Source organism: Pezoporus occidentalis, unplaced genomic scaffold, assembly GCF_034315485.1.
Source record: "Pezoporus occidentalis ecotype Australia unplaced genomic scaffold, CSIRO_AGI_Poc_V1 ctg26, whole genome shotgun sequence".
Classification (NCBI taxonomy): Eukaryota; Metazoa; Chordata; class Aves; order Psittaciformes; family Psittacidae; genus Pezoporus; species Pezoporus occidentalis.
In genome coordinates, this window is record NW_026914502.1 from 658543 (window position 1) to 802721 (window position 144179).

Consider the following 144179-nt stretch of genomic DNA (forward strand, 5'->3'; position numbering starts at 1 on the left):
GGCCCATTTGTGACCAGATCCATCCCACAGGGAAGTCTGCTGCCTACCTGGGGCTCGGATTGGAGATGTTAAAAGGAAACTCTCTGACCTGGTGCAGCCCTCTGACGGGTTTTTCAGGTTGGCAGTGACGAAATCATTACAAGGAGGGCAAGGGCAATGAAGAGAGACTTCAGGGCCCTGGGACGGCTGGTTAGAGGGTCTGGAGCGCAAGTGGTGTTTGCCTCCATACCTGTTACAAGCAAGGGTGAAGAGATAAATAGGAAGAGTCTGCAGATTAATGTATGGCTATGGGACTGGTGCCAAAGGCAGGGTTTTGGGTTTTTCAATCATAGGCTGCTATATGAGACACCTGGTTTGCTGGTGGCAGGTGGGATACACCAGTCCCAGAGGGAGAAAAGGTTTTTGGGGCAGGAGTTAGCAGGGCTCATTGACAGGGCTTTAAACTAGGGAAGGGGAGATAACTGGGCCTGTTGGGGACAAGCCCAAGAGAAACATGCTGGGGCTTGAAGGATGGCAGACTAGGGAGGACTCTCAATCTATTGTTTCATTTGAGGGAAAGGGTAGTTGTTTAAACCCTGTCCTGCAGGGGAAAAAGGGTACCTGGGCAAGAGTTAGCAAAGCTCACTCACAGAGCTCTAGGTTAGATTCAAAGTGCGAGGGGGTTGTAGCTGGGTTTGAACTAATGGGGCAATGTTCTAGTATGAATGAAGACCAGAAGGCCTCCCGCCTCCCAGGGGTGCCACTAGCGTGCTCTGCTCGCTCCCTGAAATGCCTGCACCCCAATGCACGCAGCATGGGGAATAGACAGGAGGAGTTAGAAGTCTGTGTGCAGTCTAAAGGTTATGACCTGGTGGCAATTACAGAGACATGGTGGGACAGCTCACGTGACTGGAATGTGGTCATGGATGGCTATGTCCTTGTTAGGAAAGATTGGTCAGCAAAGCGAGGTGGTGGAGCTGCTCTTTATGTGGGGGAGCGACTAGAATGTATTGAGTTCTGTCCAGGGGCAGATGAGGACCAAGTGGAAAGTCTGTGGGTACGAATTAAGGGACAGGCTGGTACAGGCGATACAGTTGTGGGGGTCTGTTATAGACCTCCTGATCAGGATGAAGGAGTTGATGAGGCTTTCTACAGGCAACTGAAGGCAGCCTCACGAGTACATGCTTTGGTCCTCATGCGGGATTTTAACTACCCCGATATTTGCTGGAAGACTTACACAGCCAGTCATTCACAGTCTAGGAGGTTCCTTCAGTGCATTGATGATAACTTCTTAATGCAGATGGTGGACAAACCAACTAGGAGGGGAGTGCTGCTGGATCTAGTACTCACCAACAAGGAGGGTCTGGTTGAAGCGGTGATGGTCAATGGCAGCCTTGGCTGCAGTGACCATGAGATGGTGGAGTTTAGGATCCTGTGTGGGAGGAATAGAATACCTAGCAAGGCCACAATTCTGGATTTCCGAAGGGCCAACTTCGGCCTCTTCAATCAATTGCTAAGGGAAGTCTCATGGGAAAGGGTACTAGGTGGTAAAGGGGCTCAAGATAGTTGGTCAGCATTCAAGGACCACCTCTGCCCAGTGGTAGCTCAGGATCAGAGTATCCCAGTGGGTAGGTGTCGTGGTTTAAAACCAGGCAGAGGGCTCATTCACTCACTTCCCCCCTTCTTTCCCTCCCCCTACTCCCAGAGGGATGGAGAGGAGAATCGAAAAGAATGCAACTCCCACAGGTTGAGATAAGAACACTTTAGTAACTAAGGTATAACACAAATCACTACTGCTACCACCAATAATAACAATGATAAAGGAAATAGCAAGGGAAGAGAATACAACACCTCACCACCAGCCGACCGATAACTCGCCCCCCCAGCCCGACCAAGCTCTGACTGATACCTCCTCCAACCCCGCAGTCTCCCAGCCCTTCCGGCTCACTCCCAGTTACCTCCTGGGCATGACGTGCTGTGGTATGGAATACCTCTTTGGTCAGTTTGGGTCAGGTGTCCTGTCTCTGCTTCCTCCCGGCTTCCCCTCCTCCCTGGCAGACCATGAGGCTCACAAAGTCCTTGACCAAACCAAAACATCGCTATCAGCTCTGTTCCCAAGCCAAAAGTCAAAACACTGCCCTGCACCAGCTACCAAGAAGGAGAAACATGACTGCTACTGCTGAACCCAGGACAGTAGGAAGTCAAGTAGGGGAGCCAGGAGACCAGCATGGTTAAACAAGGAACTGCTGGGCAAACTCATATGGAAAAAGAGAATCTATGGATTATGGAAGGAGGGGCTGGCCACTTGGGAGAAATATAGGACAGTTGTTAGAGGATATAGGGAGGCAATTAGGACAACTAAGGCCCCCTTGGAACTTAATCTTGCAAGTCAGGTTAAGGACAATAGAAAGGGCTTCTTCAAATACATAGTGGATAAAACTAACACAAGAGGCAATACAGGCCCACTGCTGAACGAGGTGGGTGCCCTGGAGACAGAGGATATAAAGAAGGCAGAGGTGCTGAATGCCTTCTTTGCCTCTGTCTTTACTCTTGCAGACTCTCCCCGGGGGACCCAGATTCCTCTAGCCCCAGCAGGAGTCAGGATAAAAGGAGTTTGCTCTGGTGGATGAGGATTGGGTTAGGGATCAGTTAAGTAATCTGGACATCTATAAATCGATGGGTCCGGATGGAATACACCCGCGGGTGCTGAGGGAGCTGGCAGAGGTCATTGCTGAGCCACTCTCCATCGTCTTTGGTAAGTCGTGGGAAACAGGAGAGGTGCCTGAGGATTGGAGGATGGCAAATGTCACGCCAGCCTATAAGAAGGGAAAGAAGGAGGACCCGGGTAGTTATAGACCGGTCAGCCTTACCTCCATCCCTGGAAAGGTGATGGAACAACTTATTCTTGACACCATCTCTAGACATATCAAGGATGAGGGGGTCATTAAGAGCAGCCAACATGGTTTTACCAAGGGGAAGTCATGTCTGACCAACCTTATAGCCTTCTATGAGCAAGTAACTAGGTGGCTGGATGATGGTAGAGCGGTAGATGTGTTTTTTCTTGATTTCAGTAAGGCATTTGATACTGTCTCCCACAGCATCCTCATAGATAAGCTAAGGAAGTGTGGGCTGGATGATCAGGTAGTGAGGTGGATCAAGAACTGGTTGGAAGGAAGAAGGCGGAGAGTTGTGGTCAATGGGGCAGAATCTAGCTGGAGGTCTGTGACTAGTGGAGTCCCTCAGGGGTCGGTGCTGGGTCCAGTGCTGTTTAATATTTTCATCAACGACCTGGATGAGGGAACTGAATGTACCCTCAGCAAGTTTGCTGATGATATTAAACTGGGAGAAGTGGCTGACACCAGAGGGCTGTGTTGCCATTCAGCGAGACCTGGACAGGCTGGAGAGTTGGGAGGGGAGAAACTTGATGAAATTCAACAAGGGCAAGTGTAGAGTCTTGCATCTGGGGAAGAATAAACCCATGTACCAGTACAGGTTGGGGGCTGACCTGCTGGACAGTAGTGAAGGGGAAAGGGACCTGGGGGGTCCTGGTGGACAGGAGGATGACCATGAGCCAGCAATGTGCCCTTGTGGCCAAGAAGGCCAATGGCATCCTAGGGTGCGTTAAAGGGGGTGGTTAGTAGGTCAAGAGAGGTTCTCCTCCCCCTCTACTCTGCCTTGGTGAGGCCGCATCTGGAATATTGTGTCCAATTCTGGGCCCCTCAGTTCAAGAAGGACAGGGAGCTGCTGGAGAGAGTCCAGCGCAGAGCCACAAAGATGATTAAGGGAATGGAACATCTCCCTTAGGAGGAGAGGCTGAGGGAGCTGGGACTCTTTAGCTTGGAGAAGAGGAGACTGAGGGGTGACCTCATCAATGTTTACAAATATGTAAAGGGTGAGTGTCAGGATGATGGAGCTAGGTTTTCTTCAGTGATGTCCAGTGACAGGACAAGGGGCAGTGGGTGTAAACTGGAGCATAGGAGGTTCCATGTGAACATCAGGGAAAATTTCTTTACTGTGAGAGTGACAGAGCACTGGAACAGGTTGCCAGGGGGGTTGTGGGGTCTCCTATGTTGGAGATATTCAAGGCCTGCCTGGACAAGTTCCTGTGTGATGTACTCTAGGTTACCCTGCTCTTGCAGGGGGGTTGGACTAGATGAGCTTTTGAGGTCACTTCCAACCCTTGGGATTCTGTGATTCTTGGTAAATCTGTGCCTTCATAACTACTGCTTACTTCTGTTTCTCTATTGCAGTTTCCACTAAATTGATTTTTTTCTGTTTCTGCACCCTGGAAACTGAATTCTCGGCCACGTAGCACCTTCTGAGTGCAATCCCTGTACAGAGACATCAGATTAGAGTGGAATTGTACAGATGCAAGACATAAAACATGTATTGAAAATTTTCCGTCCTAGCTAGTTTTTGAGAGAAAATGAAATACAAAAGAAGTACAGCACCAACTGGCAGTAAATGCATTATTATTACTAAAAATGCACCCCACAAAATTTTCTGATGTTGTCTTTTTTTTTCTTCTTCTTTTTTTTTTTTTTAACAAAAGGCAATATTTTCCATTGAAACACCTTCTTTCCTTCATCGCTGCTGCCCTGGTTTTAGACCAGAGTAGTTTGGGCTGTATCTCCTGTAACAGGCAGCAAACCCATCCCTATTCTCACTTCAAGTGTCACTGCTCACAGTCATTACTTGAAGCTGCACTCGAATTCGTCTTCTCTCATTTGTTCCCTGCTTATTGATAAGGAGTGGAACAAGAGATGGCTGCTTTCCCATGAGCAGGCAAATAATATGTCTACAAAATCAGGGTTACATGTTTTCAAATGCTTTTTCTGGTTCGGGATCTATGGTATGTAACAAGGGTTTCATTGCGTACTAACAATGTGGAGATTGCTCAGAGGGGTGAAATAAAAAGATGGATTAGTTGACTTTTTGGGGATCTGAGTGTTAATTGGCTCCCTAATAAAATCATCTAGTTAAACTGTCTGCTCAGTGGTATAGCGCGGCAGTGAGGGAATTTTTGAAGGCACCCTGCTAAGCTGATTGTGCTTCTAGATAATTAATTGAAATGAGGAAAAATAGCACATGCAAAACAAAAGTAAGAAAAGGAAATAACAGATTTTCAGCTGTTCTTCCTACATAAAGTTGCAGAGATTAACTCACCTGATAGGAAAGTAAGTATCCTACTGAACAAAGTGTTTCTTCTTCTCAAGCAACAGGTTTGGAGAGCCTCATATTTCTGAAGGCGCAAGGAGGAATTATAAAACCATTAAAATGCTTTGAACAAATATGTAAAGATTTTATGTACATTTTAGTGAGTTTATAATATTTTAAAATTTTGGGAAGGTAGTTTTAAAAATAAGTTTAAAAGTTCCTGTTCTTTCCGGTTCATTTCTTGTTGCTCATATTTGGTTTTTGCCTCCCTGTACAGTAGCCCTCTTGACATATATTATCCAAGGATGATTTATCTTTCTTTCTAATTGTTTTCTAAGTGTTTGTATTTATCCCATTGGTCATCCTGCGTTAGATTATCCATACTTGGCTATATTCTAATATTGATTTTGTTTCCTTTCATTCTGGTATTAGTTACAAATTATACCTTTATTTTTGCTTGGAATGTTTTCAGGTGATTGATTACTGAATGAATTGAGTGCACCCACAAGCTGTGGCTTGATTTAATCCACTTAGTGCCAAAGATTTTGGAGCATGCAAACTGAAGTTACCGCACCCTCTGCAAATAAAGGCAGTGGATGTTTTTTCTGGATGTCAGAGAGCTGTGCCTCTGGGTCCACCTCTTGGGCTTGAGTACCCATTCTCACCAAAGTAATAAGTTAAACCCCAGTTTCTGTTGTGGCAGTGGATTTCTGTGGCTCTCAGAGGAGAGTGAGCTGTTTGCAAACCCTTGAAGACATGAGATGTATAAATTGCAGGCTCTTTAGGGAACATGATTCTCTATGTGTGGGGGATTTGTTCTCTTTATAAAGAAGAAGGGAGTAAGGTTTGATAAGAGGCACTCACATGTATGTAAAACAGTGACTTGGGGTCAGTAGGAAAAATGGTGTATCCTATTATAGCTGAACTGTCCTCTGAAGTCACTTCCCCAAAGATAACACAGCTTGCTTTTATGCAAATGAACTTGCCGTGAGTTTGACATTGAAGACAGTGAGCTTGGAATTATTTTGACTGTTTCCAACCTTTGCTATGAGGTGGGTAACAAATAGATTCAGCGTGTGCTGCAGCAGACTTGATCAGAGACAATGGTGACAAGCAAAGTTCTCTGAACCTGAGCTTACAGGCAGGGTCAGCTGCAATGGCAGGAATTATCTGGGGTGTCCATTACCCTGGCTTCTACACTGTCAGGTGTGGTGTGGAAATGAGAAGACCTTTGCAAGCACAGCTTGCAAGGAGTTGTTGATAACCCTTTCATTCCTGAGGTTTGACAAGCCCTCACAATCGTCATGTCATATGCACTCCTCCTCCTAGCTTTTTGGTTGTTGTAACCACACAGTGCAGAACCTTCAGTGACAAGAGCCATAATTACCTCCATCTCCTCCTGCTGCTGCAAATGAGCAGAAAGGAGAGTTCAGTAATCGATTATCTGAATTTTGGAGAGAACCAGAGCAATGATGGTCTCCTGTTTCCTGGAGATTTCAAATGTGCCTCCTTCCTTCACAGGCAGATGCAGCCCCAGCTGAAACAGGGAACACGGAGAAAAAGGAGGGAACATGGAGGGGGTGCACGCTTGACCTGGCAGCCTACAAAATGCTGGTACAGAGAAAGTCCTGAAACTACCCCTACCTGAAATTATACTTGTCTCACAAAAAGTCTGGTGTGTGGATGTATGAATGAGAGAGAGCTTAAGAGATTAAACATCTCTGAAGAGCCGCCTTCTTGTTACACATGATGAGCAGGACTCACTTTATGCATTTTACCTGTCAAAACCTTTTGAAGTTTGTGACTCAGGAAGTTAAGCTTGTATTACTGGTTCTGTTAGCACTTTACACAACTGGTTCCCAGACTGTTTCCCTCCTCTTACCGACTCTCTCCATCATTTGGCCTCAGTGTCATGTTCCTGCCTTTCCCTTGGTGACCACCATTGTCTTCCACCCCTGTGAACACAACCACTGCCTTCTTGTAGGAATCTAGCAACTCTCGAGACCCTCATAGCATCCCAAAGATGCAGTTGCTCTAGAGGGTTGTGGGAAGAAGGTATGGTAAGCAGCTGTCAAATTTTTTCAGTTAAAAATGCAAATGACCAGTGTCACTGAATAAGCTGCCAAGAGCTAGGATATTTATTTAGCTCCATTTAGGAAGCACATACTAATGCACTTCAGTGGGATGTCTGCTTGTGGAGCAATTTTTAAGGCCGCAGTGCAGTACACAGTCTTACTAGAGGCAGTGACAAGTACATTTATCAATGATAGCAGCAACAAACCAAAGTAAAACACAGTCATTATTACTTAGTCCAAGTTTTAATGCAGCAAAACGTTAAACATGTATTTAAGCCCCACAGGGCTTCCCCCGGTGCTAAGATAAGCACAATTAAGAGATTTGTTGAATTGATGGCTATAACAGGTACCTGCAGATACAAAACTGGTACTTTGTCTCTTGCTACATTTCTGTACAGTCCATGTCTCTGTTACATTACATAAGAGATTAGGCTACAAAGAAAGTTAGAAAGAAACTGTAGAAAAAGTCTCTGTTTTCATCAGATCTCTTTTTTATTGTTATTAAAATAAGAAGAAATACAGGGCAGTATAACCTGACAAAATGTTGTATACCATAGCTCTTTATACAGACTAGGGAAGAAGCTTCCTCTCTAAGTCTTATTTTCATAGCCTTGAATCCCCCTTCTCTCATAAGTTTCTCATATTCCATAGAACAATATGAAAGTATGAAAGTTAACTAATTTAAATGATATAAATATGCATAGCCATTATCTGTAAGATTTTATGGGAATAAGGATAAAATATCAGCCTTAAATTTCAAAGTGTACAGTAGTCAGTTCAGATAGGGCTTGGGTTATATTTTTTATTTAAAATTCTTCAAATCTTTTATTCTCTCTGTATTAAATCCTCTGTATCAAATAGATCACTACATCTTCAATACTTAATTATCTGCACTATAAAAAGAAATCCCCTTTAACAGTTAGGAAAATATTTAAACAGCTCTTTTTTCTTTAAAGAACTGAAACATGATGTACAATGTATGAGCTAATCTTCTACTGATGTATACATGGAGGTCCAAATAAGAGTAAGAGACTTGCTTTCTCTGATCTTGGCAACTTTTGCATTCAGTTTTTAGGCCATCATTTTATGGATGGTTTGGGACTCCAGACAGATTTAGCTGCATGAATTTACTTGCAGAGTCACAGCCTTACCAAGTGGTAGCCGCATTTCTTTACTTTCACAGAAAAATCTAGGTTTGTTAGACCTAAACATGACCACCATCTTCTTTCTCATGCTTGAAGTCACAAGCAGAAGCTTTTGAAGTTGGTGAGGGTGGGATCCTTACCTAAAGGATCCTTACCTAAAGCCTGTGGTGAAACAAGAGAACTCTTTGAGTTCAGATATTCCTGAGGAAGAAGAGCTATTTGCATCCCCTGGGAAGCAGAGGAGTCTGAACTGGACAGGAGTGGGACAGAAAAATGGAACTGAATTTTTTCACTGATGTCAGTAATGTGTTGCCTTAAGGAGATGTGGCAGAAATGTGGTTTTGGAGGTTAGTCCTATTTTTGAAGGTATTCAACATCTCTGTCTTAGACCTGCTAAGGGTCTGAGATGAATGAAACATGGAACTTCTGGAAGTTTCCCAAGATATACTCAGATTGTGGAGCCAGCTTTACTTGTCTCCTTCAGAAGGGAATGACCTCTCCATGTTGTATGTATTCTCATCAGAGTGTTTTCCTGGTTTACCTGCTGTATAACCATTTCTAGCTTCTCTGACATCCCTTCTCCTTGGCATATACCCTTTCTACATAAAATGGTGTAGTCCTGGAGTGCGTCAGAGGGGACCACACACAGTAAGGTTGGCTCTTTACAGGTTCCAGTACTTTGATTTGATGGATGATCCCTCATCAGCTTGGTGTGACCATGATCAGGTATTTAAAAGAAATGCTTGCTGTGCAAGCCACAGGACCTCAGCAAGGCAGGCTTCCAGGGAAAAACATGAGTTTGGAAATAAATTGAAACATTATAGAATTTAATCTAGGAAGGTGGACAGTGAGAGGGAGTAGGAGTTTTGACATAAACTAGAGGTTTCTAAGGAGCCAAGAGCATTCTTAGAGTAAAACCTGCCTATGCTTTTGCATTTTGATTTCTCTTCTTTCATAGTTCTGAATAAATCAGGTGTAGGCTTACCTTGGGGAGAGAAGAAGGGTAAAGGGGTGAATTGTGAGAGCTTCAGTCACCTAATTTGCCCACCTTCTCCTTCAACATCACCTGTACATGTGCAGGGAGAGGATTCTCACTGCTGCTTGATCCTAGGTACAGGCAGCTATAGGCAGCTGCACAGCAGCCGAGCCAGGGGTCATTCTCCCTCTTCACAGCCCTGCATTCCACTCTGAGGTCGAGCCAGCAGAGCAGAGGCTGGTGGAGGAAAGGGATTTCCACATTCTCACTGAAGTTGCACCCTCTCCTGAAAGCAAACACAATCCAGATAGAATTAAAGTTCTGTACTATATTATGGAGCCATACAAGAGTGTCTGCTGAAGCATCCTCCTCTGAAGCATCACACAAACTATTGGTATATTTGACAAGCTTTGCTCTGATGTCTCCTGGCTCCCTGGTGTGGAATGCATGGGGCAGCCTTGCCCATGTACGTTAACCCAGTCCCCTTTTGCCCTATAGATTAATTCCCAGGACCAGGGATTTATTAACAGCTTTATTAACAATGGCAGTCCTTGCCCTGGGTTGTCATTGTGGGTATTGAAGTGCTCTATGTAGATTAAAGGCGCAGGAAGCCTGACACGTCTTTTGCTACCCAGAGGGTGAGGTACAGCCTGATGAGCCCTCTGGGATGATGTGCTTCCCTTCCCGGCCTCCATCAGCATGTGCTGAGTGGTGTCACCCCCTCCTAATGCCCTTCTGCAGGAGGTGGCAGCAGAGGCAGGGTGATACTGGGCAAAGCTGGTGCAGAGGGAAGCTACACCTGGGGAAGTGCTTTGGCAGGGCAGCAGCAGTGATTGACTTGCTGGCCTGGAGAGACACGAGAACGGAATATGCAGGGGATTGGTGGGGAGGGAACAGAGAGCTAGGTGTCATGCAGCAAGGAAGAGTCTTGACAGATCCGTGCTGGCATTTTGTATTTACAAGCCATATTGTGACTGAGCTCCACAATAAAATCCCTACTGACTGCAGAGGGTGCAGAAATGACCCTTTTTTTTTGTTAGGGGGAGAAAGTACAAACAAGAGAGGGAAGAGGAGAAATCATATTTCTCAACTCTTCATCTAAGCAGTGTCTTCACTGAAAGAAAAATCTCTCCATCGTTCAGCGCTGTGCTAGCTTCCTGTGATGCAAAGTGAAGGGGACCAGCGTGGGAAGAGCCACTCAGCACTTCAGAGGCTCGGGGAGTATCTCTGTGTGGCAGGTATAGCTGGTGAGGAGTGGGGAGGTGGGGGTAGAGGTGAGCTTACTTGTATTTCCAGCAAGCTACAAGGACCTCAGCTGGCCTCTACCACTTTTATTGTGATGGGCTTTAAATTAGGAAGTAGCTTTGGGATCCCACTTGTCACGCTCAGCAGTCACAGTTCCTTGCTCACAGGGGTGTTCGGGGGAGAAATTACATTTATGTGTGTGCAAGGAAGTGTCAGAGGGGGAGGTGTTACTACCATACCGGAGAAGTCATTCTAACCTGTCATCCTGCAATGCCATCCTAACCAGCTGTGACGGACACACAGACATGAGGGTGGGTTTTAGGATGAGGTAGCTGGGATCTGGGGAGGCATCCTGAAGCGCTGGTGCAAGAGCAGCAGTCCCAGTTCCTCAGAGCAGTTTATCTGTTTCCAAGTCACTACTCTGGAGGTGACAACCCCCTTCCCCTGACTCCAGGGCAGAGCTGTTACACTAATGCCTTTGGTCTGCCATCAGAAGGGAAAGAGCTGTGTCAACACAGAAGGTGCTATTTGCTGACAGGTTGTTAGAGACAAAGGAGACACAGGCAGGAGCAAGAATAAAAACAGAAGTTCTCAAGTAAAATATGGGCAAAAAAGAGAAGATTGATTGTTTAAGTCACAAAAGATAGAAAAATGAAGGGAAAAGTAAAAAGACTATTAAATTGAATATGCCTGCCCTTTAGAATAGCATTGATAAAGGCTGGGGATGTGAAGTGTAAAGGTTGAGACATATCTAACGGAGGGTCACATCTGATGAAACGATAATTTATGGTTAGAGAATAAAATAGATGCTGTGGATGACGTGGGTATCATTTCTAGACTACCAGGTATTAGGAGGCTGGAGGGAACACACATCAGTAGGTACATGAAGCAGGTGTCTGAAGACCATCCAACTATGAAAAGAAAAAAATAAAAAAGCTCTTGCTTATTGCTTTGCTTGCTTCCCCATCCAGTCCTGCTTGCTGTAGGGAGACCAAATGGAAAACTGAGTAATGCAATATATGGTCTGTGTTCCCCATTGCCATTGACAATATGAGAAACAATACCTTACTGTTTTTAATGAAGATGCTTGTTAGGCTTCACAGTCTAAATGCAAAAGAAGTGTTTGTTCTCCAAACACAGCCAGGTCAGGATGGGGCAGGGAAGGGTGAGCACAATTAAAAGAAACAAAAATGGTTAGAAAAACCTGGATAGTGACTGAACTTATCAAGACAAGGGTGATTACACTGAATGAGCAGACTTCTCCATATAGATATATTAATATTGCAAATCATGTCAGCCGGTGCGGTGGCCCAGCCTCTTGGTGGCTACATCTGTTTCTTTTCTATTAGCTGCAGCATCAAATACAGTCATCAGGAAACGGACACATGCACTCTCATCTCCGGAGTGTATCGTACTGTACTAACTGGAGCCCACAAAAAATAGCTAGATTATTCCCTCATTCTCCCCCATTTTTTTTGCCTGTCACTGTTCAACTCTGCACATGCCTGCGCTCTGAATCATATGGAACTTTTTCCCGCATTGTATTTTTTTTACTGAAATGTTTCCTCCAAGTCCCATTCAGTGCAATTGCCTCTTACCTCTCACCCCACCAAACTGAGAGTAAATGCAAACCCCAGAGTATAATTTACAAAGACATACTGTTGAATCCCGCATCGGACTCTTTTGCTTGAAGCCTATAATTGTATCCTGTAGAAAGCCAAACCTAATTTGCTCATTCTGGAGAGCACTGGGTTGTAAAAAATCGAACCAAACTGCTGCACTTAATAACAGGAATAGCTTTCTGTACCTGATGGAGAAGTGATTTGTGTTACGTAATATATGTAATTACTATGAAATTATGTTTTTGTATTATAGGATATCATAGCCTCCAATGAGGCAATTTCATTGCAGCTTTCCCAGGGTCTCTCAAGTGTTTGGTTTGGAGAAGGCGGTCAGCACAACAGTCTTTTGCCAGAGTCCCAGCATCACTGAAGAAAACAGACCGTAATTAAGTGCAAATGTGTACCCCGTTCTTGCAATCACTGAGAGCGTTGGGGTGGTGTTGAGTAGTCTGCAACTTGTTTTTACAGACTCACAAGGGAAAGCCTGATGTATACAAAAACCACATGACCTAGTGAATTAGACTTGCCTCTTACACCCCGATATATCAGTGATTGCCTGATCACTGCAATATTTGTGGGGATGTCTATCTCTGTAAAATGGTACTGATGGTTGCTCACCTACATACATCTCTGAGAAGGTCAGAGAAACAATGTCCTCTCTGATCTGTATTACTGAGAAACGCAGTGGCTCTGCACTGCTGTGTGATGGGCTCCTCCCTAAGGTTCTCTGCTGTAGATGTTATTCGTAAAGTCTCACTGTCTGACCAGTGCTTCGCTGAAGGGTGCAGTAGCTCAAGATTACATGTGGACATCTTTCTGCGCTGAGGAATTAAGGGTTTGCTACCATTCTGTACCTGTTTTGATCCTAGGAATCAGAAGTGCTTATGTATACAAACCTGTATTAGTGTGCATGTCTGTGCATGTGTGTGTGTGTGAGACAAAGAGGTGGTGATGATGAGCACACCCTTCTTCCTTGGATTCCTCTAGGGGTTTTCTGCATGATGTTCTGAAGTGACGGTGAAGTTTCACACTTCAGAGTCAGGGTTTACGTGGTTACCAGTGGGCTTTACTTGTAGTCATCTGGGCTTTCTTTTCTCTTTTCATCCGATGGTAGGCTCTTTGGGGTTTTTCTTCTGCAGACTTCCAAATAACAGGGCTTATAGCCAGAAATTACTGAAAGCTGACTTGGGTCTTCCTGAGCTAGCTCAAAATGCTGTTGTATTGGCTGAGTTCAGCACTAAGTTATACTTTCTTTTTTGCTGTCCTTTGGGGCCTAGAAGTGAGTTGGCTGCCCAACAAGGGATATTTCTCCTAGCATTGTAACTTTTTACTTGGTCTTAGGTCTGACTGATTTGGTGTGACGGAGATTTGTTGCAAGAAAAGCCATAGCTTCCTGGGTTTTATGAAGTTGGGCCAATTTCACTGAAATACCTCCCAAAGGAAATTACTCTCTTCTTCCTGAATTCTTTCTGTCTGCTATGAATCGTTCACCTCCAGGAACCCATTGTTCCCAAGTTTGGAAGTTTCTGCATCTTTCAAGTGACTTCACACTATTGGAAGCAGCAACTTCTCTTACCTCATTGTGCTTCTAAGACTTAACCTGTGAAGTTCCTGGCAGCTTCCTGCTCTTGTGTCGTCACCATCCTGTCACAGGGGAGTTTTCAACCACTGCCTCATCCTGCTTTGCATTTGTATGTGCTTCCCAGTGTGAATTGGTTTGGTGTCTTAGTGCAAGACCTTCAGAGAAAAGAGGAACCCACTCAAGTCATGCCACCCAAGTCAGCAGACTTTTCTTCCAAATAAAGAAAAAAAGGGGAAAAACCCCCAAACCAAAAGACACTGAAGAAACCACAAACCATTCAAAAGAGAATTATAATTTCAGAGGAAAATGGAGTAACACCCGTACTACTGTTTGCAGCTTCTTTCAGCATGGGAGGGAAGTGTTGCTTGTAGTTCAATCATAAGTGATAATTGGAAAATAGATGTTACAGTTTCAGCCCTTTTGTGACAGAAAGCGTGCGACTGAATTACGTCTCCTGATGACACAAGCCAGGCACAAAACACTTCATGCAAACGTGCTCTGAGGACAGCCTGTTTAGGTTATTTCATCCTTGAACTTTTTTATCACTCTTAGTACTGGCAGATACTTTTCCCTTCTCAAATCACTGTCCTTCAGCCTTTTCCCACCATATGCCTACCCTCTTTTCCACTCCTCCTCTTCTCCTGTGGCATTCCTTACCTCTTGCTTTCCACTGGTATCGCAACAGCCCTTCTCTCACATCCACTTCGTGTTATCCCTGCATCAGTGCATCTCAGATCTCTATGGCAATGCATTTCAAATTACTTTCTCACCTCTGCCTGCCTCCCTAGTGTCTGCCTTTCCAGATACCATTGCCAGTCACTTAAAATCATTGTGGCAAAAAACATGTTCCTTATTCATATTCCTCGTTCCATGTTCCCCAGATGCATTACCTTGATTTTCCCCTCTCTTTAACTCTGCACCTTCAGGACACTGCTAAATCCTAATCCTCAGTCCTTTAAAACTAAAATTTGTCTTCTTACTCCCCAGTTCCCAAACCTGCTGTATCAGTCTGGTGTTGCTTAGGGGGAAGGTTTTGTATAAGCAACATTTCTTGCTAGAAATATAGAACAGAAGTGTTCGGGTTTGACTTTTTGGGACCCAAGAATGAATCTTCAGACTACCAGTTAGGGGGAAATATTAATAAAACCCCTCATTTTCACTTGAACACAAAATAAATTTAATCCATCATTAGGTAGAGAACCCTACAATGTAATTTTAGAGTTATTTTTTATAACATGTTGTAATAGGTATGGCCCCATTCCTAACGCGCTGCAATTAGCTGTGCTGCACATAGATGCACTGTAAGAAAGAACGGGGAAGTTGCTTTTTCTCATTCAGCCTAGCTTGGTTTCAACTGTGCCCTAAGGCTTTGGTTCTTACTCCAGCAGATGCGTAGGTCACTGCCAAATAGCTCTGGGTTTGGTTGCTTGTTGCATTGTGCCATATGTCAGCTGCTGTGCCCGTGCAAAAGCTGATGCAAGCTTTTGCTCTCTCTTAATGCCTCTGAGGTAATTCTCCCCTTACGTGAACTATGTTTGGTTGCAATTTTGCTGCTGAGCTTTGCAAAATTGAGCTGTAATAAAACAAAAAAGAGAAAAGAGAAAAAGGGAGTGGTAGCTGTCAAATGGGAAGTAGTGAACAGCAAGCAAAACGGCACTGTCTTTTATTCCGTCCTGATGCAGATGGGCATCTTTGGGACAGCTGTAGAAACAGGAGTGAAATGAAAGTCTAGGGACTGTGTCAAGGGCCAGCAGTGCAGCATACCTGTGGCTGCTGCACTGCGCTCCCCAGGGGAGCACATCTCTGAGCAAACGCCACTGCTCTGTACTTTTTAGGCCTGTTGTCTGATTTGGGGATGGAGTTTGAAGCAGAATACGAGGCAGAGTTTGCTGGCGAAGTGAAGAGTGGGAACTGCGATGTACTTGGCTCTGAAAGGGATTTGGCCATTCCTGGAGCTGGGAGATGTGAGGAAGAGGGAAAAGCAGCAGTGCTCTGAGTAGTTGTTGGGAAACAGGCTTACTTAGGAGAAGGCAAGCCTCACTCTGCTTGCTAATGCACTAGCTGTGCATTGTTGCAGGCTTTGGGAAACTCAAAACGGAAAACTGTTCTAAAGCTGAGCCTTTGCTTTCCACACACAATCTGCATTTCCTTTCAGAGGACCTTTTGGGTCTATTTTCCTGCACTGCCAAAAGAGGGTTTTGTTTCCCTCATGATGTTTTTTGAATTCCTCAGATCCTGACAAGAAACCCAGTAGGAGCCAGGAATCGCACTGGTCCTGCAACCCACTGATGCGAAAGCAGTGAGCTGCATGGCTGTGTGCCCCACAACGCCCACAACCCAAAGGAGTCAGCTCCTGTTTCCACTTATGCAGCTCTGGCTCGATGTCCCACCTTCATAAGCTTTTTTTCTTTTCTTGCAGCCCGAAATATCCTCTGCCTCCTGCAGATGTCCTCTTGAGGGGAACTACAAGTCCTCATCCATTAACGCAGATTCCTCATCTACATTCATCTACAGGTTTCAAAAGCCTGAAGGTAAACTTACTTTTCCTCCCTCCTGCCCACACAGCTAGGTGCTCCTAGAGAGGGAAGAATTCAGATTGGCAACTGCTGACTGAGATGCTTCCTATTATTTTGCTTATCTTCCTGTAAGCGTGTTCAGAGCAAATGTTTAGTACACTGCAGATGATGTAGTTACTGATAATGGATCCTTGCTGCTAGGGGACGTGCAGTGATTTACCTTCATCAAATTAAATCAGAACAGGTGTTGCCAGCTCACTTCTGAATCAGAAGGTGAGCAGGTGCCGCTAAGTTCCATCTGGCAGTGGAAGCAAACAAACCTAGGCCAGAGAACTGTTGAGTCAGGTGATTTTTAATTTGGTGCACACCCTGAGCAATTAGAAGCAGCTTTTCAAGGGTTCTTCTGCACATCGCTCTCATACAGAAACCAGAATTTGCATTAGAGAGCATTGTGACTATTGCCTTCGACACATAAGGCACTTTCTTTGCTTTTTTAACAAGGAGCTGTGCATATGGAGATGCTCCAAAGTGAGATTCCTCCTTTTGTAAAGGCTGAGGATGGGAGACCACGGGGGAAATTTATGCTCCGCTGTAGCAACTCCAAGGATCGGTGGCTGTGGGTCTGCTTGCGTCGCAAACTGTCTCCACTGCAGAAGTGGAGGGTTTTCCTTAGCAACGCCCCGACTCTTCATCACTGCTTACAGGTGGAGGGGTCAGGGCTAGATGTGCAATGAGACCTGTGCTTCTTCCTTAGAAGAACACATCAGGCCACTACACTGGTAATGATCAGTGTCTGTATCTGACCCTCCGTATTTGGCTAAAATCAGCATCTTTGAAAGCATGGATTAATTCCTCTCCCTGCTGTATGTAAAAGCATTTTTGACTAAGTCATTTCCAACCAAACAGTGTTCAGCCAGGGCAGTAAATCACACAAACAATATTAATCACTTTTTGGTCATGTTTAATGGCCTTAAATTGCCTTAGAAATTGCTTCACCTAATTTTATTTCAGTGGGGCTCTACAAGGGGTCCAGCTGCAAATAACCTCTCAGAATCAAGGCTGAATTACTGCAGATACCTCTGTAAAGGTAAGAAGGCAGATCCTCAGATCATATAAATTGGTGCAGCCCTGCTGATGACTGTGATGTTATGGTGATTGATACCAGCAGGGCCATAATACAGCTAAAGTAAATGGTCTGCAGATTTAAATGCCTGCTGCTAATGGGTCCCATGGTAAATCAATGGCTCACTTGTTAGTTTCTCTTTAAAATGGACTCAGAAGGTGTATTAATAGAAAAAAAAACAACAGAACAATACCAGCTTAGCCAGTGGCCAACACGGGTAGCACTATAGCCAGTTTATTTCACATTTGCATTTAGACATATGGCCTGATTTATTACCATAGAAGATGCTTGTGCCAGTATGCAATAGGTCTAAGATAAAGTCTGAGACCCAGAACAGCCCAGCAAGTAACTTCATGTCTATTTTTCAGCCATCTTAAAGTGAGGCAAGAAACAGTGAGTGCCCTTCCAGTGGACCTGGATGGGAATGAACCTCCTCGCCCTATCGGGGTATTCAAGAATTCCAGTATTTTTCCTATGTCCCACCAGGGATGAAAGGTCCTTTTAAAACTTGGATGAAAATCTCCAAAATAAAATCAAGATGGGGCCAAACTAAATATTTGACTTTAATAATGTTCAAAGAGTATATTTTGCTTGTGACCTCTCTAAGCAGTTGCCTCTTTTTAGTACAAAAGGAACATGGGGTTTTTGCTTGTTTCCTTCAATTAGGAAACAAAACTTTTCACTTTAAAAAATGTCAAAACAGCAATTCTTGATCATTCAGAGGTTCTTCTGATTTGTTTTTAAAGCTGAGGGACTTGAAAACAAACCTCTGCCATCAATCAATTTCGGTTTTGACAGATGACTGCTTTCTTTCTGTTGTGGGGGAGGGAGAAGAAGAGTTTAGTCCCGATATTCCTGACCACTTCTAGTAATTTTTACTTCTGTTTTGAAAGCCTGCTGCCTTACATAGGCTTTAGCCCAGTTAAATGAAGCTGCACTGGGCAATGGGGATGCAGTTTTTTAGATGCCTTTTTAAGCTCATTTTCAAATGCGTACTTTAATCTTCCTTTTTTTTTTATCAGTGACCAACATGATTTATAAAGCCTCGGAGTGATTTATATTCTGTTCACATGATTTAGTGTCCTTAGTGAATGCAGTTTGGTTGAAAATGGCTTAATGAAAAATGGTTTCTTTACAGCATAGATGGAGCTTAATCCGTGTTTTCAAAAATCAGTCTGATTAAAGCCTTATAAGGATGAGATGAAGACACTGTCTGTTGCCAAGGTATCTGCTAGAAATGTGGTTCTCAGGGAAAGGCCTGAAGGCTTTACATCACGAAAGTTACTTTCCAAAAGACTGTGGTGACAAGGCAGCTTTGGATTCCCAGCTCAGACAGCAACGCAGCAAGGCTTTTAGGGGAAAGCAAGGAAATAAAACCAACTTGATTAAAAAATTAAGCCCCAGAGAAGACCAGCTCACCTGGTATCTCATACCAAGTAAGGTCACTGCCTTTCGCCTAGTTGTTCAAAGTCCGTGCATTTGGCCCTGAGGAGAGGATGTGAAGGTCCTGCCCAAAGATGGGTTTCCTGTCCACAGCTTCTGAGCGGCTGTCCTTCAATGGGAGCTACAGATTTGCAAGTAGTTTTTGGTGAGGTTTTAAAGAAATGAGCTGCACTTAGGCTGACGTTGTCAGTGGGTGGTGATTAGTGATGTGGTTTGTTTAAAAGTGCCTCATCTTCATTTTTGTAGTTGTTTACAACACATTGAATGGCTCCTGCAAGGCATTTGGGCTCCATGAAGTGAAATGGAGTCAGAGGATTTATAGGTTTCCTTCTATTGGAGGCTGTTCTGCAAGGCAGGCTTTTCAGGCCCACGATATACCCTGAAGCCAACAAAAGCCTTACACTTTTTTGGTGGTACAGGCCAAAGTCTAAGGAAGACTGAGCCATTTCTTCAGCTGTGTTCACTGACATCATCTTTGTTACAGGCACTTCAGCACAACGGAGCACTCGATCCTGGCATGTTTCTGTGGTCATCCCCCAGGAGCAGTTTTCCCTACCTGATGGTTTTATTTTTGCACACAAGCTTGATGATGCAGGTAGGTTTCTGGGTTTCCCCATTGTTTTCAGGTCAGGCACTCACAAATGGATGTTATAAGCTTGTGCCTGATTTTGACACAGCCAATATAAACTGTAACTCAGCTGATCTTAACTAAACCATAGATCTGCATACAGCATGATGTGAAAGTAGAAGAAATTGGCCCTTCTCACACCGCAATCCAAACTATTCTTTTTTTTCTGGATTTCCATGGAAAGAAATGCCTTTAATGAAGTTGCATGTTTGCTCACTTCTAAGCATATGCTTAAGTGCTCTCCACAGTAAGGATGAACTTACCTGCCTTAGTGCTGTCCTGAGGAGAAGCTTAGATGACACAAATGGTGAAATTATTTTCCCTGAGGCAGCAGAACTTTGATTCACTTTTCACCTTCTTCTCCAGCAGCCTGTTTGTTTTCATTGAGCTCTGGCTTGAAGTCCTGTGTTTTGGCAATAACAGGCTTGACCGCTCTCCCCCACCACTGCCACCTCTGAAGCAAAGTCTGTTTTTTGTACTTTCTGTGTTTGGAGATGGGGGAGTGGAGGAGTTGCTGATAGAGGTAGCCAGTGATGGTCACTAAATGTGTCTGCTCGGTTGAAAGTAAGGCAGCATACAACAAATGTTAAAGGGAACAAAATGGATTATTTGTTATCCCTGGGGGAATTCTACCCTTAAAGCGATGTCCCAGAAACCCAGATGGAATGTTAAATTAAAGCCAAAGGCCCCCCACAAGTGTGTTAGCAGAGAAAAAGCTCCTTATAGCAAAGACCTTTGAAAATTAGAACTGAAAAATAATATTGTAGAAAAATAAAAGTTCTCCTAAGAAAACAGAAAGCAAGGAAATTAAAAGCACAATAGGGACCAGCCACAGTACTTAGGATGCGAAGGCTCTGTCAAGCAAAATGCTGTTAACACAACCCCCTGACTTTTTCCACTGTACATGTACACATGCACACACTTTATTTGAAGTGGCCTTAAGTTTGCCTTGAGATCACCAACTGAGTTTTAAATTAACACAGGGGTGTCACACTGTCATGTACCATCCTGATGGCCTTCTGGAAGAAGTGTTCTCTGCATTCGGGAAAGGAAGGGTGAGTGCTTTCCATCTCTCTTTCTTTTTGCCTGAAAAGTGTAAAGAAATTCAATAAAACATTAGGGAGAAGCACAGGTATCAGTCAAGAGTCTGAAAAATGATTTATTTTTTCTCTCTGCTTTTGGGGTTACCCTGTCTGTCTCCTCCCTCCTCCCAACTGATCCACATTGTCCTACATGGCACAGCACTGTGTTTAGTAAAGAGGCTTCTTGCTGTGTTGATTTAAACACCAGCAAGGTTCTGCCCCATTAAATTCAGCGAGGATTCATCAGTAAGGTACAAAGGACATGGCTCTTTCCTTTACAGGCCAGAGGATCAGCATGACCTAAACACAAAGCCGTGGAATGATAGACCTGGAAAGTTATTATAAAAGTAGACATAGCATTAAGGGGAGTTGTGCTGACTTACTACCTTGCTGATATGCCCCAAACTCCCTCTGTGTGTGTGAAAATGAACTATCTTTGTATTTGCTCAGCCATAAGCCTCCTTGCTGAGTTTGCTGATAAGTTTACCAGATGTTGCCAAGTCAGGTGTTGCATCAGTGACATCTGGATTGGCCGTGACAATCTCCAAGTAATGTGGCTTGTCCCAGTGTCCTGAAGTCCTTTGAACTCAGCCTCGTACCAGTTTTTTCTGCTGGGCACAGGTCTTTTCTTATTTTTTATTCTCAAGCTGCCATGAAACCCATGTATGCATTTTCAGAGGGTTCCACAGAGGGCACATAAAACCCCTGTTCCTGTGTCAGTGTCAGATCCCACAACTGGGAGGTAAAGGGAAGAAGGGCATTCTTCCCATTATAGTGATGCCTACCATCCATCCGTTACTAAAGGAAAAAATAAATTAAGAATCTTGTTAGACTGTTAGGTTCTGATTCATTAATAGTGGCTATACTATGTGTTTGGCTGTTAACTGAGAGAAAATGAAGGTCCATGAGAGAGCTGTGTATCGGCTGCCAATGACTGAGTACAAAATGGGTGTCATGTCTGCAGACAGGCAGATTCTTTTCAGGCAGAAGTGAAATTCACTCACCAGATGCACCATAAGGATAATGAAAGTGGATCTAGACACATGTCTACCAGGCAGTGAACTGACACCATCGATCCATTTGGTGCGAGTCATGAACAAGCCTTCAAATTGCAGGGCTGTTTTGTTACCGACCAAATCAAATCACTGATAGAGCACTTACAATGCCTATTCTCTGTTTGCAGTCGTACAATGACTCATCTGGGTCACCAGGATTAGTAACGTAACAAGTCCTTGTGTAGTTATGAGCTCAGGGTCCTCAATCTAAAATAAACGATGTGGGTTTTAAAGGTATTTTTTAATATCTGTAAAATAATGCTTTAGTAACTCAGACTGATTCCTCAGTATTGCAAATTAATGCTGACATCCTGGACAGAAAGACTGATTATCTGCCTTCCTTATCATAGTTATTTCTAAGAGTCTAAACCATGATATTAGGATTGTGCCATGTGGAAGACATGATATCCCAGAGCCATAATGACTCTTTTTATATGAAATGAAGTATGTTTCAAACTTTCTTCGTGTATCAGCTCAAATCTGTCCTAGAACTTGACATGGAATGCATACTGAACAGTAAGATTTCTTCAGTAGTATATAGTTATGGTATCTATTCAACAACCTCCCAGTAGGTCTAAACACAAATTCTTAATCCATTCTTTAGAATTTGGAACAGAGTTTTTTTTTATGGACTGTATTTGTTGATGAATTAAAGTTGTCGTGTTCATCTGCTGAGCTCAGAAACTGATCAGTTTTTAAATAGGTATTTGGACAGTAGATGGCCTAGGAGATGTTGAAGTTGTTAGAGTGCTTAAAGAAAAGTTGTTGGTTATTCAGTGAAATGAATCAATACTCTGCCAAATCTGTAATGAATCAACACCTCAGCATGAGGTTAGGAGTATCCATATTCTACAAACCCCGTGGTGTGTTGTCTTTTGGAGTAGGCATAAAACCCGTGAATAAACTGACTATTAGTCATTGAAGAGCCCCAGGGAACTTTAAGCTTAGAGATCTTGTAACAGATGGTCTGGGCAGAATTCTAACTAACTCATGTCTGATATTCATCTGCTGGTGTAAATCAGCACTGCTGCCCTGGGTTTGGTAATGCAGTAGGGATTTGTATCAAAAAGCTCCCTGGCCCTGCTTGCCTAACCCATCCCCTGTTCTTTTAGCTGAATATGCTATTCCTTTTCCCCTCCTCTACTGCAAACAGAAAGCAACTTCCCATTTACGGCTAATGGGAATCAGTCAGTGTATCTTCTGAAGGTCTCCTTATTACCTGTGGTTGAGTTATCTCCCAGGTATTCTACATATTTCAAGAATTTTGGTTGTTGAGAAGCTCAACATGGCCCAGCCCATGTGCTCACAGCCCAGAAACCCAACCATATTCTGGGCTGCATCAAAAGGAGCAGGTCCAGCAGGTCAAGGGAGGTGATTTTCCCCTTCTATTCCACGCTTATGACACCCCAGAGTACTGCGTTCAGCTCTGGAGCTCCACATAGAAGAAGGATGTGAACGTACTTGAGCAAATCCAGAGGAGGGCCACAGAGATGATCAGAGGGCTTGAGCACCTCTCCTGTGAAGAAACAGGGAACTGGGGTTGTTCACCCCAGAGAAGAGAAGGCTCCAGGGAGACCTTAGAGCGGCTTCCAGTACCTAAAAGGGACCTACAAGAAATCTGGAAAGGGACTTTTTACAAGGGCATGTAGTGACAGGACAAGGCATAATGGCTTTAAACTGAAAGGGTGTAGGTGAGACATTAGGAAGAAACTCTGTATTGTGAGGGTGGTGAGGCCCTGGCACAGGTTGCCCAGAGAAGCTGCGGCTGCCCTGTCCCTGGCAGTGTTCAAAGTAAGGTTGGACAGGCTTGGAGCACCCTGGTCTAGTGGAAGGTGTCCCTGCTTATGGCAGGGGGTTTGGAATTAGATGATCTTTAAGGTCTTTTCCAACCCAAATCCTTCTATGATTCTATGAACTTCCATGGGTAAAAAAGTGATACAAAAGCATAATCACCTGACCTTAAAGCAAGCTGTTTTTCTTTATACGCCAGTAGGGAAATGGAGGGCTGAAGTAAATGTCAAGTTCTACTAAATCACACTGTTAGCATTTTAACCTGGTGTATATAATTCAGCAAATTGCAGAGCAGGGCATAGTCAGGCTTCAAATCTCACCCGCTGCTACTGAAAAATTGTCACTCATAAGAAACTACCTAACTGCTAGTTACTGTGCCAGAGTATCTAAAATGTACAATTAATTATGGGGTAATAATTATAGTATCTCAGATACCTTTGCTGATAACTGAGCTTGACTTTTCAATAGCTGGTACTTCTCCAGTGTCATGATATCCAACTAGACTACTGTGAACCCTCTGAAGATAAAGCAACCTGAATGCAATTTGGTTCTAAGCCATCACTTAGCATTAAATTGTAGCCTTCTGAGGCTTAGGCATAGTGTGGTGTCATCTGGCATCTCCTGCCATTGCAGAAGTCTCTCTAGAGTCTTCACAATACTTCCCAAGAGAATAAGTAGTTTAGAGGCATTACCTACAACCTAGCTTAGACCTGCTTCACTGCACTAAGGGATCTGCCCCTTTCACAAATACATAAGAATTATAGGTATTATGTAGGCTTATTCTACAGCCGCTTCTTCTTTTCTCTCTGGTTTATGGTGCATTTTGTCCTTTTTTTCTTCTTGCTTCAGATAAATAATACTGAGCTTCTGTCTTAACATTTTCCAAATGAATCCCGACTGAAATGCAAGCATTCAGTGCAATCAGTTGATTGTTTTAATACATTATCATTCCTTATTTTTGAGTACCTTTGATAAAACTTACAGAATCGGTAGCCTGGAGACAAGAGGAGTGAGGAGTCATGTCATCTCTAGATCAAGTTTGTTACATGGAATTGGCAAGGCAATGCCTTTTTCATGAGTGCTTCATGACCTGGACCTTTCAATAGACTGGATGTGCCTAAAGCAGATAATTGGCAACCTTTCATTTACCCTTAGTTTTACTTCTTTTTGTTGTAAAAGGAAGAGGAGGAGGTTGAAGGTGATGAAAATTAATTATCCTTTGGGTTTAAGGAGGCCACTGAAGATTGTGAGAGAGGCTTCCTAGAACCAGGTTACTCATGAAACTCAGATGCAACAGTAATGTTCAGGAGCCAGAAGTCCCACTTTTTTTTTGTGGGCCTTTCCTTATTTTTGGGTTTTTATTCCCACATGGGGTGCCAGAACCACCCTTTGGCAGCCGAGGGTGCTCAAATTTTCATCTGCCACACAGTTCACAGCAATGATTAGCCTCTCAAATGTGGAGCTCACACCTCCCACTTGGCCCCTACTAACTGCTTCCCATGACACCCCTAACCAGCACAGCCCGTTGTCTTTTTCTTTTTGGTCTGGCACCACAGCACATGCAGTATCTTGTTCCTCCAGTGGAACCATGTGGAGCCTGCTTTGAGGAAGCATATTGGCAGCAGAAGGAAGGGAGGGTACTACCTATTGTTGCTTTATCACACTAGTTTTTATACTAATTATTGTAAAATGCTGTGCATCAGAGGAGCTGTATCAGTAGCATAAAAGTTGTTCATACCATTCTTCATGAGTGGCACTGTTCTGTGAGGGACAGTGGATCTTCCAGAGGCGAGATGGAGTTCACCCGAGAAGACTCAATGTTAAATAACTTCCACAGTATTATTATTTTTGTTACTGCAGTGCGTGGAAGTTGTAGTAACAGAACAGCCCCCCGCTGTGTTAGGGACCTTGCAAACAGAGTACAAAAAGACACTGTTTTTCCCAGAGAGTTTAAAACTAATTAGCCTTCTCCATTCCGGACATGGGCTCTGTACCTACAGCAAAGAAAAATCTTGTTTGCTTATTTATTAAATTTAGAATAGACAGCTCAGTTTATTTTTCCATTCAAAAGATGATGCCAAACTGAGTGCTAACATACATGAACTACAACCCCTCTGGTTTAATAGGGGAGGAAGGAGGCAAATGCTTGTGATTAATTTGGCTCATCCTGGTTGAAAAACAATAGAGATTTATCTTAGCTGGTCTTAAGTAGAGTGGATACTTTAAACACAAGCAAGCTACCTCTCAGGCTGTGGGTGATATATTATGTAGAATATGGTATGAAAAATTAGCCAGCACATTTACCAGACCCTCTAGGAAGCCCTGTGATTAAATTTAACATAGCTGACCCTGTTGTCCTACATCTAATGAGCCAGAATTGATAGAAATGTCCTTGATCCAGCTGGTGGGTTTTAGTGTCAGATTCTAGTGTTACATAGTTTATCCACCTTAACCCCACCAGTGATGCAATTGCTTAATGCACTGACCTGTCACCTTTCAAATGGTATTTTTGGTCTGCTTGGTGTAAAGTGAAATTAGACTCAGCTGCTTGCATAGGCAACGATATGTGGCTTTAACCTAAAAAAGCAAAGTCTGGGTTTTGCTCTGAGACCTGTACTCATGCAAAGGTGAGGGCTGCCCACTACCCAGTACAATAAATTTTGCTTCATAAGTGGTGGGAAGCATCTTGAGGACAGCTTCTGCAGGAACTGCCTGTGGCAAGGTGGTCAGTTCAGTTGAGCCAGATTTTCTATCTTTTCCTTTAGGTGATGGTCTTCATAGGGTGGACACTGCAGGCATTCGCAGAACAGTATTTTAAAGATGTTTAGATGTCCAATTTGATTTTGAGATGTAGAAATGGCTCTGACCCTGCAGTTTTGAAGTCACTGCTACTTAATCATCGACAGTGTCTATACAATCAAACCTCTGCAGCAGAAGAAAGAGGAGACTTTGAGTGTTACTACCAGTGTGCTACCTACTCTCCATTGAGTCAAAATAGCAACTTCTGGAGCTGGTTTGCTGCTCCTACAATTTTTGTGTGCTAAAGGTATTGCAGGAATTGTTCTGTATAAAGGCACAGGTATTCATGGAGGAATTAAGTCTGTTTGGTTTTGGGAATGGCAAATAGTTTGACCGATATCGTGTTTTAAGAAAGTTTTAGTTTTCAGACAGTCTTGGGGTCTGCTAGCTTCATTTTTCTAGTATTTATTTTTCAATTGGGATGGTGATTGAAATCCAGGAGTGGCTTCTTGTTCTTGCTGTTGTTTCCTCGGCTTGTTCATTTGCTGTTTGGCAGTCACAGTAGTGCACATCTCCCCAGCAGCTTTCTTGAACTCTGGGTTTAGAAAAAGCTGAAAGGCCTTGGTCCAGATAACACCTGATTGATTGTGTTCTGTTAAGCAAGTGTGTTTTCTGTCTGAAGATAGAGAGGTTGTTCTTATACTCCAAGTTAGACTCTAGAACGTTTAAGTAGGAGCATAAGCCCCTCAAAACACTGCGGTAGGGTTTCTGTTCTCATCCATAAATGGTAAAGGACCTGAGAAAACCTCCCTAATTCGGCATAAAGACCCTCTTTGAGTTCATCCATGTCTGGAGCTGATACAAATGAAAGGGTTATTTTTCTTGCTAGGCAGCATTTCAGTGGTGATGCTGTAACTGTCAGACTGAAGGAGATGATGGAAGGAGGGGCACTGAAAGTAAATGTCAAAGGGATAAAATATGGATAGGAGTAATTTAATTTTCCTTCTTTGTTGGGTCTTTTCATTTCATCTCGAAAGTGAATGCAAGCTCAGCTCCCAGATCTTCGCAAAATCATCCAGACATAATATAATTTGGGAAAATAAGTGGTCCACATTTTCTTGATGTGACGACATATGGATATTAGCATTTTTTCATTTCTCTGATCGATATACATAAAACATGCAGCAGGAAAACAAGTCATGCAATAGGACTCAGATTATTTTTTAATATTGTCAAGATTTTATCAGTCATCAAATGAGATAAAGGAAGGAGAAGTCAGTTTGAAATTGCATTGGACAGCAGCAAAACAGACTCTCTTCTCTTCTCTATTTGTGTCATCTTTTGGATTTCTTTTGTGAAGAGCTAACATTTTAGTAAGCACGGGGAATGGAAAAAGAGCAAGACTCTGCCTTGCTTCTCTGCAGTCCCTTTGCAAGAGCTACTCCTTTAATTTCCCAAAGGTTACCAGCACACTAACATCTTTTTTATTTTAATTTGAATTATGAAGAGTAGGAGCCAAGGGATCTTGCCCAAAGATCCTTCTTTTTTTTTCTCCCCCTCCTTGAACAGGAAATTCTTCACAATTAAGAATGTCTAATTGAAAAGCCTTTATGGTTTTTGTGCTGGCTTTTTTAGTTGTTTTTTTTCCCTCTTCCTAACTCACTTCATACATTAGTTTCTCTGACATGGCCACAAAGGATAAAATTTACTGTGTAATTGGATCATGACAGATGAAAAAAGATAATGGTCTGTATTAAGTTATTACTTTGCAAAGTTCCCAAGCATTTGTTCACCTGAAATGGGTCAAGTGTGGCAAAAGAATTAAGGGAATATAATTTGACTTTTCTGTAAAGAAAACATCAGAACACTCTCCTGCCTTCCAGCAAACAGCACAAATAACAAACAGAGGCAAAAAACGCTGATACAATTAAGGAGATAGATACAATGCATGTATCTCAAACTTGTAGTTAGGGCTGACTTAAACAGAATTTAATATACCAGACACATTGCATTGCAAGTGGATTCTCATTTCACCAAAACACTAACAGATGTTTAATCAATAAGATGGACCATAACGGGCAACACAATTAGTAGGTCCAAGAAATGTTCTTGTGTGATGTTAGAAAGCTGTAATTATGGACCAGATCTCATAAGTGTTTTGCACAGATGACACATAATACCAATATTCTAGCTTGCAGGAAAGACTGCATGGCACTTTTAATATGATTACAGGCACAGAGAGGTAACAACCCTGATCTTACAGAATGCATTTAAACAAATATCAAAATTGTCACTGAATTAAAAAGAAAGAACAAAAAAAAAAAAAAGAAAAGGCAAAAACCAGCTCCTTGGACCCAGTTCTTTTGCCATGTTTTAGCTCAGACAGGCACACACAACTCCCCCATCTTCCCCATCATGCCTCCCCTTATACCTTAAAGCAGAAGACTCGGAACTGCACTATCCTTCTCACCATTATCATGGGTGGCCTTGTATAGCTGCTGTGAGCAGTGGCTCTGCCAGCATGAGATGGGACAGGAGGCCTCAGCGGGAAAGGGAGTATCCAAAGCAGATGAGAGCCTCCTGTGGGTGCTCTAAATTACCTTTGAGGAGACAAGACTTCTAGGTCACACTGTTTTTCCATCACATAATAATTAGGCTTCCAGCTGATCAACAGCACATCATAGTCCCTATTATCATATTATCTTTTACTTAGCTCTTGTGGTAGAAGGGGGAGGTTTCCTGCATTTGGAGTAGCTAAATAAAATGAAAGTCCTAGTTGTGAATCCTGCTCTTGAGTCTCTCCAGCAGAGAGAAGCCATTACTTAGACAAGTGTTCTCCCATCTGCACCACATTTGGAAACTTAACACTCCTAAATTACTGGGATTTCAAAAAATGTTGCCTTTGTGCATGATTTTGAACTTCCATATTTAACAGTTTAAAGGGATCAATACAGCAGTGTTCAGCAATCTGGAATTGCTATACTTAACCTGTAATTACAGCTCTTTACTGAAACTTATAGCTAGGCTGAAACCCTTCAAATCTTAGATTAATCAGACTCAACATAACACCCCTGCCTATAAATTCCAGAAAGGTAGGTTTATTTCAATATAGTGAATCACAGAGGCTTTGGCAACAATCTGAAGAGCCTATTTTGTCCATGGGAAAGGGAAGGAAGAAATAAGGTTGGATGGATTACGCAGAGGGAAGAAAAATCCCCTTCAAAGGCATGTTCTACAGCATAATTAATAAATAGTCAACTGATTGCCTGGTGCAGTGATAGGCTTCATTGTAGCTAATGAAGCTTCATCAATGTATGCCAGCTGCGAATATGACCGATAATTCTTCATGTAAGATTTATAAATAGCACAGAGGAAATACATTGTCAGAAAATATGAACAGTAGCCCTATTAATGCATACTTTTAATTTAGTTATTCCCCAAAAGCGTACATCTCATTGCCATGGGCCTGACATAGTGCAAGTCATTTTACCCCGTGATGGATCCTCTAGGTGCATCCCATAATGAGTGTCCTGTTAAGTGCAGTCACAGGCTAACCCATGCATACACATGAGCCATACCAATGGTCAGCAGGGCCGAAGCCCCGGTGATAACAGCATCTGAACCTAATGAGCCCCTGCTCAGCCCCACTGACTTCACTCTGGATTGCACCCATCTACCAGTCAGTAGAGACCCCCACTACTCCGTGGGGTGAGGACCTTCATCCTGACCACCTGCACCTAAAAGAAAGGAGATATTGGTCCTCAAGGGGGTGTCACAGCTTCTTACCATAAACCTACAGCTGGCACAGGAACGGGTGTGAGGAAGACTGTGAGGATAATGGGGGGGGGGGGGGGGGAATAGAGTGCCTGTCTTAGCAGAGGAGACTGGGGAAAAGTTGGCTTGTTTAGCCTGGCAAAATGAAAGCTGAGATGGGGTCTGATTGCTATCTATAAATACATCGGGATGATAAACACCAAGGAAGGAGGGTGATTTAAGCCAAAGGACGATGTTGGCTCAGGAACAAATGAGTCTAAACAGGCAATGAATAAATTAGGAGAGGAAGGATTCTGAACACCAGAAGAGGGAGGCTCTGGAGCGTCCAGAGGGGACTAGTGGGAGCTTAACTCCTTCTGACACAGCATGTTGACAAGGGCATGTGCCAGCTGTGAGCTGGACTTGGTAAGCCAAATACTCACTTCCCATTCTCTGTCTGTCCCTTCTTAGCTGTCAAACAGGTGGATGGATCTGTCCCTAGATTCAGCCACTCCCCCTACTCAGAGACCTGTTCTGTGCACTTCTCTAGGTAGCATATGTTTTCTTTCATCACAAATGTCAGTAGTCTTCAGGTGTGAGGCACTCTTGGCTTTGGTAGGAACTGTGCTGTCTTCCAGAAGTCAGAAATTTAACTTACTCTGTGTATGAATATACATATAATTTTAAATAGGATGCCATTTTAAACGGTATCAAGTTTCATTAAATAGAAGTAAAAAAGCAGTTAAAATGTCAGAAGTTTGAAAAAAAGATAAAGAAGAATTTAATGTAATTCTGATACTGATTTGTTTTCATAAAAGCCTTTTTGGAAGCACTCAGACTGAATTTAAAAATATATTTTTATTATTTTTGATTGTTTGTTTAATGACCTTTTTTTTTTTTTCCTGGTCAGTATATAAAAACATAATTTATTGTAACTAACTCATGCAAACAGCCTTAAATGCAATTTCTGTGAATGGGAGCTCCTTCTAGTATTTCAGATGGCGTGTGCTACTAAGCCAAAATAGCTGGGATATTTTTTTACCTCCATTTTCCTGTCACTACAGTCCCTAATGAAGAGTCCCTCTCCAGCATCCTTATAGATACTGGAAGCTGCTCTGAGGTCTCCCCGCAGCCTTCTCTTCTCCAGGCTGAACAGCCCCAACTTCCTCAGCCTGTCTTCATACGGGAGGTGCTCCAGCCCCTGATCATCCTCGTGGCCTCCTCTGGACTTGTTCCAACAGTTCCATGTCCTTTTTATGTTGAGGACACCAGAACTGCGCACAATGCTCCAGGTGAGGTCTCACGAGAGCAGAGCAGAGGGGCAGGATCACGTCCTTTGACCTGCTGGTCACGCTCCTTTTCATGCAGCCCAGGATACGGTTGACTTTCTGGGCTGCGAGCGCACACTGAAGCCGGCTCATACTTAGACAAGGATGTTGTGTCTAGTCAGTTGCCTAAGATCAGCAACTCCATACCATTTTGTACATTGTGAGTCTTAGGACATGAAGGCGCTGCACAGTGTTGTACAGTAGAAAGACATCTGAGCTAGCTTTAGTTATCTTGGGTACTGAAGCAGAATAGCCACATTAGCATGATACAAAAGTAGAGTAAATTAGCCCTGGAAATGTTGCACCCATTACTGTCACTACCACTTACAATAATTAATGTTATTCATCTCTAGGCAGCAGATTAAAACTGAACTAACCCATTAGTAACTGAATGTCATTGCAACTGGAGGGTTGTTGGATTGCCTGTGTGAAGGTGGTGATTTCATTTCAGTTCCTATTGGCAAGTGGCCATGTTCTTCAAATGAATAATGAATGAATATACAACAAGCAAAATCTTGGCTCCCTGGAGCTCTCTATTAACTAAAATGAGGTAGGACGCAAACTCATCCGTATCAATTATTGAAAACTTTATCATGATACCAGATATTTCTGAGTTTGAATACAGAAAGGACTTGAGGGTTGAATGGATCATGGAGACTGAGGTGCCCCTTTGGAAAACAAAGGTCTTCACATACCCATTTATAAGTGTCTTAGCAGCTGAATGAATGTGTGCTCTGTTGCTGCTTGTTTGTACCGGTTTCTGTTTGTTTATTAAATGATCGGTTTCAATGAAACATACCCCATGAAGAACTAGTCTTGACAGAAATCACCCCTCAGTCGCAGCACGTGTAGTACTATAGTTAGTTTTATGCATTTCAGTGTAAGCACACACTAATCCAGTCTTTAACACTGTCCCCAAAAATATACCAAAGCTTATGTTTTAGGGACTCACTAGTCGCAAATTGCTAAGCATGGCTAGCAAAGAAAGCCTCAGCCATATTCAATACTATAAATAGGTACTGCAATTAGACAATAGTTAAGTCTTTTTAGCTGATTTACTTCATCTGTCTCTAGGGCAGTTTTCCAGACCTGACCGTTTTTATCCTTATACTTAGTTCTTATTTAACATATCCATAGGCAAGCTGACATGCTTTGACCCCCCTGAACGTGGTTGCTTCTTGCTTGCACTTTAATGAATGAGAAACAAGCAAGAGCTGAACTCCTTCTTGAAGGAAGAAAATAAGACTCATGCAGTGTAATAAAGAGAACTATGCAGAAGTTCTGTATGAAGTGTAACTCACTGCATTGATTCCTAGGTTATTTGCCACTGTTGAGTTGGGGTTTTAGTTTCTCGAGGACTTTTGTTGTTTTGTTTTCCTTTTTTTTCTCTTTTTGTTTAATGTGACTATTTCTGCACAGTGTACAAGACTAAAAATGGGCCACAATTTTAACACTAATGTGAGCTAACAACACGTAGCTGTCTGCAGAAAGTAACTATTGGGGGGGGGGGTGTTGCTAGACAGAGTAGTTAAGATAATAAATCAACCTTGTGGGCCTGGCAGAGCGGTGCTGAAGATGAAAGAATGACCTCTCTGAGCTACCTACAGTATAATTATCATCATTTGTATGAATGTGGAGCAGGAATCAGTTCCTTTGCATCACACTTGCTGGGTGCCTGGCATGCCACTCCTCTGGGAGAAGATAAACACATGGAAGAAAGTCTACTTCTCATTTACTTTCCAGCCATGGCACCTGATTGCTCCATGGTCTCTTTTTTGACCTCCTCAGCATACAGTCATGTCCTATTAGACTCTTAGGCTGTCATGTAAGCCGAGCAAGATACACTCAGATGTGGAATTTGAGGGAAAATCAATAACACACTGATTAGTGCACATGCTTCTCAAATGCTCAAATTTCCAAGCTGAAGTCCGTGAGTTCTCAGAGACAGGATGAAAGTATAAATAATTATGAAACTCCTACTGCTTCTCAGAAGCTTCTCTCTGCATTTTGCCTACAGTATTAATAGAGACACAGCCTTCTAACTGCATTATATACATGATGCTACATTTGAGTCTTGGTAAAGCACATTAATCAGCCATGTCTACAAATCATGACTGTGGCTTTTTTAGCTAACTGTGGATCTCAGTCATTTAAAATGTAACCCCTATGTGGTTCGCAGTATTACCCATGCTCATATTCAAGCAAGATGTTCATGCTGCATGCTGCAATGTGTAGACTCAGTAATGCTTTCAATATGTGAGGTGCTAATCCTGATAATAATTTTTTTCTATGCTTTATTTGTTCTTACTGAATGACTGAAACCCCTGGACTGGGACGTTGGAATATTTGCTTCTGCCTTTCACAGTCCCCTTTAGCTCCAGGAGCTCACCCGTAGAATGAAGCTTTAGATCAGAGTTTTAGACCCTGAGAAAGAAAGATTTAGCTGTGTCGGTGAAGGCGAGCACCATAGGTTTGTCCAGAAGGCTGCTCAAGAGGCAAGAAGTCTTCAGGGACAAATGGCAGGGCACATTATGGTGACAAAGCTGCAGGTGTCTATTTCCCACCAGAGGAAGATGGCGTTAAACTCTTTTTGGGATCTCTTTCGTGGAGACTGCCTGAACATAACGGGCTTGTCTCCCATGTGTCCTGCATTCATCATCTCTGCACAGGTCCTAAGAGCCTTCAACACAGCTCCAGCTGGTAGCCAGTGGCTTTGACTATGCCAGTAAGAATATATTAGATTGCTACAGGGGAGATTAGAGTAGAAAGGTATTACTTTTTCTCCCTGTGTTGCAAGGAAAGGATATGTTTCACAGCCTGTGCCAATTGGAGGCAAACTCTCCTGAGACTGCATTCTGTAAAGGAGTTCATTTACAGCAAAATAGTTACCCAGCAGTCAGACCCCTGACTCAGTCGCCATGCTCTTAGCAGTGCCTATTCAGTGCAGCAAGTTCAGTAAGCTGTAGAAAAAACCCACTGGAGAGACATGGGTACTGTATGACTAACTGAAGCTCTGTCAAAGAGAGAAAAGAAGTTTTCTGTCCTTAATGCGGCAGTAAATCCCATATTATACAAAGTGCAGGAGCAATAGAAGTGGAATGGCACCTCACACCTCAACACAAGGTGGTGGCATGACCTAGTGGGTAGGGAAGCTCTTGGTAATCCTTTCTGCTGTTTTCTTCCCTACAGACACCAAAATGCCTCTGAATTCACAAAGTCCTTGTTGGGATTTTCTTTTTCAGTTGTTCCTTTTGACAAGACACAGCTGGCACTTCTATTCAGCATCCATCAGTAAACCGGTTGCAATGCCTTACTGCAGTGTTTTTGTCTCCATTGTTGCACTGCTTTCTGTTGTGCTGGCTGTAAATGAATCGATTTGTGCAATTATCACTGGAGCTGTGAAGTGCCTAACAACAGGCAAAACAGGAGCCTGTGCGCTGTGGCAACTAGATGCACAAAATGATGCAACCAGGTTGGGGGGCGTCATGTCATGCAGCATCTGACGTTTTCATGAGCAGAAGTAGAATACACTCATTGCAGGTATTTGGAGGTATTATAGCAGTAAAGCTCTCAGCCATCAAATTCAGTAAGTATACGAAAGGTACCACTCATAATAAGTTTAACAAAGATTTCTGTTGTGTGCCGTTTGGCTTCAGTGTGAAGTATGTGCATGAGAATCAGTAGAACTGGTGTTTGAAGTAGGCATTGGCTAACATAAAACCTTACATAAAAGTGAGACCAACCAAGCACTATTTTACCCAAATAAATGGAAGTTGTTTGGTCTGCCTTCAAAGGAAAAAATGGCAATCTGAGCACTTTGCTGGCACAAGGGAAACCATGTGAGAAGGCACACAGGGATAGTGCAATTTGACAGCAAGTAGGCTTGCATTTGAAGCCTGTGATAGCTGGAAATTAAAAGGGGCCACAAGCTAGACTCAGCTTGTACACAAATGCAACTAAGAGCATGTTGCAGAGATCCAAGCCTCCAAAACACATGCAGAAAATGCAGGGCCACAGTTCAAAGTCATTGACCTCAACTGTTTGGTGTTGTCCAGCTTAATGAGGCTTTTTTTCCTAGCCCAGGTGGTTTTATTTCATGAATAGTAGGCATTGTGCTGGGAAAGAGTTCTTCAGTCTTGGAGCACTGATAAGGAACCCTGTGCTAAGATGCTGTCCTGCCCTTAAAGAGGGTCTCAGACTGAGGTATTCATGCATGCCTGTCTGCATTTAGGATCCAGCACCAGTAGCCACTAAATAAGATTTCTCATGGTTTTCCACTGAATTCAGTGGAACTGCTCATGTGTGTAACTGTTACTCAGCTGTATGTATAGTGTCAGGACCTCAGACATGATGGACAAGTTAATTATAAATAGGTCAAACTGTGATGAAGCTCAAGTTGCAGTTGTAAAGTTTGCATTAGTTATTAAATATTCAAGTTGCTGTCATAGTTGAACTGATTGCTCTAAGGTTACAAAGCAAGTTTCTAATATTTATGACATCTCTTGTTCACTTCTTCTTGACACTGTCTTGAACTAATGGAGACGAGGTGATGGATTTTCTTGTTTTTTTCAAGCATCTATCACCCTCATGGCTTAATATTAGCTTAGTGCTGTGGAAGGCAAGAATGTGGGGATATACACTTTAGGGTTGAAAAGTTTAGGAGCAAACAGTTCTTATTTTGTGGTAGGTACACAGTCAGTACAGTGCAAATAAGTCATAACATATGCTACATTAGAGGACCTTCAAATTTTTGCTTGTTCTGCTTTTCCTCTTTGTCCTACTCCCATCACACCAAATTCTTTCAACTATAGATAATAAGGGGTGCATGCAAGGTAGATTCCTAAATTGAGCTATCATTTATATGACAAACGTCTGTTCTCTTTTGGCTTTTAAGAATAGAAACAACCTCAGGCCTTTAGATTTGTACTAACAAACAGCTGGCACTGACTGCCCCTCCCATCACCGCCAGGTTAAATGATGTTCTGATATGTATGAATGCACAAAGTCACAGGTCTCATTTATCTCCAGACCTGAGGTCCCATTATCATGTCAGCCCACGTGCTCAACCTGAAATCCTTAAGGAGAGAAATTAAAGAAAAAGGTGTAAGAGAACAAATACCCCTTAATCAATTGCCCTCTGACATCTCTCACTCAGAGTTTGTAGGTTGCATAAACGAATTAGTGTAATGAGCTCAACATGTACAGCAGATGGCAGGGACATTGTAATAAAAGTAGATGAAATAAAATCTCAAATAATTTGCTATGATTTATAACCATTGATCCCACTAAAGCATTTCTCTTTCTTCAGGGAGGGGAGTAAAAAAGGAAACATTAGCTAGGTGCTTTATTATATACTGTATAATTATTTTTTCCCTAGCGTACGAGGCTGACAAAAGCATTGCGCAGAGAAAATCCCCAAACATTCAGGTAAAAAGCCTTTTATATAAAAGTTTAAATAAATTTTCTACCTATTCCAAGGAATTTAAATAAGATTTCAAAGTGATATTTTAAACAAAACTTCTTTATGAAGTGATTTTTGGGGAAAAACTACATATCTAAATCTCTCAGCTTTATGGAGCATATCCATCTGCATCAGTCACATTGCATTATGTAGTTTCACAAAATGTTGTAACATCTGAAAGGACATATTTTGCCTGAAAACCATTTTTACTTAAGTGGTAGGGTATGTTGCTCACAAGGAAAGCGAGATTAGCTGACAAGGTATGACAATATAAAGCTGAAGGGAAAAGAGAAAAAACAAAGACAGAAACTTAATTCAACTGTCCCTCAGAAATAATATATTCTGAAGCAAGGGGCAAAAATTTCTAAAGAACAGTATGCTTGCACATGTATTAGCAAGCAATAGAAGCTATCAAAGCCCTGATTCAAGCAAGCTCAAATCTCGGATCCCAGCTCAGAAAACCCTTTTTTCTGATGAGGACTGCACGTATGTCATTGTGATCTCTACAGTGAAGAGTTTCATTTATAAAGCCCACTCCAAAGCCCAGAAGATGAAAGAAATAACATCTATAAAAGGTTTAAGCATACGTGAGTTATCTGCTGGTTACGTGCTTCCCAATTCAGGGAACTGTTTGCAGAGCTTAACTCTGTCTTTATGCTAGCATTTATTTAATACAGCTGACCTCGAAGCTGCTTCAGCACACAGTGAAAGCTACACACCAAATTAAAGCTGTCATGCAGTCTTAGGGCCATTTAAAATTCTTTAACCTATTAGTATAGCTGACAATTAATTTAAGTAAAGAGTACTTACACCTGTTAATTTTCAGAGCTGAACGATGTCTCGTATACAGCAAACAGGAGAGTTAGTCAAAGGTGGTTTAATTCCCCCAAACACAAACAGCCGATTCACACCAACAGCTGTACATCTTTCCCTTGCTGAGAGGAGAGGGGTTTGCAGACCCCCCTTGGACAGGCCCCACTGATATAAACATGGGGACAAAGGTTATAAGTCTACTTGATTGGGTGGTGACTGAATATTGCCAAATTAGTATTCCTGGGTTTATTAACAGTTACATCAGCCACATTAGTATTATGTACTTTCCACATACAGTTTTCCACTAAAGTTCCCAACTGGAGAGTGGTATCTCATTCTGCTAGGTGCTGTACCAACCCCTCAGAGGGTCATCTGTTGAAGGACAGCACTTGTCTGAAATGAATTTTACTCTCCCAGGAGCAACTACAACCTGTGCAAAGGAAGGGGACATCATTTCTTAGGGAATTTTGGTGCTGCTTCCCCTTTCCTTGATAAAATACTCCTGCATTTAAAAAAATAAACTGTTTTGTCACTGGTTTAGAAAGTTTTGTTTGAAGCTCTCACAGAATCATTCTGCTTCCTGTGAGTAAAGATTCAGTACTAAGAAATAATGGCATTTTTCTCACTCGAAACTTCAGTGAGAAACCTTTTCTGAAACCTCTCCCTACCAAAACCAAACAAAAACCACAAGTGACAGGCTGTCATTACAACAATGCAGGAGAGGAAAATGAAGAAGCAAGAGAGGCTGCAGCACAGGAAGGCTGAGGTTTTGCTGTGTTCACCTCCTGGCATGCTATTTTTACCTAGCCTTGAGGTGAGGTACCGTTGCGCCAGGGGAAGTGAAGGTCCCTCAGACGTGTGAGCGAGAAAGGCAGCAGATCCTGCTGCCGGCATTGCCCCAGAGGAGGGAATGGCCAAGCTGGGCAGAGATGAGGGAAGGACAGTTTGAGTGGGTAGGGTGCCCTGGACAAAGCTCCTTACCTTGTGAACACAAAGAGCAGTAACCAGCACTAACTGGCACCCTGATGGGTACTTGCAGCTGAGCTTCCAAGGCACATACAAGGAAGACGCAGCTACTCCTGTGTCTACAGAGTTGTTTGTAAGACACCCTCCAGTTCTTCATGGGGAAATCTGCAGAACTGCTCAAAGTACTTTGCTAGCCAGGCCTGTAGATTTCTTAGTGTCTTAGCATTTAATTTTAATGGAGCCATATGCACCACAGCTTCTAAGCCCAAGGACTAAATTCTTTCAATTCCTCCCTAAAGTTTCTTAATAAATTGGAAGTCTGCCCTTCCTTTTGCTGTCAGTGGAGTGATACCTCCTATGACCATCATGTTTTGTGCTCTGATATGAAAATCTTTCTTGCCCACCACCATTCCCAGCCAACAGGGAGGCACGAGCACCGGTTGTCAGGGAGAGCTCTGTCCTCTGCTCCTTAGCCAGAGTCGGCATCTGGCATGGAGCTAGCTTTATATGAGGTGTCTCAAAAAAAAGGAATTGGGTTCTGTCTGACCAAAGCTTCCTTCCAGTAACATTTCAAACTGAAATATTATTGAGAAATGACTGCCTGTCAATTCAGAAGGTTCATTTGGAAGCAGATGGGTGGGAAGAAACTTGCTCAAACTGTTATCAAACAGGTCTGTCAGACCAGTGAGCATCACTTCAGAATACGGAGGTTATCTATAGATGTGAAGGGGCTATCTGAGTGTGACCTGCTACTGTATTTTAGGCTACCTCTGTCTTCTAACCCATGCCTTGAATCTGGATTCTGCAAGTGGCTTTTTTGCAAGGTCTTTGTATTCTGTTTTCTTGATGCATCCTCAGGCAAGCAACTATATCCCTGCTGTCTTGTTCCTCACAGCTATACCTATGCCACAGCACACTATGGAAGGTTTGCAGCACGAATGGGGAATGCTGCTGAAAAGTCTTTGTTTTCCAACACCCTTTGTCTCATTTAGAAGTCATAATGAAAATGTAAGAGAGGAGCAGAACTCCATTCTTTCTTTCTTAATTAAAAAAAAAAAACAAAAATCAAGGCAACAGAGGCCTCTGCCCCCAAGCCAATAAAACAAAAAGGGCTGCAGATGAACCTTTAGGAATGAAGACTCGAGGGCAAATTCTGAACAAAACAGAGATGCTTTTAATTTTTCATGAACATTTTATCGCTTTATTCTTTTATCAAACATTTTTACTGCCTTTCCTTCCACATATTTAACCTTCTGTTAAAGTTTTTGTTACAGCAGCTTTTAAAAATTAATGCATTACAGAGAGGCAAAAATACCCCCAAAACCCCACCCTCGCGTAACCACATTTATTCACACTTCAGTGCAGCCTAAGGATGGTGGTTTTATGACAGTCCTTGAAGAATGTCTCCTGGGACATTGCTCCCAAGAGAAGTGGTGGCTTCAAGGCTGGTATGAAATCAAGCTATGATAAAAGCAAGGTAGCATTGGTTGAGTGCTGGGAGTGCTCCAGCTTATTGTCCTGCGCTGTCTGAACCCTCAGCACACCCGCTTTCATGCAAGTAAGTTTTTACAGTAGCTGAAAAGGTTGTCACTCTGAGATAAGTCCTACTTTTCCAGGACTGGACCAACAAAAACCTCCTGTAGCTTGAGTAAATGAGAGAATTGTTTCTCTGCTTTGGGATTCTTAACAGGTCAGAGCAGCAGAAATCACCAGCAGTTAGGAACAACTGAAAATAAGCCATTGAGAAAAAAAGAAATAAGGTAAAGGAAGGGAGCCATAGCTGGGTCTTTAGTATTGTTTAGCTTCCAACAAGCCCTCATGGCTCTTTCTGCAACCTTATTTTTCAGACCTCTCCCCTCCCACTGTGTTAATGAGGCAGAAAGTGACCTGCCTGCTTATTTTCTGGCTTCATACTTAGCAACGGGGCAACATGCTGAACAGCTGACTGTGTGCACTGTATTGTGGATCAGATCCACGCGCTATGTGACTGACGATTGTAACATCTCTGAAACGGTATGCACCAAGTTCCAGATTTCTCTTTGCTTTGGGTAGATAATGGCATTTTCTCTCGAGCAAGCTTTTCTTTCCTTTCTCCGACAGCGTGATCATCAGGCATCGCGCAGAAGTGGCACATATATTATTCTAACTAACTCCCTTAGATTTAAGGAGGAACGCCTCTGTAACTGCATGGAGCTCAATAGAAAACCCCAGTGAACTCCATCCATTTCACTTCCATCAATATCTGGAAGCTATGAGCAGCTTGCACACAGGCCAGCTCCATTTGCAGGGCAGCTCTGCACTGTTTCTTGGAGCGAGGCTTTTTACCCCCACCTTTCTTTCTCTTGCAGCCTGTGGCCTTTGTCTCCCATGCTTTTTCCCATTCATGAATGTTACTGGGGAGTCTTGAGTATAGACTGAGGACGGTATTGCCAGTGGTGGTGCCTCTAGGAGAAAGTGCCTGGGATGTCGGATCTGTGAGCACCAGTTACGTGGTTCTCTCTCTGCCCCTCTGCAGGAAGTTTTTCTTCTGTCCAGCATGTGTTCCTCACCTGCTTTACAGAAGCTGCCTGTGTTTGCCTTTGGCGTATCTGTGTGGCCGCAGTAAATGTGCAGGCTCCGGGCGGTGGGAGAAGCGTGTAACTGGGCAGTGGGAGTTGTGGGCAGCTGATGCAGACAGAGGATGAGGTGTGCTCATGATCTAAGTGAGCACACTGTGAGAAGGAAAAGCTAAGAAACAGAACAGAATATAACCCATGGTTTGGAGTAATACTGCTTTTGCCCCAGCTCTGAACACAACTGCATCTTCCTTTTTCCTCTTTAGCAAAATCCCACAGAGATTCCCTTGGAGAGCACAGTGGGCTAGGAAGAAGTAAATCTGCAGCTGGAAACCAATTGCTTTCCATTTTATGAGCTTTCCAGCTCCTTCCAAGATCAACACGGTAAAACAATACAGCTGCATACCTGCAGACAGCATAATGGCAGAGCAAGTTGCTCTCACAGAAGAAATGCTGTGCTGCTGTACCCAGAAGACACTTTCAAAACTCCACGAGAGAGCTGTGTGGATTGCTTTGACACAGATAGGAAAAGCATTTCTTTGTGCATAAGGTGAAGTGAAAGCTTTTAAACCATGAAATAAGCTACAAGTTATATGTTTAAGTCTTCTGAGACATAGCAGGCTTCCAAATCAAGTAACAAGCCTTAAACTAGGGGACCCAATCAGACATAGTTGAGAAAGGAGCTGAACCTAATGCACGATTCCTCTCCCTAGTGCATACTAAATTACATTTCACATCCATATAGCCTCAAGCTTCAGCATTTCTTAGGTCAAAATATATGAACAGGTTAAATTCTGAGATGACACTAACTTAATGCAATAATTATCTTTGAAAATATTAACTATTTCCTGACCAGCTTTTGTCAAAGCATGTGTACTCAGCAGTGTACTAATGTTCATAGCACTGTGGGCATTCACAGTGTATTCCTTTGGCTACATCAGAAAAGGTTCCCAAAAAGAATCAGTTTTTGTTCCCAGCTCTTTCCTGACATCGTATGTTGCCTTGCAGAGGGTACTGGACATTTTGCTTTCCTCAGAGAGATGTTTCTGCTGTGACTGAATTGGGGCACCCTGATCTCCCCTGTAGCATCTCAGTGATTCCATAACCTAAGCAGCAACAGGAACGTCTCTTAAAAGGCCGTGCTGAGCTGTATGCAACTACTACACATCTAACTGCTACCGTGTGTCACTGCGTGTGCTGTGTAAATACGCATGTGCTGCTTCAGCTTCTCAACCTCCAGGTTCTGAAGTACAGCAAAGGTCACAGCTACGTTGAATCTCTGATAAAGGCCAGCAGAAAAGATCCCTGAGGAATGCTAGCTTCACGTGAAACCCAAAGCATCCATTGTGTTAACTCGGTTTAACTGCACATTGATGAAGAATCATTTGGATTTTTTTTCCCCAATTAGAGGGTGCCATGTGCAGTGCACCCCACCAAGCAGGAATCAGGGAGAGCTACCCTGGGACTTCTCACTGACAGTAAAGGTGGCAAACTGTCCTCATTAGAATGCAGCCTGCTAAGAGAAGTCTAAGTAAGGCTTTGCATTAAGAAAGGAAAGAGTCTGTGCCCCAGAATACTGATTGCTGTGAACAGCAATGCTACAGTGGAAGGCATTAGGTGGGAGATTGCTTTTGAGAGCAGAGTATAAAGAGGTTTTGGCTGTTTCAGGTCAAACACTTGATTTTAAGGGTCTCCTAATTGATTTGTACTCTGAACCTGGAGTGAGCATCTTTCTACTTTTCACAATGATGGCCTCAGGAATTGCATTTTCTCTTCAGGACTACTGCTTTAAAAATCAGGCATAATCTTGAGCTACCAAGTTCATACCTCAAACTGAACTTGCCTTGCAAGACCACTTCAGAACTTTGGTTTGGCACTTACAGGAATTTAATGGTATGGGAGCAGACCCCAGAGAAACAACTGCCGACCGACAAGGTTCACAGCTCAGCCTGATCTCCAGAAGGTCATAGCTTTGAGGGCTTAGGCTTAGCTTTCTCTCTGGTCTCCAAGGAGGTATGACTATGTTAGTCAATCCACAGCTTTTTCATGAAAAGAAGTCCATCAAAAAAGCATCACTGCCTCTAGCCTGAGTACTGTAGTTGTTAAGTGCAACTGCATACAAATTGCTTCCCCCTCTGCAATATGTCCTTACATCTGTCAGCATTGATGCCTCTGCTCAGATAATGCCAGATCTGCCCAGTGCCACCTGCTCCCAAGGGAGCTGAAAGGAAGGGGAGAGCAGTGGAGGGAAACGTGCTACACATCTTCCCACCCTGCTAAGCTCTCAGACTGTCCAGAGCCTCCAGGAGCATCTGTTGCTTGTTTCAAGTCCTGATAGACATTTTGGATAACACAGTTCAGGTTTGAGGCTCAAAATATATGTGTTAATGAGGTAATCTTTTGGGGGGATTTGTGACAAAAAATTACTTTCTGTATTGTACTTAGTCTTGAGATTACTCATGCAGCCAAGATATCAATATGCATATAACCAAGTACTGAATCAGTTACTGTTTTCCACAAAGCATTTGCATTCTGTACCTTGTTATGAAAGTAAGTGATCTGCTGGCACCACCAATCAGTATTTGCCTCACATACATAGCCCTGTTGATAGAAATAAAGTCTTCTAATTATTACCTAAAAGCATTTGTACTGCTTTCCCATTGTGATGGTGGTTTCTAACTGGTTTTACTTCTTATGGATGCACTCCTGTAGCAGAGAGTTTTCAGGGTTTCCTTTGGATGTATTGTGCAGAGAAAGCTTTTATGTGATTTTTTTATTATTATTAAAGAAAGGAGACTCTGCAGGTCTTGCTCAGAATTTGTTCTCCATAATCTTTGTTGGCAATGAAGCTGAAATTGAAAGGCGAAGGCCTTGAAGAGGTTCTATCCTACTCATTTATAGGGAAAAAGTTACACATATTGTATGTGGTCCTTCATACACCTCCTACAATTGCCTTTCAAGCTTTTCTACATACTGGTTTCCCCCAGAGGCCACAAAAAAGGCCACAGATGTTGATGTTTGAAGATATCTAGCTGACTTTGTCTTCTGAGTGTCATGGTCTGGGATCCGGGTAAAACAGGCTTTATTTTTAAGTTTCATATGGGTTTGTCTTTCTTTGCAGTGAGGAAGTGCAATAAAACTGTAATAAAACTGTAATAAAAGAAAGTGCCTGTGTAATCTTAGATGCAGCATGCAGCTGCAGATGTAGCAGAATAGAAAGCGGTACCTTCAGCCGCGATTGGAGATGGGGTCTGTGTTTCATTCAGCCCTGCAAGAGGTGGCAGAACGAAACACCTGCCAGAAGTGGTGAGGACTGCCCACCCATGCTGGAGATCCTGGGCTTCTCCAATTTGTGCTGCAGGGGAAGCACAAGGCGTTGTAATGACACCTTGCAGTGCCTCGCAAATGCTCATCATTTCTTGCTGTTCTTTCCCGCAGAATCCAATGAGAAAAGACAGATTTATGGAAATTATCACTGAAGCCTGCTTCTTCTGCACATTTGCAAGTCTCTGCGGGTGTCTATTCTGAGCAAAACATGGTAAGGTAGAGAAACCTCGTCCCAGCTCATTTTCAGAACATGCCTTAATTTTATGCATATGAGCAGTCACACCAAGTTCAGTGAAACTGCAGAATTCTTTAAACGAGCCGGAGATGAAGCCTCAGAAACCTGTGAAAATCTGACCGGTGAAATCTTGACCTCTGATTATAGAACTTTTTTTTCCCCCTGTTAACCAAGTTATCTAAAATGTCCTGCTATTGAGATGTATTTTTAGAGATGAGTAATAACGTGCCATAGTCATAGATTGCTAACTGCATAGGTAGCTTCTCCACCCTCTACATCTCAGTGCACCAATGAGAAACAAAGTTGTAACCTAGTATAAACTGGCTTATTTGTCCAGTCTTTGCAACACAATGGCTTTTAATGAGCACATTCTGAAGACTGTTTGTAGGCCATAAAGTAGTGCAGATACCTGATAAAGGATTTTGGAGGTCACAGGTTTTGCAGTCTCTGAGGGGACTGATTTTCAGAAAGCTGAACACTTTCCAAAACTGGGCTCCATCAGTGGGGATTTTAGGGAGTCTCCAACAGGACACTGAAACACCAGGACCTTCCCCACATGTGGCTAGAGCCATAAATTGAAACAGATGGCAGACAACTATCAACAGATCATTCTGCAGCTATATTTATCTTCAGAGACTTCCTAGATATTGCTGTCTTAAAAGTCTCCTGGTACTAGCACTTTTAAGACATTTTTTTGTCTTGATTAAACCACTTAAATAAAGGAATTATCATTTATAAATGTACCAGGAAAAGATCAGAAAGAGTCTGTGCTTTCATGCAGCTCATTTTTTCTGTCTTAAGTTTAGTAGGGATTGGGTGCTCAAGCTTTGGTCACAGCTGTGAAGTGCACTGTCAAAATGAAAAGCAGTGAATAACAAAGAGCAATGAAAAAATAGTAAGGGGCTGGCGAAGCTGTTTAGCAGGTAGAATAGGGAGATCTTGACTGACAGGAGAGGTGAGCCAGCAGAATTCTTCAGCACATGGTCTCACCCCATACTTGTGGTTTCTGACACAAGAAACTGAATACCAACCGTAAGTGCTTTGCCGTTCATTCTTTGTGTTGAACACCCAAGATGGGTGTAACAGGAGTGCTCTGCTGGTCTTAGCTGTCAGCAAAGGGCTCTCAAGAGCACCCAATAGAGCTGATGTTTGAGACCTGTACAGCTGATTACAGTTGATCATTACTGATGTTGTTTGCTGTGTATCTTTTTCATTAACCTCTTGCTAGCAGTAACAGAGGCAATTATTGCCCGTTTAGTTTTGTACATTACCTCCGGCAGTCATTCATACTTGAGAAAGGGAAACAAAGCCATCAGGTATCTGCCTGACTGTTCAGTCTTGTGTATTTAAGACTTGGGAAGTACTTGCCTGTAGCGGAGTCTCCTGTTGTCTTTAAATGCTGAGAATGTGTAGTCCTGTGCATAAAGATTAGTATTTGTAGCTGATCAGTTTTCCTAGAGCCAGCCAAATTAGTAGTCTCAATTAGTTACCCAGGCAGGAAATTACCCGATTTCTGGTAATTTATATCTCATAATCCACTAGAATAATACGTATTTGAAAATAATTTATGCAAAGAAGTACCAGTCCGTGCAGTAGTGGTTTTGATTAGCCACCGCTTACTAATATTTTTGAGTCAGTACAGGCAGCTAAATCATATCCTGATATTTCTGCCTGCCTATTGGATAATTAAAAAATGCAAACAGAAGCCTAATGAAGAACATCTAAAAATACTCTAAACCTTGTGGGTTTGGTCTGAATTTTCAGACTAATCAGCACAACTAAGGGCATTTCAAATGCTTTATAAGCAGCCCCAGAAAACAAGAACAAGAAACCAACTCTAAATTACTGTTGTTAGAGCAGCTCAAAATTCTAAATTCCTGATGCTGTAGAAAGTTCTAAGATAGCAAAAGGTTTGTTCTTATTTTGAAATTCAAATTAAAATACTTACATATCTCAACTTGGAATTATTAAGTATGAAACTAAAGAATCAGCTGTTCTCTACTTGTGTTGTTACCTTGACCATCCTGAAAGATTAAAGAACAGTCTGGAAAGCCTCAGACACAAAGTAAAGAGAATAACTGACATGGAAACCCGAGATGTGACTGAAGTTTCAAGGCTTCCAGAATTCCTTCCACAAAGCCAAGAAGCACAGTTCCTAAAAGCTCTGGCTGAATCAGTATGATTGGGCACAGCCCTAAGATAGTTGGCTTTCAAACCACTCATCAGCTCAGTGAAACTGGGCTATTTCTGTAAGCGTTTTGCTTTCAAGGAACAACATTTTTCCCCTTAAAGAAAATTTGTTGTATTGCAAAATATCTGACAAGCACAACTGATGAATGATGTTGATCTACAAATAACTGTGGAGTTATCACTTCACGTTGACTTGCATAAATGTTGACTGTCTGTGTAATGAAAAGTTCTAGTTTTTAATATGTATTTCTAATGAAATTTGATTGATTTCTATGTGTTCTCTAGAATTTCGGCTGCGTATTTCAAACTGCATCCTTCAGAAGCATCGTATTTTCTCAAGTGAAAGAGGCTGCCCTTTGCAAAAGCTCTGTTTTGCTTCTTCGGATAAGGTGAATGAGTGTGCTGTTTAATTATTTAAAAAGTGAAAGCTAATGGACTTCCTATAATGTGGGTTCTTATAATTTCCTAGAGCATCCTTCTTGTATACCTGTGTTCCTCTCTGTGCTCATAAATTAAGTCTCATGACCAATTGCAGGAATACCTGGGGAGCAGAATCCAGTGTTGTAAAGAAATTTTGTCTGTATGAGGATATAAATCACTTCTCAAAAACATATAAATGAAAGAGAAGCACAGCCATATAAGAAGGTTCTTTTCCTATTAACAGTGAGCTTCACTAAGGACCTCACATCTTTGATCTCTATTCTTGGGATTGTTTTGCTTAAGTGGAATAGACCGTGTTTAACTTTGTAATACAAAACACAGCTGAAATCATTGACACCTCAATCAGTCTTTATTGTGTTGAAATCACAGCAGGATCCCTTACTTAGACTGTAGTGACGCCAGAACTGATCTCAGTGTAGAAGGAATGGTGACTGTATGCAAATATACAAATCTTGGTGCAAGGGGAAACATACAAACAAATTTGATGTTGGCAGATTTTGGTTTGATTTTCTAATATAATAAAATAGAGGAGCTGAAAAGAAACAAAGACAAAAGTTAACTAGTTGACTTGATTGACAAATCAAGTCGCCTCCTGGCTGAAGTCTTCGAAGTCCTGCTGTTCAGTGGCAGGGAGCATTGAGATCAGTTCCCTGAAAAGCGTGAATGCTGCAGCATAGCTTCTTTTGAGAAAAGCTTTTTCACAACATTTAGGAAACATATCTAATCCTACATGTTCCTGACCCAAACGCTAAACAATTGAGTGCAGATCTGTGATGTGAAAGCAGTAAGGTGGCTTCCATCCACAAACAAATTTAATGTCCAAACGAATCACAACGTTGTCTACAATGCATGTTACAAAAGTTGCAGATGATGTTAAAGCACTCCACAAATGTATAGGATCAAATAATTTCAGAGGAAACCTGCAAGCATTTGCACCTCAAAAAATGCTATATTAACAGCATAGCACAAAAATAAACAATGAAAGTAAGTGAAAGGAAAATGTGAATGTAGTCACAGTCCAAAAATGGCAAAATTCAAATAGTAGAAGCAAGTGGAGATGGCTCAACAGGGAGCTCAGTGGATTACTCTCGGATTACTTTTAAATCTGTGTTCAAATCCTAGTTTTAACTGCAACTGAAATAAGCCTGATGACCTGAAATTTGTCTGCAAAGGAAAGTAATCCATATCCTAAAGACCTCAAGAGTCAGAAGAGGTTTTCTGTGTTCCTAGGTGACTTACAGCAGGCAGGATCTGCATCTATGTGCAGGCCCAGATGCTCCATCTGTTCTTTGACGTATAATCTTATCTCAGTAGATATACAAACCTGACCATTGAAGTTTACTTACAGCACATCTGTAGGGAAAAAAACATGTAGGGACTGAAAAAGTATTTTTGCATAGCCTGGACAGTAGTGCAGTTTGTGAAGGTGATAAAGTTCCCATTTAAACAGGTGATCCAAGGTGTAATATTAGTATGCAGTTACCCATGCCAAAATGGACTGTGTGTGTCAGTGAAGCTGTATGCAAATGCAGACCCACATGCATCCACGTGCACATATTCTCCTGACTCATCAGCGAGTTTTATCTTCAGCATTCAGTCTGAGCTCCTAAAGGCCTGGCCTCCCTTATCAGCTCTCACTTCAAACCAGGTGTAGATGCCTGTTAAAACCAGGGGACTCCCTGGTTTTGAAAATGATGCTGATTCTTAATACAACTATTAGCTGCCATTCCTACTCCTCCCATTTCACAGAGGACTTGCTGTTGCCTTCTCTGAACGTTTCACACCTGCCTCCCCTGCTCTCTCCTCCCCCAGTCAGTACATCCCCTGTACCGCCCTGGTGGTCTTGGCACGTTATCAGCTCATGTACAAGCAAAACCAAGCAAGCTGTGTGTCAAAAGACACTCATGGCTGTTATGTCAATTTTATTAGGTTGTTTGCTCTCCTATTCTTTGAGAGGAAAAGGGAGTCGGAATTACCCTAGCTAGGAATGTGAGGTTAAAAAAGCCCTTGCTTTTCAGAGGGTCATAGCGATTCCTGCACAAGTTCACAGCTTTTCCACCGCCCTAGAAGCACTCTGGTACCACAGCCTGCTTCTGATCATGCCCCTCATTCCATATCTGCAGGCATCATATGTGAATTACCAATCGAGCAGCAGAAGGTCACAGAAGGGACAGTGCTGTTAGCAAAACTTTGCTCTTTATTCCTTCTTGTGAGAAACACAGCTAGCTAAACTCTATCCCTATCGATATCCCTTTCAACATGGCGTGCATACCTCATAGAGAAAGCTAGGCCATTCTTTGGGTGAAATTGTAGAGCTTGCTGAAGAGGACTTAAAGGAAGATAGAGCTACGAGGTTCTTTTAATCAGTAAGAAACACAAGATCAAAAAATTCAGTCACATTTAAGCTATCTATTGGGGGAAAACGAATGAGTCAACATTGACAGTGCATTCATCTTAATTAGGACAAATATTTATACCAAACAAAATTAACATATCAGAAAATGCACGAGAGGCATATAATTAACAAAAGGCAAGGGAATTGGTATAACACTGATAAATTCTTCATTAATAAAATAACTGTTTTTAAATGTCAAAATGAGTATATTTTATTCATAAATTGTGTAGGATTTAGCACGCTAATTAAAGACACAGGCTCCATAGCTATTTACATGGCAATTAAATCCACAGTGCCAGTGACCCAGCCAAATTAATGTTGGCCCCAACTTAAAAGTAGACACTATAAATAATTCACATCATCACTAGAGTCTTTGCTTAAGCAAACAGTTCAGTGTAGAAAATTCTGGGAATTATGAATGACTTTGATGTGCATTAAAAAACACAACAAAATTAAACGCAAAATAAAACACTCAAATGTTTTATAAGAGACTCAGGTTCCAAGCTAAGTTGTATCAACAGTGACAGGAAGAATGTGAGCACAGCAGGTTGTAACCGTCCAGCCGTCTTTTTAAAACAGCTAAAGCTGCTTTAAAGATTCTTGGGAAGCAGAGAACCTGCTCTTTCAGTCCCATACAAGAGTCCTCCAGCTCCCCCAGGTAGTGTCTTTGGTTTTGACTGTGACACTTATCCACATAAGACTTAGCAGCTTTGTGGCTTACTCTAATTCTTGTTCCTAGGTATAAGGGGAAAACCACAGGCAGCATGCAAAGAACTAAGAACAACATAAAGAAGACAGAGCGGAATAGGCACATTCACAACTTGCCATTTGATGGTGTGCTTTCCTGTGGTGGTGTGGGGGTCTCCCCTCTTTCTAGGAATTCAAAATTTGACTGTCAGCAAGGAATAGCAACATGCAAAGTAGCTATATAAATGTAGCTTAACCACAGCTTCCTTGACAATAAAACTCTACAAGGAGATATCCATGCTGGCAATGTTCCTTAAGTATCAGCCACCTGCTTTTAGACTTGGGTGCAAAGTAGGGCAATGCTTCATCTTTGGTGATGGTTGAGAAAAATAAGAATGGTGTTAGATGAAGTTTTGGCATGGCTCATGCATCCATAGGCATGTTGCTGTATGCTGATGCTCTGTACCTACCTTTGCTTAATAAGAAACTCAGGCAGAACCATCAACAGGTAAAACAGGTAGCAGCATAAGTGCTGGGGAGACTGACTAACCAAGGGAAGTGTATAGACAGAAGTGCCTTGCCAAGTACAGGTCCCAGTACCATGTCAGGAGGAGTTCAAGCTGCAATAGGAAAGGAAGGGACCAGAGCAGTTCTTGTGTGTACCCTTCCAATTACCAGCCCATCTTTCCTCTTTCCTGGTGCATGACACAAACCATAGCCCACAGGACCCTCAGCAAACCTGCTGTAAAAGAGGGGAGAAAAGGAGAAGCATAAACCTGAATTAACAATTTAGCTTTAATATGTGTCGTGGTCAACTTAAACAGAAGTGACTAACTTTTGTATTTATTAGGGGTAAACATATGGTCAGTGTAAAGCCTGCAATGCATTCTGAGAACATCTCAGACCTCAAAACAGGTTTCAGATAGAAACTTAAGCATCATGCAGACTATCTGCACCAAGACAAATTTCATCACTGTACCTGTTCTCTACCTGAATTAAACATTAGGCAGACCAGACTAGAAAACATCAGTGAAATGTCTATACTCTTCACAAGCCAAAACAGCTGCAGAGGACCGTGAAACAAGTCCAGCCTGCTTCAAGCCTGAATTTGTGCTTGTTTGGGGTTTTTTTCTAGTCATGTTCCACATGAGGTACAGAATGCTGTTATTCATGCCACAGAGACCAGACCACCAACATCTTATGGCTCAAGGTTACTGGAACATAGCTTTTTCAAGTTTTTGCAGTCACTTACAGGACTTCATAATACAAAATGCTCCTGAAGTAATGATTCACCTAAAGCACTGGATGTAATCCTAGGTCCTTCAATCCCAGAAAGGTATTGATAGGTTGGAAGACGTTCAGAGAAAAGGAACAGATGTGTTTAAGGCACTGGAGGGATTGATTTATGAAGTAAATTACCAGAAATAAATGCAAACATTATGTTGTAGCTTTGACCAACCCAGAATGAAATGGGAGGCTGATGTAACCCAATGTATGGGTTTTTTGAAAGGTGCAAGTTCCACTTATGGAAAGGAATTTGTATGCACGTCGTCCAAGGGCTAGTATAGTGTGATGTAAAATTGTGAGTAGAAGAATCAGCGAAAAAAGAAATCCAAATGATTAGTTAGCAGAGTTTCATCCATGAGAGGTGACTGAACTATCTTAAACAAGCTTTGGCAATACACAAGGGAAAAGTCCTACACAATTAGGGAGAGACAGTTAATAATGTTTCCTCTCTCTAATTTCGGTGACTCAGCACCCCAGCTTCATCCTTTCTACTGTCACAAATATCCTTCTTCTCTTCTGCTTTTCCAGGTCTTTGATGTTAAAAATTCAGCTTTTGGAGTCATCTGCAACAACAACAAAAAAGTCTTTTTTATTATCACATACCCCTCAGCTCATAGTTACTACAGTTTTATATACCATTCAGCAAATGGTTTCACAGCTTCTACACTTAAATGGTCTAGCTGTGTGCCAGTCATCTGTCATAGCAATCCCTTATCCATGAAGAGCTATACCAAGTTCTTAGGGGGAGTGCATGCAGCCAGATCTCTCTCTCCCCATCCAAGCTTTCCTCTTCATGTTTGCCTAGTTGAAGTTAGCTCAGCTTCTAGGCCCACACCAGTGAAATGCGAAGTGTGCTTGGTTTAGGTGCACAGCATCCTTCAGGACTGGCACTTGTAGCCATGCTTCAGCACAGAGAGACATGTCACTAAATCACAGTATATCAAGTCTGGTACTGAATTTATTCCATAAAAAGCTCTTCCTGATACAGCTTTGCTGAGTATTTGTCTGAGTATTTCTTAGGTTTTAATATTTTATCTCCATGATTTGAAAGCTCTCATTTCCAGAATAAGAAAGTTATCCTGATATTGGCGCTTTCTCTGCTTTCAAGCCAGTGCTGCATGCAATTTTTCCTGGAGTATACTTTTCCAGTAATGGATTCAAGCAAACATCATTTCAGCCAAGGTCATAATTTTGGACTGAGCGATGTAACAGATCTGTTTATGTCCAATTCCAACAAAAGCTCTTACAAAGATAGCAGTTTCTGGTGAGGATCAGCAAAGCCAGTTGACCTGATCTTGCAAGTTCACCCAGATTCTGTGGCTTTTTCTGGAGTTCTTGGTACATGAGGGAATCTTTCACTTCACACTCCCAGTTAAAAACACGATCCAGGTCCTGAATGGACATTTTGAGAGCTCTTCCAGAAGTAAACAACAAGTAACAATTTCAAACTCAACTCTTCACAGAAGCTTTGTAAAAGCACTTTAGAGAAGAAATTAATATAATTACCTATACATCCCCTCAAGAAATCCACTCTTTGTCATAGAATCATAGAATCACAGAATCATAGAATGGTTTGGGTTGGAAGAGACCTTAAAGAGTGTCTAGTTCCACCCCCCCTGCAGTAGGCGTCCTGCTAGAACAGGTTGCTTAAAGCCCTGGAGGAGCTCTCCTGGAGGGAAGATCAGTGGTATTTACCTCAAGTATTGTCTGATCTGTCTCTAAAGAAAGACCTCCAACAGAAGTCATCATCATGAAATCTATTTTGTCACTTCAGTATTCTCAGTTTTACCAAGTTTTCTAATTAAAGGTAATTAGCTGAGTATTTCTAGTCATAATGTAGGCCTGTCACTGCTTCTCTGCCTTACTGTGGGCTTTGAAGAGCCAGCCGTACATTTGCTTTCTGCTACCGTCAGAACTCATTCAGTCTGCTGCCAATGATTGTGGTTTTCTATATTTGTGAACTCTGTGGACTCTTTTCTATTGATTCCTGCATTTCTTCAGGTGTTCTACCCAAAGTGGACAGATGTCAGTCCATTTCACTTATTCCTACTTAAACCTTCTTATGCAGCATTTCCTTTTCCAAATCAACATGAAATTACTGACTTTTGTTAACCTTCTAATTCACTAATATCCAAGATCTCTTCTATAGAAATGTTACCTAAACAGTTATTTTTCAGCCTGAGTTTATTCATGTTGATGATTCCTGCCTGTGTACCTTCAACTTGTCCTTTTATTGCTCCCGTTCTAGCACCCATCCATACCCTGTCTCTGACATGCTTGCTGTTCCACTTAGTCTGGATATCATCTCCAAATTTTCACAAGATCATTAATGAAAACATGAATTATCACTGGATCATAACAAACACAAGCAGAACTCCAGAATCACCACATACCTTGTCCACAAACACTCACATCACATAAAAATACAGCTTTCCAAACAGCTTTGTAACCCCCCAGTGTTTCATCCATTCTGTGATCGCCTAGCTTGCTCATGTGGTTTTTCTGTGATACACCACCAAGAAAAAAACAACCCAAAACCTTTGTTAAAATGAAGTTATATGGTGTGTATACTTTTCCCTAACCAGAAAGGGAAACTGTGCTATCATCTTCCTGAAATGAATGAGTTGACATGGCTCATCTCTAACAAATGCTAACTGGCTGTTGGCTCATCTTTTTGTTTTCTTCCATGTATTTACAGCTCGTTTGTTGGCTGCTTTCTTCCAGTAATTTGTCTTCCTCCCCTTTTTATAATGATAGACACTTTGTTTGCCCTTCTCCTGTCATTTACATATGTTTTTTTCTGTGAATAATTCCTTCCTACAATATCTTTTGTGAGTTTCTTTTATGCAGTTTTTGTCAGATGTTGTAATTTGTCGCATCTAGTCAAGAAAAGACATTGTATGACTTGGAGCATGTTCTCTGTTGAATCAATTTCTGCATGATTTCGAATAAGTAACCTTAATGGAGAAGGCGTCACAAAGCTGCTTTGCCAGGATCATTCTGATTTTCCTGATATTTTTATACGCTGGCTGAAACAGAAGCATTTAAAAAGAATGATCTTTTAAGCCACAAGCATAATACTTCCAGATTACGCTCAAGAATAGCTCAAACTCTTCTATTATTCTGGTATACTTTGGTTCTTTCAGTGCCTGAAACAAAGAAGACAATTATTACTTTTTTTTTTGTCAGGAAAATGCAGAACCTATGATATTTTTCTTCAAACATTTCATTAATTTCTAGGGAGGGAAAAAAAGAATCCAGTAAATTGTAATGAAGCACTGCTCCTTTGACAATGGAAGTTGTCATTTCACCCCCAGCGTTACTTTTATAGTTTCAAAACTTGTTCTTGGCCACTTTTCAAATATTTATAGCCCTCATATAGAGTCTCTTTATAAGTGCTCTCAAGGAAATAGCCAGTCTTGCAAACCCTTGCACATGTTCTGAACTCTGCTATGTGAGGTAGTTAAGCATGGGAGTGTTAGCAACAGCAGAGCCCCAGTATAGGAAGACTACAACTTAAATCACACTGACAGACCAAAGCAACTGCTGCAAGTTTCACAGACATACGTGAATATCTGTGCAGAACTGGAACTTTTACAAGGCAAGAAGAAAGGGAGATAATGCAGGGCAGTGTGGAAGAAGTCCAGCACAAACCTGGGAGGCTGAACAGAGTGACTTGACAAATTAGTTCAAGCAGTCCCTAGTTATATTGCTGTTTCTTCTCCTCATGGTCTAAAGTAAGACTGTCATCTTTTGGCTTCATGAGGCACTCAGAATACAGCAAACTCCACTTCTCATAGGCCACTGAGGATTTTGAAAGTGCCATTCAAGGTAGTCACATCTGTGAAACTGAGTCAAAAAAGAAGTAAATTAAATGCATTTCTCTTTCTTATACAGCTGTGGCATTTCAAAATCTAAATGTTTTCAGCAGTGGTGGTGGCTGAAAAATAGAACAAATGGTGATAATTTGCATCCTGATGGCCTGTGGAGTGCTCAAGAAAGGGCAGCTAGCTGCCTCAGCTCCATGGGCTTGAGGAAAGTGGAGCTGGGTGCCTGGGCTCTCCCCCTCTCAGAGGTCTCGGTGAAGCTGCTGCTGCATTCAGCACTGAAGCATCAGGTCCACATGGCTGACCATGACTCCACCATTTGAGGGAATGTGATCTTTCCTGGCATACACATCATGCAGCTTGCTACCCCATTAACCTTGCCATGGCTGCTGGCTGTGCTCACGTCCATTGATCCATGCGTTGCTGACTTTCCCCAGACAGCTGCTGTCCTTGTCTGGGAGGTAGTGCAGCTCGGCACAAGCATTGTGTGAAGGGTGGACACCCCGTCCTGTTTGTCCTGTGGGTTTCTAAGCCACTGGGCATATTCTATGGTTTAATTCAGGGGTCCCCAGCTCAGTGACAGGTGAGACTTCAGCACAAGAGCTTTGGACCTCACTTTTCTGCTCCTCTGTGCCCTCACACCTTCTCCTATCTGTGACCTACAAACCGCCTTCTCTGCTGCAACTCATTCCCATGCCCCCTTACCCTACACCTTTGCATCCCCTCCTGCTGCAGCCCTCTCTCCCTACCTCCTTGCAGCCTTCCTCCCAGCCTCTCCTTCATGGGTTGCCTTGTCTGAGAACATTGGTCATGCAGTGCACCCCAGCTGCAGGCTGAGAAGCAGAGCAGGTATCCCCAGCTTGCTAAGCAGAGCAGGAGAGCCTCCGAGTCAGCCTGAGACATACCTCCTCTTCACTACCTGTCAGCCTATGAGACATGCTGCCACTCAGCTGCTAGCAAACCATCTGAGGACCAGATGTTGTGCAGGTCTGGTTTCATTTGGTCTGGGCTGTGTTGCAAGCTTTACTTTTCTGTCTGTTTTTCAAGTGCTTCCTTGTCTTGCTCTGTGATTTTTATACTTCAGTTTCTATTTTAACCCCTCATCTACTGGTGCCTATTCTGCATGTACACTATAGACTGGCGCAAACGCTCTTACCAAACCATTTTCCTGTCTACTAGAAAATGTGCATGCTGCTGGTTTCCTTTCTGCTAGTTTAATGCCAGAGTGCAATGAATTTAGGACCTTTACTTTCAAACTGATGTGTCAGAGCAAAAGCAATTCCTGCAGATTTTTAAAGTCACCTTAGTTACATAGAAGGCTAGGCCTCCCCAGACACTTGAGGGAATCTAAGTGAGAATAAGGAGTTAGCTGTTTATGTCCAAAAGTGTTCAAGATGTGTAAATAGCTTGAGACCAGAATAAAAGACTCTTTTAGGTATTAAAACGCCTTATCTAGCATCATTTACAAAAGTTCCAGTCGATTTTTTAATCTCACTAGGCATTCATTTTTAGGTATTAACCATCATTTTTGAACACTTCAGCCGTAAATGAACCCAGGATCCTTCCAGGAATGTTTTCCTTACCCATTTTTTTTGCCCAGTGTTTGAGGAATGACCATTTTTCCCCCCCCAGTTTGTGGCCTCCACAGATGTTTAAAATTTCGTCTAGTGTTAGAAGACGGACAAGTCCGATAACAGCAGGTTCTAACCTAATTATTAAATGTTAACCTCTTGAGGTTAAATAATCCCATCTGATGTCATTAAAAATGCCCCAGGAGTCCTGATGTGCTTTCCTTACATTTGGAACACATGTTTCAGGCAAAAAACAGTGCAGCTGCTCCCACTCCAGCCACCCTGCACCAGAGCAGTCAGACAAGAAGTCTCTGTGCCATTAACTCATTTCTGACAATAGCCCCTGCCACACAAACTCTCCAGATCATCTGCAGTTGACTGGGTTCCGAAGGTATCAGTGCAGAAAGGCAAATTGTGAAACACAGTAAAGCCGCCCCATTTACCAACACTTAGCACAGAAAATCAGGGACGTTTTCAATCCTTCTGCCAACAATCCCATACCAAGTTGTGCTGCATCCCTGAACAGCTGACCTGCCTCTGGGATTTTGGAAGTCTGCAATGTCAAGAGTGCTTGGTCTTTATGACTATTGAGCCATTTATGACTGTTGAGCCATTTGTGACCGTTCAGCTCTTTGTGACTGTTGAGCCATTTATTCATGTGCCTTTGCTCTGATTTGAGTGTCTCACTCCGATGTGAACAATTTAGCCTATTACTTCCCCCCACCCCAGGAAATGATACATCCATAGACTGACCTTTACTGGTACATTCACCCAGAAGAACAGATGAGATGTCTGAAGCTGTTACAGATATTTTCATTTCTAATAGCATTTGGGATATTGGGAAGGGATGACACATACATCAGCTAAGTCAAACTGCTGGATTTTCCTGATGTGGAAAGGAACTTCTATTATAGCCTCATTGATAGCGTTCAGTAATCTCGCAATGAAGTGCACCGTACACAGTAACTGATGTGTGACCTTTCTTTAGGCTGAAAATGAAGTCCATGAACAAACGCTGGCTGGGCTGGGCTGCACACCAAGGTTTGTGGTTTAGCTCCACCATCTCTGATTTCCCTCATGCATGCGAAGAGGAATGCCTGTGATTGAAGAAGGCAAGAAGGTCTTGTGGCTAAGGTGTCCTTTTCATGAAGGTGAGGATTTTTGACTGTTTTATTCTCATTCACCTTGTTTCTGTACTAAGAGCATAAAGCATGCATCACGTACTTCTGAATTGTCAGGGCCTATATTAGCCTTGACAAGCTACAAAGCTGCGTTTGAATTCCTTCACTGGGGTTTTCTCCATGTTGCTATTTTTATCAGGGGTGGCTCTTGCCTGGTTTTCTCTCAAAAAGAGTGTTGTAAACCTCAGACATTGTAGCTGAGATGAGGACTGTAACAGAAACATGCTTTTTTGAACAAATGTTCATGAGATTGGAAGTCAGCGCAAAAATTACTGCAGAAGTGTTGTTTGGCTGTTGGACAGATAAACTGATCATTTTTTACTGTTGCAGCAAAATTACCATATAAGGCTGCTTTAAAGTTGTGTACTACATCTAACTTTCTATTTAAGTAACAAGGAGATAGCGAGAGGTAAAGCTGGAGGGTGGGGAACAGCACCGAGACTGTCTGTACTAACATGCTTTATGATGTTTATATTTTGCTTTAGAAAGAGGAATCAAGTGCCTTTTTTTTTCTCTCTTTTTCAGAGAGAGGCAAGAAAACACGTCCTTCTAAAGCACCTAAGGCCAGGATCAACTTCTGTTCACAGGCATAGACGCACCATTTTCTTTGTATCCAACAGGAGCTGCTTATATATCTAAAGATAGCCCCTAGGCTCTACAACTTTGAAAACTTCCCAGCCAAGGAGTGAATGTTTCTCTCCTCTCAGTTTTTATCATTCACTGACTATCCTCCAAATACATACTTTGTTAATTTGAAAGCCTTGAGAGAAGGCCTGGGAGCAATCCACGTTTCTGGAATGCGTTGATGGTAACTTTCTTCTCCATGTGACAGAGGAGCCAACCAGAAGTGCAATGCTGGACCTTGTTCTCACCAGCAAGAAAAGGCTGGAGGTGAATGTGAAGCTCAGGGGCAACCTTGGTGGAGTTCATTATCACAGCTTTGGAGGATAAGGGTAGAGCAGCTGACATCATGTAACTGGACTTGTGAAAAGCATTTGGCACTGTCCCACATGACATCCTTATCTCTAAACTGGAGAGACATGGTTTTGACCAGCAGCTGGATAAGAATTTGGCTGGATGGTTGCCCTCAAAGAGTTGCATCAGCAGCTCGATATCCAAGTCAGTATTGGGACTGGTGCTGTTTAACGTCTTTGTTGGCGACATGGACGGCAGGATGTCCCCAGTCTTCAACACGTCTCAGATCCTATTCTGAGGTATGGAATTTTTACTATATACATACCATGTTCCTAGTTTGGATGTCATATAGCCCATAGGTGCTGGAGGTGACTGGAGGTGACTAAGGAATGAGTGTTGCTTGGATAAGTCTCTCAAAACAGGATGACCGTTGTCTCATTAATATTCCGCTGTGGCTAGTATGAGTCTGTATGAGTCTGCACTACTATGGGATTGAAGACATAGACTAGATTTTCAATCTTACTACAATAATGTGCGTTTCAGTGTGCTTTAATACTTCCAAAAATTTGCCATCATTTCCTAGCTGGGCAATCTTTTCTTATTCTCTAGCTATCTATATGACAGTAAAATGAATAGTCCATTGGAAGTATACAAAGGAAATTCTGGACTTAAAATATGGAATAATTTTTTTTTTTATTTAAGGGAATATTTGAATTTTGTCTTAGGAGATGTGATGCTTTGCAAATCTCTTGGTCATAAGGTATAAAGTCTGAGTAATACATGAAAAGTGTTCAGTATCTAGAAACTGCAGGCAGGGAGTCGCATATCAGAATATGAATAAGAAACCTAGTAGAGTGTTTCCATTTTGTTCAAAATCTGGCATTAAGTTCCTTCTAGCGGAAGATGCTGTGAACTGGAGTTTTCCATTTTTGTGAAGAAACAGACACAACTCAGTCAGTGACAAAATAAACCTCCCACAGATTTTTCTTTCAGGCTGTCTTCACTAGCTGCAAAAAACCTAAATAGACATGGAGCTGAGAATCTTGGTGGCCCATCAAGGCCCCCTCCTAACTTTTCTACAGTAATATCAATTGTGATTCGGGATTCAAAGAGCCTATTAACACCTGCCAATGGCCCTTCTACTGCAGAAATGAGACCCTAGTCCTGCCTAAGTGTGTTCAGTAAATATGCATCAATTCAGGCACTTTTTTACAGTGAAAATTTTGTCAAGGATGGTTACAGATCTGCCTCAGACATAGAAGTCTATAGAGTAAGCACTGAAAAGACTCTATGCCAAATGTTTTCATATTTGTTTTAAAGCAACAGGCATTCTTTTGTTGCGTCCAATAGCAGCCAGCATTAGAGTCTTTGCTTGAAGTTACAATACTTATAAAAGTAAATAAGTGCACAATCCATTGCCTTTGAGGGAAGCTTCTTTCTAACCCAGGCAAGCAGAAAGTTGCTTAGGGCCTAGCACAAGAATAAGGATTTTCTTTAGATAGCTATCCCATGAATAATGTGACAGTGGATAATTTTATTATTCTCAGATATGAATAATTTCTTTATTCTTCTTTTGTCAATTCTGCTGAGTTCAGCAAATATACAAATTTTGCCTTTCATCAGTCTGTTATTACCATTTGTATTTTTTTTCAGTATCTCCTTGTTCTTCTATTAAAAGATAGATGGAGCTAAATAAAAGGAGCTCCTGACCTTTGTGGAATCATTCAGTGTCTTGCAGGTTCCTATCTGCATGTCTGCAAGGACTAACAAATGACTACTTTAAAAATGTCTTTTTTGTTGTTGTAAAGGCAAATATCAGCCGTGCTTAATGTGGATATTACATCAAACATTGATCCCCATGGAAGGTGGGTGTCAACTGGAAGTAGCTCAATGAGTTTCTTACTCGATATTAATTTATTTGAATACTGCCTAGAAGAGCATTATCAGTGTCATTTATCTGAACAAGGTCTATTTAGCTTGCACTTCATTTCTAGAGGTGTAGGAAAGAGTTGTCCCTTTAATTGGTTAAGGTCCAGACATGCATTTCACACACTGTCACCGTTTCTTAGAAAGAATATCAAACTACTTCAGAAATATTAGGGATCCCGGGCTGGAATAGATAATAAAGAAAGATTCTGCAAAGATTAATATATACCTTCACTCTGGCATGGATTGATCCTTGTAAAAGCTAACTATTTTCCTTCCAAGTTTGGGTTTTAAATTTCTCACAGCTTTCTTGAGAGCCATTTACTCATTGAGCCATACTCATACACTCAATGCCTACCGATGCCAATGACTTTTAGAATCAGTCATCTTGTGGGTGCCATGAAATGTATACTCATGGCAAGAATTTTCAGGTGGCACAGGAAGGTAGATACCTAGCTACGGCTTCTCTTCTGGCTGGACTTCTTTTTAAGGTCATCTTTAGCCTCAGCCAAAAGGCCACTTCATCTGGTTGACGGGGCTCTAGGTAGATACCTGTTCATTTTAGGTGGTGACTCAAAAGTGACTGGGTTTGATGACGTTGTTATATTCTAGCTAGTTAGAGAAGGCGGTTTAACCCAACCTAGAGGTTAAACACAGTTCAAGTCAACCTTAAAGAACTAAGAACCCAACTTCCACTGAGAAATCCCTAGAAGATGAAGATCTGCTTACTTTCCTTCTGGTCTTTACACTGATTACAGTGGTCTTTGATTAAGGCCCTGGGTGAATTTTATGTTAACACCAAGTGCATGCTGAGTAAACACTTGTATGGCAGAAGGTCAAGGAGCTCATAACTTGAAAAGCTGAAACTTATGTTTTGGTCTGAATCAAAAGGAGTACCAGCTTCCCCAGGCAGCACTGCTGGATTTGAACTGTGGCTCTGGGAAGTCTGGCTACAGCCCGCACAAACCCTCCCCAGGCTGAGCTGTACATCACCTATCCACCCACAAGAAGCTGGTGGGGTTTCACCTGCAGTTTTTCTTAAGCTGGCTGTGCCTCTGCCTGCCTACAGGAGCTCACTGTGGTGGCACCTGTCAGATAACATTCAAACTATCTGGTTTTGGTGTCAGCAGTAGTAACCTTGCTGAGGGCTACCTCACATAGCATGAGCATCCTTAGCATCCTTCCTTAGCTATTGCAGTCCATGTTAAGCCTATGGTGCAAACCCTTCAGCTGGCTCCAGTTAAATCTACATAAAAGTCAGTATTACTGCCAGTTGTAGTGTAGGTATATCCCAAGGTTTCCAAACATATGCTACCCTCTATCCTTTGTGCTTGTTTCTTGGCAGGATTTCATTGTAAAAGTGCAATGATTCCCCCCTTCCTTTTTATAATCTTTTCTTCAGTCGCATTAATCTCCAAAGACTCTGTCTCTAAAGAGCAGCCTAATTTAGATCAAGATAGAGGGGGAAAAAAGAGGCTGGAAACAAGTGTATATTAGATTCATAGAATCACAGAATAGTTAGGGTTGAAAAGGACCTTAAGCTCATCCAGTTCCAACCCCCTGCCATGGGCAGGGACACCTCACACTAAACCATGTCACCCAAGACTCCCTCCAACCTCGCCTTGAACACTGCCAGGGGTGGAGCATTCACAACCTTGGGCAACCCATTCCAGTGCCTCACCACCCTTACAGTAAAGAACTTCTGCCTTATATCCAATCTAAACTTCCCCTGTTTTAGTCTGAACATATCACCCCATGTCCTACTGCTACAGTCCCTCAGGAAGAGTCTCTCCCCAACATACTTGGAGGCCCCCTTCAGATACTGGAAGCTGCTATGAGGTCTCCACGCAGCCTTCTCTTCTCCAGGCTGAACAGCCCCAACTTCCTCAGCCTGTCTTCACACAGGAGGTGCTCCAGTCCCCTGAGCATCCTTGTGGCCTCCTCTGGACTTCTTCCAGCATTTCCATGCCCTTCCTGTTGTCTTTCACATCCCTTGCCATGTTTAATTCTAACTGGGCCTTAGCTTTCCTGACCTGGTCCCTAGCTTCCTGGACAATGTCCCTGTATTCTTCCCAGGCCACCTGTCCTTGCTCCAATCTTTTCTAAGCTGCTTTTTTCCCCTCCAAGTAGCTACTCACCTCTCCATCTGCCTGGCCTGTCTTTCCTAAAGAGCCTATAACCTTCCATTCCCACACTCCGGTTACAGGAGCCATCCCACCATGTTTCTGTGATGCCAATGATATATCCCTGTAGATGTGCACACATCTCTAATTTCTTGTTTATTCCCCATACTACGGGCATTTGTATAGGGGCATCCGAGCCTGGAGAGACAGGGAGAAAGCAGGAGGCATTTGCCTGCATGCAGCATTCCTAACGTGTTTTCCACCATCTCAGTGTTTAGGTGATACGGTATTTATCGACAGTGCTTCAACCAAAGGGAATGATAAAAGGAAAATGAAACCATAATTCACAAATCAGAGCTAGCCTACAGCCAGCCTGCACAAACATATGTCAAGAGCTGTGGCTAGGGGAACGCAGACCAGCTCCTCAAGCAAAATGGCTCCTGCGCCTACCAGTCATGATTAGAAAGCAAAGGACAGACCAGAGTTGCCCTAAATGGAAATGATAGATGGCATATTATGCCTCAATATAAGGACTGTTCAGGTCCATTCTCACCTCGCCATCAGTCTTTTCCAGAAGGAAAAAAAAAGCCTATTCTTGGGTTTGAAAGGGATAACTGCACCAGATTTCATTACAGCCCTTCTGTGGCGGCTTCCTTTGAAGCTGAGCAAATAAACACCGTCTACAGGGGCTCTGCCTAAACTCTTTACACACATTTGTTCAAAATGAAAATGTGAGCTGGCAGCAAGCCAGGCTTCCCCCGTCTTCGTTCTTCTTGCTCTCTGATCCCCGAGAGATGCCACGGGTGTGTACGTACTGCACGTGGGCTTTTCCTCCCGGAACTGTGATCGTCTCGGGAGCTGAGCTACTGCTAGAGAGAGCGCCCAGGCCTTCAGCTAGCGTCAGCATGGTTTTACATCTTACAGCTACTATTATTCCAAATTTACCTTTCCTTTTCTAATTGCATGTCAGCATAAGCCCGTACATTCCAGTGTGTGTGTATGTCGCCTTCAGAGGCAATTTGCACAGCTTCTCTTTCCTGTCATCTGCTTTACCCATCGAGCTAGGTATAAATTCCTGATGCAGGTCCGCTTGATTAATGTGGAAGAGTCAGTGAACAGGCAGAGGGAGGAAAAGCAGGCCATCAATAAAAATAATAACAATTCAGAAGGACTTTTTATGCCCTCTGCAAATCAGTGACACTGTTCTTCGGGATGTCAGACAAAAACGTGTGTTACCTTTTACAAGATAAGCTTGGAGAACAGCTAAAAATCAAACAGGAATTTCTTAACTACCTTCTTGTCAGCTAAGAGCATCACTGAGACCATTGTCAGCAGCATATCTAGTAAGCTTGCTGCATGCAAATAGCACTTGAGTTATTTCACAAGGCTCCTGATAAACCCAGTGATCATTTGAATTGCTGTTAGCCTGAAACAGGAGTACTCAGGAAACAAAAACTCAGGGAAATATGTGTGAAATGTAATCCTGTTACCGTTTGCCACATAGTGCACACATGTGTCATCAGTACAGGAAATGAATAAGCTGTAGATCAGGAATATGCCCTGGACCTAGGAGAATGTATATGAGTTTGCATTGAGCTATAACCTCACAATCTAGGCAAGCTTTCACAATGTGTAGACACTGCTCTCCTTATCCTGGCAATACTGCCCACATTTTTTTACCTTCCTTTGTGTTTATTATTGTGCTTAATTGGCCAAAATGATTGACATATTTCCTCTTCAGTACAAATTCTCCTGGGTCGAGGGTTGGGGCTTAAGAAGGGGATTAGAAATAGACCTTACCTGATGTTAATGGGTTCCTGTCTAGTACAAAGCAAGCAAGGATGAAAGCAGTAATACTGCCTTTTTTCACTGTAATCATCCATGTTTCTTCAATCCCCCAAATTAGGTTTGCTCTTTATATTTCCATTTTCTGCGTGACATTAAATCATCGTCATTAATGTTTGCCGTGATGCAGTTGATTCATTATTTAATGGAGGACTTACTTCTTTTTCCTCCACTCATATCTAGGAAACCATTTTTACATTAAATTGTTAGTTTCTGAAGATGCAACTGACACAAGCACATGGAGCACAAAGCACAAAGCAGATGGGGTTGTCACCTGCGAAGAGGCTGAGAGCAAGTTTTATTTCCCTCAAGTAATCTTCTGTCTGTGTGCTGCTATCATGAAAATGTCCATTTCCTGGCTCAAAGCTTAAGCCAAAGGAGCCTGCTGCCAAGTGATTACCTGCCTGTTCTGGCATTCACTGCTTGCTTTCTGTCTCAGAGCCATACATTCCTGGAGATGGGACAGAAAGTTCACAGGTTGGGATTATCCAGGTGTGGCTGACAAAACCAACACTGCGGTGATTCTTCATCCCATCGTTATTTCTCCTTAGCAATTAGAGGTGCACCACTCCGAATTCTTAAAGGAAAAACTCCAACGGCACTACATGCTATAGCTGCAGTGCTAAATGTGCAGAGGGTAAAAGTCATCCTCCAGCTGAGGGTGGATGAGCTACCTGACTCCATAGGGCTTGAAACATAGAACTTAAAGCAACCAAAGGTATCTGTATCTGCTACAGTCATCTGTAAAACCACTGTCCTGGTACTGCTAATGTTTCCTGCACACACTGCAGGTGTATACAGGTGTACGTGCATGGAGGTGAAGGTCTGCTCTTTAAAAAGCTGCCATAAATCTTCTGAAATCGCTCAATGGCTGCAAGCTAGATGCTTTTCCATGGTTTTGTGACTCTTTCTCTTGTGTTTGAAACTCGAGTGGAATTCTCTTGGCTGTCTTGAGTCTGCACACATCATGTGCCAAGCAGCAAGGTGCTCAGGGAGGTTTGCATTTGTTTTTGTTTAATGACATGCAGCACTTTCCTGGCACGGAAACACCAAAACACTCAGAAAGGAGCTTGAAGTCTTTAGTCTTTATTTTCTTTCTGAGGTCCAGAGTGGCAAAATCATCTACAAGGCAGGGCTCTGCGCCCCAGTCTCTCCTCTTGGTCTTTCTTCTGGCTGTCACAGAGCTCACAGACAATAATCAGAGCCCCCCCTTACCTCACCCTTCAGTCCAGACACCCAGCTATAGATAAGAGCTTTGACCTTTGTGTTCAGAGCCTGGGGTGGCTATATAGTAATAATAGCTCCTTAGAGAAGGTAAACTGTGGGCAGGGTGATCCCTGGCCCTCCTCATTGCTGAGTTGCAGCCTGAGAGCTCTGTGACAATGAGCATCGTCCCTCCCAAACGAAGATGATTTGGCTGAAGAAACCCAGATTGCCCCCTTCCCTTGTTGCAGTTTTCTTTGCTGTTTTTTTCCCTGCGTTATCATGAAAATTGGTCACGGATCCTACATTACTAAGCCAGAACTGTTAGGGCAGCCAGACATTTAATCTGACTCAGGATGGCGTATATTTGCACTGTCTTCTGCTTAAACTGTGCCGTGTCATTTGTGATGAATAGCTCTAATGGCCCATTTTCAAATCTGCAGATCAACAATAGTGTTGGGTTTTGGTGTTCCAAAAAGGTAGGGTAAGGATTATTGAGGCTTTAGAGAGTTAAAGAGGAGATTAAGTGTAACCCACATTGAAAGTATAGTAAAGGAAGCAGAAACAAAACAAAATACCATACGAGAAAACCTTGAAGTCTTAAAGCAAACTTACGGGGGGAGGGAAGTTGGAATTTTTTTTCCATTTTGTGATACATGAGGGCTTAAAAGGAATACATTTTAAGGTTATAAATTTTAGTCCTCATTGGCAGCAAAACCAGAACCTCTCCAGGAAACTTCTGTGGCCCAGACTGTGCAAAATACACCAGTGAATGTTCCTAAGAGGCCTCACAGCACTGGGTCAATTTAAAACTTGTTTCTGGTGACTGAGCTTTTGTGTCACTTGATACGTCACACCTGATACCCATTTCTTTTTGCTGTGGTCTGTATATTAACGTTCAGGTTGCAAGCAGAGGGAGTAGAGGTAGAGATGAACGCGAACAGCCAGGAGTCCCAACCTTTGAAATGACCCTCCCAAGAGCTTTAAGTGAAAACATATGTAGATTCTAAAAGAAAATGTAAACAAATCATTCGCTTTTGTTGTAGAATTCTTACCCTTTCTATTCCGCTTTGCTTCTAGCCAAGAAACTGTCTGCATTCTCAGTCTAAACACAGCCCCCTCGTCTTTAATTTTTCATAATTGAACACACTTTCCATAGTGTGTAATCCCAGTGGGGCAGGTCCAGATGATTGCCTTTCCATGTTGTTATAAATCGAGGCTCTCGCTGCAGAGAGAGGGAAGGAATCTCTGAGTATGCCCAAGTAAAACACGAAACAAAACAAGACCCAAACCAGCTTTCGATGTCTCCGTGGTCTGTCTGTGCCTTCTCCGACTCCACAGCACTTGGCTGAAACAATAAACAAGTGCAGGCACATCTGGTTTACTCACTGCAGCCCTGCACGTGCCCGCAGGAGGTGCGTTATGTGAAGGCTGTGAGTAGCCCCTCTGTCTTTCTGCATTTTGAGACCAGTGGAAGTGCTCCCAGAGCTTCCCAAAACAGGAGCTGTGGTTTGCACATTTACCTTCAGTTCTTCCCCGGTGGTGCCAACGCTAATGCAGCTTTCTTCTAAGTTTTACTGGCAACCGGCACATATCAGTTTCACTATAGTCTGTGACAGAGATGTCCAAATTAACAAGGCATTTCCTATAACTCAGGAACAGCTGAAAAATGACCCTTGCAGGCTGAGGTTAAGGGAGAAAAGAATGAGAAACATTCATTTGTCTGCTGTAAAGAATTGACTTTGCTCATTGACCATGATTTGAATCTGAATGGAGTTCTCGTTAAGCTTTGGAAAAGTTGTGCAGCAGAGACTCTGGAAAGCTTGCCACTTGCCAATGATAGCTGCTATTTGCAGTTAGATAACTAGAGTGTCTGTAATATTCAAGGAATTACCTGTAGTAAGTACAGAAAAGTACAAATGATACTGACAACTCTGTATCTGCTTATTTTAGGTAAAACTGAGAAGCTTTCAAAGACCACTGTTCTTTCTTTGTACCTCTTTACTTCTGGTCACCTAAACACAGAAGTACCAAAATCGAGATCGGCACTGTAAATAAAAAGGGAGGTTTGTGGCATTTCAGGCTTACCGAAAGCAGGATCAATTCTGTCATAATTTTTTCACAGAAATCTCAGAAGAATTGAGTATCTATAACAACTTCAAGTCTCTCTAGTTCTGAAAGGACCCTTATCTTGGATCTGCTTATCTTCAGTTGAACAGATTCTCTCTATTGCTTTTAGAACCACTTACTAGTTAGTTCACTCTCTTTATAAACACAATTTGTTTGCTGACACAGAAGATGGTCTTGTGAAACAATGGGAGTGAAGAGGTCTGGGACCCATTCCCAAATAGGTGCTCACTTCAGATGCTCCTTTTCCACAATCGTTAAATGTACACATTGTAGGCTCACAAATCCCCTGGGGAAAACAATGCCGGCCGGTGCTCAGTAACTAGAGCCTGCTAGGGAAATAAGCCGTGTGCTTCAAGGAGCATGACACAAGGAACCAGAGGCTCTTCTCAGGAGAGACATAGGAGGGACAGATTCAAACTTAGCCAAAGCCTGCTTCTTCAACTCTTTCACTTACTCAGGACAGCCACAACAGCATGTCTTCATGTATACTTGCTGTGTGCTTTGAAAGCACTTGCTAACCCCTGTACCTGACTGAAGAATCCTGTGACCAGGGTCACAATCACTGAATCATCTAAGTGTCGATTGTGTAAAATTGGACCACCATCCTTTTGAGATTATTCTAGTATTCATTTCTTAATTTAAGCTTTCTCTGTCTCATTATGTTTTCTTGCTTGATTCCCGGGTTTACACCTGCAGCTTTACAGAGATTAATTTTCCCACTGCCATTTCTCAGCTCTTTGTCCTGTCCCACCCTAACTTCACTATGATTTAGCCTTTCTGTTGCTCTGCTTCTATGCAATTTACACAGCATATAGTTACACAGCATATTTCTAATACTTAGCAGGCACACCTTCAGAGGGAAGGAATTTACCTTCTACATTTTTGATTGCTTTTATTCTTGCTTGCTTCTCATGTGTCTTTATGGTTTTCTTAGGAAAAAGACAAAGCATCCACAATGTACAGTTTGGCACACGGTGTAAAAACATGTGGTATAATCAGAGATTAAATGATGCAGTGTTTTAAACCCGATCCTTTTTTAACCAGAAAGTTCACCATCCATCATGATGCCTACGAACAACTGCAGACGTTATGTTAGTCCTGTTAGCAACACCTACATTCAGCAAGGTAGAGGTCAGCTCTCTCTCACACTTTTCAGACTTAAAACTGTATTTGAGATACAGTTTATATTTGACGTCCCTGTTTGCATTGTGCTCTTGAAATTTTCAGTGCAAACACAAGTTACAATAAGTGCCTTTCTCTATATGCAGTTCCCCTTTTTACCCGAACACGCTGCTAAGAAACCAAACAGCCACTCCTTGCCCCATGAAAGGGGAAGAGGCTGTTCAAGTAGCCCATGGTGTGTGAGAGCAAACATGAATGACTCACCAGCTGGTGTGGGTGTGCGGTGGCAGAGGGGAGGTAATCCCTCTTTGACACCAGGTGATGGATTTGAGAGAGCAGACCTCTGTAGATCCCCAGGTCATTTTACAAACAAGCAGGGCAGTTTCCACCCCCACCTGTGTAAGCTAAGCGTGCTTACACTGTAAGTGTGCTGAAACCCAGGAGGCTTTTGCTTATATCCCAGCACTGATCTGGCTTCCTTTCACCAGTGTCTATTAAACTAAGCACAGCCTCCACTGCGGGAAGTCTCTAAACGGCTGAATGGCAGCAAAAGAAAGTGAATGCCAGAGGAAGGAATGCTCTGTTGTGCTCTCCTTCTCGTGGGTTTTCATTAAGCTGGGCTAACATCAATGGCGTGATGCAGGGCAGGACCCAGTATGCCATGCTTACAACCCACTAAGCAAAACTACATGAATCAGGTGATGTGCTAAGCTAGAATAGTCCCCTTGGCCACTGTAACTCCAGTTCTACCAGTGTAAGAAGAAAGAGAGTGAAAAATCAGACCCACTGATCAATATTTAAACCAGTTTGCTTATCCAAAAAGACAATAAGGAAAACCATGGGTAATGAAAGGGTGGAGAACAAACAGAAACTTAGAACACATGGACATGAATAGAATATTTTCCAGTCCTTCTTTCTCTCTGTTGGTGATGGGTGTTCCCAGTTTTCATTTTGATGTGCAAACAGAAAACTTACCACCTCCAGCTCCACAGTTGCCTTGTGCTCTTTTCAGTGCCCTGGTCCCATGAATGCTGAGCTGCTTCAGAACAAAACCTCCTGGTTCTTTCAGTGCACCACTGGAAGGGACTAAAGGTGGCTCCTCAGAGGAAGGCAATGTCATGGGACCGTTCTTACAGGCACAGTGTTCAGGCCAGGATTAAAGAGCCCTTAAAGACAGAGTCTGAGCTCAACATCTGAGAAATTGGCTGATGACATTGATGTTCAGTACTTGCTTTCCAGCCCAGGAGGAACTGTGGAAAGATGAGTGAAAATTCAGAGAAATACAGCAGAATGATGTACAGAGGGGAAAAAAAAACAAACAAACCAAAGAACCCATCCAATAAACAAGATACAAAACAGACAAGCAAAAAAAACCCCAACAACATAAACCAGAAGAATGTCTCTGAAATCTGAATGGCCACAAATGTGATCCTGTTAGACCTTTAAAGGTTATGATTCTGCCTTGGTTAGAAGGGAAACTAAAGAAAATCTTAAAGGCTTTCCAAAGTTTCTTTCATTTCAAAAATGACCAGTAAATTCCAAAAGAACAAAACTGAGTTTTCTCTCCATTTCATTCCCTTTGCTAACCATAGCTTTCTTTGCCCTTTCATTTACCTGAACCTTGCCTTTACAAGCCCAATTTACTGGATTAACCTTGCCCCTCAGATAGCAAAGTTTAACTCCGAGATAAACCCCACAAGGGGATTTGTGTGAAAAACGACTTTCCTACCTCCAGAGCCTCCCCCAGCTCTGACTTAGCCATGGAGAGTCCATACTAGCTGACCCGAAGGCCATACTGGCTTGGTGCCTGGCTGTAACTCACGTGCGTCTGAGCAGTGGCCAAAGCAGTCTGTCAGAAACCAAAATGTATAGAAGGCTTTTCCCTCTGAACTGTGGGGCCTGAACACTGAAGCAAGAGGTCCAGCAAACACCAGTAAGGCACACCTTCAAAGCGGTAAAGAGAAGAAAATGGTCTCTTGCTATGCCTGAGAACTGCTGGGGTAGCAATAATCTAGAGAATGAAGATCAGGAACTCTGCACCTATGCAGAAATTCACTGCTGTCAGGCTGTTCTGTTCACACAAAAGGCCAAGCTGCTGAAATGAGGGTGCCATGAGTGACTGCAAGCTGATTTGTGTCTTGATTATGCTAGAAACAGGGTTTCGTGTTTCACACAGTGAACTGCAATGGTTTTGCCTAGATCTGTTGTGAGTTCTGGGTGAGTGGCAAACCAAAGCTGTAGCACAAGCCACAGTAAAATAGGATAGACATTGAAGAAATGGCTCTCACAAAGACCAGCAGCTGGAATGCACCAATATGATGGTATATGAATTGCATTTTTCAGTGAGTGAAATATCCCTGAACATCTTTGGGTACCAGTGTTCTTTTATATCATGATGCAGCAGCTTACAGATGCTGGTCTCAAAAATGAGTATTTAGTGGCCTTCCTTACTCTGACTGCAGATGGTCTGATTAAGATGGTGTCTGTTTAAAATCATGGCATTTTGGAATGGGGAGAAGGAACACCAACCTGTAGCTCTGCCCAACTCCAGCATACAGAAACCCTCAATAACACCTTCTCTTCCTCTCACCTTCTCTTTTCCTCAATCAATCACAGGACTGACTTAACACCATGAAAGCAGACAATTTCATTTTACAGTCTTTTTATATGTGTTCTGGTGCTGGAGCATTTAGGACTTTCATTTCCAGGCACTGCGGGCGAGAAACACACTCCTTTAAAAATAAAGTGAGATTTTCAGGCAGTAATCTCTATGCGGCAGCTATGGTTTTCAGAAAAAAACCTTGTTCAGACTAAAACTGCAAAGGCTGTGACTGCTCATAGACTCCCTGTCTGCACTGGGCCTTATGCAATAGAGCCTCAGTCTGGCTAAGACCCCAGGACATTCCTGAATTTTAAGTGATAATATGATAAAGATATGATAGCACGTTTATCTCTTCGAGATAATCCTGCACGAGCACAGTTCCCGAGCTAAAGAAATCTGTCTTTTTAAAAACAAGAATAGCCAGTGAATCTCCTGTTTGTTAGCTGCAAACTGGCATCTTTCCAGGCTCTCCACCTGTTAACAATAGAGCAATAAATGGTAGATATTTAAGGTTTTAATTTCGGCTAAAATCTGACTATGTGGGAGATGGTCCTGTTTTTTCTGTGATATATTCCTTTTATGTGAGGAAGTAAGATCCAGGAATCTTTGCAAGACGAGTGTTCACTGGTGAGCAATTCATATTTGCAATATCTGCATGATATAAAAATGCCATTAAAAATATACCTCCTTAAAAAGAGCAATTGCCAAATGCCGGTTTCCACATTGCTTTGGGCCCAGCCACTTTATTTAGTTTTTGTAAATGTTATTTAGCATTTGGCCTGTGCTGCTGCCACAATTCCATTTGGCTGTCACGGTTACTTTAGGTGATGCTAGCCTGAGTCGTCCCATTGCAGCTATTCTGTTGAAGGTGTACCACATCCCATTTTGCAAGGGAGAGCAGAGCAGATGATAGCTTGATGCAAACTAAGGATTATCCTCAGCACAGGAAGCCAAGCGAGAACTCCTAAAAGAAACATTTCCTGATGCCATCTGCAAAGCAATTGTAGCACAAAGGTTCCCTTGCCCTGTACGGAGAAAAACCAAACAGTAGGAACACTAGGAAACATAAAGAGGAAGATATAGAACACCCTAATGGTCTAAACAGCCCTTTTTTTCACTCTGAGCAGGTAAAACAGTATTTAAAGCTAAAGAGGGATACAAGAGGCTACTTCTGGTCAGGGTGTTAAAGCAGCATCATCTGGCTGTATAAAAGAGAAAGGCAGTGGGTAGAAAAATAGTGACTGATTGTTCTGATTTTAGGCTATCCTTCCTAAAATGTTTAGGTTTAGTCAAACTTTTCCATCATCCAAATCTTTGCTAATGGGGGCTGGAAACTAGTGGTCAGCTGGCTTGCTTTCGTGCACATGCATTTCTCAGTGCCTCCCAGTGACAATCAGGGCAAGGGTTGGGGGGGGGGAAGAATTACAGAGTCATACATTAATTTTTCTATTTGAGATTAAGTTAGAATTGATGTGCAGTGCACATCAGTGCTGTTTCTCTGGGATACTTGCCTGGACTGCGGGAGGAGAGTGTGTGTATTCTTGCATGGGGCAGAGAGAACAACAGTGTCATTTGGTGATGGATGTTGCGTTTGAGTCAGATTATTGGATTAGTGCGTTATGTTCAGCATCTTTTCCTTGATCCTGTCACTGGGCGCTGCTGGGAAGAGCCTGGCTCTGTCCTCTTTGCACCTTCCCCTTAGGTATTTGTACACATTGATGAGATCTCCCTGAGCCTTCTCTTCTCTTGTCTGAGCAGTCCCAGATCTCTCAGCCTTTCCTCCTGTGAGATGCTTTTAATTATCTTTGTGGCCTTTTGCTGGACTCCCTCCAGTTTGTCCATGTCTCTCTTGTACTGGGGAGCCCAGAACTGAGCACAGGATTCCAGATACTGCCTCACCTGTGCTGACTAGAGGGAAAGAATCACATCACTCAGTCTGATGCAATATGCCTGATGCAGCTCTAGATACCATTAGACTTCTTTGCTGCAAGGGCACTCTGCTGGCTGGTGTTCAACTTGGTGTCCATCAGGACCCCCTCTCTGCAAAGCAGGAAATAGTTTGCCATTCCAGAAATGTCAGCTACTGCTCAAAAGAGGGAGTTGTGTGGTCATGACTCTGTAAAATAAAGGTTGAACCACCATTCTTTGCAGAGGCCTTTAACCATTTTTCTTTCAGTCTTGACCCTACTTTACTGTCGTCCCATACAAGGTTTTTCTCCCTAGTATTATCACCGGTATGCTGTTGCAAATGGCCCCAAGTTCCATTGGGCAGGGATACTAAAATATAGCCCCCAGCACGAGGAAGTGGGCAGGGGTCTCAGGGGGCTGAAACCTGTCCCACTGGGATCAGCTTCCTCTGGAAAAAACCCAGCCTCACAGAACCACTCCAGGCAGCACTCTGGGATGAGAAAAGCTTCGGCATGCCTCATGTCACGTTTGGGGTAATGGTGGGTTTCAGCCCTGCAGCTTGGCATGTCCCCATTTCCCCCTCTAAGGCTGACAATAGCCCCTCCACTCCACTTACCTCTTGGGGGTTAGGAGAAGGACCATGCCCTGGGCTTCTCAGCAAGAAGGAGCTATGCTCACAGCTGCATCCAAGCTGTGCTCAGTGCTGTGCCACAACTGGGCAGCCATGTCACAGTGCTGCTCAAATCTCAGCAGACTGAAGCCCACCTTAATAGAAAAGGCAGGAACTCACAGTTAGCTTGATTAAAATCTTAACTGTTGAGAATTAGGAGAGGAATTTGTCTGGCATTGTGACTGATTGGATAGCCAGGAAGTGCCTCCAGGAAAGGCAAGGCTTCGGTATCTGATTGATGTGCAGATATTTGGGAAATGGGAGCATTCCAGCTGCCAGTAGTTTCAGCTAGTGCCTGTGCTGCCCTTATCAGCCGCATGACTGTTTAAGTCAAGGGAGAAGGCAGGAATGAAAAGGTTGTGCAGATACACAGAAGCTTGCACACATACACACATTCATATAGAATCATAGAATCATAGAATCGTTAGGGTTGGAAAGGACCTTAAGATCATCCAGTTCCAACCCCCCTGCTATGGGCGGGGACACCTCACACTAAACCATGGCACCCAAGGCTCTGTCCAACCTGGCCTTGAGCACTGCCAGGGATGGAGCATTCACAACCTCCCTGGGCAACCCATTCCAGTGCCTCACCACCCTCACAGGAAAGAACTTCTTCCTTATATCCAGTCTAAACTTCCCCTGTTTAAGTTTTAACCCGTTACCCCTTGTCCTGTCACTGCAGTCCCTAATGAAGAGTCCCTCCTCAGCATCCTTACCATATGCGCCTTGCTGTTCCGTCTTGGTTTTGTTTCCCCTGTATATCCACCCGTGTAAAGTACACAGTGCTATTGCTATACAAGCTCTCAGAGTTCAGTGTTCAGCTACTGATGTTGAGGCTTTTGCCTGTTTTTCTTTAGAACTACTGAACTGATAAAGACAGGCTGAAAAGTCTAGCTGCCTCTTCCCAGATTGCGTTTGTGTGTGTGCGTATTTTATGGTCAGCAACTTTCTGCAGTGTCTCCTGTTTACTGTAGTGGTGGGCACCAGCCCAGGAAGACTGTCTGCCTCCAACCTAAAGAGCTTAGAACTTTATGAAACATCTTTCACTGATATTCTGGGGCTGAGGGAAGCGGACAGGCTGGCTGTGCAGCTCCAGAGACCTCCACAGAAGAGAGGACTTGGGCAGCTCTGAGTGCCTGCATATGCTATCCTGTGTGCCATACATGGAGGATTGATTATATTGGGGTTTTACTGCATTAAAGCAGTGTGACAATTTCACCAGGACAATGTTAAGAACATTGGTGTTTTCCTTTGAAAGGAGGAAAGATTGAGTATGCCTTGGTTTCTCAGTTTTCATTCTGTTGCCTGAGGAGCTTGAAGCAGCCCTGTGGCCTGTTGCACCAATTCCCTGAATGCAGGTTTTAATTTATGATGCTGTCCGCAGGTCCTGACAGCTGGGCTAGTAGAATGCATCACTAAATTAAACAATGGCCTGCTCCCTACCAGGCAAATTGATAAATATGGAAAAGGGCACAGCAGAGTAAAAGTACATAGGAATCTTGCTGCTGTTTCTTCCATCACACGTAGGTCCCCTGTTCAGCAATTTCATTTTAACCAAGCATCCACTTAAGCTTGACTTCACACCTATCTCATTCACAATTATTGAATTCCTTTATCTTCACATATAATAAATATAGAAAAAGACATTTAAAAGGATGCTAAAGGTCTGATTGGAGTAAAAAAAAACTAGGGAAATTTGAAGGTAATGAATGCAGCTTGTCCTTATTTCACCCAGAGCTCCAGAAGATTGTATAGATCACTTACGGTATCAACTATTGCTGGGTAATGTGCTGCAGTAAAAGAGAACACAAGATGCATTGAGTAGTGGCAATGGATTGATTTAATCAAAAAGTCTGAGCATTTACTCTGAATTTCATTCCCTTTGGCAATTTATAGAGAGAACACAGGGCCTCCAGCCAGCTTGTCTCTGTGTACTATGTGTATATAGTTGTGGCTGCCTCTTGTGTCTCATGTCTTTTAAACATCAGCTGTCTGCCTACCTGTCTGCTCAGGACTGCTAAACCCAAGCACTCCAAAATTTGTGGACTCTGTGGCTCGTCCACTTCCCAAAAGGCAACCAAGACATCAGGTTAAAAGTCACAAGGGTTTCAAATGATGTTTGTACCCTGCCTTCTGTCTCTAGCCAAGAAGAGTGCATTTGTGCCATGGTTTTAGGCTGTTCTCTGAGACCCCATTCTTTGCTTTGAGAAGAAAGGAAAGTGAGCTGAATTTCCCACTCAAATTGCCTGCTTCCCTCAGCTGGAGCCTAAGGAGGACTCCAAAAATCATGGGAAGTCTGTTAAGTTGTGCTGCAGGCTTCCAGATCTGCAGTGCTGAAAGAAGCCCTGAGATGGCCAATTTCATGGAATAAGCAAGAGAGATATGTCTGTTACACACAACTTTTCCCTCCTTGCCCCTGTGGAGCTTTCAGTTTTGTTCTTTCGTCTAAATTTAAATATATATATTATGTATATATATATATAATAGGCATATAAAGAGCATGTCCTGCTTTTGTATACTGAAAGGTTAACAGCAGGCAGAATTATTAGTGCCTGCAAAAAACAATTTGACCACACCAAAAGCTCTCCCGCTTGACATGAAAAAGGCCTTTGTGGATTTGAACGGGGTGTGGGGAAGGAAGTGAGAGGAGAGGGAAGCTTCAGGTGCAAATGATTGTCATGCTGTTATATTTCCAGCCTATTAAAAACAAGACATTTTTCTTTCACTTTGGAAACTGAGAGATCACTAATATAATGGCACTTTTGAACTTAGAGAGTGAAAAATAGGATCATAGTTGATGAAAAGTCACATTTTCAAATCCTTAGCATATTTCTACTAAATTGGAAGCAAAAAAGGAAGCTAACATCTGATTTGGGTTGACAGGTTTGCAGCCAATACTGTTCCCTTCCTGCTACTATTTTCTAATGTATTTTTGTCCCCGGTTGTCTTTCTACAGCAGTCTGCTGGCAACGGCAGAGCCCAGAAGGAGGAACTCGGCTGTTGTCAGAAAAGGATCATCCTCATTAGAAGATGTCAGCTGCCGGCTGGCTGCTGAGATTTACAAGAGCAGCTTCCCAATTCAAATGGTAAGTGACTTCTCTCTCCTCTGCGCTACTTCGAACTGGAGCAAGAAAAGGTAAGAATTAAAATGGAAGAATAATATTCCTCCAGTATTGATGTGTTGGGATAGAGTTGAAAACATGAGCATAAACTGACAAGTACACCTTGCCCTGCCTGGTAGCATCACAGAAAACATTCACTAAACAATACCTTCTTTCATAATGGAAGCCACTGCAGTCATTACAGATGAGTGCTGCTCCTGGGACCACATCCTACAAAAGAATTACAAATGCTTGTGATCCTGTGGACTGTACAAGCCTGGTGTTTTATCTAGGCCTACGCATCCTATGAGCTTAATGGCTCTTAAAGTAATGGCAAGTACAGGGTTCAGTTCATTACAGTGAATGATAAGAAGAAATTATTCCAATGGGATATGGAACCAAAGCCCTGATACTTAGGATTTATCCCCACAATGTCTACCATTTTTGCCCTCCTGAACCCAAATTATTCTTGAGAATCAGATCTGAATAGCTAAGTGCCACCGGTGCTGCTTTTTAGGTGTATGCGTTGCAGTGTGTCTGTCAGCCTTGCAGTGAGACTGCAGCTGTCTGCTTGGGAATGAGCTAGCTACTATATTCCAGACTTAAGCCCATTGGGGTTTTCCTGGCTCAGAGGTACACACAGTACATCCTGGGGTTGTATCTAAAATTATTACCTATAATTTCCCTTCCCTCTGGGTCCTGCAATTGAGCTGATGCTAGCCTAGCTTTTCAGGAAGATACTTTACAAGAAGTAGTCTAACAACACTTTTAGAATGTGTTTGAATTTGGTTCTGTTCTATTACTCTACCACCATGACCGCAGTGAAGCAGGGGTTGACTCTATGGCAAAAGGATTTGGTCCTGACTTGTGAATGGGTTTATTACCTGTCTAGTAAAATACGAAGGCTGATTTTTTAATACAGATCTTTCCAAATGCCAGATCCCCCAACATGCACACACATGGATACATAGACAAGTTCATTTTCTGTTCTGCACATACCATAAGCACGTGTGTCTGCATCAGTCAGACTTTTTGCCTAGCTGTCCGGCCTCTATTTCTGCTTACAAAGCCCGATGCCTCAAATCTAGCTCAGTGGACAACCCCAGAGGCACACAGATTCCCTTTCCGTTCCCCTCACAAATGATTCCTGGTAACATACAGAAATACAGAAAAAAAAACATGTACCTAGTTATATAGATATATATTTATAGTGCTGATCCTTTTGAAGGGCATGCCACCATGGGGGTGAGGATCCTGCTGTTGGAGGTCCCCACTGATAAAACTTTCCCTTCTTCCATCTCTTCCTGTCTGCCTTCAATGCAGCGTACAATGTGTGTAAATGACTGAGAATTTGGGCTCTAATTGTCCAACCTGTGATAGGGGAACAGTCCTTTATCTCACAAAATGGCTCCGAGGACCCAAAAGATTGTGGGGCATTCAGATAAGATCATAATGGTGTGATGAGTAACTGGGAATAAACACAAGGGCTGCCAAACCCTCACAATATGGTAGAAGCATGCAAGTCCCGAGATCCCCATTTCTGTGTGTGCTGGCTTGATAATTCTAAAACGCTAATTCTGCCACTAATCCAGTACTTAACATTGTGTTGAAATTATGGGGGGAGGTTGGAATGTCTGTTTTGGGACATAAAGGAAACTCCTCTTTGCTGGGTTGTTTGCAAAGTGACAGCTGTATGACACTACGAAGATGTGTGGGATGTTTGAATTGAGAAGGGAAGATGGATGAATGGTCAGGGTTTAATGAGCCAGTCAAGAGCGTGTGACAGATTCCTGAACTATATGATGAAAAACGTAGACTTACTTCACACATTTTTGCAATGTATATTACTGCTTTTTGTACAAACACAGCTATATGTGTGTATCTGGGGGGTTGGGATTTTGAAAACTACTGTGAAACTACATCTGTGGTGACTAGCTATCAGTCCAGTCAAGGACAATGTGATGTGACATTTCTACCATACAACACTGCTTGTAACTGGGTTGAACTTAATTAGAGGTGTGCAGCAAAATCTTTCATGCTGCTTTTCCACCGTTGGGGAAATTAAGATCTCTGTAACACAGATGTTAGTAATAACAATGTTATAAATAAGTTTACAGTTGAGTCTTTCCAAAGTTGCAGCAGGGTTTGTCCTTTGAAGAGTGTCGCAATGGGTATGGCTCCAAAGCCTGATCTATTATAGCACAGGGAATCTGTAGTCTTTAGTTTAGCTCTTTTTATAACTGCGGTTTTTAAAGTTATCACCAGATGTGTGTAATTACTTAGAGTTGCTGTAAAATCAGTCTCTGGGAAAGGAATCTGTTATTATGAGTGTGACTTTTTTACAAGATACAGAAGGAAAATGACGCTTAAAAGGTTCTGCTCTTTGATTAATCTCAATGCTGACCTCTTAAAGAAATCTAACTGGTTTTGTTTACATTAGTAGTTTGATTCTGTTTGCTTGAGGCAGGGCCTCAAACCCAAGATCTGTTCATTTCATTCACTGGGATGCTGCTGGTATGATTGAGCTCACACCCAGCTTACCAGCCCTACTCAGCAAGTAAGCAGTTGTAGTTTGTCTCAAAAAGCTAACAGAATTAATTCCTTTATAGTGAGTCTGGTGAGGATGTTGCATATTGTCAGTCCTTCAAAAAAGTTTTGTGATGAAACCAGTGGGTCTTAGCTGTAGAAGACTGGGAAGTCTGAGGTTTGAACTTCTTTTATTATCTGAAGTTTTTCTTGATAATACCTGGAGTTGTTACACTTACAGCTCTGCTCCAAAGCATTTTCCTGGAGCACTTGGGAGGTTTTCTAAGGTACTTAGAGTGGAAGGGGATAAGATGCTACCAAGGGCTATTAAAAATATCCAGACATGATTATCTAAAGAGCTTCACTCACACAAAACGAGATTCTCAGTATGCCTGTACTTCAAGAAGAGTCATTCACACACAAGATAAATACAGCTGTACACATGTTTTCCCACTTTCCCTGGAAAAGCTCAACATGAAGGCATGCAAACCCTAAAATACTCCACAGGATTATTGCTGAGGCTGTATGAAACAATAGACATAATAATCAACACAATGCCAACAGAACACAAGTGCCAGAACTGTATTTTGCTTCTACTTCACAACACTGGTCTAACATCACAAAGGCCCAACAAATTGTCACACCTTACGAAGCACAAATGCTGTTTCCAGTTTCTGTTTGACTTTCTTAGCCGTAAAATTCTCAGGAATCTGCATTTCATTACAGCATCCTTATGAGCTTGGCATTAAAATACACAACATTTCGAATAGTTAAGCTACACATAAACCAGGCAGTAACTCTACCATAGATCGGACGAAAGTAAGCAGCACGTTTCACATCTTAAAGATCATTTATCGACTCGTATACATTTCCCTCTACTATTTAACACTCTAGAATTTAATATATGGCATAAAGGCCAAATGCATTTCTTTCCATTTCGGATCAGAAAAGAGAACACAAAACTTATAAAGAATGCATGAAGCTCTAAATATAGAACTGGATTTCAGCTTGTCTTAATGCTCCTTCCTGTACAGTAGAAGCGCATTTTACCCCCGGTATGCAAAAGTAGTATTGTAGCCAGTGTTGAAATACAGCATTCAAGAGCCAACGACTAAATGCCAGGCACTGGGAAAGCATGGCAGCACTTCACAAAGGCGTTAGCTTGGCTGCTAATGGCAGTTTTGCTGTTGGCTTTGACCAATATAAAAATGAAGTAGATCTCTGTGGAATATTGCAGTCAAGCGTTCAGAATCTGGTGCACTTAGGGACTATTTTAATAAAATGACGACAATAATGAACTGTAGTTTCACACAGTGTAGGCAATAAACTCAATGAAGTCTGAAGCAAGCTTCCAGAAATGAGGCAGCCAGAGCAAAATAGGTTGAGCGCTACATGGCCAAAGGAAACAACCCAGGCAGTAGACTCCAGTGCTCTCAGAAATGGGAATAATTGTAGATAGAAGGGTTTTCTAATTCAAATGTCAGTGAGCAGACCCAGGTGTCTGTTGCCAATCAGAGAAAAACAGAAGCAAATATAAACCCATAAATGAAAACTACGCAGAAACAAAACAGAACAGAAAGCTAAATGGAAACAGCTGGGCAGTCTGAAGGAAGAACCCACGTCTAGATTTTCAAGGGCTGTTTCCCTGGGTTCCTTGGGCTGACCCATGGTCAATGGGTGCAGTGTAAAGGAAAATCTGAGAAGGGAAGTAGCAGCAGAAAGTGATGGTGGCAAAACACAAGACCCATCAGGGTGCCACAACCAACACCAGTTTTCATATTGGAAATAGGAAAATACACCTCCTACACCTGGAGGAAAGTATGGCTTTCTGAAACATGCTAACTTTCTAGATAGCAAATCCACAGCACATAAAACAGTGAGGATTGTCGAGATGGCCACTTAGAGAGCAAAAAGGGAACTGTGTGGTGCAGCACTACCCCTCAGCATCATCACCCTGACAGACCCTGTCACTTTAATGCAATAACTGGAGACAGAGACAGAAACTGGGGGGGGACTGGACTCTGCACATGGTACTCTGGCAGCTAAATGGATCCATTGTGCTCTGACACCTCAAAGCTAGATTCCTTTCTCTATAATTTCGTGGGGACAGAGCAGGGGCTGAATCTTTGCAAACAGGAAAAGGCAAAATTGTACTTTTCATTTTAGTCTCACTCTTCGCAGGGAATGCTGGCATGCAGCAAAAGCTGAAGAGGCACTAAAATTAATCTATCAGTCTGTGTTCTTAACAGGGTTTTGGTTTAGTTCTCTTTTCCTCGACAAGGTAACAAGGTCCAGCTCTGCTCTTTGAGTTACTGCAATATTTCTTTCTCGCTTTTTTCTACCCTTTTAAGGAATTGTCTGTCATGTAAGAACTCCCCTCCCTGTAAATTGTCATAGCCATTTGATGGCAACAGCCTCTTTCTCTGAAAATAGAATATTTTTATATATCTATCTTGATGCTCAATGGCAGTATAACAAAAAACAGCTTAGCCAGGCCTGAGAACGGGTTAGCAAATCAAAGCACAATAGCAAGCACATTAAAAAATGACCAAAAGACCAAAATAACTGTAGGACAAAGAAGGCAACTGAAAGGTGCTTCCACATTTCAGACAGCAAATATCTCATGCAGGTTGTCTGGGAGGGTTGGGTATCTACATAGGTATTTATCTATATAGAAATCAGTCTTTGTCATTTACAAAGATCACCTCTGAGACCTACTGAGCATAATGAAAGAATTACTTCATGGACATGAGAATATTCACATCTTACTTCCCCTTCGCATGAGGCCTTCTCCTCCTGATGACAGAGTTATTTGGGAGGCCCAGTGAGCGAAAGCTGCTTGAAAGCATTATTCCACTGTGACTCAACATCAGGTAGAATGAAGTTTTCTCACCTAATCACATTCTCTTTTGTCAGTAAAGGGGGAAATACAGTCTTGAGGTATGATGTTGAACCTTTCTATTCAGAAAGGGAAGTTTGAAAGCAGAAGAGATGTCAGCAGTGGAGTTCAAAGGAGCCAAACTCGAACACTCAAGTGCCTCCACTCAGCCATATATAATGCAGTGTCTTTCTATAGCATCCTGCTGCTTCCACCCCATCAGTAAACCTCATTCTATGACAGAGGCATGAACTGGGCAGTGTAACAGCTATCTAGTACAGCAGCAGCAGTTAAACTCTACTACTTTGTCTGTAACCAAGAAACAAAATAGCGATCAGATTTTTTCATTTCAGGACTGCACCATTTATCCTCACATTTCTAGATACTGTTTGGGAAACTAAAGGTGTCATTTAAGTGAAAAAAACAAAACAAAACCGAAACAAATTGACAGATCTTATGGCAACAGACATAACATAAAGCACACGGATCAAGGAAGAAGCATCTTCTGCTGACCCATTTACTGACCCATCAGTTTCCTGCCCCTTCACACTCCTAGAGGCATGTGTGCTCTGCTAGCACACGCCATGAGCTGGCAGAGATGAGGTTAAACATCAGCTCGGGGTAGCTGCACACACACAGAGCAACAAAAGTCTCTCCGATTAGTAAGACTCCATGGATGAGTGATGATGATGAACGTAATTGGCAGCAGGAACCTGATTTCCTGCAAGCAAGGGATATAAGTGAGCAACAGGGAAGGTATTCAAGTCCTGGAGTCATAAGCTGTTCTTTTGGATGGCTATTCCTGGGATAGGCTTCAGGATAAGACAGACACTGTACCCCACTTTCATCCATGTCTCCAGTTTTTAGATTAGATTTGACTATTAGCAACTATTGAAGGAGATTTGTAGGCTGAAATATTGTGCTGCTTATTTAAGGAGAAATAATAGAAGCAGATATTTATTGCCTGCATTCTTTTCCAAGCCTCAAAACAAATGGTTTGGTTCTCGTCTCTATGCAGGGACACTAACTAAGGGGCAGGATATGATTTCAATTTCATGCTTCATTTTTTTTAGCATAAAGCATTTTGGAAAGGTCACTCAGGTATTTTGACATGTATTTTCCCTGAGCTGGGCCATAACAGTGAGATCTTTCCTATTTTTGCATATTTTGTCACTGTTATTTATTGTTTTAACGATAAAGATGTATTTTGGCAATGCTGACTACAAGGCTTTGTTTAAAATAGATTTCATTGGCTTGTGGTTCATTTCTGTACTCAATCATGGAGGTGATAGAGAACATTTTGGCAGCTCTTTGCACTGAGACAACATTAACAGCAATCAAGAAGCCTTTGCAGTCTTTTCAGCTGCATGAAAAAATTCATCTTCTTCTAATCCCCTTCCTAAAATGTGAAGCTTTTTGACAGAAATCAGCTCTTTTCATGAATATATAAACTAAGCGGAGCCTCTGTTTTCTGTCATTAAACAAAACTGCCAGAAAACTTTCAGGCAGACGTAAGCTTTACCCTCTTCTAAAGCGTGCCCGAGAGTTTGTTCTTACCCTTCATACTCACCTATCAGCTTCCCCTGTTTTCAAGAAACAACGGGTGTTTGAGCAGCAGTTTCTCTTTCTACAGCAGTGTGAGTTCTCCTCTCACGGGTTGTGGTTGCAGACAGGATTTGCCCCCTGTGCCAGCACACAAGGTGCCATGCAGGAGTACAGCTGCGGGGCTGCCACCCTGGGACCGCATGATCTCAGCAAATGGTGGGACGAGGCGCAGCAGAAAGCGTATTGCCACTGTCATCTGGTTTGGACAACCTGCTTTTGATTCCTTCAGTCCTCCTTCGCCGAGTCCTCTTTCCTTAGGTTATATGCAAAACAGATGAGCCTCTTCACCTCCCTCCGTACTGTTTTCCAGGAATAGATGCTCAACCCCTTTTGCTCCTGTCACGCCATTGCATTCCTGTCAAGCTGCTCCTTTGAATTCCTACTCACTAGTCTTTCATCAGCAGTGACCTCTGCACTGCGTAAGTCGGCTAACACCTCATTTGCTTTCATGTGAAGTACCTCCTGGGTGGAGGATATTGCAAGTGGCAGGTTAAGTGAACTACTGCTAGTCAACCGGTACACTCAAGCTGTCAGTCTGCCATGCATGTCCCCTCCTCACACACCCCCATCTAACTCAGTTTGCCAGGGTCTGGTCTATGCATGTGAGAAAATTCATCATAGATTCATGGGCAATATCATCTTGAGTGGAAAGAAAGTGGTTTTCTCACACTGACTTTGAAGAGCTCCTTCAGCTCTGTGTAGCTGGATCTCATCACTGTCTCTTGAGATCCTCAGACTAAGCTATCTTTTTTTCAGCCCTCATGTCTTTTTTCTCTCTCTTCTTTCCTTGTGTTCCCTCTCTTTTTAGATGCCGGCTTTAGTATATAATGCACAGTGTACAAAATGCAGTCATTCCAGCCTCAGTGAACATACCAACATTTGAAAGGTCTGAGTTTTTCCGTTTTTCCTCTTTCTTTTGTCTTCAGCGAGTTCTGGGTTTAATGGCTCTTTCATAATTTTTTGCCAGATGAAGTAGCCTGGTGGTGTGCAGCCTTAGGACAGACGTATTCACGTGGTCTTTAATACCTGCATTTTTAAGTAACCTCCAAGACCTTGCTGGGAGCCTAAGAATACCTTGAGACAAAGGTTTCAATGAGGCTGTGTCTCAAGCAAGTTGGAAGAGTGCTCTTAAAATGATCTGGGGTGTTTTATGAATATGTCATTTGTCTGGGATTGCGACTTGCTTTCTGGAGGTGATGAACTTTCCGCCAGAGGAGACTGGGAAAGTGCATGTAGTCAGCTCTGCTGAGGGAAAACTGAATTTCCAACTGATAAGGGGCAATATAACTTGATTGGCAGCAGCCGGCTCTGAATGTGTTGACTTTCTGTGCTACTGCTTCTGTCTTTGTATTTTCTTTCATTTTAATCAGCACTGTCCCTGGAGTTTGAGAGTGGTGTCCTATGTGTGTGTGTGGGGGGGGGTGTTTCCTGTGGAATTCAGAATATGTAGCATTTATTTGACCTCTGCCTCCCATTGTACACAGTCCTGCACATCCAGTCGAGCTTTCTTTATGACTAGTAAGTTCAAATAGTAGAGAAAATGATTTTTGCTTTCTGCCAGCTGGTCTTGCTTTATGCAGAGATGTTTGTGATGCCCCAAGGACTGCGCTCACATGCGTAATTCCGCAGGCTTCTTGTTGATGTTAGGCTAAGCATTATAAACAACCGGCCTGCACCTTAACACCAGTCTGGCACTTCTTAGGCTTATTACACACACGCACACATGTGCGCATGTGTGGACACGCGTGCAAGCACACCCACCCAGCTCCATTTGCTGAGCAGTACTGCTATCTCAAATAGTTCCAGTTTGTACTGGGTCTAGGTCCTGTTTGAGACCTGTCTTTGGCTAATATCTCACCTTGACTGTTTATGTGTCCATACTCATGTGGCTGTCTGACATAACAAAACGTTTCCCCTTTTTCCTCAGTATGTATTTCTTCCTACTATCCATCCATGTGTGTATACATGAATGTGCCAGGGTTTGTCTCCCTGTGGCTTATCCGTTAGGCTGTTCTGAGATACCTGGCCTGATCTTTTTGGTCAAAACTGCATAGAATCAGTTTTTTTGATGGCTCATCTCCAACACAACAAGCTCACCTGTCATGTACCTCCTGTATAATATCATTGACAGCAGCCTGACATAGTACTGCAAAGAAAATACTGGGGTTGAATTCAGTAGAAAACGGATCAGGCCATTTCTTACTTGGCTGCCTGGATGCCTGCGGGAGTCTGTACCGTAGCAGGTTTTCAAATATTTTAAATAGGAAATAATAATAATAAAAAGGGTTTAGCTTGGTTAATGTATGTCTTCTTGTAAATGTGACAGTCCTTTTTCATCTACTAGCTATTTAATTGAGAAGATTGTAGAAAAATAAAACCACTGCATGAGCAACACAAAGAATAAAACCTGCCATTCTCTGGCTTTGTTTCTCAGCAAAAACTACACCAGTGCGTATCCACTGACACCTGATACCGTTTGTGCTCATACTGCAGCGAGATGACATTAGTAGGGGGTTCTGTTCTCTATGAAATTGCCTACATGCAGTAATTGTGTAGGAAGTGAGTGTATCTGAGATCCCCGTCCTTTTGTCAAGAATCACCAGTTGATTTAAAACTTAAGGCAAGCGACAGAAAGATAGGTGGGCGATGTTAGTGCTTAAATAACAACAAGCAAGGGAGAACAGCGCTGCCAGCTGAAACATTTTATCTGCGATCAAAAATGCACTTGAAAGTCGTATCTTTTGCTAAAGCTAGGGATTTTCACACGGCTAGGCTAACCTGTTCATTGAACTCCCCTGTACCGCTAACTTCTGTTTCACTTGTTACCCAGCCCGTATTTGATGAATCGTGCAGTCTTTTAAGTAATTGACAATCTGTCTGTTTTGTGTCCTGCGAGCATCAAAATGATCAGTTTCCATCTGGTCTGTTTTTTAAGAAACGTTTCCCACTTCCAAGTCCACTGGCAGCGTTTTCCCCATATTGCCAGCAAATTGCTCTCGTTTCACTTCTGACCCTTCCTGTTGCCCTCCGGTGATGTTACAAAATAACTTTTCCTCCCCAAAAAAAACACTCTGCAGGAGGAGCTTTTTCTCTGCCTGCCAGCCTAGAAGTACCCCTATGCCTGCTCTTCCATGTGGCTGCCTCACGCTAGTCCTGGCAGCTCTGTTGAAAATGCCCTGATACATTCAGCATGCTGGAGGTAGGCTGCATTGACCTGAGTGCCACAACAGCTGACAGGACAGAAGGGAACGTAGCATTGCCATTGTATTCCCAGCTTGGCTGAGTGTTGGTCATAAGAAAAACTGCAGAAACACAAAGGAAGTTAAAATTTTACTTTCCGTTTCACCATATACCTTATCAAAATATCACTATCGGTACTCATGCTAGCGTTATCAGTAAAGCATAGCCACTTCAACTACTTTTTTAACCCTTTTAAATATGGGGAAATTAATTTTTTTTAATGTATTAGTTCAATGAATTTAAATCGGGGGTTGTCAGGAAATTGAAATAAAACCCCTTGATCTTCTCTGTTGTAGTTTATATTCTGACTATAGCAAAAATATTTAAGAGCCTAGACAGGAAAAAATATAGACTGCAAACCTGAACCCTTCTGGCATTTACATTTATAAACTCAGTGGAAAGTAATGTTGTTGAGGGTTTTTTTTAAGCGCCTAAATCCTGTCACCTTTCAGTAGGATTCGGGTATCTCTGAAAATTCCTCCCTGTCTACATAGCCTGACACTCCTGTCTTAGAGCAAATGCTCTGCTGCACACTGCTAGCAAAGTCTGGTCCACCGAAGGCTTTGCAGGAAGAAGCTTGTACAGTTAAAGCATGACTGCCTGCTGCCAGAGGGCAGCTTGCACTCTATACTTCTGGGGACCACATGCTGAAAGAAGTTGGCTGGCCAAGGAGTGTGTAAGTGAAGGGCTATGGCCCCTTTCTTCTGGGCACCCCAGCTAAAAGCAACTTCTTCAAGCAGGGTCTGGAGGTGAAGGGAAGAGAAGCAAGTTTGAGAAACACTGACAGAAGCAGGGATGTCCTCATATTGGAAAGGTTGTGATGCTGTTGGTTGAGCAACAAACGTATTTCCTTTCTTCTTGATCTAAAACTGGTGGCTTTGCCCACCAATTTAGTTCGCTAGAACACCTAGGAATAACTCTTAGTTTTGAACTAGAAAAGGAGAAAACCATCTCTTGCTCGAGAATGCAGCTCGAGAATACAAATTCCTTCCCACTTGCCACTGGAGGACACATGACTCATTCTTGCAGCTCTCTTGAGCCCACTGCTGCTGCATAGCTGTCAAGATCCAGAGCACTTTTAACCTTACCTGAAACCAGAATGGATAGTCAAAAATCTCTGTACTGTCTGTAAATGAGAGAACTGAGGGCATGCATCAAAGGCTTTTGACTCTTGTTTTGGTGATGCGGAAAATAGAATTGTCCAGCTTGAAACCAGAGAAATGAAAGAACAGAGCATTGAGTATAAGTGAGATGGACAATAGATTACCTTAAGGATTTAGAGAATCTCCATAGGAGTTCACACATAAGGCTTTTTAGTGCACCTGTGTGTGCTTGAATGTATATCCCACTACCTGAGTATCCCCTGCCCCCAGATTTCAATAGAGCAAGGATGAAAATAACAAAGGGCTCAGATTTGAAGACAAAAAGATCACACTGAGAGAAGCAAATAATGTTCTTTCCCAGTACTAATTTCTCCTTCTGCCTTTCTATCAGTCAAGAAGCAGACACCTTGTGCAGCCTCTAACCTCGTTAAAATCCAGTATTGTATGAAGAATACCAAACATGCACTTCACATTTTACAAAGTGTAAGCACAAAATCTTTCTTTTCTATTATATCAACATCGATATTAGCTTTTAAAACTCACTGAAAAAGCTGAGAAGTTTTGCAAGAGCTACTTTAATACAGTTATACTGTAATACACCCATTCTTACACACATAGAAGGAGCTATGATCTCTTGAAACACCATCAAGATTATAGTAAAAAGGTGTTTATCTTTGGTCCAGCAATAGCTTGTGGTAGGTTATAATTAATGCATAATAAGTCCTGTCTCCACCTACACGCATTCATGATGAGAGCTTTTTTGAATCATTATATTTCTGAACCTCCCAAAGAAGAAAAGACAATGAAGCATGAAGTCTGTCTATGCCTCCTTTGGCTTCTGAGCTCATGTCTTCATAGCAGGTATTTGGTATGTTGTAAACCTGCCTGCCACCAATTGTCTTTATAAACCTTCCAAGATAAGTGAGAGTATATATTATTAATTGGTGGTATCAGGGTGATTCACGTAATCAGATCATGCATATCAATAGAAATAGCCTCTGTTCTGAAGTAAACAAGTAAAAGCACAAAGGGTGTGGAATCAAACTCCAGTGTATATGGATGTGCATGTGTTAGGCTTAGAAATTACGTTCAGCTGTCCCCAGAGCCTACCCGTTGGTTCATTATAGATGTTGCTGTAAAGGTATTGCAGAAAAAGAGGTAAAAATGTGTCTGAAAAAAAACAGAATTTCTTTCCCTTCAAAATTTCTCTTTCTCAAGCATCACTTATCACTAGTGAAATATTACTTATGACTGTTAAATCTGCAGAGTCCTTTGAATCTCCATTGTCAGCGTGAGTCATGTTTCATCAGGAAAATAGCTCATTCGTAATAACTGCTCAGTTTGTTCCCTCACTTCTCCTTCCATTTAGAAGCTGTAGCAATACTTCTCATGAAGTCCACGTGCTGAGGAAACAGAAGGCGGAATGCCTCCAGTACCATGACTTGCAAACTAATTGCAAAGCTCACGACACCTGTTGAGGCACTCTATACCTCACTCACTTGATTCAAGGTGTTCCTTAAAGACTCATGGCTCTTAGACTTGTGAAGAAACTTTGAAGAAATTACTTATGTTTACCCTCAATTCTCACAACCAAAAACAAATAAAAAGAGAAAACGAGGACACAAAATTTCCTGCTTTAGGAATCTTCATTATATTTTGTAAAGAATGAGCATGAGGTTAGAAGGAGCAAGGTTTTAACCCCATCTGGTACAAGATGAATGACTGAAAGTATCAGGCAGCCCCTTCTTGGTCTGAAGCAGCTTTGGAGCTGGCCCATGATGACATCTTAGGACATGGCAAAGGATTTTCAACTGGACATGCAAGAAGATAACAAAAACATTGCTTACAGACATAGATTTCCCATTGTTGATCATCAATGAGTCTGACCGAGGACTTCCTCTTTCGTTAAATGAATATTTAAGGTGCTTATTATGGGGGATTTTAGTTGTTTTTCTGAAATTAGAATGGATCCTCAAGACAGATAAGCAAGCATACCAGACACTTCAAAACAAAGGTTTTTAAGCCTAGAACATGTTTAGGCTTGACTATGACTTGGAAGAAAATAACGCTTCCAGAACACAACATAATTTTCATATTGCCTAATATCAGTGTATTTCTAGGTTGGCTTTTTTCATGCAGTCTCTAAGGAACTGAGCTAGAAGGGTTATTCTGGCTCACTTGTCAGTATAATGGTGCTCAACCATGCTATACTGCATCTAGGGATTAATTTCTTGCTATTAGCAGATTCACCAGGGAAACACAGGTGGCAAGGAAAAATTTACCTATCAGAAAAGCAGGAGTACCAAAACCTTTTCAAATAATGAAAGAAGAAAATAGATTCTGACTGAAAATGACAATATTTCTAGAGAAGGCTGTCTGTTATGGGTGACTGCTGACAAGTGGGAGCATGATCCAGCCAGTGATGAAGCAAAACAAGACATATATCTCTGATTTAAGGGATGAAATCATATCACTATAAGACAATAAACCTCTAGGGAGAGTAAATATGTGTATACTGGATTGACTTCAACTTGTGTAACCATACGTGAGCTAAATTTAAGCTAACAAGGGTAGGTATTTCTAGTAATGTAACCATGGTAGCATAAAATTCAGCTCATATTAAAAAAAGCCCCACCTGCTCAAGGAGTTGCATAAATACTTAGCACATAACCCTGTACTACCATTGTTACAACTCTAATAATATCTAAGTTAGATATGCTGCACATAATAACCACATTATAGATGCATCTTCTGACTAAAACTCTCTTGAAAGGGTACAAACCCCTTTGGTGTCCCTACCAGACTTTCCACTGATTCAGTGAACTTTGGCTCAGGCCTTTTAATGTTGAAAATGAATGTAACAGATTACTGAACAGAGTTCTTGGTCTTAATAACAGCAGATTATTTCTTCAGGGTAATAAAACTGATCAAGTTGTAGTGATATAACTGAGCAAACAGACTCAGGGAAAGCTAATGAAAGCATCTTGAGTACTAGAGCAAAGTTTCACTCTCCCTGCCATAAGAAATCATTTTCAAAACTTTTATAAAACATTTATTCTCATATGAAGTAGGTAATAAAAGTGATACACTGTAGTCTTCTCTCTAAGCAAGATCAAACTAACTATCTTATATGAAGGGAGTAAGTTGCTGAGGATGTGCCTCTTGAACACAGCAAAAAATTGTTTGCCATTGGAATGTGAAAGTGTGTTAAGTGCTGAGCTGTGATTGCTTTCCAATTAGTTTTTACAATGTCCTAAGGAAAAAAAAGAAAAGGTGGTTCCCCAGCCTACCAGACAGCTATTAGATTTCTACTCAACCAAGGGTCACCAGAAGATTGTGCTTTGTTTCATCATGTAGACATTTTTCTATTAAGGAGAAAATGATTTCTGTGAGAAATCAAAGGGCAAAGCTAGAGAAGGTGAGTTGTTCTTTAATTAGTAAAAGCCATCCTGGTTTTACTGAGGGTCAACTCTTCCTAGCGATGGGCAGAAGCTTTTGCAGTAAATCTGTGTGTGTACCAAGAAGATGTTTGATTGGGTTGGCTGGGGCTGTTCAGATGTAAAATTTAGAGGGAAAAGTTTGGGCCAGAGAAGCTTTAGAGCCTGAACCTAAGCATTGTACAGCAAACCAAATGCCAGGGTATTTCTTGAAAGGGAGAAGTAACTTGTTAATGTGATCACCAGAAACATAAAACATATGGTGCTGTTTAAATAATAATAATAATAGTAAGTCCTTTACAGTGACTACTGTGGGTACTTCAAGCCTTAATGCAGAGGGGTTAGATCTAAATAATCATTTATGCTGGTATTTAACTGCAGATACATGAGAAGCCCTGTTGATATCACCAAGACAATTTCAAAGCGAAGAACAGATTTAAGTGCTTTGCTGGATGAGGGCCAGAGGCAGCTGAAGTTATCTCTAAGACCACTTTAGAGACTTCTTTTTATCTCTGAATCCTCAGAGCACCCAGATCTCCTCCTGGGTAGTCTTGGGAAGGATTACCAAGGTAATGCAGCTCTAGAATAGTCAGTTTTAAAACTAAGTGGAACAGAATTAGAGACAGTAGTTGAACCCCTTTCCACAGACAACAGGGGAATTTCCTTTAGCCATTAAACAGAAGTTTTGCATTAGGCTTTCAAAGAGCTTTAGGAGCCATTTGTTGATTTAAAGGCTATTTGTTGACTGACACTTACAAAAACCCAACAAAACAGAACAAAAAATACCCCAAACACATCTGTGTCAATTTTTATTTCCCTCATTGGAATTTCTTTATAATCTTCCTGATCTTATTTTTGTCAGAAAAAGGACTGTGTCCAAAAGCATTTGCTCAGAAACAGGAATGTAATAGCAAATGTCAGCCAGGTATACCAGATCCCCCCTTGTTTTGGATGCTGTCCCACAGTGTTTTCAGGAGGTATTTGAAATCAGTTATCACACTGGGAAGGACTGTAAAGTATGTCAGAAGGTGGGCTTGAATTCAATGGAATTGGCTCCAGCGCTTTCTAATCCCTGCAAGAGAAATTTTCTCCCAGTTTTATAAAACTTCCCATCAGGTTGATTCCATTTGCTTCTGGTTGGTTCAGACAATCAGCGAAATCCCACTTCAGCCATGGTTGACTGAAAAAGTTCTACTGAATTCACAGGAGTCAAGATATTTTTCCAAAAGTGTCATTTCCTAACCCTGTGTCAAACCAATAGAAAAGAGCATTCCCATACTCTAAAGTTGTCTGAACTGTCATGGATAAACTACCAAGAACCAAGGCCCTATTATCTGTACAGATCTGGAACGATGAACATTTGCAGTCTACTAATTTTTGCAACTTGAGAATATGATGCAGTGCTAGAACATCTTTGTTCCTATTCGTATATAGTTGAAAGTGTGTTAGGTCTTACTTGGTTGGAAGTAAGAATTATATGACTTTTGCCCTTTTTTTCTTTCATTTCTTTAAATATAGGTTTCTACTTTTTCCTACTGAAAATGAAGCATTTGATACAGACTTCACAAATCAATTTTTCTTCATGGCTTAAAGACAAGCACAGGTTTCTAGATTTTTGCAGTGCTGTAATGCTGCACCCTCTGTTTATTCCTACAGTTTATGGAGAGTTCAGGCCATGGATGGTTCATTTGATCAAAACAAACTCTTGCACAGAAAAAATACAATACTCCTGTACAGTTTAAGACTATACTGAAGTTTATCCTCTGTCATTGCTTAGCTGGGACTTCAGGAATCCTTAGCTAATTGCTAATTGACAGTGAAGATTAGACAGAATAGCATTATTTCATGTTTAGTGGAGCTACAAAAATCAGGGCAATATGCCTGAGCGTTCTTGTGACATCTACGTGAGTAAATAGGGACAACAGATGAATGTGGCTCTGGGAACCTGCTCTGAATATCTGTATTCGGAGGAAAGGCTTTGACTTGGGTTTATCTTCTTTTAAGGATGAACACCTAAATGATAAGGGAGATATTCTTATCGGGCACTATTTCTCGTTGCTTCTTACTGCAGTAAGTGTTCAGTGCCCCGGCAGTGGCACAAGGAAAACATCTTCACAGAATGCATTTGATCAGATGTTGACTTCAAGACGAGACAGACTGTAGTGGTAAAGCTGACTGTTTCTCCCCATTGACTATGAAAAGGGCACAGAAGTTAGTTCTTTTGGTCGGCTGGATTCCCCAGTTTGCCCATAGATGGAATAAGATAAATCTGCTTGCCACATTCGTATTAATGCGGTTTTACAATAACAATTAAGCTATAAAAGAAAGACTTTGCTCTAAGGAGATGCCCCTCTGGCACATAAAACGTTGCACCTTGCCAAAGATCTTAGCTGCAGATACACTGAAATCCATGTTTCTTCCTGACATAACATCTGAAGTTTGGCCATGATGTATCACTAACAGGCTTGGCACCTGCCAATGTTTCTTATTGCCTTGCAATTTACAAACGTTTCTGACAAACGTTCTGTGCTCCCTCTGAAATATGTAAGCATTATCCTAGATAGGCACTTAATTATCTTTTGAATGCATTATTTTAAATTGATGTGTTGTGTTGCCTGCTTAGTATTTTCAGTGAATTTCCTTTGAAACTATTCATTTGGAATATTTTGCTTCCCCGGAGTGGAAACAAAAGGGGATTCTTCCCTTCATTCCACGGGCTCCCAGCTCATGTCTATGGCAGCTTTGATGGGAATGTTGGGTCAGCCGCTGGCCTCCACCTGCAGTTAGGAGGCTTTTTATCGGAGTGAGTTTTGGTCTGTACATTGAAGCAGTGCGATCAAATCTCATTCTTTTTTAGACCAGGTAAGGATTTCAGTTCCTCAGGTTAATGCACTTGGGTCTGAAACACTTGTTCTTTGCAACTGTGAGAAAAGGAATTGTTCAGGAGAAAGTTGTACTTTATGCTGAAGTTGAACTTGAAGTGATCTCCTGAGATGTCTTTTATTTGTCTGTTAAGCAGAATACATATTTATGGTGCTGTATAAATAATAATAATAATGCTATCACCTCTCTCTATTCTGTTTATTGTAATCTGTTTATTCTGCAAAACTCAGCAATGAAAGTAAAAATAGCCTCGATAGGTGTTTTCGGTGAAGATCCATAGCCATTTTTATTTCATACAGACTTGTTCTCTTTTTCCCAGTTATAATGCACGTTGTATTTCATAGAAATTTAAAGCTGTCAGAGGAAAAGAAAACAAAACAAAAGAGCAGGTCTCAAAAATATATGTTCCAACATCATTAAGTAACCCTACTCCATAAAAGTATGAGGCCATATCATCCAATAATGTTGTTAAGTACTCCCCAATCAACTCAGTGAAGAGTTCTGCCTAAAAAATCACTGGTGGTTGATGGCCCAAGGTATTAAAAAACTGAAGTGGAACCATAGAGCTGGAGGAATTAGTCATAAGACAGGGAATCTTCTACCTATAAATCTCAGTGTGAAACCATCTCAGTTTCAGTAAGTAGCAACACTAGTTAGGGATTGATGGCCTGTAGGGATCAACATTAAAAGGCAATAGCTACCACATTGTGGTATCCAAGATCTTAAAGCTATTTCCCGTACCTAAAAGAGGAAATCAAGAAAGTATTCAGATATTAATGTTGGCCAGCATTTGTGAAATGAATAGGCTTGACCTCAGTCCCCCCTCTTTTCTAGCAAGAAGGAAATACTGCAAAAAGTCTCTCATTTGTGACCTTGAAATCACCAGCTTCGTGGATGATTAATTTAGTATGGAGGGAGAAAGAAGACAAGTACATTGGTAAGGGAAAGAAACACAGAGGAGTTTTGCAAAACCTGCTTCTCGTAACTACACCCTGTTCTTGGATAGATTTTCAAGCTTTTAGGCTGCCAATCCTACTCTTTTATCACTTCTAAATCTACTTACGGCATATAAAAAAAATCCGAAATAATTAAGGGAGAAAATATGAACTGACAGTCTGGGCATTAATCATGGTATTTTATATTAATCTAGTATGAAAGTCACCATCTTTAGAAACTTTCATTTATCATACTCCCCTGTCTAAGCACTTCACAAAGGATTTGCAATAGTTTCCTCATTTTAAGGCAAGGGAATTACTACAAATGCAATAATCAACACTGGAAACCCCCAACAGCACAGTTTTAAAAGCAATAACTCTACACTGCTGCACAAGATTTCAGTGTGTTTTAATGCTCACAGAGACCAGTGGTCAGCCCTTTGCTGCACAATGTGCGCAATAGGCAGGGGGTGGATACTCTGGGAGGAGAGGGGGATCAGACCATCAGTGTTTGTAAACCTGGCCACATTAATAGTTGGTTTCTTCTAAAACAAAATACAAAAAGACACTGCTACACTGCTTTAACACCCCATTTGCAAAGGACTCCATTAGACTGAATGCAAAGAGGGTTAGCTGAATGCATGGCTTTCCCAGCTGCAAACAAAGAGTTGGCCAGTGCAGCAAGAACCAACCCTAACATCTCTGGGAAAACTAACATGATGCTCATTCTTGAGAGAATGCTTGAAGAGGCAGGGTGTCCTGTCCATTTGGATGGATCCTATCCTTGAGCTCCTCCAGGGTCAGTCTCACAAGCTGCTGGTCCTTCTTAGGTGCCACAGATGTTGGGGAGGTGATGAGTTATCTGCATCAAAGCTTGCAGCTTGCAAGCCCTACTTGCTCACCTGCACTGCCTTTTTTGCTTCCTTATTTTTCCTCCGTAAGTTAAACATAGCAAGAGCACATCCTCCAACGTGACCAGGGCTGGTTAGTGCATCTTGTAGCATCTATCCAAATCCAACACCTGCATTGCTTCTGAGGGCTTTTGCTACAAAGGCCTTTGAAGCATTTTTGTCCCATTTAAGACCTGTCAGTCCTTTGCTTCTGCATAGCCCTTCCTGGCCCTGGGTTGAAGCAGCTTATTAAAAATTCCTTACAGACCTACATTAGTATAAATTAAGAGGTAGAGGACATTATCCTGCATAAAGTGTGAATTTTTATTCAAATAATTCTATTAGCATAATTATCTTTTTGAGAAATTAAATGTACATTATTACACTTGATGTGCTACAAATTATAAAAGCAAAATTTCACTTGTAAGGTTGCACAGTTCTCAAGCAATTAGCCATATTGCACCCAGCAAACCAAAATTAAACACATAAATTAAATCAGCAGGGGGGATAATGCTGTTAGAAAGGGGGTGTAGGCTTTATGCGGCTTGCTCCTTACGAAGCTCCGACTAAAGATAGCTCTGACAGGAACAGGTCAGATGAGTAGGGTTAGCAGGTTTCCCCACATTTTTCTAACTTGTGATGTAAAAAATCTTACTTGACAGAACAATTATGTGAGCTACTTTCACCAGGGATAATAACAGAATCTAAGCAAGTCATTTACTTGTGTGCTCTGTATATAATCTTGCAATATGCCCCAGATTTTTTGTAATACATAGCTGTTATTGGCATTTCAATCAATAGGCACATTGGGGCTGAATTCAGCACTCATACCTCTTTTATGATTATTGAATGCCCATGGTTGCATTTGTATGCAGCTGCCTACATGGAAACATGTAACACTTCATAGCAGTTTATAGACACACCTTTTATCCAGCAGGCATTAATTATTATAACCACCGAAATTTATCAACACACAGAACTATTTCCAGTATGGCTAAAACACTTAGATAACAGCAGTAAATTAAACGGTATGGGGAATATATACGAATGCTACTGACTGGGCTCCAAATGTGCCTTGAGCTCTCTGAGCTTGCTGAAATTCTTCAAGACAAGCCTTAATGTAAGAAATGCTTTGTGTTTGAGAACAAAGCCTTTCCTTTGCCATACAAAGCTGAATTAAGACTGAGGAAATGGTGGAAACCAGGAATGAAATGGAAAGAGAGTCCCAGACGCCCCAGCTGGGAGCCTTAGCCTGTACTTTCCTGTGCAAGTGCACACCGTAATGATATGGAGGAGCGCTAGCCCTTTGCTGTGAGGAGGTCACAGTCAGTGGGGACTGAGAGCACTTACAGCATGCTCTTCTCTCTCTGTCAGAGGAAAATCTTCTTTCAGGTCAAGCCTGTGAGTTAATTGTCTTCTGCATTTTATATAGCTGGTTCCTGAAAAATAGCAAAAAATGCCTGGTTTTTCTGCCTGTTTCATAGTGTTGCTAAGAGGAAACTTGCCATGAAATGTTTGGGGTTTGGGTTGTTTCCTAGCATCATTCAGGTTATTTGCTTGGGCCTGAAATGTACTAAGTTGTTTGGATGCTGACCGCTTTAGACAACATCTGTTTCCTCATGGTGCTGCAGTGCCATGGTGATATAGAAGAGATCTGACAATTAGGGGCGTTTCAAGAGAGAGGTCTTTCACTTGCTTTTGCCTCACTCCTCCATCTTTTAGCATGCCAGAGGTCTTGTTTGGTCAGTTCCTTTCATCACGCACTTTGTTATTTTCTTGTATCTTTATTGGAGGGCTTGTTGTAATGTCCAAGAAGGATCGGATTTATAGGGTATCTTTACACAGAAACGTTATGTTGTATTTGTCTAGTCCACACTGACTGCGTGTATTTTGAACCTAAGTGTATATGCATCCAGAGAGAAGATGAGCTTCTGATAAGACACAAAAAATGCATTTAAAATAACGCAGTATTTTTTTGCTATAGTTAGGAGAAAGGGTCAGAATTAGTGAATTCCAGTGTCTGTTATGACAAAACTGAGCACAGGCAGAAAGGAACAGTAACTCAGAGCATCTCTCTGAATTCTTATCAATGAGATTAAATCCAAGATTACAGAAGGTAGTCGAATCAGATCAACCCAATCCCATTTGCGTTGCTTCTGTTGCATTCCAGAGAAATGTATGCCTCTCCAGAAAAGTAAATTAATTGTTCATTCAGTCCTACAGGTGTAAGGTTTTCAAGAACTGGGCAAAGAACAGTGAGATTAGTGAGCAGGACCTCTCAGTCCCTGCCCCAAGAAGTCTGAGCATTTCCTCACTGAAACGCCCTGTTTATTCCCCTCCTCACCCTTTGGCATTCTATCGGTACCAGCAATTCCCACTTCCAGTGTTATTTCCCTTGGAATCCCCTTTATGCCAAGGTTAGACATGTTCTTTCAGCGCAGACTTGAACTGTAAGATTCAGCATCTTAGATTTTTCTGAGCGTAGATAGGTGACAACTGACTACCCTTTCCAGGCCTGGAGAAACTGGATGTGTTGATGCTCAAATGAGAGGTTTCAAGGTTTAAAAGTTTATTGGGTTGCTTTCTTAAAATACCTGCAGTGTCCTGTTCTCCTGCAGAGCATCCATAGCTCCCTGCCAGGAAAGCTAAAAAAAGCTGTCAGGTTAGCAAGTCAAGTTGCATCAGGGAGAGTGGGACCTTTACTCAGTACTAGATACAAGCAGGGGCTCTGCAGCTGTCCTGCACAGAAACAACAGCAGTAAAAAGAAATCAGAGGTGATGGGATTTGGTTAAACTGTCACATATGTCCAGACAAAACAATCAGAAAGGCTCAGGTTAATCACTCCTACAGTCTTCACCTTTCTGCAGTCTTAGTGCAGGTGAAATCTGCAGACCTTATCATATGTTTGCAAAGAAACAAGTGCAGTGCCATGGCTTCATCTGTGCAATGAAGAGCATTAGTCTGAATGGTCGAGGGCTTTTACTCCTCTCAGTATTTGCAGAAGAGCTCTTTAAAATCAGTCTGAAAACTATATATAAACTACGGTTTTGATTATCAAAGCATTAACGGTACTAGGCACCGGAAATTCAATACAACAGGATTTCTGCGTTCCTCTAACCTTTTTTATTTAACCAGCACAACAAAGAAAGACAAACAGATAATGAAGTTGGGGCTGTGTTTGGAAAGCATGCAAGGGAGCTCACCAGAACTGTGAGTCCAATATTTAGGAGCTGTAATAAGGAAATAGAGAGCTGCAAAATAGTGCATACCATGTATAAATGTCTCACGATGCCCTGTCAGGTATAAATACCACATCACATACAGTAAGCAGAGCTGACATGGTTTTCTGAGGGAATTTTTGTCAGACGCAGGTTTTTCTGGCTTCTGTTCTGTTGCTTTGACCACAAGACTGACAAGTGAAAGATGACTGTAGTCTGCTAGGGTCTAACTGGGCTTTAAATATCTTTCTTCATTAATATTATTTTAAAGAAATAAATGGAGTATATTAGGGATGTGTTAATGCAATTATTGCCCAGAGCAGCTAGAACTGGAGCAGGAATGAAGAGAGACTTTCAGAGTAAAGCTAGAGGTGAAATGAAAATGGAAAAGATTAAATCCAAGCCCTTAGACAATCATACGGGTTTAAAAATACCAGGAGAGCTGGCGAGAAGGGAGAGTCTTCTGAAAGCTTGTCTCTAGAGTGTGATAACATTTAGGGCATTCACCAGGTAGGGCAGCTGGGAAAAGTCTGCAGATGGCTGAAAAGACAACCCACCAAGGTCCCTTTTAATTACAAGCTAGGGGTAGGTAGTAGTAAGAGTGTATCAGTGGCTGATGAGTTTCCAGGTACTCTAGAGAGGTGAAAAAAGCCTGCACTAATACTTCAGATGGACAATATGGGCAAGCAGAAGTAGCAGCTCACAGCAGATGGAAGAAATGATCTTGTTGCCCCACACCCTATGTCCTTGGAAGGCTGTGCTCCCCTCACCCTGCGTGGCTTTCTGGGATTAGGCTTTTGGTGGTTTAGCTGCTTGTGCCAGCTAGCCACAGTCAGGCCAGTATGGCCTGTGGAAATGGGAAAATGTGGAAGTGCTCTTTCAAACCACAAGCAGGGACCTGTACTCTTAGCCTTACAGTCACCCTTTTAGCTGCTGGAAAACTCTTAGCTTCTTTCAGACATGTTTTACCCACCCTGGTCATACAAAGCTTATCTAGTGTATACAGCATCGAATGCTGAATTACTGTCCTTAGTTTGACCCTGTGGGGTAAGCCAGACATACTGGGCATTTTCTCTTCATTTCTCTTCACTTCTCTTCATTTTTTGAACTTGGGAACATAACAGATCCGCAAGGGTTTACAAGTTGCATCTGAAGGTCTTGAGAAGAAAGTACAAATATAAGGACCAAAGAGGCAGAATCTTGTTTAAACAAAATGCCTGCAGGATGCATTCTCCTTCAGGTGCTAATTTTAGGGAGCAGAAGTATGAAATCCTATGGTCTTGCATCTGTAGTTTCTCATTTTCTGTGTCTTTATAGGAGTGAGATGTAACGTCTTTGACATACCCATCGTTCTTTGCCAGCATTTGGCACCAGTTTAGACCTGCCTAGGGATGAAGTGATTAAAAGCAGAAGATTATCCATGTGTCATTCAACCTTCTCAAGGCAATTCACTACTAAGGCTACACGTGCAGATACAGCCATTAATTTTCAGCAGAACCCAGTGCTGAAAAGGTGGCAGAAGTATAAGTTTAGCCAAACCAGCTAGAAGTGAATAAAGCACTTCCCACAACTCGATGAAGCTTTAAAAGTAATCTCGCGTGTTTTCTCAATATATAGATTCAAGGGACATTTTTTTTAATCAGTGTCTCTTAAACAATGGAAATCAGTATTATATGAATGATGGTACTCCCTGATTAGCTAATTATTGTTCCTATAATTAACTGAGAGCAACTAATCACACTGATACATCTTTTGAATAATTGACTGATTGAGGTAATGACTAGCTTTCAAACATATTTGTCACTAATTTGTAACTCACATAGGTGAAAATATGCAATAAAGTCGATGGCTGCTTGGAATTTAAAGTAAGAGAACAATCTCTATTCATGTCCATGTCACACTGCCATGACGAAGCAGCTTTTTAAGTGCTCCTTGAGGGAGTCTGTACATTTGCCATTGTGTCATTAGTATACTCAACTCTCTTCCCCCAGAGGAGATCGGCAGAAGGAGATTGAGGAAGGTAGAAGCAGCATCCTAAAAGGGGGAAGATACTCTGTTTATTTGAAATGTTATTCATATGCTGTCTGAATTACACACTGGTGAAAGATGCCAAGTTAACAGCCTGGGACACTGGAATTTGTTTTTATCCAAAGACTATGGGAAAAAGAGAAGCTATCTGCTTTAATCTATAGGTGGCTTTAACCTTGAATGTTTTTCTAGCAGAAAGGTTACTTTGTTAGAAAACACTCTTCCCAGGCGCCAAAAAGCCCTGTACAAATTCCATCAAAACTAAGAAATAATTTCACCCAGAAGAATAAAGCAAAGAGGAAAATCCATAAAAATTGAAATATTGCACATCAGTATTTCTGACCTAGCATAGTTTGCTTTTCCTTTTGCCCACAATGTTAGGAAAGGATGAAAAAAAGGTCAAATAACTGAAGTAAAAGTCTCAGAAGTATGATTTTGGTCAGGTGAATTTGGAGTACTCCAGTGCTGACCAGTGTGACACTACTCTTGGACGAGATGGTTTAGTGTGAGGTGTCCCTGCCCATGGCGGGGGGGTTGGAACTAGATGATCTTAAGGTCCTTTCCAACCCTAACTATTCTATGATTCTATGATTCTACTCTTCTTTGTGGACAGGGAAAGGAAAAAGTGGCATGAATATGAGATTGTTGCTAATCTGGAGAGAAAAGCAAGCATTAACCAGGAATAATTGAAGAGGTGGTTTCCTCATTTTGGTGTGTCACTCCAAAAGTGAACCCAAATCAAGAGCAAAAACACCACTTAAAGAGATGACTTTCAAAGCTGGGTGAAGAAGACAATGAGGTTAGATCTGAGATACAGCTAACACCACTATGCTGACTTAAATGTCATGATCATGAGCAATGCCAACAACTAAGATTTGGCCAGATTTGCACAGAATGCTCTCATTTAGGTCTGCAGATACACAACTTGGCCACACATCACACTTGACTGTGCTAGTGTTGATTTCCCCCTTTCCTTCCTGTGCGTAGCCTCAGGGTTGCTGTCAGCACATAACACTGCAGGGCTGCAGAACCAGAGGCTCCTGATGATGATGAAGGCAAAAGCAAGTAGCCCGAAAGCTGGCATAGTCCTGATCAACAGTGGCTGGTAGGTCCTGCAGCCTAGAAACAGACACTGTTAACCACTCAGTCACCCAGACAGGACGTTTTTAGCCTGTATCTGGTCTAGACTTTGTATGCTATGTATGCTTTGTATGCCCTCACCACGGTTCTTCATTCTTCCTGCCTTTGTGACACTGAAGTTGTGCAACATCTCTCAAGCCTCCAGTTGGAGCACTCCTATTGGATGTCAAATCAGTTTTCCAAATATAAGTTCCAACTTAGAAGGATCAGAGAAAAATAACAAAACCCCATCTGTCCAGTCAGGCACCAATCACTGTGTTATCTGAGCACCTCACCAATAAAGCACGTCACACAGAACATTTGTCACCATTTATCTCAGGGGTGTTATTTGCATATTGGTCCTTATTTTAGGATTATGCAAAATACCCAAAGGCATTTGAGCCAAGGCACAGGGAACAAGGTGAGCAGTAACTGCAGTTATCCAGACCTCATGGTGCTTTCCACAAATGTAAAATGGCAGTTAACTATAATGAGATAGTCCATACCTGTGAAAGGATTCTAAAAGAAAAGGGACTCTGTCATCTTCCCTTCCTAGACTAACCTGTCAGTTAACTGCTGAAAGGCTCCAGCTGATCATCACAGGGAGTCAATCCTGTGCATGTGCACGTACCTAAAACAAAAAAGCCCAACCTGCCATGCCCTGGGTTCAGCAGTAGCAGTCAGTTTTTCTCCTTCTTAGTAGCTGGTGCAGTGCTGTGTTTTGACTTTCGGCCTGGGAACAGCACTGATAACACCGATGTTTTTAGTTGCTGCTCAGTAATGTTTACTCTGACCAAGGACTTTGTGAGGCTCATGCTCTGCCAGGGAGGAGGGGAGGCTGGGAGGAAGCAGAGACAGGACACCTGATCCAAGCTAGCCAAAGAGGTATTCCATACCACAGCACGTCATGCCCATGGAGGTAACTGGGAGTTACCCGGAAGGGCAGGGGCTCTCTTTTGGTGGGGGGGGTCAGGCTCATTTTGGCGAGTGGAATCGTATTCTCTTCTCTTGTTATTTTTCTGTTATTATTATTATTGTTGGTGGTAGCAGTAGTGATTTGTGTTATACCTTAGTTATTGGAGGGAGGAAAGGGGGTGTGGGGGGGGTTGGAGTGAGTGACCGAGCTTTGTGGCTCTAAACCACGACACTGCCATTAAGACAATGTAAAGCTTGCAAGAGAGGTTAAGTGCCTGTCTGTCTAACACACCACGGTAGGACTCAAGAACACCAGACCATCCTCAGCCCTGTTACAGCCCTGCACCTAGAGGAGCCTAACTCCATTTTTCCCTCCCTACGTTCAACATGGAGATAACTGCGCTTGTTCTCCTCACTTGGGTACTTTCAGAAATCACTTTCAGAACCATTTCTGAGTTTTAATGGCTCAGACGCAGGACAACGGCGATGCCAAAGCCATAGGTGGCAGAAAATGTCTCAAGTTGGGATTAAAAGCAGGCAGGATGCAGAGCACTGGGATGAGCCCTCCTGCGGGAGGTGTTGCCGAAATACTTCCACTTCCAGGGAACACGCTGTACCAGAGAAAAAAACTCCATCCCTCACTCAAACACTGACCCTTGTTTGCCTCTCTCTGACTAAGTCACACCCCAAGGGGCCAGGAGGCTAAGCGTTTTTTCAAGCAATTATACATAATTACATGGGGATACAAAGTGCCATAAAATGAATGAGAGAGTACATTTGCAAAATAGTGCTTTTATAATCCTTGTCCGGGTTGCACATGAAATGTTTCATCCACACTCAATCTTCATATTTCCTAAATTTACATTATACATCATAGTCATATTATAGGTAAGATAAATCTGTTGAAGTGTGCATTAATTAGCTTGGCTTTACTTCTAAACAGAGGTCATACAGTTAATTATTAACCAGTTGAAGGAGTCAGAGAAGTCCTTTCTTATCATGTTCTGCTCCATGATCTTCATACTGTAATATCTTCCAGGGTAGGTGCAAGGATAGTCTTAAAGGAAATAGACAAACACATCATTTTGCTTCAGAAGCTCCCACGTAGGTAACTCTTGCAGCTGTGAGACAAAGAAATCTGCATTAAACAAACCCTGAACCTGCAGGGTCCTAAACTGTCCCATCTATTCAAATGGGGCAAGCTTCTGTGATATTGATGATACTTTATATGGCAACACTGTTGAGCTCTGCAAAGCAAGGGCAAAGAAATAGAAGTACCATCATGCAAAGGAGCTACATTACTTATCCTGTAGGCTTGGCTACTCACTGAAGTAGGAAGGGTAAGAAAGGACATTAATTTGTATAGCCTGACCTACCTCACAATTAGCTGCACGGCCACTTTTCCTTATTCATGGTAAATGTAAGGTAATCTTTCCCTGCTTATACATTTGTAAATTCACACTCCATCATAAGTGATGGAGTCTTGTTTGTAATGGTTCCCTAAATGCCTGTTCCTTGGAGAAATCCTCTTACCCTACATGGGAAACTACCAGGGGTTGTGACTCTTTCCAGGGATTCTTCTGTTTCCCAAAGACACGCACATTTCAATACTTTAGGAGAAAACACCGCAGGCAGAAAATTTATGTTTTCTGCAGAAAATAAAAGGAACAAAAAGGGACAAATCAACAACTTATTCACAATTTATGACTTGCTAAGCATTTTGCTTCATAACCACAATCTGTTTACATGAATTGCTTTAGTGTAAGAGTCAGAAAGTTAATTGCTCACTTGCAGGAACCTTAGATAAAAGCTTGTTCAGTAACTATAATTCACTGCAGCCTACCAGAAATCTGGAAGTAAATAACTTTACACCAAAGTAGTTCTACTGCCCTCTGATGATTCACAAGTAACAGAAGGGGTTCAAAGCAAAAGGAGATTGTCTTATGAGAGGGTAGGATACTGATTGTAATTTATTCCTGTCAAAGCTCCCAAGCAGTGTAATTTCTGCACTCTTTCATATGGCTGAATATCCATCTCAAGAACAACCTAAAGCTTGGGTCAAGGTCTTCAAAAATCAGTGCCTGTGCTGATCTGCTTCCCCAGCCATATTCAGTAGTGATATACCTTAAATGCCACAGCCATACTTTTAACAGTGTGTGTGTTTCTGTGTTCAGTCGGATTTTAGTTGCCTTTAAGATAACATCCAGAAGTGACTACATCATGTCCTTCCTTATGCATCCCATAAAATGAAATGTCATCTCTATAAACTTCCACTCCCTTTAGGCCCTCTGGGCAGCATCTCACTCACTTCCCTTCAAACCAAGGGTCTGCAGAAGCAATAACTCCCCAACAGCTCTTGCACTTCATCAGCTGCTGTTGCCAAGCTGAACAAGAGCTCTGGGGAAGCTGCGGGGTGCACCCCATGAGGGCTATATTGACACATTAGGCAGCATGGAAATAGAGCCCAAGCACGAGGTCTCAACACTCAGCTCCCGTCCCTCCCTGTTGCATGGTCTGGCACCTTTTCCTTTCTGCCCAAGAACAGCCTTTCCATGGGGGCCTCTGGGATTGCTGACTGCACAGGGTGGGGTCCCAGCCTCCATAGCAGCACCCCCCTTGAAGCACTCACTTCTCACAAAGCCAAGGCAAAGAGGCTTCCCTGTGCACTTGCAAGAGCTGGTGGAAGGGCCTTGGATTACCAGGTTACAAAGATGTCACTCTTTGCCTTTGTAACATGTGTGGGCTTTGAATGGATCTAGACAACTGATTTGTCACCTTGAGCTGGTGAGCTTTTGTCCCTCTACAAATCCCAGTCACCTCTGCCCTCGCATCGATGTGAAATGCAACAACTGTATTGCACACCTCAAAAATAACAGTCTAGGCTTGTCCATGAATGCCTGTTGTGGAGATTGAACTCAGAAAATAGGTAACTGTCACTTGCATTTGCCCTTTCTCCCTGGCTCCTTTGCTTTGAGAGATACATTCCCAATACCCTATTATCTTGCATGTTTGTACTACAGTAAGTAGGCATAACTGATTTACCTTTTCTCTAGCATTCATTGCTTTCTATACTTTTATCCTGTCCCTTCTTATTCATCTTTTCTTCTGAACTGAACAAAGGAGTTTGTTAGAAAAAGGAGAACAAGATTATCACTGAAAACCACTGTGAATCTTTCTTCACTTCACTGCACAGCCTCTGCCTAAAACCTTTCCTCAGCTTTCTATCTCCCATTTAAAGAAACAGACGCTTCCTAAACAGGGCTTTTCCTTTTTTCTTCCCCAACATGGGATCTACCAGAGCACACAGCCAACTTCCCATCACCTTCATCTTCACAGTGACATCATCCCACACTAGTCCTGTCCCTGGTGTAACAGCCTTGGGCCAAATGAAGCAACAGAGGGAACAGCAGAGTTACACCCTATGATTATTCACTAAACGCTTTTATCTTTTTAGTGAACTTTAGCACATGAAAATCAGGAAAGAAGTCTATACCAAGTCACCAGCAAAGTTTGCCAAACTGTAAGTGCGTCCCACCCAAAATCACAAGCTTGCTATGAGGCCACATCTTTAGGAAGCCACATGTTAGTGAGGGACTCTCACTACGCATGTGATGCTTCCCTGTTATAAAAAGAGAAACTTTCATTTGGCTTCTCTAAAGTATCAGAATTACCAAACAGGAAGCAGAGAGGGTTAAGAGATAGAGTGGGTTATCATTGTAGAATTAGTACCAGCACAGAAGTCTCCAAGAGAAAATGAACTTAGGAGAAAATTACTCAATAAACATACGAATCTCTGCTAACCCAAGAATATGATTCGTGATATTGTTGGGTTAGCAACTGACTGTCAATAACCAGTTTGTTTGTTCTCAAATTGTATTTAGTTCCTCTAACTCAGATAAATGCATCTTGTTTCAACCCAAATGCATGACTCACAGTTCAGTGAAAAAAGCAGGTTAGTAGAAGCAGCTGCCTGGGATGGGAAGTATCAGGCACCTCCGTTTATCTCTCACCTCTTTTGTAGCAGTAACTGCTTGGTGTGACGATGATAAGAGAAGCACTATTCAAGGGTTCAAATGCTCCCAGTGAAACTAAAAATTAGTGCTGAAAACAGCCCAAATGGAAGAGCAGATGTCAAAAAGTCCCCCTCAAACTGTATGAAGGGATAGGAAAGAAGCAGAAGAAACGAGAGTTAGGAGGATGACCTGCTTTTTCTGTGCTTTTTCACTGAATGATTCCAATAAACCTAAAGCTTTCTTTTTCCCATGGCAAATAGAAAATTCCTTCAATAAAGCCCATCCCCTATAGCCATAAGATTCATTCCCTTAAAAAATATATAAATAAAATCAAAAATCCAAACCCAAAAATCTCTTCTTTTTGCCAGTCTATAAAGGTGAAGGAAATTAAAGTTACAGGGATTAAGCCTGCTGTGCCATCTATGCATTCATTCACTTCCTGATTGAACCTCAGTCATGCTACAGGGAGTGGCTCTGCATGAAATTGGGAACCAGGCTGAGGAGGCAGCAGTGGTTTCCCAGTTTATTACCTGTGGGCAGCATAGAAAGGTTACCAGCACTGCTCATGGTGACCAGAGATGAGGAGTGTGGTCCAAATGTCAAAAAGATCATAGCCATATCTTAGATAAGTTGTTGTTTGGGAAAAACATGCGTGTAAAACAAAGGAGAGATGAGATGAAACTGCAAGACCAGAGATAATTCAGTGGGAAAGAGACCTAGGGAGTTCCTTAGTCCAACCTCAGGGTCAGTCAATAAGTCAGAACAAGGTTCGTGGGGTTTTATCCAGTTAATCTCTTTAAAAACCTCCAAGGACAGCACCAGCTCAGTCTCTCTCAGCAACCAGCTCCATGACCTGACTGTTCTCACTTTTCCTTCTATCCAGGATGATTCCTGTCTGGTTTCTAGCTCACTTGCCCCATTCAGCAATGGTGCCCATTTTTCTTGTTCAGCCTTTTACTGCTAACGTAGCACAGAAGCACCTCTTGTGTTCCTTGACATCATTCAGAAGTATCAACTCCAGCTGAGCTTTGGCTTTCCTAACACCATGCCTACCTGACCAGGCAAAGTTTCTAAAGCCCTCCTTTGAACCCCTTCCTGCTGCCCACCCTCTGCATACTGCCTTTTATCACTGCCCAGCCATCCCCTGCCTGTGCCTGACCCTGGTTCCCCTCACCCAGCTGGACAGGAAGAGACAGCATCAGAGATGTGAGACAGGGTTAGGAAGAAGGAATGGGTCAGAGAAGTCAGAAACAGCAAAAACCCAAACTTCCTCTACACAGAAAGTGATTCTGCATATTTTATTTTAAGGGTATCTGACTTCATACCCTGGGGCTGGATTTGCTGAAATGCTGAGTATTCCAGCTGCAAATGAGCACAATAGGACCTGAACTCAGCTGGAAACAGATAAAGCTGAGCACGCTGGAAAAATCTGTCTGTAGGTCCCTCAGACTGGGAAACCAACATTTTGTCTGTGAATCTGTAAAATAGTGCTAATAATATCCCTTATCCTCACAAGGGGCTTGTATAAATAAATGCATTCATTGCAAGTGCTCAGATACCACAGGGATGAGCTCAATAGAAAAGCCTAGGAGGCAACTGAAAATTCTGTCTTTAGAGCAAGATTTGAATGGTATGCAGTAAATAAAGCTTAGGGGCTCTCATCTTACAATAAGGAGTAAACAAGAGACTGAATAACTGCTGATTAAGTGAGCAGCATCCATCCTGTGCAATGAATGAGGTATGGTCCTTTGGGAAAGATTCTATACGTGACTGTGTCACTAACAACTCTGTCATAATGCATAGACACAGTGGAGGGGACAGATTTATCTCCTATATTATTTTAATTCTGACATTTCCTGTTTTTTCTGTAAAGTGACTCTGCGGTCACAAAACTCTCATTTTAGCATCACTTCTGCACACACTTATATGTATACTTGTTTAAAAGAGTGTGGAATTAATACAGCTCTAAAACAGGCTTATTTTTTGTCATACAGCCTTATTCCCACAATATTGATAAAGCAAGAAATACTGTCACAGTTTACATTTTCTGTTTGTTGTGCTAGTTCTTCTTAGTTCATATGGATCCTGCTAGCCTGGGAATTAATTTTGTGTGTGGTTGTGTAGTTCCCATATTTAATACATTGCAACAATAACTTTATTACAACTGCATGTGTTAAATGTGTATCTAGCATAAAACAGGCAATCCCATTATTTAAGGAAGCTGTATTCATGTCTCCATACACAGAAAAATGCTGGGTGATGTGTTTGTCATAAACACTTGTAATGAGAAAGGAAAATTGGGTTGTGGGTTGCTAGAAGGAGTTTAAATAAATTGTTTTATTGCTGCTGAAAATTTCAAAAGCAAGATGCTTTCAAAAGCAAGGTGGTTTAGAGCAATTTATCTTTTTTCTCCTCTAAGCCAGAAGATTTTATTTATTTTTTATTCTTTTCTAGTTCAGTCAGGCAGCTGCATTCAAAATGTGTCCTACTACAGAAACAGAGGAAGTTATGGGTTGCTTGCAGTCTGGTTAGGATTAATATTAGATTTTGTTCAAAATGTCATTGTACTATCCTTATTCAACTTCTTCCCATTAAAAGGCAACCCACTGCTGGGGATTTACCCATCAGTTCTTGGGACAGCTTCCCTAAGCACGTTAGCCAGCTATCAGCCAGACTTTCTCTCTCCTTCCTATTCATAGCTGCCAAAATTAAGCTTTGCTTGCTTGGTCTGCCACTTGGGAACAAGGCAAACAGGCTGCCAGGAGCAGCAGGAGAGCATAGTGCTGCACCTGAGAACTAGGCGTCAGGGTCCATCAAAACCCTTCCAGAAAGAATGCAGAAACGCAGCGTCTGCTACCGTGTGTTAATTACAACATCACTGAAACAAACGGGCTTCTGCGAGGGAAAGAAAAAGCATATTTACATGAAGGTAAAATGTATGAAGACACAAGCAAGTGTCACCTACAAGAAGAGCTTTAAAGTTCAGATCCGGTCATGTCTAGCGTGAAGAAGAGCAGATGGTGTGTCAGCACCAGAAACAGCATCAATATTTTGGGATTAACCTGGCTTTTCTGTAGCCAACAAAGTGCAGGGATTATCAGCTTTCAAGATTTTGTTTTCCTTCCTGTGCTTTAATGTCACACGATTTCACAGCAGCTAAATATGACAGACGATGCTGCTATGCCTCCTTCGGATTTCGTACTCGAATGTTATTGGAAAATTCAAGAAAGCACTGAAGATGGCTTAAGCTTTCAACACTGTCGTGGTTTAACCCCAGCCAGCAACCGTGCAGCTGCTCCCTGGTTGGAGTGGAGTATTGGAAAATGGTTTTGAATGGAGAATGGGAAAATGTGGGTTGAAATAAGAACAGTTTAATAACTGAAATACAGAAAAAGATAATAACTAATAATAGTGACAGTTAACAAAAGAGAGAGAGGAACAAAGCAGTACAGTGGCTCATCACTCACTGATCCATGCCCAGCTTGTCCCCAGGCAGCGATCAGAGGCTCCCAGCCAACACCCTCCAGGTTATACGACATTCTGTGGTATGGAATACCCCTGCAGGTCAGCTGTTCTGGCTGCACTCCCTCCCAACTTCTTGCATCCCTCCTCGCTGGCAGAGCATGGAAAACTGAAAAGTCCTTGATCAGGGTAAGCACTACTTAGTCACAACTGAAACACTGGCGTGTTATCAGCATTATTCTCATACTAAATCCAAAACACAGCACTGTATCAGCTATTAGGAAGAAAATTAACTCTAACCCAGCTGAAACTAGGACAAACATCATCCTTTTATGGGACCAGGAACTTGTGCAGGCACGAAGGGGGAAAGAACTTGATGATCTTAAGGTCCTTTCCAACCCTAACTATTCTATGGTTCTATGATTACAGTTATGGGGGAACAAGCATACAAATATTTTGCTGCCCTCTAACTTTTGTTCCTTGGGAGGCTTTAAGGATCTTGCCATATATTTACTGTCAGATTTAATTCTGCTGCTGAAGTGATGTCTACTCTCTCATTGTCCACTGTCATCTGAAAGCTGCTGCCCCTGTAGCTGAGGTGGCTGGGTGGCTTTTGGGTAACCTCTTGCCCATCACATTTGGCAGGATAGTACGATGCCATGAATCAAGATGGATTAAGATGTACTTTAATAATCCTGGCTGTTAACTGCATGGGTTTAGGGGAGGCCCCACAGCCCATACTGTGCAAGAGAGAAGCTAGTAATGAAAACTGCTTTGCCTATCATCTGCTGCTGAATGTACATCAAAGTCTTCAGTGGTATATGATGAAAACATTAAAAAAAGATGAGGAACCTACCCAGAATAAAAAGATTCATGTGGTAACTCAAGATTCATATAGCCTAACCTACAAGATCCTATCACTCCCAAGAATTATGTCACTTTTCCCAGTGACACAGACCACATAAGAAATCATTGCTTTTGTGAACAGGGAAATGTCACTTAAATCCTCAGTGTTCAGCCTGTCGAGGGGAGCTTCCTAGGGACTTGTTGAAACTGAAAGGAGGAGAAAAGGGTTGAATGATTTTCATTAAAACTACACATAATCTTGGCTAGTCTAAATATTAATTTCCAGTTTAAAGACTAAAAAACAATATATAAACCAGGAAGTGAAAGAACCCAGATAACGTCTTCCCTGCTCCCTCCTTTGTCTGAAGGCTAGATCACACGCAGAAAAGAGGGAGAAATGTTTAAGCTAATAGGAGACAATTACAGCAGTCAAGCTTTTCACACCCACCTTTCATTCCCTCCCCAAAGTGTATTTGCCACCCAGACACTAGCAGGCAAGTTATGCCATCCATTGTTCTGGTAATGATACAGGTGGGTGGAACAGGGCTGCTCACACTATCCCATGACAGCAAAAAATTCCCTGTCACTACTGTGCGCTTGAAATACTGTGTCTGACAACCCTGTCTTGTGCCATCCCTTCCTGCTTCAGCCTCTCCCTCTCAGTGCTACAGCACAGATAAAGCCACTTCCACTGCTTGGGCTCCAAGTCTCCCAGCTGGAGGGAAGCAGGCTCTCCCAGCATGGCAGCACTGCAATCTGGACAGGGGAAAAGGGGTCACCTCCAGCCTGTGGATTTGTTTCTAATGGCAAACTTACCCCACTGCCAGGCCCAAACCCATCTCATCCTGTCCATGCTGGACAGAAGCTTTCAGGCATGCGGGACTGTCCTCTTCCAGACCCCAATGCGCAGCGTATCCCACAGCATGAGGGTACCTGGCATTTGGGGAAGCCTTGTATTGACCAGGCTGTGAGCAGCAAATCTCCCAGCACTGGGCGGGATCAAGCCCTGTGTGCCTTGTCAGAGACTCTTGAGATGTATGCCATAGGAAACCTGTTTGTGTTGCAAGGAAAGGCAGTAAAAATCAGTAGAATAATGAGTAGATGGTTTCGGCTTTGTTTTCTCAAGCTGTGCATTCTGCCCCTCCATGAACTACAGGCAATGGAAAGTAAAGGTGACTCCTGGATAGTGGGCTTTTTTAAAAGTAGTCTAAGCACTTCAATTGACATCTTACTCTAAAACCCAGCATCCTTTTCTCCTTGCATTGTAGGGGATCCTAACAAGCAGTCCTCTTACCAGATACATTAATTCTAAAATAAGGAACATGTAGAGACATAGAATTACATAGAGTTATTAGGAAATGGCACTTCTAGAAAATACATATCTTTGTTGCTGCTGGTCTGTAATAGGAACCCCTATTGTTGTCTAAAGATGGCAAAGTCTAAACGGAAGCTTTATTTCTTCAGTAATGAGAGGCAAAGCTGTGTGGTTTTCAAGCTGCTGCAGATTTCATGTGCCCTGTGCAGAGGCTCTTTTCAAGGCACTTCACCCACAACAAATGCTACCACGGGGCAACCACACAATGAATATTTCAAGCCCTCCACCCCTTGCAGGACCTTTCTGGGTGCCCAGCACAAGACTCAAGCAAAGCAAGGTTTGTAAGCAAAGACACAAGCCAATAACAGACGAGAAAATACTTCTGGTTTTCACTGACCTCTAGGGTTTTGGTGCCACTCAGAACATGCTCCCCAGATGAACAGGTTCAGTCTTTATGGCTCATTCAATTCTGGTTTGCACACTGCATTTTATCCAGCTCAGGCTATGTCAGCACGAGACAGTCATTCACAATACTGGGTTACTATTCTCCATATAAGTAATGCTGGCCACTGTTCAAGCCCACAGACATAACAGAGGCTTTTGTGCAGATATTTTTGCCTGAGACTGGGGGCTGCTGTGATAAAGAGGGATGGAAGTCATCTGCAGGAAACACACACACACACAAGCACAGTGTTGCTGGTCAGCGAATCCAGGATCAATGCTACCCTCGAGCTCTGGATATTATCAGAGTTAGGCAGGAGCCAGAATTTCTGTCTCGGAGACAGCCCAGGATTTTGAATCTTTCCAGATTAGATCAGGACAGACTGTTTGTTTCCAGAATTTGCCCTGCAGATGTTTTTCATTAAAATGTTTCTGTTTTGACATTTGCCACTTACAATTTTTCATTTAAAAGAAAAATTTGCAGTGAAAGCCACTCCAAAATGCAGCCAAGGGGTTCCAGTCTGATCAGCTTCAGCCTTTCCAAAACTGTGCTACAGCAAGTGAGGCGGTCTCTTCATTACTTTCTGTTTTGTTCAAAATGAAGTACCATCATAATCAATATTTCCTGCAAAATATCCCGGTTATAACACGCTGATACTATCTAACACAAAGCTGCTTCCACCAAACATTTTTACCATGTCTACAAAGGGAGAGTTCAGGCACCTGATATCCCTCTGTGCAATCATTCTTGCTTCAGCTGCTCCCAGCCTCATTTCCTGTTAAAGCCACAAGAGGAACCAAGCTAGAAAAGTTGTAGGAGAGGGGCAAAAGTCCTAGTGGGAGAAGCAACAGCCAATACAATAGAAGGAAATGCCTTCAGGGACACCACTAAAGCTAGCAAGCACTCCCTTGCATGCATAGCCTCCATTTGCCAAATGGGCTGGGGTAGTAAGTGATGGCTTACGTGGGAGGGATGAGCTGAGCCGAGTCTGTCACCTCACTCATGCAGGCTGTGTTGAGGGGCTCTGGAGCCAGTCTGGCTGAGCCCTGAATTTGGTTCAGATGAAATACTCAGTAGGAGAGCCAAGAGGATGATCTCTGCACCAGGCACAGGCTCCCACATTCTTCTGCTGCCTGCCCTCGCTGTGTGCTGCCAGAAGTGGAAGCAGAGGCACTGCTCTGATAGCACATGCTGCAGGACACATCCAGCCAGGCTCCACGAGACATGGGACACCCTTCCCTGGCAAGAGGCACCAGCTCAGCTTTCCGTGTAACAGAGGCTCAGCTCCTCCACAGTAGTTCTGTGTAGGATCAGTCCCTGCTTCTCCCTACCCAGCATCACCAGCAGTGATGCTGACAGGTCAGATGTCTAGAAGGTGCTGCTTAGAATTAAGATTCAGGCTTATGTCCTCACAAGAAGCATGAGAAAACTAGTCACTACCACATGCCCTACAAAAAAGGCAACATGCTGAAGAGATCAGCCCACATATTTAGAGCTGGAAAATTACTATATGGAAAAAAAAAAGATTAATTTTAGAAATAATGATAAACAGAATTTTTCATGTACTAGTGAAGCAAAAGACTTAGTGCAAACGCTCCAGGAGGATTTAAGCACAACTTTCCTTCGGCTAATGACTCCTGTACATTCCAATCCCTCTCTCCTGCCCCAGTCCCCACCCCTGGCCAGGCTGCCCTGAGGGGATGGTGAGCTCTGGGGGCTGCAGAGAGAAGCCCAGCAGTTCTTTCCCTGACCATGGTCTCTGCCCAGCCATGCACACCTGGATGGAGGCTTAATGCAATGGCTGAATGGCAGTCAGTTTGTGGATGCTTCCAAGTTTCTTCCTTCTTTCCCCTTTCCCCTCCCCTGTTTCTCAGTCCTGCATGAGGAGTACATAGGTGGCATCATAGTGTGGTTCATATATACAGTGGTAGATTGCTGCAGTGATGTGGGTGCCAAGTCAGTGGTGCCTTTGCTGAACCAGTGCTTCTGTCTTCAACAGGGTGGCAGTGACAGTTTGATGCAGACACGTGTGGTGTAATTTCTGTCTATATCTTCCACCCCTGTGAGCTCATTCTGCTCTATAGCAGTCTTTGAGAAATTCAGGGCAGACTTGCAATTTTTACAACTAAAGATACCACAGTCGGGGTTCCAGCTTTGGCATTGCACCTTCACAAGGGCGGTCTGGCCTTAACTCCCAATTCATGCCGCAGGTACCTCATCCTTTCGAGGCAGGTCCTCTACAGGGTTTACTGAGGAAATGTTTAGCGCTTCTTGGTAGGACAAGAGTCAGGTATCAGCATGATGGAGGATCTGGTGCAATATTGTCCTTGGCTTTACTTGTAAGTGCAATATTTCTGTTTTCTTTTAAAACAAATCATGAAGAATGTTTGCTCCCTGTCTGAGGCTTGTTTTGCAGTGTTTCAGCACAGACTGAGACTTATATGGTGCATTATTAATACAAGTTATTAATAGGAGTTAATAATGGAAGCACAGACACTTTAGGGAATGAGATCATTACAATTAAGAATAAGAGGAGCCTACACAAGAAAATGAAACCTTACATTGCTTAAACAGCTTTAATAATAACCAGTGGGTTTCCACTCATTAAGATTACTTTCAGTATCTGCATCAGAGATATGGTCAAAGAAAATGTATTCAGAGATAAGCTGAAGAATAAACCAGGGCAATGAATGGAGAATGAGATCACTCCTCTTTCTAAATATGCAAATAGATAAACATCAGAACAATAGATTTTCTTCTGTTGCGTTCACAAAGGTGCGGCTTGCTTATCTGAGATCAGTGTGTGGCTGGTAAGAACACAAGGCTTAATACAAAATCTCCCAGAGGCAGACAAACAGTTTGGCTAGGCTGGCTTTATTGTAGTAGTACTTTATATATATACACACACATAGGTATGCATGTATTTGTATATGTAAAAACAACCACACTTAATTTTCCCCTTATCTACTGTTCCCTATATACAGAAATATATAATCACATAGCCAGAAGAGTGGGAAAAGGATAATAATTGTCCCTTTAGCATAATGGGATATAGACAGCCACGCAAAAATGTCATCTGTGTGACATGCATCAGATGCAACACAGGGAAGTACAGACCTTAACAGACCTTCACAGTCTTCAAGTAGCTTTCATGTGTCACCTTACCAGTGGTGACCATAAGCAAGTCCGTATTTCTGGGTGTCCAGTTTCTCACATGCCTTTGAAAATCCAAGTCTTGGCTGTTTCTTCCCATTGTACTCTCAGAGGCAGAGTGCCCAGGCAGAAGCAGGGCCTGCTTTACATGACATGCACCTGGGGTTAGCATCATTTCACTGCCTCTGAGGGTGAGGGGAAAATGCACACTGGGTATGGCCAGCCAGTCTGACATCCTATCTATCTTCTATTTATGGCTAGGTAAAGATTCTCCCAAATGTGTAATCACCTACAGGATCCATGCAGTGAAGAAAAGGTGACATGAGATTGGCTATGAGATAGACAAAGTTTCCAGGACCTATTGGTGCCGAGGTTTAGACTGCCATAACTCCACTGCCATTGGCTCCTGTGCTGGCTAGACTGACATTTGTTCGAGTGGCCGTGTCCATGCTGGGGTCATCCCTTCAGTTAAACATATAAAAGTCACACAGTTATGATCCCAAGTTTACCATTTGGTTTAATGAGACGGGTCAAATGGTGCCTTCCTTATAACCCTTCCATGCAACATTTACTTTGGAAAGTTTCCATAGTGCATACCAAATTCACTCAGAGCCTGAAGAAGCATAACAGCTAGCCATACAGCAAACCTGTGGCTCCCTTCAGAACTATGCTCAAATCCATGCCACCTTTCAGATGCTGAAGGCAGGCCTATTATCCACCTTTCTGCCTCCTTCGTTACATTAGCTACCCTAACAGGAACATGGAATTGTAGGAAGTTACAATACAAAACACCCTGTCAAGCTTTTCAAAACAGCAAAAAATAAGTTATCAGGGCTTTCAGATTTTCATTATATTTTACTACCTTTAACTAAACCTGTTTCTGAGACAGATGTATTTTATAATCCAGTTTCTTTAGCGTTGTGTTCAAACCCACAGATTGTGCTAGTGTCAGGCACTGGAATGGGAACTGATGACTCTGTGTCTGTCTGACAAAAGCTAATTCATAGGAGTCATCTGCGTGAAAAATAGGCTGCAACAGTATTCATAAGACATATTGTCCATGAACAAACTCACGGCAAACGTAGACTGAGTAAGTTTTCACCACCGCTGTTCCCTTAGAAAGAGATGTCACTCCTTGAGAGGTGTGCATGGTAAGTGGTGCCGAGATCTGCAGAGCAAATGCACAGCGACTGGGTGCCAACAGCTCTACAAAGAAAATCCCCCAGATAAAAGAGGAGTTGTCATTCAGAAGCCCTCAGTCAGTGCAGATGAAAAGATTGTTTCACCAGGGGAATCAGGGTCAGTAGAAAACAATGATAAAAAATGAGCAAAGATATAAACATAAAAGTGGAAAATGTGCATTACATCATCCTGCGCTACCAGAGCAATGACATACACAGTCACAGCAGGGGGGATGGCCACAACGACCAAGAGGGGAGAATCGTGTTCAACTTTAAAATGTCAGTAGTGAAAGAGGCATAAAAACCTGAGCCTGAAGGGACCTACATAAATGAGTGCCTCTGATATTTCCTCCATATTCTTTTTTTTTCCTTTTTTTGTGTAGACATCTCTATCCTTTGCACTAATTAAAAGCTTCATTTACATGTACTTTGTCTCCCTCTTTCTCTTTGCTACTTCAGTCTGTTCTGTTCTTTTTCTCTCTGACATCTTTCATCTTTCCAGATACCTTTTAAATGAATTTTTCCTTAATGTGCTTTTCTCCATCCAGTGCAGCAGTGGTTGCCATTTGTTCTTTTTGCTTTTCTTATCTTACCTTTTCCTTTTTTTTCTTCCCTATGTTTTTCAGCACTTCTTCTCCCTCCTTCTAGAGAGCTCATTTCTTGCTCATGCTTCCCATTTTACGGCTCTTTGTGTTTGCTCCATCTGTGCCCTACTCCATCTTCTCTCTTACCCTATCTCTTCTATCACCAAAATTACCACATAATCCCTTTCCACAGACATAAACCCACTGATTCCCACCTCTCATCAGACAGTCTCCTCTCTTGGCAACCTTTTCTTCTCTAAACCTCTCCTACATGCATTACTGCCTTGTCCCAGAATCTACTTGCATTTGCAACCTCCCTTTCCACCACATTTATTCATGCACGTACTCAGATTCATATCCTTTTCCCCTCTGTCTACACGTAGAAATAGGGATGAATTATCCTGCCCTCTGCCATTGCAATTCCAGATCCAGGTTGGATCTTCAGAGATTTCTATTCTGACCATCTGAGCCTCTGCTGCCTGGGCTCCAAATCTGTTAGCCAAGACATGAGGCACACAGGCCTCTCTGTCCAGCTCCCTTCCAGAGACACACACTGACCAGATGCTACAGGACCGTGCAGATAGAAGGGTCTCACCTATGTGAGACTTATCATCAAAGACCTTTGACAACCTCATAGTATTGGATGAATATTTCTTGGCCCAACAACTCCACAAAATAGGGACATCAGAAGTGGTAAAGTAATGAGAAGATGAATCAATGTGTCTTGGGCCATGCCAAGAGCCTATAAAAGAGCCAGGAATTCAGCTTATCTCTGCTACTTTGCCCAGCTGTCCTTCCTCAGCCTCCAATCCTAGGCCATGCAACCTTCCTCAGTTCTCTCCATTCAGTCCTGATCTCTGGACACATATAAGCAGTCTCTTGCTTTTCTTGGGAAGATACGTTATGTAGTTCTGCATTCTTCAAGCACAGAATTCTTTGCTCATTCCTATAAATTCTTCCCTACTGCTTGTCCTTTTCTGTATTTCTGATTCTCCATATTTCTGAGTCCTTTCCGAAACTCACTCCCAATTTCTAAACCCTTTTTCTCACCTTGAGCTTTCTTATACAACTGCTAACATCTGGTAAGAGATGTCAGCAGCGTAGGAAAGGGAGCTCAGTGTTGAGCCAAAAAGAAAAGCATAGCTTTTCCTGGCCCAGTTAGCATTGGCACCTCTGTAAAGTTGGACAGCTTGCTGGCAACAGCCACCAAAACCAAGGAAAGGTGACCCAAGCTGAATTCAAAGGAAGAAAGGGGATAAGCTCCCGAATGTTTTTTCTTACTACTGACTTGAGTAGAGCCAAAGGCAGCAGTGTCACCAGGTTTAGGAGAGCACCACTATGTCATTATTAGTGTATGCTACACAGGCAGAGGCCATGTGCTGAGGTCAGGTCAGCACTCCCTGGCATCAGCATGATCTCAGACACATGTATATGTGTTCATTTAGCGTGGCTTTCCAGGCCGTTTGAGCACGTATTCGTACGTAACATAACACAACGTAGTCGGTTTTCAGCCAGCTGTTCTTTAATCCAGAAGCAGCCTGCTCAATAGTCAGTGTGAAAGATATCTGCATCTTTTCATGACACACCACTGCTCACTCACTTTACCCAGAGACTGGCAAGCACTCAGCCAGCGAAAATGCGTGTGAATGCCAAAGAACTGGAAATCCAAGGGAGTGAGTAAGAAAATCTATCACAGTTTCTAACACACCTTTATTGCCTCGGTAATGCATTTTGATTTATTTGATGCATCAGGTCATTATGGGCATTTTTAAATCAATTTACAGCTCAGAAATATGGCATTGGCATGACAACAGAGCAGGGGTTCACCACGTGAGCCGGTGCTCTCTGGCAGCACCACGCTGTCATGCTGTGGTCTCGCAGAGGGCATGCTTCTCAGGCAGCGGTTGCTCCCCAGCAGCTGGCTGCAGAGACAGTTGCATACAATCAGAAAGACCTACATCTATTTCTAATGCAAAACTAATCCTACTCCCACCTTTGTAATGCTGCTAGTTCCAAACCTCGGGTAGACATTCAGATAATGCAGGCTTGTTAGCTGGCTTAATAATATGAACATTTCTTTTCCTTGCTGCTTTTGTCCTTTGGTGCTGTGATCTGTAGAGGACTAGTTTTTTCTATTTCAAATACCAGCAGCTAAGTGATCGTTGTTGTTTCTGCATAATAGAGACCATGGCCTATCAACTGACTCAGCATGTTTTTTCACATGTCTCTCTTTCACTCTATCTTTTTTCCCTTTTCAGTGAAATGCTTGCTTAATTCATGGGCACAAGGTTAATTCCAGCTGCTCACTTCCTCTATAGAATTCTTTTTCATCTGCAGCAATAGATCTGGAAAGATGAGGGGAAGCAAAAGGAGAACCTCGATGCAGTGTATATATATATAAAAAAATAGGACATTAGCAAGACAGCCAGGGTTTGCTTGTTCTTCCTTCTTAGCATTCTTCCCCCAGTAGTTCAACAGTGAATTTTAGCCGACTGTTCCTTTTGAGATGAGGCCCCCAAAGCCTTCTCTCCTGCCAGTGTCACATTACTTCCCTAGTGTTTTTTACCTCCACTTATCTAAGCTACTTATAATGTTTTTGAAGGAATCAGCAACCCCTGAAGTCAGACCTCTCACACACACTGCCTTCATGTTCGTTCACACCTAAAATCCATCCTTAAGGAGAAGAAGATATATTTGTTAGCTTAGGAAAAACATATATATGTATAAAAGCAGTCTGAGTGCTAAACGGAACCTGACCACAGGGGAATTGAAAGTTTGGAGGCATGCTGCTCCCTGCACAAAAGCTAACTCATACTTCTCCTGTTTCTTTTTTCCACTTACGATTATTATTTGTTATAATTCTCTACACTGTGGCAGCATCTAAAACCCAAATCAGGATAGCGGCCACTGCTGTGTGAGACTCTTGCAGTCAGAAAACAAGAGCTACTAGACAATGTCCCAAGGGAACATGCTGATTCCTTAAGCTTGACAGGTTCTGGAAAAGTGCTTCGATTTGGGGGAAAAAAATCTTTCTTTTTAGCACAGTAAAAGTAGAGGGTATCAGGTTTCCCCAAAATAATTCTTTTGATGCCATGCATTATAAAATTGTATAACACAAGATAAAATAATAAGACACAAATTCCTGCACAAGTGCTTCGGTTTTAAGCAGAGAATTGTGCCTAACTTAACATTCAACTTTGTACAAGTGCCCCTTTTCATTGGGAGTTTATGAATTTTCAGCATTTTACTACAGTTTGGAATAGAATTATAAAAATTCAAGCTTTTGGATGTAGGGATGTAAAGTTTCTATGGTTTAGGAAGTGAAAAATACCTTGTGTTCTTGAGTGACATTTATGGGTTAGGAAAAGAATACTGCGGAGTTATAGAGGAGGCAGTTACAAACTGACTTATGGGCTACCTAATGTCATGTTTGCTGAATTAATATTTTGCTCCAGTGCATATGTTTGATTTGAAGAGTTGCCTGCTCTGGAGATTTCATAATTACTCAGATATAAAGATCCAGATTGAAAAGACATTTCTAAGAGTCAGCCACATTCAGTCAGAGCTTGTCACCAACCTCTAGAAGAGATCCTGTTATTCATTAGATAAAGACAGCAACTCACAATTATTCTATTTCCTTTCAGTGTTTTAATTTCCATGCTGTGTTTCAGTGACATTGACAGTAACGGTCAGGGCAAACCAAATCTCAGCAACGGCTCCTTGCCATTGCTCCCTAGGAAAAGGAAATGTATCACACTCTATTGCTTTGACCTTTTGCAATGAGATGTAACGAAGTGACATAAAGAGAAGGGGATATGCAGCTACCAAGTTTACACTTGAAAGACTTTATCGTAATGCTCAATTGACATCTGAAACTTCCTCCTAAGCAACATGTTTGTTGAGGTCAATGAAGGATGTTCTCTTGACTTCAATGGTTTCTATGAGGCTCTTCAAAATTATTGCACTGGCTACCCAAGTACCCACCGTATCAACACTGAATAAATACAGAAAATGGATGAATGCAGTAGCTATGTGTAAAAAAGATGTGTGACACCCACAAATAGTTTGATGTAAAAAAGACAGAAAGTTAAGACAAAACCCCCTCTGTTGTGTATTTTCTTAACTAAAGATTCCTGTTTAATCATACAAAGTACTATTGCGTTTCAGCTGAATTAAACAAGCAATCAATAATTGCTTGTTCAATTGATCAAAATAGTTCTTAATCCCATACCGTTTATTTTCTCTACTGTTAACACGACCCAGAGTCGAGGTATATTTAACAGCAGACAGAATTATTGATTGATTCTGGTTTGCATTTAAGAATAGCAAGAACACCCACTTGGAGTTCTTTAGCAAAATATCCAACTACTAACTAGTGTATAAAAGGCAAAAAAAAAAAAAGGGAGAGAAAGTGAAAAATTAGTCTAGACATCTTAGAAATATAGACACTTCCCTGTCTTTAAACATTTTTCAGCAGCAAAATTTGGGAGGTAACTTTTCTAGCTGCTTGTTCTTGCCATTTTGATGACAATTTGTAGAGAATCAACAAGTTCAGAAGTAAAAACTTTCGCTTAACAAAATGTTTCCTTTTACCTAAACCAGGATTTTAAAATTCCAATCTGAGTACTTTAAAAAGATTGTTATTCCTTCTATGTAAATCAGAAAAATATTTCTAAATGAAAATTTAATGGAAATTAACATTTTCTAAATCTAAAAAGGGAACCGTTGATTTTAAAATATCACAAATAAATTATTGAAATGAAAAAAAACCACCCAAACATAACCTTGTGGAACTCAATGCCTCTCTACACTGAAGATAGAGAGACCCTACATGTTCCAAATGACTAAATGTAGCTGGGATGAATCTGGAGCTCAAGGTCATTACTTCCATGGACTAATGCAAATAAACCAAAGTCATTATTATAATCCAATTAATTTCATAAGATTATCATAAAATAATTTAAGACAGGGCAGACTAACAAAAAAACTGGTACAGAGGTGCTCATTTATAAAAGCATCCCTCTTTCTGAACAGCTGATACCTGCACATCATCCACTGTAATCAGCCACTGGGAGCTCTTTACTGGGCACTTAATATTCAAATACTAGAAAGTTATCTGTAGTGACTATATGGCTGAGAAAAATATGTATATTGGTACCATATAAAAGCATTTTTCACTAGGATTGGTTTTGAACCTCAGCAATTGCGAACAGGTTCCAGGGAGAGTTTAAAATGATCTCCAAGTTGTATATGTAGTGTTTTAGTGCATTGTTTTCCAGCAATCCAAATAGGTGGTACTTTTAAACTAGTTCCTCTCTTCCGTAGTGTCTTGGGAAGACTGCAGGAGGGGAATGTCTGGGAAGAGAGGGGCTTCTACTCTGGGAAAACTGGAACTAAAAAGGCAGGAAGCAATGTATACAAACAACAGATTATTTGCCAGCACTCTGTGCTTTTTCCCTATTGAGGTTGCGGTTTTTAGACAGAAATGCCATTATTTTCCCAGCTTATGCTTGGAGTAGATTTCTCACTGAAGTCACACTCCAGGGTTTTCAGCTACAGAGACCAATAACTCATGGATGGATGCCATAAGCTAAGTCTCTTTCTGCAGAAGAAAACTTGGGAGATACAGAAGATGTAAAATAATAAATAGAAGATGAAAGAAAGCAGTAGGAAAAATAAACGGTCAAGGGAGAATTCCTTACAACAATGCAGAAGTTGCCACAGCCTCCACAATGCTGAATACAGGCAAACAAAGCTTCTTGGGGAAAAAAGTGCCTGCTTTTTTCCAACACCTTCAGTGAAAGGCAGTGTGTATTTGTTCACACTTGAGGATGTACCATAGGCTGCAACCAGCACCACTAGAACAATACCAAGGATTTCTCTTTGAAGAATAGATTTAAAGCATTCTATGCCTACCTCATAAAAAACTTCTATTGTGGATCATTTCATACACATCATGCATACAATACTAATCCCCCTTCTGCCGTTGTGTCCCTGGAAAAGGACAGCTCAGCAGATCCCTCTCTATAACAGACATTCTGTTCCCCATTCCTTGTCAGCCAGAACTGGTGGCTCCTTGTCACCAGCTTTCTGGTGGCTATGGCACACATGTCAAAGCAGTGGAAGCTACTTAGGAAAGGAAAAGCTGAAGTGTTTGCCTGACCTGGCCCAGGAGTTTATGCAGAACCCATGGGAGGTGGGGAGGGTTTAGACCTAGACACAAGGCTGCTCCTTCTGGAAAAAAATAGTGTTCAGCTTAGATGAGACCACTTTTCCCTTTTGTAGAATTCTCTTCCCTTTTTATTCTTCTTCCCACATCTCCCATGTGCTGCTGGTAGCTGAAGTCCCCTAAGCCTTTTGGAGATGGATAGCTCCTCACCTCAACCACTCCCGTCAGGAAACGTTGCTCCGGGAAGTGCCTCAGCTCGCCTCAGTGTAAGCTGAATCAACATCAGATATATAAGCTTCACTGCGTCTTACCTAGGGGTTGCCTTTGGAGGCTGGTGCACTGGGAGAAAAAGATTAAAATGAGACTTTTAATAGTCTCCGAAAAGTCACTAGATCATTGTTTCTACCTTAGTGCATTATTAAGGGATGGCTGCTCCTGTCCATCAGCAGCAACAGGCAGTGCACCACTTAGACACTAATGCTCACAGATCTCAGGGAAGCGGACAAAAATAGAGGGGGGAAAATGACAAGTGAAAGTGGTCAATTCATAACACCGGCTTTCAGTATCAGGTGCTTTAATTAATTGAATGTTCAGTTACCCAAACTCTTTGCCTTCTGTTCTAACTATGGTTCAAATAACAGGTGAAAAAAAATCCAGCTAAGGCTAGGAAGCAGAGAAGAAAAACACCTTTTGGGGTAGGAGGTAGGGAAAACCTGACATTTGTTAAGGAAATATTTCCCCAGGTAACAGTCAGTTTCACATGTGATTATTCACAGAAGACGTAGGGTGGCAGTTCAAATGTACACATTGCTTTTCATCACCGGTTTAGATAAACAGCGCACTGTCATTAAACCACAATGGAGTCTATCTGAGGGCTGTCTCTAAGTTAAATATTAGCAGATAATTTCCGAGTTTGTCTGCGCCAGTGTTAAGAGCAGAGTGTTCACTTTGAACCTTAACGTGAGGCATTCATTTTGATCGTTTAAAATATCACTCTGTTATTATTTTTTCTTAATATTTAAGCAGGTTGAATAATTTCGCAGAGAGAATAACAGCCTCATTTCACTTTAACTAGGGCTTTGTAAAGTCAAACCTTGCAGAGGTTTCAAAACTGTGTCGTTAAATACATAGGCATTAAAACCAGGGCATGGGCATTCAATACAGCAGTGAGGTGGCTGCCAAGACACTTCAGTTTTGGTTAACTAAACCACAGACAGGTCACAACAAAAGCTTTAGTGAAACATGATTCCAAAGTCAACGGGATCTATGCAAGATTAGGCCTAAAGAGGGAAACTGCCCAGATCCTAAAGCACTCTTGCCAAAGCCAAGAGGAGATTCAGCACTTGCTACATGACAGTTGGGTGGAAGTGTTTGGTCCAAGGGCAGTTCACTGGAGCCAGCTTGAGTCTGTTCAACAAGAGCTCTACTGAGGCTTCTGGTCCTGGTACAAGCCATGTTTCACCACACCCATCATGGTAACCGTGTGAATTGAGGTCAGCAGACTTCAGCATTAGCATTAAGCACACACCAAAACTATGTACTGAATGAGTACCACTAAGCTCCTATTCTGTCAGGTAGTAAAAATAAACGAATATGCTGTAAATGTGGGGCCTGGTCATACCTAACTTTCCTAAGCACAACCCAAACCAAAAAGGATCCCCAAAGCCAACCCAGCCCCCCAACCTACTTTCCCAGACAGAATAATGATGTGCATTCCAGCATAGTTCTGCAAATCTGTTATGTAAGAACCAAGTTCCCAAAAACAGCCTCTGGCTATAGCGGTGCAGAAAATATGTTGTTGTCCTTTTAATAACAAAAACAAGGGGAAAAAAAAAAACCTTATTTGTAAAAATAAATGTCCAGGTTTTCATTTATACAGGAATGACTTTGTTGTGTGGTATGCCCTTCAATAAAATAATAGCTTAGGTCCACAGGTATGTGCATGTTTTGAGGTCTTATATTCAGTCGTATTCTTTCTTCATTTTAAAGGTATTCAATATCTTTAAAAACCAGGAATGTAAATTACACACATACGTACTCAGGTACATTGCCTACCTAATTTTACAACTCCTATTAAATGCTTTAATTACACACAATGGGCTACAAATAATAAGCCAGAAATGCATCTAAATATTTTTTACAGCAACACCAGAAGCTATGAAGCTTCTTAGAATGTGAAAGGTCCTCACTGAAAAATAGCTTCCAAAATTCACAAATGAAAAGTCTTTGAGAAGTCAGAGCCTTAGGTGGGATTATTTGGGTTTTTTCCAGTTTTTAATCCACTTTACACTACACTAACAGAATTTTAAAAGCCCTATGTTTTAAAGCCCTTGCTGTTAGGTTGTGCACTCACATATTAAAAATGACAGTAGGCAGCCATTCTTTCTTACCTAATTATAAAGACAATGAAATTATTACACTCCCTTGTAATCTCAGCATTTTCCCAGATGCATATATTTTTATTATCTGATTGCGCATTACTTATTTCTATCTCTTTGACCTTCCTTCTTATAAAAATGTTCTAAACTTCTTCAAGAGTATGGAAAGAATATTTAATACAAAGCAGAGTAATTATAGTGTGAAGGTTCTGAAATATAACTGAAGTGTATCCCTGGAGCTACTTCCTGATAATTAGGTATGACATAAATAATCATGATTAATTATGTTTCTGGATAGTCATCTGCCTCCAATGAAATACTGTTATCCCTGATAATGCTTAACATAAAAAAACCCACAACTGTGTTTAAACAGAATAGTAAACGTCATGTGCAGCTCAGCCACCCAGGCTATAAATGGCTTTGAAGTTGCTGTGATATATTGTGCCACTGGAATACCAATTCTTCATTTTCTGAGCACATTAAATAATACTGTCTGGCAAAAAATCAAAATCCAGGAGACCACAATTACAGCAAGTAATTTTACTTGATGAGTTTTTGTTAAATGGGGTTTGAACATGATCTTGATTTTTCTTTTTTGTCTGGTTTTCTAAAGATGTGATAAACTGTTTACCTATTTGATGCATCCTCTGATTACAAATATTCTCAGGAACAGTACAGGCAGGTATGTGGTTCAGAGCTTGGACAACTGAAGGTGATTTTGAAGAAACCTTTGTTGATTTTTTTCAGTGATTATTCTATGAGTAGCAATTGTGTTTCTGGATCAAGGACTGAACTTTTGTTCTTTGAAAGAATGCCAAGGCCTTTCCTGTTTATGTCCAGTACCTTCATGTAGTATCATTAACACACCAAGGGTGCCTTGAGGCTCATCTTAAACTGTACAAGAGTGCCCTGCCAAAGGAGTTTAGAAATAAATATTAAAAGCAAAGAGCACAATTAGCAGCACTTTACACATGAAAAAACAAGGTGCAGGGATGCCTCAGAGTGTGACCTTCGGGACAGGACTTCCAAATGAGTACTGACCCTAACAGAAGCATCATGGCCAGACTCAAGGATGCCCACAAGCCCACCTGGGCTGACCCCTGGCAGAGCACCAGCAAAGCCAGCCCCCATGGGTCCACTCACAGGCATCCCTAGCTGCCCTCAAAACAGGAGTTTGGGCATCAGGCAGACCACGCTGTGCTGCTCAGGGCAGACCCAAAGACCTCTCTTTTGGAGAAGAATGTCCCCCCGAGAAGATGGTGACTGTTTGCTGGGGATAGGTGGTCACTGCCTGAGCTGGGCTTTCCCTGGGTTTTCCAGGTGGGTTGTGCACACAGGAGCACAGACAGCCCTCAACAAACCCAGAAATGGAAGCAAGTGTCAATTCTAGATGATGTTGGCCAGGTCTTCTTTACTTCTTGATGTTGCCTGTTTGAGCTGCCACTAATTACTGCCCTCTTTGGGAGGGACAACAGAGGCAGAGTCACCTTCAAGCTGTAAGCAGCACACTTGCAATAAGCAAACGTGAAGATGACTGCTAATGCAGCAAGGTGATCCCAGGAGATCCACGGCCTCAACAGGCCTGCCGCTGGACGCACGGATCCCTAATGTTAATGCAGTGGAAGTGGGGGAGAAATGAGGAGTGCTCAGGTTTAAAGCAGCAGTTTTAAAAAGCCACAAGGTGGAAGCAGGAAAACCAGAGGAGACAGAAGCTGTCAAGATGAGAAATAAAATGACTGAACAAGATGCAAGAAAACGGCAGGAAAGAAGGGGGCATAATTCTTAAAATACTGCCATGGATCTAAAGAAGGGAGACAAGGACCAGAAGTAGGTAAAACAATAAAAAATCTAATAAAACCCTAACCTGCCAAGAGTGCCAATAAAATGATAGGAGCAAAGGCAAAAGACTTTTTCTTGGCAGCAAGCAGCACAGATGGTCAGATATAAAACCCATGAGCTTATATGGGGTTTTCATCTGTGTTACATCTCCCGTGAACGAGTGCACAGGAAAAATGTGTACCCGGATTATGTTAAGTGTGAGCAAACTATGGATTTGTATTCATGAATATTCTCACCACAAAGCCAGGTCAAAGATTTCTAAATCCTGTTCATTTAGATCTGCTATAAGTGTCATTGGGTAGCAATGTATCTGGTGAGGTGTACTGATGCAAAGTGACAACGGAAGCATGAAGAATGCTGAAGAGACTTATTTTAAACACACCTGTGCTTGCCACATTATCGTGTCATGAGTTGGGTAACATAATATCTAAGCTAAGTCTGAATCAAATCACAGAACTGGAAGGCATTACCAGTCACTGTTATTTTTCTAGCTGGCATTCCTGTATTTAACATACAAATTTGTACTATTGTCACTGTTGTAATCCCCACTTGTGCAAATATTCAATGAATATGGTGCAGAATTTCTGCCAACATTCAGTTGCCAAGCTGCAGCTGAATTCTGTCCATATTCTCAATGACTGAGAGCATCCTATTTTTAATTCTGCTTCAAAAGTAATTTACATGGCAGATATAACCAAGCCATATAATTGTACTTGACTTCTGCAACTTATCTTAAAGCCTGGTTACATCATCTGAAGAAGCATCTTTCAAGGAGACAATATTCTGGGGATAACGAAATCCCAGCAGACCAAAGACTAGGAAGGGACCACCTCTGCAGCCCCTGAAAGTGAGGAAGAATTGGGAAGTCCTTTCTGTCTTTGGGAACTGCAGAAAGGAGCAAACCCCTGCTCTTAGGTCAGCTGCTGAGTGTGGACTTGGGTCCTTGCTGACTCTCTAGAAGTATCCTGGCCAAAAGCCCATTGCATACAGTGATGCTGAAGCAAACTATTTGCTCATTTTTACTCAGAATCCTTCTTGAGAGGAATGAGCTGTTTTGTGGCTGGGAAGACAACCAGAAGAACCACAGACTGAGCACAGAATGAATAGAAGTGACACTGTAAATATGCAAATATGAACCCAAACCTAGCAAAAAAAGAAAAGCAAGTACCAAAACCTGTCTCCATTCCAGCCGTGATGGGGTCATTAGAAGGAAGTTAAATGCTTTTTTCGGCTATGGGCCATATTCCACCCTACCATATGTTTAAGCATCGTACACTAATTTACAAAAACAATCGTGCAAGTGCACCTATATCTGAAGCTGTCCCTTGAAGGCAGCTTGAGCAGAAATTTCCTTGGTAATCTTTTCCTTTGTTGTGGCTCTGTACTAGCTGGCTTGGTCGGCATGTACTTGCTTCCTTCTTTGTCATGTTGTTCTGTAATGAACTTCTATTTCAGCATGGGGCTGCTTCTCATTCTGCCTTATAACACAGGCATGTGGTAATTGGCTGCAGGAAGGAGCCAAAACATATGTTTCCTTATGGCACTAATTAATTAGTCATAGGCACACTCGATACTTAATTGCTATTGTACACTCTGGCCTGTGCGACTTCTATCTGACTTTACACCTATCTCAATTAGAAACACATGCGAAAGCGAAAAGCGCCTGTATTTTCTACAAGCCAGAGAAGCAAAATTTCACTCATTTCTCTCATCACACCATTAATTCCTAGCACATCACTTATTTAAAACAAAAAATCCTCTACACTCTGCTCAATACATCTTCTAATGTAACCAAGCCTGAACACATAAAGCATCTGCACTCTACTTGAAATTGCTGATATGACAAAGAAAAACCTCTTCCTCAGGACTACTACTCCTCTCCTGTAGCATAACAAGTGCTAGTCAACCACAAGTGCTCCTAAGAATGGCTACTTTTAGTGCTTCTTACCAATAACAGGCAGAGGTTTTGCCCATTAAGGGTTTTATTTTCCATCTTACAATAGTGACGACCATTTGGAGTTTTGCCCATGCCTCTCTGTGCTGGATTTTTAGGTATTTATAACATTTCTATGGTACTTACTGCCATATTACCAAAGCCCCTCTCACTCATTAATCTGCCATATAAATTGTTCCTTTGTTCATTTCTTAGATAACTTAGATCAAGACCACAGCCTCTTAAGCAGATCTAGCAGGAAAAAAGAAATTGAGAGTAAATTAGATATTCTTATTTTCTCATTACTTTTCCACTTTAAGTGTTCCTGAAATAGCCAGAGTGATTAAAACAAACAAAAAAACAAAAAAGCCACAGGGCTAAATTTTACCCTTAAAAACGTATGTGAGTTTGGAGCTACTGGAAAGAGTCCAGCAAAGGGCCATGAAGATCATTAAGGGACTGAAGCACCTCTCCTATGAGGAAAGGCTAAGAGAACTGCGACTGTTGAGGCCCGTATTAAACAAACACATTGAGATGCACTGGATTTGTGAAAGGAAGCCTGGATAAGTGGGCAGAATAGCTAATAAATTCAAAATAACTAACAGACTCAAAGTATACCAACACTGATACGCAAGCGGGAGGGTTTACAAGGGAACAGTTGTGGTGCTTGCCATCCTCAGCTCTCCATCCTCTTGTCTGAAGTCCCACTCCTCCATGGCCACACAAATATCAGCTACTCCTAAATCAGTTGTTGGGTGACCTCAGTTTCTAAGCCAGAATAGTGAACAGGCTCCCACTTTTCATAATGCATCAAGGATGTTATATCTACAGCTCATAAGATGATAGGTGAGCAAATGAATGCCCTTGCAAGGAGGGAAGAATGGACAGCTGTAGTAAAAACTTCTTCCTATCAGCAGTACTAACCTTTATCTGGATGAGGCCTTGGGTGATATGGTTTAGTGTGAGGTGTCCCTGCCCATGGCAGGGGGGTTGGAACTGGATGATCTTAAGGTCCTTTCCAACCGTAACTATTCTATGATTCTATGATATGGGAACCTACAGAAGACTGAATTGTTTAGCATCAAAAGAATATGTACAGAGTAATGTGAATTGTTTTCAGCAAAACCTCGTATCTCAGAGTCAATATTCCCCAATTCAGGGGTTACAAACAGGATTCTAAATTCAGGTTTGTCCATATTTTCCTACAGCACACAAATATGTAGTGACTGTGGATCAAAGTAAGATTTTGTGCTATTCCGTACCACTGCATCACTGCACAACATGAAAACTGATGGTTCACAGTAGTTTTTGAACCTCAAACAGCAAGCATAATGCATTGCCTGAGTACCTTGAGCCAGACCAAATTCCTGACAATCTCATATCTTGTCATTTACACCTGTGCAATGAGAGGAGCAAATGGAGCACTGAGGGGTGCTATTTTTCTCCCACTCCTTACAGAGATGTAAATGAGTTCAACAAAGTGAAGGGCAGTGAAGACAGTGGTGCAAACTAAATTGAGGCTAAATTGAGGAAGTGTGGACTGGATGACCAGGTAGTGAGGTGGACTGCGAACTGGCTGAAGGAGAGAAGCCAGAGAGTTGTAGTCTATGGGGCTGAGTCTAGTTGGAGGCCTGTAACTAGTGGGGTGCCTCAAGGGTCAGTACTGGGACCGGTATTATTTAATATATTCATCAATGATTTAGATGAGGGAATTGAGTGTACTATCAGCAAGTTTGCTGATGACACTAAGCTGGGAGGAGTGGCTGACACGCCAGAAGGCTGTGCTGCCATCCAGCGAGACCTGGACAGGCTGGAGAGCTGGGCAGGGAATAACGGGATGAAATATAACAAGGGAAAGTGTAGAGTCCTGCATCTGGGCAGGAACAACCCCAGGTTCCAGTATAGGTTGGGGAACGACCTGTTAGAGAGCAGTGTAGGGGAGAGGGACCTGGGGGTCCTAGTGGACGACAGGATGACCATGAGCCAACACTGTGCCCTTGTGGCTAAGAAGGCCAATGGCATCCTGGGGTGTATTAGAAGGGCGGTGGTTAGTAGGTCGAGAGAGGTCCTCCTTCCCCTCTACTCTGCCCTGGTGAGACCCCATCTGGAATATTGTGTCCAGTTCTGGGCCCCTCAGTTCAAGAAGGACAGGGAGCTGCTGGAGAGAGTCCAGCGCAGGGCAACCAAGATGATTAAGGGAGTGGAGCATCTCCCTTATGAGGAAAGACTGAGGGAGCTGGGTCTCTATAGTTTAGAGAAGAGGAGACTGAGGGGTGACCTTATAAGTGTCTATAAATATATAAAGGGGGAGTGTCACGAGGATGGAGCCAGGCTCTACTCAGTGGCAAACAATGATAGGACAAGGGGTAATGGGTGCAAACTGGAACACAAGAGGTTCCACTTAAACTTGAGAAGGAACTTCTTCTGGGTGAGGGTGACGGAACACTGGAACAGGCTGCCCAGGGAGGTTGTGGAGTCTCCTTCCCTGGAGACATTCAAAGCCCGCCTGGACACATTCCTGTGTAACGTTATCTAGGTGTTCCTGCTCCAGCACGGGGATTGGACTAGATGATCTTTTGAGGTCCCTTCCAATCTCCAGCATACTGTGATACTGTGATACTGTAATGAGTCAGGAATATAGACACCTATTGTCCCACAGAAGGAAAATTATCCAGGAGAAGCAAATCAATAGGCAAGCATACAGAAATAACAGTGGGGAAAGAAGGGAAAAAGGACAACTGCAATTTGAAAACAACCATAGCAGAAGTTCCTTATGAGTCAGAGGACCAAACAAAGACCACCAACCAGTGAGTGGAACAATCCACTCTCTCATTGACAACACACATGACAGCTGTAGCTGCTGGGGTACAACATCTGAAATTAATGTAGACCATAGCATTTTTCCATAGAAAGCTGATTGTAACATTTCTGCTGCTTAGGAAGAAGAAATTGGAAACATATTTTGTGAAAGACCATTGAGAGTGTTAACGTCTAAAAAAGATACGTCCCAGAGAAATATGTGTAGAAAACCTCAGCATCTAAAATGCTGGGAGAGAGGGACTTACTGATAACCTCAAATGATACTAACTCCATATAAAAATCTTTCGCCATCGCATTGGCCACTCTGCCCCTTTATTGAGCCAAGCAGTAAAATCAAAGTTGGATTTTAGAAGGTGATGTGTTCTAAAAAAGCGAGCTGATAAGAGTTGAAAAGGCTCTGGTTTCACTACACTGAAAAAGTGCACTGTCTGGAATTTCATTTTACATCTCTGGCACCAGTGGCCCAATGCATGAGATAATCAGGTTCGTGACTGATGCAAGTCTGGCAACATCAGTGGTGGTATGTCAGTTTACATCGTATCGTATAGCATGAGGATTTGAACTGGCAGAGACTTTTTTTTTTATATATATATTTAATTATAGATCAAGTTTGAAGACCCCTCTGTGCATGCTTTTGTTTTGATTTTTCAGCAGATCTTGAAGTCAATGGATCTGCAGTGCCTGAGTAGCTGGGCCTCTGTGTACACTTTTATTGTTCTTATATTGAATGAACCATAATAAGGACACTGGGAGAGATCTGCTGTTACAGTACATAGTTTCAGCTGAAACGGGGGGAACTTCCTAAGTGCCTTGGCAATCCAACCTCCCAAAAACCCAGACCACTCCCATGTGCCCACTGACTTCTGTGGAACAGCCAGTTCTCGTACTTCTTTCTGAACTCAGCCACTTAGGTTATTGCACATTCAGGGCTTAAGCGCCATCCGCACTGTAACATGACAGCAGAACTCCTATTGGCTTCAAAGGGGCCAAATTTTCATGAATGAAAAATACACTGCTCTTAATTAAAGAACTTGCTTCATGTCAATGACCCTCAGTAGGATTATGCCTAGGGTCTGACTCTCCTGTGGGCGCAGTCTACATGGACTGCTCTCAGAGGATGCCAACAAAGTGCACTGCCTATTAGGGGACCACCACCATACTCCCAAATCTAGGAGTGTTGCTAAATTAGTATGTCCTCAAAGTACTTGCATTGTAACACTTTCCAAGGGTCTAAGGACACGCTCAGTTTTGTGAATGTCTCCTCAAAATGCTCACTATTCCAATGCAAAATAATCGTGTTTTGAGGGCATCTCAACACTAAAATATACACACATTCACAGAGCAAAAGATTATAGCTACTTATGACTTAAAACGATGATGACTCATTGCAGAATGAAAAGAGCCAGTTGCCTTTCTGGGTCCATTTGCTTTGGTGCTAAACAAGAGTTCTCAGAAGAGTTAATACATAAGGAGGAACTGATACCGAGTGTAGGGTTAGGAAGACATAAGCCTGTCTTACACCACTGCTACATTTCCTTACTCAGGTATCCATACTAGCACATAGTGCTTGGAGGCTACAGGTGATGGCTGCTTAATATAGGATTTCTCACTCTGTGGAAGAGACCACAAAGGCCAAAAGTCTGCTCTCTTTTACACTCACTTCACATAAATTTAGCTCCAAATACTGTGAGGGAAACAGGACCAGAAAACAATCCTGAAGCCCTGGTTTGGGCATTTTGCAATGTTTACTATTTCAGTTCCTCAAACTTTCTGATTTCATTAAAATAATGCAATACTGCCTGCTGTTTAGGCAGAACTCTCTCTGTATCTGTCTTTATTGTTGCCCTGTTGAATCAGTCTCACAATAATTATGTGCAGAGATACAGAGTGAAATTACTGCAGCAAAGGTGCAAATTCAGCCCAGAATGAAAAAAGGCATCAATTTCAAACTCTGTAACTAGGTACGCTTCAATATCAAATGCTCAGCAGGAGGCCAAGAACTTCAATATTTATTGAGCACATTATCCTTTCTCATTATATAAATACAAGCCTGTGCTACAATACAAACATATTGGTTTTACAAAAGACTTCAGATGATAGTATTTGAAATGTTACATTAACATTCAGTTTGCCTTTAGTAGTCAGATCAAACTCATGAACCCTGAGGTCACAAGTTCTCCTAGAAAACACTTACATTTACTATAGCTGTATATATATATAAAGTTTGTAACAAAAATAATTTAATATTGACATTTCAAGAATGGATAAATTGCCACAATAAATGTTCCCAGATGACCTGCTAATCTCTGCTGATTGTGCAGTTACTCTCTGCAGAAGTAATTAATGTAATTTGAATATGAAATTCATCTCCATTGACTGGTCATTGATCAGACATAAAGTAGTTGCTCTTGAAAAGGATATTCTGGAAATAGCAAAAATGAGAGTTTTCATTGTATGGAGCAATTCTGCTTTTCTGCTGTGTTAAATTGATCAATTAATGCTACATTTAGCATTTTAACACTTGCCCACACTTGACAAGGAGTTTATGGTAGGCTGACACATCATGTGCTTTTGGTAGATGTCAGTTGCTCCCATCAATATTTTAAAACAGAAAAGAGATTATAATTACAAGAAACAAAAAGGCAGATTATATAATTCTCAATCCAAATCAAAACACATTCTTGGTTAGATTTATGATACTGTTGACTGCTTTTCTCATGTATTGTTTATATTATTTACTCATATTTGGGGTTTTTTTTTGCTGTTGTGGCAGCTTTCTGGAGGTAAAAACACAGCAGATAAAGTATCTTCCTTCATGTTTCTGACTAAAGGATGCAATGTTTTAGTGTACATTTCCCTGCCTCCCTGACATCTGGTGCAAATACTAATAACACATTCACACTGATTCTATTAAGTCAGGCCACTATAGTCATTGCACCAAGTTATGCCACCTCAGTAAAGAACTTCAGTGGTAACTGTTTGGATTTGTCACACCACTTTGGGCAGAGAAATTTCACTCTTCCCATGAATAGGGACAGGAGCCAAGATATCAGCCAGCTCTGAATTAGAAGCCATTTAATTAAAGTTAGCACAGTGCTGAACCCAAATTAGCAAGGTTTACCAAGAGCCAGCATATATTAACTTGAGCTCAGCATGGTAATAGTGCTACGTGCTTCCAGCCGAGTTTGCATAGACAATAATCTCCTAAGGCACAATGCCTATGTGGCCAAAGAGCAGGCAAGGCTGAACAAGTTAAAAGGAAAGTTCTACTACTTTCCCTCATATATCACCCTTGTACAAAAAAAACAAACAAACAACAGAAGTACATCCCAATTGTTATATACAGTATTTAGTATTCCAGCCCTGTTATACTTAGAATCATGGCCTTCTATGGCAGGGTTACAACACTGGTGGATAAGGGAAGAGCAACTGCCATCAGCTACCTGTACTTGTGTAAAGCATTTGACACTGTCCTGCATGACCTCCATGTCTCTTACCTAGAGAGGCATGGATTTGATCAACTGGATAAGGAACTGGCTGGATGGTCACACTCAGAGACATCTGGCTTGATGTCCAAGTGGAGACCAGTGGTGTTCGTCAGGGATCGGTATTGGGACTAGCGCCGTTTAACATCTTTGTTGGTGACATGGACAGTGGGATTGAGTGCACCCTCAGCAAGCCTGCTGACAACACCAAGCTGTGTGGTATTGTCAACATGCTGGAGGGAAGGGATGCCATCCACAGGGACCTTGACAGGCTTGAGAGGTAGGCCCATGAAAATCTCATGAGGTTCTAGAAAGCCAAGTGCAAAGTCCTGCACCTGGGTTGGGGCAATTCCAAGCACAAATGTAGGCTGGATGGAGAATGGACTGAGAGCAGCCCATCAATGGTTGATAACAACATGACCCAGTAATGTGTGCTTGTAGCCCAGAAAGCCAACCATATGCTGGACTATGTTGAAAGAAGCATGTCCCACAGGTCAAGGGAGGTGATTCTCTCCACCTGGAGTACTGCTTTCTGCTCTAGAGCCTGCAACATAAGAAAGACATAGACCTGCTTGAGTGAGTTCAGAGGAGGGCCATAGATGATCAGAGGGCTGGAGCACCTCTCCTGTGAAGACAGGCTGAGGGAGTTGGGTTGTACAGCCTGAAGAAGTCTCAGGGGAGACCTGGTAGCAGGCTTTCAGTACCTAATGGGGTCCTACAGGAAAGGTGGAGAGGGAGTTTTTACAAGGGCATGTGGTGACAGGACAGGGGGGAATGGCTTTAAACTGACAGAGGATTGATTTAGGTTAGATATTAGGAAGAAATTCTTCACTGTAAGAGTGGTGAGGCACCGGAACAGGTTGACCAGGGAAGGTGTGGATGCTCCATCCCCAGAAGCGTTGCAGGCCAGGTTGGATGGGGCTTGGAGCAATCTGGTCCAGTGGAAGGTGTCCTGCCCATAGCAGGGACATTGGAACTAGATGATCTCTAAGGTCCCTTCCAACCCAAACCAGCCTGATTCTATGGTTTTAGTTTTATTGAACAACCTATGCAAATGGAGATCAAAGGAGCAGCAGACTCAACAACTTTCTTGTCCAGAGCAGTCATTACTGGGGATACTGACAATCCTTCTAATGGACTGAATTTACTGACCATAGGGATCTATATCCAGTTATTACAGAAAGAAAGTGATCTCATGCAAGAGTATCTTTATGCCCCAAACCTCCACTACCTTATGGCTCCAGGTACCAGCTTTTCTAAATTCATATATGCCAAGCAGAAGAAAGGAAATGGGTTATGGGAAATTGAAGAAAACATCCTTTCTTATCTCAGATGAAGTAAGCAAAACTCACACTACTTTGATATGCAAGTCTGGGTATCATCATTAAAATACCATGTATGGCTGAAATACTTAGCATGCAGACAATCCTAATTATCTGTTAAGTGCTGTGTTAACATCAGAAACAGCCATGATATTCCCAATTTACAAAACAGTAAATCAAGGCAACAAAAGGTTATTGCAACTCTGATACAGCAGGGAACTATTTAGCTTTTAATTGCTCTTCTTGATCATTCTCTCTTGGTTTATTTCTTTTCATCTGCATTGTAACATGGTTAGGGAAGGACTATATCTAGATGCCACCTCTAAAGTCCTCTAAATTTCACTCAAATCTGCAATCCAAATTTGAAACTTGATCCAAAATTTATAGTTAGTGCTTTTTGACGGGTCCAAACGGTTTCTCAAATCTAGGTAGCTTCAACCATCAGGACCTCTTTAGCCTATGATATAGATTCTTTATATAATTAAATAGAAGACAGTATGAAAATACAATCTGAATGGAAAGATAAGCCCAGAGAAGAGAGTGGTGTATGGAAAAGTGTTCATTTATAACTCCTACTAAGGACCAATATGAAGCAGTCCAAGAAAAAATATTTTTATTTGGAACCATTTGTTGTTGTGTTTTTCTAAAATTTAAATCAAAATTGTCCTCAGGAAGTTTATGTTAAAAAACAATCAACCCCCTGAACTTCCTCTAAAAATTGAGTAGCAATTGTTTTTATTACAGACCCCTTATCATGTGTAAAGCCGAGTACATACAGAAGACTTCATGGCATCAGAAAGGATTTGATCAATCGCCCCACAAAATGTTTTTCATAAATCATTTTTTTTTGCTGAAAAAATAATAAATGGTTCCAGTATCTGAAGGGGGGCTATAGGGATGCTGAGGAGGGACTCTTCATTAGGGACTGTAGTGACAGGACAAGGGGTAACGGGTTAAAACTTAAACAGGGGAAGTTTAGATTGGATCTAAGGAGGAAATTCTTTCCTGTGAGGGTGGTGAGGCACTGGAATGGGTTGCCCAGGGAGGCTGTGAATGCTCCATCCCTGGCAGTGTTCAAGGCCAGGTTGGATGAGGCCTTGGGTGAGATGGTTTAGTGTGAGGTGTCCCTGCCCATGGCAGGGGGGTTGGAACTGGATGATCTTAAGGTCCTTTCCAACCCTAACTATTCTGTGATTCTATGAAAATAAAACTCATACAAATGTTACTATACCTGTGAAGCAATGAGGGGGAAGTTTGACAATTCAGGATTTGAAGCACTATATTCAAACTACATTTGCACAGAGGATAGACTAACTTCTGGATTCTGCACATCCTGCAGCACAGAACTAAGAATGCTTTCACTGACTTTGAGCTATGTAAGATTAAGCTCCTGGGGCAGGTATTGGAGAAATACCTGGGTTTGTAATATGGCAACTTCTAAGCATACAGATAAAGCTGCCCATGGATGCATTATTTGAGAAGTAATGCAAGAACACCCAGTTAAAGACTGCAAAATGCATAGGACCAGAGTTATGGTGACGTGACATACCTCAGCTTCTGAAATGTTCAATTTCTGAGTGAATAATAGTGAAGCCTTAATGCTGGATAACATATGGTTCTGTATTTAATGTTCTATTTAAGAATGTGTGTGCGCATAAATTGTATATATAGGGAGCATATATAGATGGATGCCTACCTATATATATGGGGACACACACATAAAAATTTATATGCAACATGGTCATGCACAGTAATAAAAAGAATAGGTCAGGCTAGAGAAGTACTTCCAAAGCATTTAGCAGGAATGAACATCTTATCTTTAAGATTCCCATAGTATTTTGTCATTCAAATTTCTAAACTGAAATGGAAAATATGCATCAGACTTGAACCTTTAAGAATAAACTTCCTCAAAGAGAATTTCAGCTGTGGAATCAAATGCTTGCTATTTGAATTTACCAAGCAAAAAACCACCCCATCAAGGACCGCACACAGAATTAGTTGTGTCAAAGGAGACTTAGAGGTTTTCAGAACAATGGCATAAAAGATGCACTTTACCTGTTGTAAAGAAAACAGGCACTGAATTAGCTGGAAATTCAAAATAGGGGGTTCTTAGAAATGTAGAGTACAAATGAGTATCCAAGACTACAATGCATTGGGACTTCTACCCAAGGAAGGTCAAGTCTTCAATCTTAACTGGGGTTGTGTGAGTTCTACTGAATTCCACCCTTGAGTATTGCAAACATCTTTTTTTTTGTACAGGATCAGTGATGCACATAAAAAAAGAGTTGCTAATTATCAGTGGTAACAATTATACATTGAACAAGTTACCATTAAACTTCAAAAAGTTCACACTAATGCGTGAACAATTATTGGCCTAATTAAGCAACCAGTATTGCATCTGCACACAAAAATGAAACATTAGTTAAGAGTGTGACAGTGTTGGTAATGTTAGATAAAAGGAAGAGGTAATTTGGATAGCTAATACCCAGACAGAATTTACTGCACACAGCTCACAAAAAAGCAGGTAGTTTCTATTCCGCCCTTCTCTCTTTCCCACTTTTCCATGTAGTTTTTTTTTCCAGATGTGAAATCAAAGGGACATCAGGAACCCCCAAAACCTGAGGGGGTGAAGGGCTTGGGTTTTTTGGGGAGAGAATGGAAGGGGTCTTGTGTAATCGACACACACTGAGAATCCATCAGCTTTTGCGCATAAGAGCACGGGATGCCTTGTGGTGTTTCAGGCTGTAGGAGCTGATGAAATCATTTAGTAAACAAGAATGTCTCTCCCTTAGACACAGGGATACATGATGGCAAGCATCTAGTGAAAATCAGTTTAGGATACAGCACGTCGCGATGTTACAATGGCTGTCATCAGGTTGTTGCTTCTGCATTAATTTTCCTCCTATCATTGCACAAGGCGTATAAAGCCAGGTCCTGTGATAATAGCCATTTATCCATGTTGTCATCTGGGCCTCAGCAATAAAGGAGGGCAAGTTGCAGGGAGGGAGACAAAGCCTCCCAGCTGTGCAGCAAATGCCGTGATTTCACACTTTTCCATTTTTATTAACATCTGAATTAATTTTCTGGGCCCAGATTACATGTGATCAGATGCAGCACTATGTCATCTTTGCTTGAATGTCACTGGCCAATGACAGAAAATTACACAAGCCTACGGAGCACCATATTTCTATGACATTTTCCCAACTCAGCTTTCTCCCTTTACTCCCTATTTATGACTATTTTACTCCCTCCACACTAGATGGGTTACATACTCAGTTCTTTCACAGAGCCATGGAGTCTAAGGAAAATACACTGTCCATTTCACTGAAACGCCTAAAGCTTCAGGAGAACTTACCTGAATGGAAATGCAGAACAGTGTATAAACCCAGTCCTAGGGCTGCCAAACCCAGTCCAGACTGCACAGCTTTTTATCAGTCTGTGCATCTCCTGTCTGTCTCTGTGTGCAGACCTTGAGAGAACCATCAGGATTTGCAGCATTCCAGTGTGAAACTACTTTAAATGTATCACTGCTGTTTAACCCCTTGTACTCTGGTCCAAAGTATGTCCATAGCCCTGCATCCCTGAATGTCTTCTTGTTCCCACTGTACCCCCCAACAAGACCTCAGCATGTGCATATTCAAAAGCCTGGTTTAAAGCCTGTTTGAAAAGCAGACTGGAAGCTTCATAATGTTTTCATCTTAGAGCCTGCAGGACCAATATTGAGCCAACATGCAACCTCAGGTATATTTAATGTACAAATCCCTAAATACTCACATTTCCCTCATACCTTGGGACCAGTGTCTAGCAGGAATTCTTTCTCACTTGTTTCTAAAACTAAAGGGCATTGGCAAGACTGAGTGCCATGCTTTTCCTTGCACTCATGGCAACTCTGTTAATGTGATGGAAAACTGAAATAGCACCCTCAACAGCTGAAACTGAATATTTTCATACTTGTACGTACAGATTCTATCAACTAAAAAAAACCCAAAACCCTGAAATCAAACTAACTTGCTCTTCATGCACCTTCATTCCATCTGTTGATTATTTAGTACCTCACATCAGTCCCAAGGATGCTCTTTACATTTCTCCCTTAACTCCACATGTGGAGCTTGTTGGTGGCAGTGGTTAGGAGGACTGGAAACAGTCTCCTGAAACAGAGAACCTTGAGACAGACAAAACTCTCTATGCTGCAGGGCCAAGAAAGAGGGGAAAAGGGCAGATGATAGTTCTCCAACTGGAATGCACTTCAAAAACATTTTCCAATCCCTGTGCAAAACATAAAGCCACGTAAAGCAGATGCTGCATCCCCTGTATTTTTCACCTGAACACTGCCCTATCCCTATTAGGGGTATTTTAGAGCACTGTGGAATGACCCCATTTTAGCAGATGCTCTAAAAAAAAGGCCTGATACACCTCCTTGAGGTATCACGGGCGTTGCAGCTGCCCATAATTTCTTCATGCTGGTTGATTTGGATGCACCTTTTTCTATTAACATCAGTACAACTTGACCACAGCTTTCAAGCTGAGCATAAGCTTAAATGCTTTGTGTAGGGACAGACTTTATTAAATACAGAGTTCAAATTTAAGCCCAGGTTCTTAAACACTATTTGGAATCATGGAGTAAGCAATGCAGGAGGCATGTTACCCATCTCTCTCTGTTTTCTTGTGCCTACATTTATATCCTGTCTTCCTCTGCCTTTTGAACACATCATGTCATGTTTCCATATTGTGTGCTGGGC

The 144179-nt window shown here is 42.1% G+C and overlaps 2 long non-coding RNA genes across 2 annotated transcripts; one reads left to right on the top strand and one right to left on the bottom strand.

Moving 5' to 3' along the window:
• Positions 1-14991: 14991 nt before the first annotated feature.
• LOC134166342 (uncharacterized) lies at positions 14992-21095 on the bottom strand. Its single transcript, XR_009965833.1, has 3 exons — positions 20960-21095; positions 19755-19973; positions 14992-15354 (listed from the first exon to the last, which is right to left on the bottom strand). It is a non-coding gene; the product is annotated as an uncharacterized LOC134166342 (long non-coding RNA).
• Positions 21096-21245: 150 nt separating this feature from the next.
• On the top strand, positions 21246-59089 carry LOC134166346 (uncharacterized). Its single transcript, XR_009965835.1, has 3 exons — positions 21246-21656; positions 57983-58145; positions 58701-59089. It is a non-coding gene; the product is annotated as an uncharacterized LOC134166346 (long non-coding RNA).
• Positions 59090-144179: the final 85090 nt, after the last annotated feature.